This window comes from Diadema setosum, chromosome 11 (genome assembly GCF_964275005.1).
Source record: "Diadema setosum chromosome 11, eeDiaSeto1, whole genome shotgun sequence".
NCBI lineage: Eukaryota > Metazoa > Echinodermata > Echinoidea > Diadematoida > Diadematidae > Diadema > Diadema setosum.
In genome coordinates this window covers 19,601,250-19,745,428 of record NC_092695.1, presented here as the reverse complement: position 1 = coordinate 19,745,428, position 144,179 = coordinate 19,601,250, and the positions used below count along the sequence as shown (strand labels likewise).

Here is a 144,179-nt window from a genome sequence, read left to right as displayed (position 1 = left end):
GCCAAGAGAAGCCATACAGATGAGAAGAAAGAGAATAAGATAAAGAGAACAAGAGAGACCCAGACAGAAAGAAAGAGAAACAGATGAAGAGAAGAAAGGGGTAAGAAAGAAAGAGAAAGATAGATAAAGAGAGAGAGAGAATGGTAAATGGGAGAGGACAAAATAAGGGGTCAAAACTTACAAGTATTAAAGCCAACTCATTAACATGATACACACTACTGACATGCACGATTGTTGTTGGTCTTGATCTTGATAATGAAATTTAATGTGTCATATGTGCAGGATATACTACACATGCAATACACACACAAACACTCCTGTAGAACTGAGACAAAGAGTTAGGCAATTTTCAGTGTGACTGCAAATCAGAGAAGACATGTACAAAGTTGTATGAGGGAAAGGCTATAATAGCAAAACTCGTTTGCATTGCCACCACTGTAGGGATCTCTTTCCCCAGGGAACCTTGTGCGCAACGCCAGGATCGCTTTTGCTCACAGCGAGTGTCAGCCACGAGTCGCGCCGCAAACGTGGACCAACAGAGCAGACGGCAAGCCAAAGAGGATTCAACGATCTTCTTGCGGCGAAAGTTTGCTCGAGATGTTTGCGCTCCCCACCATGTTTGCTCATGGATGAGATGCCCTCTTCCAGACGACCATCAGTTATGTGTCCATGTACCCCGGGTGTGACGGTTGCCTCGCAACCCTTCCAGAGGATCGTTTTGAGCCTAGTTCTCAATCTAATTTTCTGGTTTACCTTAATGCTGCCTGATTTCTTTCAAATCTAATCAAATGCAAAAAAAAAAAAAAAGAAAGATGCTGAATGATGCTGCTTTTTATGAGGGTGGGGGGAGGGCATTATATGGAATACTAGCTCTTTCATTTCTGTGTTTGCAAAAGGCTTTCGACTCATTCAATTTTATCACACTGACTGAGCTAACTGTATGTTTGCATTCCTCCTCCATTTTGTGGAGCACATGACTTCCCGTGCTTGCTATCATCAGAGCGCTGATGAATAAGTGCATTTTTTTTTTTTTTGGGGGGGGGGCCTTCTATAATGGAAAGTCATTTCTGCAATCACACTGGAAGAGGAGTGAAAATAAGGCGAGGTAATGAATTATGAATATTTCATGTGCACTATCCCAGTCTCAATGTTAGTTCATCAAGGAAGGCTCAATTTACAAACTCTCACATCTCAGAAATCACACCATTAGATTGTTGGCTACCTGGAATATCCAATATTCATGGGCATGTGCGCACATATTTTATTTCCTTGCACAAAAGAGCACAAAATGTGTTTGGAGTTGCACGTCTCGCGGGATGAGAAATTGACAATTCAATGTACATTGACCCAATCGTGGTTGCCCTGGAAGCTGATATGATGTCAAATACATGCTATACTCAGCCCAGGCCTCGCTGCACATGACTGGAATTCTCAAAAACAGACGGCCCCAACCAGTCTACAATGTACATCTTCAAAAACTAATAGAACCAGTTCCTAGAAAATGAAATCTTTCCCATGGCTCACATTTTGGTCATAATGTACCTCCCTCATTCATAAACTATAAAACACTACTCTCACTTATCACTAAAATTATGGGATTTCTTTTTCATGTATCAAAACTCACTGCATCTCATCATCCTGTGTAATAGTGACTGTTTGTTTACTAATGTCTTTTCTGGTGTCTTGTTTGAGAGATATTCAGGGACTCCTTACTTGGATTTTAATGGAAATTTTGTAAAATACCTTTACAATGGGTGCGTTCGAGCACTCTAAAGCGAACCAAAGCGAACTGAACCAAAGCGTACCGTACTGAACTATACCAGATTTGAAGTGTTCAAGAGCTCTGCTGAGAAAGCGTACCTCACAAGTTATTTTCAGAAAAGGTCACGCATTTCTGTAGCAAGAATGTCGTTCACATGGTGCTTGAACTGCTGACAGCTGTCCCGAACAAAGAGAATGATGTCTTTGCATTGTGACGTATGCGCATGATACGCGCATGCTATACAGCGAACTTTTGGTATGCTTTTGGTACGCTTTTGGAGCACATCGGGAAGTGGTCCATTTTTGGCTCGGTACAGTTTGGTATGGTACACTTTAAGAGCATTCGAGTGCTCCTCTGGCGCGGGTATGGTACAGTACGGTTCGCTTTAGGAGAGCGCTCGAACGCACCCTAATTTTCTTGATACTATTAGTCACCACTTTCAGCTATTGTTTTGTTTTTGTTTTTTTACAGGATAAACTGGTAAACTGTAGTCTGAATGCAAATGCAAATATGGTGATTTGTCGCGAATTCAAGAACAAATCATCCGACCCGTGACATATGGCTCTCAGGGTACAGACGGGTCACAAGTGTCACGCTGCATGATTTATCACATTCTGTCACGTTGTGACTTACGACACCCTTGGGCTGCAAGCGAAGCCAAATGAAAGAGCAACTTTTAATGATATTTGAAGGAAACTGAAGCAGTATCAATATCCACATCCAAATTTGATGGTAACTGGGGCATGGTGAAATGGAGCCCTCTTTAATTGGTCCATCCATAGAATGTAACAGATATGCATCATGAGAATACATTCCACGTTTGCTCAGCAGAAAAGCAATATAATTTCAAGGAAGTGGTGCTTTGCATCACCATACCATAAACTGAATTAAAAAATATTGAAAAAAAAAGTAAAACAAACACAACACATACAAATGCCATGATAGGATCCCATTTTATTAATAAGGTAGTAGCAGGATCAAAAGAGTATGAAATGTGAGTTGAATTCTATCTAAAGCTGCATCATACACTGGACAGCAAAAGAAAGTACCCACTTCTGTCAAAGGCTGCACACAAACATTCACCACCTAGAAATAAACAATTTTTGTACACAGGTAAGCTGCAATATCCATTTTTAGTAATCACATACCCAATAGCACGTGATTATCTTTCTTACAAAGAAAAAAAAAATGACATGCACAGCATCTTGGTCACTGAATCAAAAGTCACAAAATGTAACAGAATGAGCCTTACAAGCCTTACAAGATGGGGCATAATTTTCCTGATGGAAGCTTGCGAAGAGCAGAGTAAAGTAATGTCCAGTCTAAAGAGCTAACTGATTTTATTCTGAGAATTAGCATAATCAGGAAGGATAGCATCCCTAAATACAGAATAAACTCATTAACATCTTTTTTTTTTACAAAACAGGTGTTCACTTTGACATATTGGTTGTTTAAAAATGTTATCCATTCAGTGGTCATTTTTGCATGGTGGAAAGTCCTGTTGTGTGGGACTTTTGATTCAGTGACCAATATGCTTTACATGTCAAGTTCTTCTTTGTTATGTGATAAGTGTGATAAGTAAGGGGCATTGTAGCACACCTATGTACAAAAATTGTAGATTTCTAGGGGGTGAATTTTTTTTTTTGCGGCCTTCGACAGAAGTGGGTATTTTCTTTTGTTGTCCAGTGTATATAGGTTCAGCTACGGGGAAAAAAAAAGCATACCAACTACTTGCATTCCTTTTTACTTCCTTAGCATGTTTCTCGTTGTCTCTGAATTGGACAAAGAGAGAAAGATTACTAGGTATTCTCTTTATATTGTCCTAAATTCCATATCTTACCTTACGCCTAATTACACTTCTCCTTGAATGATCATGATCGCTCCCCCCCCCCCTTTTGTTTGCAGGGGGGGGGGGTGTATATTGGAATTGTTACAAGAGCTGGGCTGACTAAAATATTTGCCCACCACTTTCCACCAAATACACTTTTAATCCTCATACAATACTTGCCAACTTGCACAAGAAAGCCCCAAAATGTACTGTCTTTTGACATATCTTGTAATCTCTAACCTGGTTGTCATGGTTTCCACATGGCTGCAGATTTCATTTTCCTCCATATCAGTTTCAGCTAGACTATGACCACTCAGCAAGTAAGCATGTAACTTTATAGATATTTTTTTTTTTTAAACTGCGCTTCATCATCACATGATATTGGGACATTTCTCAATGAGCCCGTTGAGGACGGATTGATTTTGCTCCAACACGCATTTCCCACAGACCTCTGCCCCAGTATACTCGGGACTCGTCCTCAATGGGTTAAGCATGGTAGGCAGGAAATATTTTTCATCAAATATGTACCAAATACTCTGGACATAACTTCATTGAATTTTCCTACAAGGAGAGAACAGGATTCTGAAAATCATTATAAGCTACCACGAGGGGGGGGGGGGATCAGTTGATTGTCACTAGGGAGTACAAACAGATTGGTGAGGGTAGAGAGAGTTGTAACGATCAGCTAAAACAAGTTTGTAACAGTTTTGCATGGAAATCTGCACTCTATTGTATCGTTTGGTTTTAGTCTTTTGCTTTTATCTGTTAATTACTGCTGCAACAAGAAACCCTTTCCTGTCCTGTAGTTTTAATAGCCAAAATGAGTGCTTTCTTGAAGTAATACCTGTCCAAGCCAGCACTTTAACTTTTCAAATATCGGATGGCGATGCTTCCGTGCGAAGAGCAGCCCTGACCTCGACTTGGCCTACATGCTTTTCACCCATCACAGAAAAAAAAAAAAGAGCAGCCTCTGATACCAAAATTGTGACATCTCCAAGGTTGAGAAGCCATTAAGTTTTCTCTTGAAGAGGGATAATGTCTATTCCTCATTTCCTCACTGCGATTCTCAATTACAAATTCACCACTCGCAGATACATCTAGGTCCCAACTCATGAAACAGTATGCTCACAAAAAGTAAAGGCACTGCATACAGAACATTTCCTGCATGGGAGTACATGAATGAACTCCCGGCTCAACCTATCGCTGGTCGGCTGATGGAGAAGCGCAACGGAAGATGCCGATGGCCTTGATTGCGGTAACCAAGCCTCGACGCCGCCGATGAGTCAACGCCCCCCGTCTTCCGGAAAGCTCTGCGGTCTTACAGCCCAGTCGCATAGAAATTCACCATCCCAGGGTCCATGAAGCAACTCATGTAGTTCATCATCCTGGCATGGATAAGTACATCTCAATGATAGCCACACTATCCCATGTCTTGCCCTTTGACCTGTATCGTGGCTTGCCCTTTGACCTATACTCAGCCTGCTTGCAATGTCGCATATAGTTATATGTCCTTGAGAGACCAACAATGTCGCAGTACAACAACTGGTGATGAGGGGGCCATTCCAGAAGACTCAGTATTTTCGAACAAAGCCAGGTGCATGCAAATACCTTGTTGGCAAATAATTGCTGTAATGATATCTACATTCTATGTATTACAAAAGAAATTCTTTCCAAAGATTGGCACCGATTTTCTGATGATTTTCAAAAGAATATGAATGTCAGCTGTCGAGTCCTCACAAATTTTGTCATCTCCCACTGGTAAAAACTGTATATGCACTAAAAAAAAGGGGGGAATGTAAATAAAACTTTCCATTCTAGCAAAGGCGAACTTAGGAAAAAGAGTAGTTCATATCTCGATACAGCTAATGAAAATGCTTATGACTGTAAACTTAAAAATCCACAAACCCTACTACACCTGCAGTGAACGAATTGTGGGGGGGGGGGGGTGGGAGAAATGAACATCTAGGAACAGCATACTTATGACAGAGAGACAGAAATTGCTTAAAAGGGGTTATGTTCCTTTATCCAAAAATGAAATGAAGTTTGTTATTCAAAAGGTTCGTTATTCCAAAACACACAAAATCTGTATACTTACAAGTTCATTAATCCTACAATGAAAGAGGGTTCATTAATCAGAACATTTGTGGTATTATTCTGAAAGTATGTTATTCCAAAGGTTTGTAATACCAAAGATGGAATAAGGTTCATCATTCCGAAGGTTCGTTAACCCGAAAATGAAAAAGGTTCGTTATTCCAAAGGTTTGTTAATCCAAATATGAAATAAGGTTCGTTATTCCAACGGTTTGCTAATCCGAAAATAAAATAAGGTTTATTAGTCCAAAGATATACATACTGCATGTACTAAAAAACCTTTGAAATTACAAACCTTATTCATTTTTGGATGAACAATCTCTTTTCATTTTGGATTAACAAACCTTTGCAGTAAGAGACCTTGTATCATTTTTGGATTAACGAACCTTTGGAATAACCAACTTAATTTCATTTTCAGACTAATGAATCTTTGGAACCCTATCTCATTTTCAGATCAACAAATGTTTGGAATAATGAGCAGTAATCCTTACAGGCACATCGTTCTCACTGAGAAGGGCTCAAAATTCATCTTCCAAAATTTGAAATTTGCTTGCAATGTACTGAAAAGTCTATCAAGAAACTTGTTCTGCCAACAGGATAATGAGTTCTTTTGGAGTATTTTGAGATCAAATGTATAAGATAAGTTAAATTGGAATCCCTGACATTTATTCCTTTCGAGCCCTCCTAGTTCAGTATAGTAGTAGGGAGTGGGTAGGAAGAACGTTACATGAAGATCGAATGTGCCCAAGCAATCATGTTCCCAACATGCTGCATGCAATTTATTCTCGTGTCGAAGATTGATGGATACTGCTATGGTCTGATTTGTCTATCACTGATAATCGATTATAAAACATTACATACATGTAGCAACCACAAACTGACATGTTGTCAGACTGCAATACTGTTGACGTACCTCTTTGGCTAATACAACTGTATCTTGCATTTTCATCGTTAACCAACTGAAGTTGTTTTATCACGGAGTTGCTTCACACATTTCTCACGCCTACAATGTGTTCATTTAAAAACAAAAATTGACAGTTTCTGCATCACATGGAGACAACGTCTCACCTTTAACTGCCCGAGAGAGAAATCCACTTCCCAATATCCTTATTAGAGTTATTAGAGTCTCAAGAATCAACTCCCGTATAAGTGTGACCACATTTCATGTGAAAAGTCCCGCTGGTCAATAACCTCCCTTACCTTGCAACTCAATGCCTAATTCTCCCCTCCCACTTTTATCGTTGAACTCATTTGTCCTCACATTTCAAGAATTCATTATCTTTAATAATTCAATTTTGGTACAACAGGAGAGAGAGAAAGAAAAGAGCAACGGGCAAGTCGTACTTCTACAAAGCAGGCTGATCACTTTGTAATAAATTGGATTAATTTTCACGAGGTGCAGTACGTTAAGAGGTATTATTCGCACATATGTAGGGGATGGGGGAATGGGTTTAATAATTTTCCCGGCAGATCTGTATGCAGAGACAAGACAACTGTGGACACTTAGTGACATTACCTTTATTACCTCCGCCGAGGAGGTTATGTTTTTGTCGGTGGTGGTTTGTTTGTTTCATGACTTATACTAACTTTCAAAGCAGTAGCAGCATTGTTTAAAAAGTTATTAGAGTTCAAAGTGAAGAGTGTGTATAAAAGGGTTTTTAACCCGTTGAGGATGGGCTAATTTTGCTACAACACGCACTTCCCATAGAGCCCTGCTCGAGTATACTCAGGACTCGTCCTCAATGGGTTACGAAATGAAAAGGAACCTCTCAGACATATCGCATCACACTATGGGAGAAAAGAAATGTTCTAGATAAACTACAAAAATACACCTATCTACTCATTTTATGATTCCACACTTCAGAATTTGAATGTAGAAGAAAAAATGCTAATTCAGAAAAAAGAGAGAGAGAAAAAAAAAGAAATCTATTGCGAGTATTGACTCGTTTCTCCTATTTTGAGCCTCATGTTATATCAGGTCACGCAACCTCTTTGTTGAATTTGTGATGCACCATAATATAAACTATAATCTGTCTCTAGCATCGACTTGTTATATTTCTGCATTTGAAATGGACTTCCAGTTATAGTAGTTATAGTGCAATAAACTGTATATTGACTGGGGTCTGGTGTCTTTTTCTTCCAATTCTCTTGTTGTTCTTACTGTGTCATCCCTCTCTCAAATGTTCATCTTCTCTGCACATTTCTGCTCATGTACCTATCTAACAGACGCACCTTACAAATTACTTTTACCATCAACTTTTTCCACTTCATGATTGATACTTTCAAATTGAATTACTCAAATTGAATTGAAGGCTCAGAAGCTCCATATGTTTCTTGGACATACGTAATGTATCTTTAATGTCAGCAATGAAAAGCAGTGACAAGAAAAATTACATTAGCAGATCCAACATTTGTTTTTCTGTTTTCTCCAAGACATTCAACATAAATGCTACATGTCTGGACAAAAGAAAAAAGAAAAGAAAAAGGAGAAATGATTGCATTAGAAGCATGTCTGTACAAATTGGGCAATTCTCAAAATAGTCTCTGAATGAAAGGAGTGATGGCAATCCTGGATAGATAGCATCTCTACGTGGGAATACGATGACTCCATAGTGCAAGAGCCCATCTGGAATCGAAGTCTCGTTTCACTGGCATTTGTCGCATTGGCCAGCTGATTTCTGCATTCCTGTCAGTTTCAATACATCACTTTCAAAACACGTCGACTCCCCATTCAGAAGATTTTAAAAAAAAATTACTGAATGGATTTTGTTGTTGTTGTTGTTGTTAAAAAAAAAGAGTCACCCAACAGAGTGTCATCAATTGCCCTGCTGAAAGCTCTTACTCCCTTCTTTTTTTTTTCTTTTTTTTTTCACATCTCGGTTGTCTCTCACGAAAATGTCACTGCTCATTTTCACCCCGATATATATTGCTCGCCGAATCTGACGAGCTATGGTATGAAACGAAACACTGAGAGGAGGGACCATCATCACAGAACGGGCTGCATTAATGTTTGTTATCCTCTGGCGGTGTCATCGCATCCCTTCATTATCCCGCGTCCCTAATGGGAATGGTTACAGTAACCGGAGGCGCTAAGAAAAAATGCAGAGATTGCTGACTGCCGTGACGACGCCAACTCCAGCCTAAAATGATATGAGCATCGAGGTGGCTTGGATTTTGACGATGCAGTATTCTCTGAGGGAAAAAAAATGACCTCTCAATCATTCGTGCATGAAAATAAGAAATGGGGAATCTGAAATGATTTTGGACCACATAAAATTTGTACGTAGGCCCCTACATGCATGATCATGAATCAAATGAATGGCAGTCCACAGTTGCATGTTTGCATGGTGTTGATTAAAGGACAATTCACCACCAGTGAAAAGTTTCTAGTCTTTAAAAAGAAAGAGACAAGTACAGTTGTAAAAGCACAACACTAACAGTGCAAATTTGACCAAGATCAGATAGACTTTTGGGCAGTCATGAAATCATGAAGGTTTGCTATTCTTCACAAAACAGTTTGTGAACAGTCAATCTGAATGGCTGAGCAAATGAGTGAATTGATGATGTCTTCATAACTGCAACTTGCCACATAGTTTGTCCACAAAATCTCAAAATGTAAAAGTGTTTTTGTTATTGTTCAAATGTAATTATTATGCCCCAGTCTCAAATCCTAATGAATATGACTGATCATTATTTTGAAGCTATTCAGCTATGAATAGCATTAAGTTTGACACTTCACAGCAGAACATTTGAATTTTTGTAAAGTTGTTGGCAAACAATGAATAAAAAATAAATAAAATTATAAGGCGATGACACCATCAGCTCACTCATCCCTACATTCATATCGACTATGTGAGAACTGTTTTGCAAAGTTAGCAAACTTTGAAATTTCATAACTTCGTTATTTTTTTTTTTTATAGTACATTGACAGAATTTTCATTGTGCTTGCGAATTGTTCATCATTTTTCTTTTCAAATAAGGTAATTTCTGGTCCAGAATTGCCCTGAAATTGTGAATGTTAATCATCATTCAAGTTGAGTTGAATGACTGGCGAGGAATTCATCTGACAGTATGGTGGAGGCTTTAGCAAAACCAAGAATGAAATAGGAAAGTTAAGGAATCTGAATGCGTCGCACGCTTTCACGACGCAGCCATACTGGTGTCAGTGTCGTGCATGGCAATAACACAAAGCGATGGTGCCAGCATGTCCCAAGTTTCCTATTTAAGCACATCCTTCTAAGAAGGCCTGGCTTGAAATGAATTCAAGAAGAAAAAGTCACTTCCTTAGAATCAACTCTTTGTGTTTAAATAGTAGAGTTGTGAGTTATCATTGATGTCCTTCACACAGCTAATAGTGAATCATAGACCAAAAATCACTGGAGGAAAATTCTTTGAAAAGAATCCATGGCTTAAAATTACAGAGATCAGTGAGGGATATTGAGTGAAAGCAAATGGGTAATTCCATGAAGTTGGGGCAGTGTTCATGTAGCATCGTGATATAAAAAATACATTTCAGCATAACTCAATATTAATTATGCTATACATTTATTGTTTGTAGGCTTTACATTTGCATTGAGGCCACACATTTTCCTGGAAATTTTGTGCCATTCAGACTCAATTTTGATGAAGTTATTAAACAATATGTAACAGTGTCCTGTAGCATCATGATGTGTCCATGTAGCATCGTGATATTTTAAAATTTGGTCCTGAGAGACAAATTATGGCAATTAGCTTGACCAAAATTTGATGCAATATGCATTTACAAGATATGAATGAGATAGCTAAATATCTCAAATTTCCTGTTCACAGTTTTAATCTTAAAAGAAAATTACACAATGTATCACGATGCTATGCCGTGTCCTTTTTTGTTACATTTGGTGGACACCGCATAGCATACATTGTGTAATTTTCTTGTAAAAGTAAAACTGTGGAAAGGAGAGTTAAGATATTTAGCTATCTGACTAATCTAGTAATTATGCATATTATATCAAATTTTGGTCAAGCTAATTTCATTAATTTGTCTTTTAGGACCAGATTTTAACTATCACGATACTACATGGACACGTCACGATGCTACAGGACACCGTTACATATTGTTTTAATAACTTCATCAAAATTGAGTCTGAACAACACAAAATTTCCAGGAAAATGTATGGTCTCAATACAAATGTAAAGCCTATAAACAATATATGAATAGCATAATTAGTATTGAGTTATGCTAAAATGTAACACTTTGTGCCCCAACTTCACGGAATTACCCAAATAGAAAAATGTTACAAAAGTGAGGACCATTGTACTTCCGGAGCAGCCAAATACTCCAACTCCTTAAAAACTCATTTTCAATCCATGGACAACACGGCTATCATGGATGTGTGGTTTCTTTCCCACGCTCCATCCCCCAATGAATACTGGACCGCCATCAGAGCTGGGGGAAAACGTGATTAATTGCTCTCGCCAGCGCTGATGGAGCAGATGAGCAAATCTGATAATCACACGTAAAACTTTGCTCTGCTCCGCCCGCGGGATGAAGCATGGCAAAAAATGAATTACTGCCATGATGTCTTCCAGCAGATCATATGATAAACTGATCGTCATGACTAGCAAAAAAAAATGTAGGCTCCTACAGAAACAACTTAGGAGGACCAAAAGCAAAAACAAAAACAAAACAAAGATTTTTTCCCTTCCCACACACATGTACACACACAAGCATGAAATGAAACAAAATGTGTATAATGTGAAATATTTAGGAGCAAACTAAGTTTTTTTTTTTTTTTGATTTGTAATTGATTGTATCATCATTCACACTTTACATAAAGAGTATTACGGCTGCCAAATTGGGCGCTATCACGCTTCAAAATTGAAAATTTGGGCTGCAAAATATGTACGCCTATCTATAGCACCATTGTGGCTACAGCTGGGCTCGACTGATTCGTAGCCCCTTAATTGTAATTGCAGTTAACAGCTGAGAGGAAGGTGACGCCTTCGATGTGCCGCAATTTCTGTTTTCACAAAATTGGATCAATTTGGCTAATCAAAGAATAAGGGGACCCATTCTGAAGATGAGGGAGCTTTCTACGAAATGGTGCCAGACGCTTTCTATCTTTGAGACTCATTCTGGTCACACAAGAGCAGTTCACTCTTCATACACAATGGGGTACCACTCTTAGAGGCACTGTGCCCCATTAGGAGAACGAGAGCGCCAGAGAAGTGTCCCCTCAGATGGCCTGCTCCGTAAATTTGTGCAAAGGATTCAAAAAAAAAAATTCTTGTCATAAAAATCTTGTCTGATTAATGAATTCACTGCAACTTGTCTCCCGGCTGTCCTAGATTCATAAACAAATTAGTATCCCGCCTAATCCCATAATGCCGCCTGAATCCAAAAGTAATCTTGGTAGAAATGGGCGGGTTAACCCCTGAGAATTGGAGTACCTTGAATACCATTCTGGCTCTGGATTGACGACGCATGTTCCAGACATTTTCTGGTCTAAATTCCTCTTCATTCGTACAATCTTTCTTCTTTTTTTTTCAGAACAAGAAACAGGACTTTCTTTGTAACCTCTCGTTCGACAATCTTCAAGCTCCGTCTGTTAACCCCTTGAGGACGGACTTATTTTGCTACAATACGCATTTCCCATAGACACCTGCCCGAGCATACTCGGGACTCGTCCTCAACGGGTTAATAATTCTCCTTATATCTTGTTTTCCCTTAAAGTCAGTGTGCTGAGATAGGAAATGTCTTCACATTGGTAGTATTACACACACAAAAAAAAATGACACTGCCATCAAAACATTTAACATTCTAATCCTGACACAATGAATCTCCAAGACATTACAACCGCAGATATTTCAAATGGGACTACACTGGATGAAAGGTAAAGCAGTCTCATTGTGCCAAATTTCTATTCCATTTGCTGGATGAAAAGGGCGAGTAAATCACAAACAAAGTGATGATGAAGAGCAGGTTTGTACACTACAATAGCTGAAGAACAGACTGGTACTGTAAATGCCGATATTTTCACACGAATAATTTTCACACGAATAATTTTTCGCGCTGAACATGATTATCAATTAACCCGTTGAGGATGGGCTGATTTTGCTACAACACGCATTCCCCACTGCCCGAGTATACTCAGGACTCGTCTTCAATGGGTTAATATAAGTTTAGGCATACTGTCTGATTTTATGGTGTTTCTCTCACAAGTATACATGCAAATTCTTTCCTGAAAATTTTATGGGTTTCTTGTTTTTGTTTTGCTTTATTTTTTGTTTGCTTGTTTGTTCATTTGCTTTTTGCTTTTTGTTTTTGTTTTTGCAAGGGAACTCTGATTCCCTTGTCAGCTTCTGCTAGCCTACAGAAAAGATCAAGATAGGGTTCACAAGGGCACGCTAACTTTCGGTTGCATTGATATCATGTCCACAAGACACAAACTATGAGTGGGGATCCACTGCTACTCATGGAATGAGCGTAAACCCTAAAATGTCTTGTGGTTCTAATCATCGACTAATCATTAAGGTTGCTCCCCTTCAAGTGCATCTACTTGGTGCTGATGTACAAAGATTGCATTATTTTTAAGATTTTACTTCTGACTTTTCATTGCATTCAGGGCGCTGCTCCTCAGTATAACATTGACTTACTCCATAATTACATCCCTGCTAGATCTCTACGCTCATCCAACTCCGGTTCTCTGATAATTCCAAGATTCACTGCAATATGGGGCACACGTGCCTTTGGCCATGCTGCTCCCACCTTATGGAATAACTTACCTTCAGCCGTAAAAAATTGTTCTTCATCAGACTCTTTTAAAAGCAGTCTAAAAACTCACTTGTTTAAAGCCTCAATTTGATTATTCATTACATGTATTTCATATTTGTATGTCTTTATCTTCTTCACTTTCTCTTCCTTCCGCGCCTAGAGCACTCTGCAGAGTGGATTTGGCGCTATATAAATCATATCAATTAAGCTAATTATTGAAGTTCAAAACCATGAGTTAATCTTTTAGACAAGAAATGTCAGGTGAACCTAACTTTTATCAATACCTGAATGCAGCAATTAATGATTCTTCCACTTTTAATTTGCTTTAATTCCCGTCCAGAAGACCATACCTCATCACATCACACACAAGTGATAATGTTCAAAATATAGCTGTAAGACACATAATCTGTCTAGAAAAGATACCATGCCAAAGTTAAGAAACTCAGTTTCTAGTCTGCAGATATCTTTACTGGGTTTGGAACAGATTCATATTATCCTTCTCCTCATGTAAGAACATCATCCACTTCCTCTTCCTATCTGCCCCCCCCCCCCATGTCACTCCAAAACCATCCCCACCACTGGCCATTTTTTCGATGATACTTGAGATATGACATAAGGGCACTGGCAAAGAGATTAACTGGTCCCAGAGTGCCCTTGAGTGGCCATTCTGAATGAGAATGATTTAAATAGCAATCCTCTACCGGTCAAGAGATGAAGTTTCAAGTCCGACGGGCTGATGCGGGCAGAATACCAATTAGGATGAAAGTCCACAACTGTACGGTAGGGGGAGGGGGTCAACGTCCACATGATTGTGAGATGTTCAGGGTTTATCCAGAAATTAGCAGATATAAATGAGATGCCCTCCCCATCGATGACCTAGAAATGGATCTCTTCATCCATAATATTCGGCCATCAGGACCTCGTCCGTCATCACTCGCAGCCGTCTCGACAGACCCGTGCGCGAGCGCCGGCCACTCGCCGAACGAGCGAACAGAGGCCCGGATCTGACCGGGAAGATGGAGCGCGTGTTTACCCTCCTCCACTCCAGCGCTCGGCAAACGGAATTGACCGTGCTCTCGTAAACACGGCGGAAGAAAGCCCGATGCCACTCGAGTCGGGGATAAGTGCTTGGGTCAACAAGTGAAGCCCATTGTCATGACCTCATTATGACCATCTGATATGTACGAGCCCGCAGATCAAGTTATCGATGCTCCGCGCCGCAGAGAAATTGAGACGTAGTGCAAGAAGAGAAAGGCAAGTGACCGTTCAGTAGACAGATAAATCAGACAGTGAGAAACACAGACATGCATTAAACCTCAAAATTCATTCAATTTTCAAAATTTTTGGTGCTGCATTAAGGATTTTTTTCTTTTGTTCTTTTCAGTGCACTCTCATGGTAATATGTTCTTTCATTATTTCTCAACAGAAACTATGAAGTAATTGCAAAATTTGCAAAACTAAAATGCACACAATCATTTCTGGTTTTACAGTGTACAGCACTGGGTTTGTGTATACATACACAGAACTAAAGAAGAAAATGTGTGAAACATGGCAATATCTTCAGTATTTAATGAGTCCCAATTACACTTTGCATGGTCCTCATATTAATGTATCACACGTATGGTTTAAAAAAAAAGTATCTAGTTCTAAAGAATCTACTTTAAGACTTTTGATTTGTGGGCACGTGGACAGAAAATTGACTTAATAGCCTTTACAGGAATGCCATGTGTACATGGAAAATGGGTGAAATGCTGCAGATGGTACCAGGCTAGTGTTTGAGTACAGCACAGAGCTTGCAAAGGGTGGGGTAATTTGTGTACGAAAGAATGTGATTTTGGCTGCATCATATTAAGCTATTCATGCTTACCCCATTTCAGTGCCGCAATATTCTCTGATCAATGTAGTATGCAATGGGTTAGAAGAGCATTGAGCTCTTTTAGAATCAACCTTCATACTTCTGAGTTATGGGTGTGTGGGTGGAAAATGGACTAATAGCCTTTGAAGGAATGTCAGGCTTGTACTAAAAGTGCTTCACCGACCACTGACACAACATGACATTAAGGAAACGCATGTTATTCATACCCAAGTGAGCCATGCTTAAAAACCTCCTTGGCTTGAGAACAGAATGTATTAAAGTGAGAAAATGGGAAGTATTTTCATGGATAAAAAGGTCATCAGTAAGAGTAGGAAAACAGAATATGTTGAAATTTTACAGGTAGTCAAGCCGTGACAATCTATCTATGACTACAAACTTTGTGATGCTCAACCCCCCCCCCCCCACAACCCCTCAGGGGTTCCTGGCAAGATGTAAGTCCCACTCCAGCTAGTGCTTGAGACAATCCCCTAAAATGTCAAGAAGCTATCACGCTCTGAAACAGCCTCCGGAAACTCCCGTCTCTCGTCAGATCCTCCCGTGAATGAAACAGAGTCTTATTTTTGTGGCAGTCGGGCATGCTGAATAGAGCTGTACATGTTCCACTAGCCAACCACATATATTTTCCTCTGGCAAATTTTCCGAGCCCCCGCCGTCACGGCAACCCCCGGGAATAGCTCCCTCCTCGCACGCTCTGAACAACAGCTGAAGTTTTGTCCCCGCCACGGAGTGCCATTTTACTCTCTCTATTCCTGCTTGAATAACAACCAACTGGAGCTACAAATATTCTCTCTCTCTATCTGCTCATTGAATTCCCAGGGCGACAACTAAATGCTTCAAGTTGTGTGCCCGAAAGGACAGTGACACCGCCCCAGGGAACGATGGCCATATAACATCTCCTCTTGGTTTCACAGTAGTGGTCACGGAAACAATTACTGGTAGTTCACTCCCATCTCCCTTATTTTTTTTTTAATGTGACCCTGCATCACAAAACCACCAGAAAGTCACCAGACATAGATTTCTCGCTACGGGCAGATTCTGAAAGAGCGAGCTCTCTTGTAAGCTTTAAAATGACATAAAACTCAAAACACCCGGACTTTCGAACTCAGCTAAATAATGGAAAGAAAGTACACCCTCTGGAAAAGTGTTTACCGAGAAGAGAGGCTTGAAGTTTAGAGTCTATTCAAGCACTCAATCTCCCCTGTGATGCTCTGTACAATGAATGGGGCAAAGAACAGGACATAAAACTCCTAGCCATGCATTGTGACGGGATTATCAGATTAAACTGAAAATTTTAACACCTTTTGAGTAAATTCTATTCAGGATTAAGACTAAACTTAAATGCAACAGCATCATCCTATCAAAGGTTATGAGCTGAAAGTGTAGAATGAGTGAAGGGATTTAAAGAAATGAAAAAGGGACATTTACAAGCTACCTTATTACACAGACCAAAGAAAAAACAGCAAAAGCAACAATTTTCCATTTGTTTTATGATCCCAAACTTTAGAATCACAGAGAAAAACTGCTCATTGAGAAAATAGAAGACACAAAAAATTGACTGGGTTGACCCATTTCACCTATTATGAGTCCTGATCTAAAATCAGGTCATTCAGCTTTTTGCAATTTGTGAATCATTCATAGATTTTAGTAATCAAGCTGATTTTGAAAATAGTTCAATGAAAATATACTAGAAGTTTTGTGTTTAAAATGCAAAGGACTGACTTTAAAGATGATATTTTTAATTTACATAATGAAACACTATCCATAAAAATGGCAGATTTGAACAAGGGGACACAGTATTACACCACAGAACAATGTAGTTTATGGGACTTGTTGGGATAAATAACTGGTTCTCCTTTCGACCATAATTCTGGTCACAATTCGTTATTCCAAACTTTGTTAATCCAAAGGTTCCCTATCCAAAGGTTTCTTATTCCAAAAGTTGGTAATTCCAAGAATGAAATAAGGTTCATTATTCTGAAGGTTTGTAAATCCCAAAATGAAATATGCAAATGTTATTCAGAGGGTTTGTTAAAATTAAAACTATATACGGTCTGTTATTCTGAAGGTCCATTCATCCAAAAATGAAGTAAGCTTCATAATTGCGAGGGTTCATTAGTACACATCTTTTTTTTCTTTTTTTTTTGGACTAATATGCATTATTTAATTTTCTCCTGAACGTTCAAAACAATGAAACTTAATCAATTTTTGGACTAACAAACCTTCAAAATTGCAAACCTTTGGAATGATGCAACAAATGATTAGATGAACGAACCCTACTTCATTTTTGGATTGAGCATCTAGGTAAAGATACAGAATTTAACTGTTTAGTTATGAAAGCCACTTCATACACCAACAAATAATTCTCGACACAAATACCCCGTTTATACTAAGGAAAAAGGGGGTTCTGAAACCCCCTGTAGCCGCTTCGAGCAGGCTTTCAGCTCAGTATAAACAGACAGAATTCAGAAAAGGCGATCCGGTCGGGTCGGGTCCAGTCGGGGTCTGAAACCTCCTACGGGGGGAGGTTTCAGAACCCGCTATAGCCGGCTCGAGGAGGCTCGACTGCAGTATAAACGCGAGGGGGTTCGAAAAGCCGCTTTTTTGCCGACCCGGAAGTTATCGCTGGAGGTCATCGCGCGCTCCATAATGTAAACAAGCAACTGCACCGGATTGCGAACCCACGTTGTTATAAATTTGCGCTCAGCAGTCACGCTTCCGCGCGAAAGTGATGCCACGAAAGCGCGCGCCGGTTTTTGGAGGGGAATTCGGTTACCATAGGAACGGAAGCCGTGACCCTGCTAAGACCCGCTCAGGCCTGCTTTCGCTCGCGCAGTATAAACAGACGAGAACCCGCTTTTTCATAGCGGGTTTTCGAACCTCCTCGAGGCGGCTTGAAAACCCGCTCGCAGTATAAACGGGGTAAAAATAACTTTTATGCTTATAAATGCAGAGAAGCAATTGGCAAAAGCTTTCAGATCAGACTTTTGCATCAATCTGAAAAAGAACACAAAAATAACATCTTCTATTATGTCACACAAATGACAGAGCATAGAGTTACCTTTTCCATATTTGTATGCCTGAAATAAGAAACTTTCTCAAGACACACACACACAAAAAAAAAAGAAGAAAGGAAGGAGGGCAGGGAAAAAATAACACAAACACAAACTTGTTCTACCATTTGCTCTTAGAAATCTTAGAAATCTGGAAATGGAACATTAAAGTGCCTCAACCAAAATGCCCCATGGGTAGAGGCATATAATCAGACACTTCTCTGAAGACTTCTTTCACATCTAACAAAGATCAGACAATATATCATCATCCAACCAATCAGGAGGGCAAAGAACTTTGAAGGAATCTTTCATTGTTGAAGGCAGTAGCCACAGACTGAGATTTCGTAAAGATTATCATAGCTCTTTTTTTCACTTAAAAAACACAACAAACAAAGCAAAACAGGACCAATACTAATAATTGATTCATTACTGATAATGCAATGGTAAACACTGGAAAATCATAAAGGTGGATGTAGTGAGGGCCATTTCTTCTGCAAAGTGATTTGTCCCTCATTTTTATTTGAAGCAGTAGTGAAGCCATAGTACATGTACTGGCACCACCTCAAATGAACGTATGGCCTACTATTCTTTACTGTGGGTTTAATCCCACATGTATGTAACATCAACTTCACATTGGCAAGTCATTTAATCTTCTAATACAGTGCTTGGATGGAAAGTTTATAACCTAACATGTAGCTATAAGGAGAAATTCTTTCAATTTGCTTCGGAATATATAACAAAATAACCGCCCCCACCGAATAGAAAAAAATAGAACAAACAGATAACAAAAAATAATGTCACTACCTTAATTTGAAAACAGCTCTATTGCAATCTATTGCAATCATTTACAGATTACTGGAGAATATATAATATGTGACACTTCATATTGAGTATTTATTAGTATTTTTTGTCAGCTATATTCGTTAGTCACATAAAAAACAACAACAGCAGCCATCCTACAATAAGAATCCCTGCTTAGGGTTCTACTCATCACATATGGAATATGCTCATCCAATTCCCATCCTTCCCCTATCCTCCCCTACCCCCATTTCATGACATGTAAAGGCAAATGGGTCTTTTCCTAAGGTATCCAATTACACACACCTTCAGCAGATCAACAAGATATTATATGCATTCCGGTTCATTACACCTGAAAAGTGAGATTCCACGACACCCGTTAAGCCTTTGGTGAAATTTCATTTCTCCACAAGATCCCCCGTCCGTACAAGCTGAGAGAGCAGCAACTCGGAAAGAACATCTTGACGGCATGATGAGTACCCCCAAGTGCATCGTGGGAGATAACTGATTCAGAATCTTCCATTCATGAAGCAAACCATGAAGGGAATGGTTTCGTTTTCTTTAGTTTATGTGTTGTTGTTGGTTGTTGTTGTTTTTTTTACACTGCACTTGTCCTTTACAACATGCCCATCCATTTTTTTGCTCATAAATCACATACGGAATCAGAATTGCTGGGTTTCCCCTTTCTGCGATTTGGTAATCACTGCGACTGAGCATGAATCATTAATGCACATGAATTGATATCACTACCTACACAGCGGGAGCAGTCACGCACGCTGCAGGAAATGGCTGAATGCGAAATTTTCAGACAGATGCCAGAGATGGGTTTAATACCATCACATGACTGGCAGTAATGAATTTTTCATTTTTCTGAGAAATCACGCATGTCATAATCCACATCAGTGCATGCATATATGTATGCTAGTTCTCAATGTTTGATTAACGTTATATTCATCATTACCATCATCATCATTATCATTTTTATGTGATAAGAAGCAATGCACAGTGCCAGGACATTACAACGAAACATTCATGCATTCCACAAATCATTTTTGTCACAAGTGTAATAGCATAGCATTCTAAGAACAGAATACTTCTTTTTTTTGAGGGGGTACCATACATGAAATAAGAATACTCACTGCTCAAAAGTTTAATTTCATGCAACGTTTCACCTCTATTAATCTTGTTTGAAAGATCTGTAAATTTTCTCTTCATGAAGAAAATTTCTGTGGGTAGCACAACCTCAAAGAGCAATTCACTGTTTAGAAAGCAGCACACACCATTTGCACCCTTTTCTTTAGTACAAAGCATAAAACACTCTGTCCCTCGGAGAGGACATTAACTCTTTATGTGCCAGAGTGTAAAAACCCTGTGTACCACATTATCTGGAGAGTGCAATGCAGGCATGCTTTGGGAAAACATTCTGTGTTTCAAAGCCATGTAACTTCTTATTATACAAATGATGCACAGGATAGAGTGTGTTAGTGAAGGTGCGGCGCGCTCGAGAGTATTGACAATGGTGCGACATGCACGAGGCGCAGCCGAGTGCATGTTTGCAACCATTGTCAATACTCGAGTCAATACAACCATTGTCAATACTAACGCCACGAAATAATCCTGTGCATCATTTGTTTTATAAAATGGGTCGAAAACTAACAGCATTATTCACGTACCTTTATGGGTCAATACCAGTCAGCTACATGTAGCACTCGCTCAAAAGTCAAGATGTCCGAAGATGTTCGTCCCAAACATTTACGCACGTCGCACTCGGAAATCCCGCACATACAACTTGTAAGTACTGTACGTACGTATAAGAGTATACGTACGCCACGTGTTATGCACAAGAAAGGCCGCCGGCTGTTGTGGCAGCCCGCGGCCCAAACTAGAAGTTGTTTACAGGATTGACAGCGCGTATATGACTCATTTCAGCGCTTCCAATTGGCTACATTCTTGAACCCATTTTATAAAAATTCTTGTTATGTTTGACATTGAGTAATGAGCAAGGTTGAAGAGAAAATCCCAAGATTCCCAAATTCCAACAGGGAACATCGCTCAATATTCAATCTCCTCATAATGAAAGCTAGATACATGTGAGTGGATTAGAATCGCGAGCGACGCTTTCATTGTAATGTGGCATTTGGCGATTTGTCGATCGGTTTGGGCGGGATTGTGCGTTCGAGGAAAACATGCGAACTTGGCATGCCGTCGACCGAGTCGGGCGTGCGAACGTGGCACATAAAGAGTTAAAAGAAGTTCCCAGTGTGAGAGCTGGCCTTGACTCACACATGTGTAAGATTCCACTTCATTCATTCATTGCAAAGAGCAGGGGGCTAACCCGGTGAAGTGGCCTACCTAGCTACCCACACAGAAAACAGGCAAATGATGCCAACCCCTCATGGTAAGCCCCAGGCGACTAGCAATAGTCAGCAAACGGTATCAACCAAGCACGCCGTGCCATACGAGAAGAAGAAGAAGAACCTCCGAAAGTGACCTTTTAATACACTTATGCTGCTTAAACTGTATATGGAATGTTGATCATACTGCAAATCTGTAATCACACTGTGCTTACTTGTAATTCATAACACTGAAATCCATCCTGCTCTCATATCGGCTCAGTTGCAACTTGCAAACATAAATCCTTTAGCATAATTTCATATCATCGTTATCCCATAATCTTCCCACACTTTATGCTCTTAGATATCAGTGCAGACCTTTCTACCTTTTTGGGAAGTTAAAGGAATATTTCCTTCAATCTTGGGAGTTTGAAAACAAGTTTGTAATCTGAGTATGAATTCTACTGGGTGCCATAAATGTCAAATGCAACTTGTGCTTTACGTGTGCTGAATTATCCTGAACTTTACGATCAGGCAAGCAATGCTCTGAGGTGATCCAAACTTATCTCAATGGCATGGCATAAAAATGCCTATCATGACCGTTACAGGGAGATGTCTTGGTACTTTGATAACAACAATAATTAAGTTAATAAAAATGATGAGGATGATGATGATGATGATGACGATGATGATAATAATGATGATAACAATAATAATAATAATAATAATAATAATAATAATAATAATAATAATAATAATAATAATAATAATAATAATAATAAATATATTAATAATAATAACAATGATAATGATTATAATGATAATAATAATAGTAATGATAATGATTATAATAATAATAATAATAAAAATAAGAAGAAGAATAATCATTCATAAACACTACTAAAACTACTTAGAAATTTTTGAATTTTTGAAGCATCACTTCTTACACTGCCATTACAGAAGCTTCTTTTCTTTTCTTCACTTTCTCTTGTAAGATCAAAATCATATCTCTGTCTCTTGTTTACATCAATTTAGAAGTGAACTGTTGTTTAGTTTACTTTGGAGTATGACCATGATTAAGGAACAACAGTCATATGTTGGTTCTACAGCAGACATAATGTGAACGAGTTTCAGACTCTCAGAGCGGAATTGCTTTCTGGCATGGCCTGAAAGAAAACATTTTTTTTAAGCAATCAAAACAAGGGGATTCCACTCAGTAGAAATGAACATGCCAGACTCCCCCATAACTTTGCACCAACTTGTAGCAGTTAGTCTACAGATTCAGACAGGAATTGCAAAAGCCAGTTACATGGATTGCTATATTTGAATGATTAATGATGAATAAATTGATCTGCCACAAGCATCCACCCATTCCAATAAGGCAAAAAAGGAATAGAGAGATTATGATGTCATGTCATTAAAAACAAAATAACATTAAAGGTAGGGGATACCTTTTACAGACCTCCCAAAATGCAGCAAAACATTAAATATGAACCTCAGGGGACTTGTTTAGACCACTGCTGAGAAATTTGAAGTCAACAGTTATCTACAATTTGAATAATGCACAAAACTCAACTACTCAGTAGTTCTGTGTGTCAGCCACACTTAAGCCTTTTTGTTGCAGTCTTCTGTATTTTTTTTTTTCATCTATAAACACAAATCTTAAAGTATAAGAGCTGATGTAATAACATATAGAGTGTGCGGCAAGAATGTATATAGAAATATTTGTAAGTTTTGATGAACTTTCTTCACAAAATATACATGATGGACACACATGCAGTGCATGGGTCTGCAAAGGTAGCCTAGTAATGTACTGGAATTTACGGTGAGCCCCGAAAAAATTCAATAAAGAGCAGAGGTAATACATGTATGTTCACTGAAATGGGAAGAGAAAAACCGATTTCATGAACACACATTTGATATTTTGTTTTTTATGAGTGATAGTCAAACAATACTTTAATCTTCTGCAGCATAAAACTTCACCACCACCAAATAGTACATTTGGCAAAATCAAAGTAGAACTTGTTTAGGCATTCAATAAAAATATAAGAAGATGAAACTGTAACTGTCATGAAACAGTTTATTAGACATTTAAACAATGCACCTTTTTTGAATATACAAAAAGGGTAGATTTCAATTAAAAGATATGAAAAGAATATATGAAAATATATGCATTCACCTATATATGTAATATTATATATGTATATATACATTGTATATATATATATATATATGCATATGTATATATACATTGTATATATATATATATATATATATATATATATATACATTGTATACATATATATATATATATATATATATATATATATATATATATATATATATATATGTATACATACATTGTATATATATATATATATATATATATATATATATATATCAGACGGTTTTGTCATAAACTGTCACTAAACCATGTGGGCCGACTTCTGGACGATTGAAGAAAACAATGGCAGCTGGGCAGCATGACGACAGGACAAGATTGTTTTTCATGTTGAACATGACACGTAATCAGAGCGACAGTGCGACGACACCCACACCCACGCTCCGGCAAATGATCCGCTCTGAAAGACGGCGCGTTCTGTTCCTGCCCCACCGTCGCCGAAGCGCATCCATTATGGATCAGTTTCTGCTATGATGCAGAATGGCTCACATGAATTAACTTAAATCCTTTGCGCACTCACTAAATGTAGCCCAGGGCGGCAGTCGGGCTTACTGAAAAACAGCGAAAAAAAAGAGCAAATAATAGGTAAACAATGTTTGCAAGTGTGGAACCAGTTGATGTAAGAGATCTTTGAAAAACATTCGGTTTCAGTTGGCAAAAACCTTTCATAAGCTCTCATTAGTCCCAAAAGTGGCAAAGAAGGTGATTGTCAAACCACAGAATATCTTTTTTTTTTCTTTTTCCAAATTACACAACTTATATTCAACTTTGATAAGAAGATATTCTATCACTTCTAACATACACATACCACTCTCCTCAGACCCTTTGCATTGTTATATGATTGAACCTGCCAAATTAGGTTTATTATTAAACTGACAACATTGGACTAATTTTTTGTTTGGGTTTGGGTCTAAGACTAAGATCTTATCTAACTGCTACTGTCACAGAACTCATATTATGCATAGTTTCTTTTATCATGTATGCATAGCATAAAGCTAGTTTCTCTCAGGGACAAATAAAACTCTCAGGAGCTGGAAAATTCTAAACTTGTTGCTTGGGAAATAGATGAGTTCTGGCAAACTTTTACTACTCTAAATGTAACTCTCTCACCAATAGTCCGTCCTTCATTCCCCGACTGCCCCTTCCCAATATTGTTCTGTCTACATTTTATTTTCCCGATCGTTTGTATGCCTGTGTGCATGTGTGTGCATCTGTGCCCTTCCATTATTTTACCTTTTTTTCTTTGGTAAGTCCCATCAAACTGCGTGTACCACATCTATACAAGCTTGTCTTTTACATGGGCATCTCTTTTCCAATAAAGCAATTATTCTGAACAAATAGTTTCCCATAGATTACACACTTGCTCATTAAATCTTCCACTTATGTTTATATATTTTGCATTGCATGCATTTGTTGTAATTGTTGCATTTGAAGGAATTTGTGATATTGGAAATAGAATCTGATTTGAACTGAAGTGACCTGAACAAACTGTATCAATGTATTATAATTGTGTAGTTGAAAGAATTTGTAAAACTGGAAATAGAATTTGATTTGAATTGAATTGGTCTGAACAAACTGCATCAATTTGTTGTTATTATTAGTTGTTGCAGTCGAAAGATTTTGTGATATTGGAGATGAGATTTGATTTGAATTGAATTGAATTAAATTGAACAAACTGCATTCTAATTTGTTGTAATTGTTGTATTTGAAAGAATTTGTGATATTGGAAACAGAATTTGATTTGAATTGAATTGGTCTGAACAAACTACATCAATTTGTTGTAGTCGTTGCAGTCGAAAGATTCTGTGATATTAGAAATGAGATTTGATTTGAATCGAATTGAATTGAACAAACTGCATTTTCATTTGTTGTAACTGTTGCATTTGAAAGAATTTGTGATACTGGAAATAGAATATGAATTTAATTTAATTGAACAGAACAAACTGTCGAGCAGACAAACAAGAAGTGTGTGATTTTTTTCAGTCATCTCTTGTGCCTTCAAAGCATTGCCATCTAATTTTTGACAGCTTTGCTCTTTATTTCACTCTCACTAGAAAGTGAAACAGAGACTGTATAGTGTTTTAAAAAAAAATCTCTTTCTGTGCTGTAGCCTCTCTTCTGGGGCATCTTGTTGATCTTACTCAAAATAATGTAAATGGGATATCTGGAGACTATCTCTACATTACATCAGCTGGACACTCAAAACTGGACTATGTCACCTGATTCTGATCATTTTTTTTTTTTTTTTTTTTAGATTTTAGGGACATCTTTCTGTTTTTTTCCAACCAGGACAGTCTCAAAAGACACAGGGCAGATTCTAGTGCATACAATCTGATCTTGGCTGTGGTATCTCATGTCTCCCCAATGAGAATGGAAGCTCTCCTCTCAGGCTGATTAAAACACATATAGATGTGACTCTCATGTAGCTCTGGCAAACATTTATCTATCAACAAAATGTTTGATAAAATGTGCATCCGCACATAAAAAGTCAACATTTGTCGCAAATGTGGAATTTACTGGTAGCCCATTGGGGATTCTTTTACATTTGCAGCAAATATATGGGTAAAAAAATACAATGCAAGAGTATTTTCTCACAAATCACAATTCTGAACTGAAACAGGCACACTTTCTTCATGCAGTTGACATCAACAGCTAACCTGCTCAAAGGGATGGTATAATTTTGGTTGAGATGGCCGGCTTCAGGTTTCCCACTTTTTTTGTGAGATAACGAGAACTTTCTTAAATGAAATATGAAAGAACATACAATTCAAAGAGGAATCAAAGTTTATTTGATGAAAACTGATTTTGAAACAGCAGAGATATCCACAACAAAGCAATCCTAATAAATGGTGGGACTCACCTTTTATGAGGATCATTTTGTTTTACTTGCTTTACTTCTGCGAAACTTCTTACAAATCTTCCCACTCCAACTATTACAGATACTTCCCCCACCCCCACCAAACTTCTCCATCTTTTGCCAGTGTGACTTCTAGAAACTGAAACTTTGCGAAGTGTGTCAGGTGATCAGTCCACTACCTGTTTGCGGGCGGTGCCTCCAAAGTGCATGGCCATTGTGAGGCATAGGTGTTCATTGTTACGTTGTAATAACTAGCCATCAGACAGCGAATTCTTATTTTTTTTATTGCGCAAGTGCACTAATGACACAAACTTCTTGATCCAAAGATCGAGAAGTTTGGCTGTCAGTGTGATCGGATGACAAAAGATCGCGAAGACTGCGCGATCTTGAACTTCTCAACCCTTTGCCAGTCTGAGTTTGTTTGTCTTGTTGTTGTTGTTTTTTGTATCCATATGTAGTTTGTTCTCATGTATTTCAATAGTCACAACTTACAAACTATTTATTGGCAACTGGTCTCTCATGCATCACATTGTAATATATATACAATATTGTTGTACAGATAACATCACAATATCATAAAAAATATTGTGTTATAAAAGTAAATATGAAATGAATTCCCATTTGTGGCAGCTTGTCTTGGCACATCCATGCTTTAATGCCAATGAAGCATGGCTAGAGATGTGCAGATAAGTATTTTTTTAAGGATAAAAAAAGTGTAGTAAGAATTCAATGAAGACTACAACTGTAAATGCATGGATATTGATAAAGTACCTCTATCAAACCTGTCTTAGCAGCAATCTTAACCCATTGAGGACAAGTACCGACTATACTCGGGCAGGTGTCTATGGGAAATGCATGTTGTAGCAAAATCAGTCCGTCCTCAACGGGTTAATGGCAACAGAAAAATTCTTCCAAGAGGAAAGCTGTGTTAAAGACCCTCTACATTGCAGCTATCAATTCTGTATCCTGCGGTAGATTTCAACCTGTGTATAGCAGCCACCAGATCCATACAGAGCAGAACTGCAGTTGAGTCAGTAATCAGCTTGTTTGGGTTTTGGGGAGTTTTCTTTTGCTTTGCAGCCATGCCAGTAATAGTTTAATGCGATCCACCCCTGAATTCACCTGCCTTTCAGGCATAGTGATGCCTAAAAAGCTTGATTCCTGTATGCATGCTTGTGTGTAATAACATGATCAATAATGACATGAAGCATGTGCATACAAACCACCAAAATGTAATAGATGTACACAATGATAATACATGTACATGCATGTGATACCGGTACACACAAAATGTTGGAGAACCTGACTGTAGTGGCCACCTGTCTGTAACAGCCACTCTTTTTGTCTCCCTTGGGTGGCTGCTGTAGACAGGTTTGTCTGTAACACATTTGGGAAGGTCATACATACTCCTTGACTGCGTAGGCCAGCACAAGGTCTGTTAGGATGACGGAGAGCCTCTGGAACAGGATGGTGGCAGGCGAGGCGTAGTTCAGGTTGCTGACCTTCAACATCTCGGGGTCAAAGTGCACAGCGACTTTGGACAGGAGCCATTCGAACCAAGCAAAGAAAGGTGGGTAATCCAGTGTCCACTCGGACGTGTCCTGTGGGGGGGGGGGGGGGGGAGGGAACAGTGAGAGAGTGGGAACTTTTGATTACATCACTGCAAATCTGCAAAATATAGCGATTTTAGGGGGAAAAAAGTAATATCTCACATTTTCATGCCACCTGCAATTCAATTGATAATCACATGCAACACTTGGTGCTTTATATAGTTTACATGACAAATATATGAGGAGAAAAAAAAACCTGTTGATTGTATTACTAAGAATTTGCAAAACATCTGAATTCTAGAAAAAAAAAAGATGAATATCTCACACTTCCATGCCATCTGCCATTCGAATAACAATCACATGCAATACTTTTACATGATTTACATACAAAACTACAAAGTTTATGGGGAAAATTGACTTGAGATACTATGAAAATAATGAACAAGTGGAAGGATGTGATAAAGGACAAAGACAGAAAGGAAAACAGGAGGAAGAAGACACTGCTAGACGGGAAAAAATGTGCAAAGAAGGAAAATGCTCTGACTATTCAAATCAATCTTTTAACTCTACAGAATGAAAGTGTATTTATGACAATCACGTATTCTATTTTTTTTCCCCTCGGGCATGTACAATTCTTCTATTTTCTATAGCATCAATACACAATTTCCAAAGGGCCTTTATAGTAAAAGGGGTGGGAAAGTTTTGGTTGAGATGAGGATTCAGCTTTTAACTTTTTGTGAGAAAATTAGAAATCACCTACAGGTGTATGACATATTAAGGAGCATAGTACAATTCTAAGAGGAATTCAAAGCTGATTTGATGAAAGTCAGTTCTAAAATGGTTGAGATATCAAAAAACAAAGTAAAACAAAGTGATCCTAATAAAATGTGGGTCCAACCTTATATTACAGTCACTTTGTTTTGGATATCTCAGCCATTTCAAAACCGATTTTCATCAATAAACTTTGAATTCCTCTCAGAATTATATGCCCTTTCATATTTCATTAGAAGTTTCTCATTATCTCAAAAAAAGTTAGAAATCTGAAGCCCCTTCTCAAGCAAAACTATACCATTCCTTTAATCTACATGATGAAAATCAAAAAGAAGTAGCAGATACAGGATGCGTTATGCATGGTTGTGATTTTAAAGGGATCGTACAGTTTTGGTTGAGACCTAATTTCAGGTTTCTAACATTTTTTGGTGAGATAATGAGAAACCTTTTATGAAATATGAAAGAGCATATAATTCTATGAAGAATTCAATGTTTATTTGATGAAAATTGGTTTAGAAATGGTTGAGATATCCAAAAAAGAGTGATTCTACTAAAGTGTGGGACCCACACTTTATTACGATCGCTTTGTTTTACTTTGTTTTTGGATGTTTCAGTCATTCCAAACCTGATTTTCATCAAATAAACTTTGAATTCCTCTTAATATGGTATGTTCTGTACTATATCATAAGTGCTTTTTTGGTATCTCGCCAAAAGTTAAAAGCCCAATTCTCATCTCCATCAATACTGTACCATCCCTTTAAGCCATGTTTTGGTTTGAAAATGTGAACAATGATGCATTTATGTACAACAGCCATCTCCTGATGGTATAGACACAGAAAACTTGCACATTTTCCTACAGATACACACAAGGCATATATAAAGGGTGTAAAAAAATATATAGATATATATACTGCCAAACATACAGGCACACACACATACACACTACATGTTATGGGGAAAAAAAAAGGAACTCCTGTGGGTGATTCAATTGCTTTACATGAAGTGGCTGGTATAACAGTTATGAATGAATAAGCAATCAGATTATGTCTAGACACAAACTGCCAACATCGACAGCATCTTGATTGCCATCAATTTGAATTGCATGTGGGCAAACATGTGGACGATATGAATGAAATTCTCTGCTAATCCCGCTCTGGCCTGCTCTGGCCCAATTCCTGGTAATCGAAACTGTATGTTCCTCCTAAAGCAATCAAATAAATTGCACTGCCAGATGATTGGGGTCCATGACTTCAGCAATGGACATCCATCAGAAATTAATGGACAAGCAGCAAACATGTGTGTAAAAAGAATCTACATTACATCACAGTGGCGGATCTAGGAGGACAGCACCGGGCGCACGCCCCCTTTTAAAAAGAAAAAAGGGGGAGGAGTGTGTGCGCCGCCCCCTTTAATTTTGTAAACGCACCCCCTCTTTACAGAATTCCTGAATCTACCCCTGCATCATCTGAATTGAATGTAAAAAGAATGAGTATGTATCACAATTTTAAATTGCCTTTTTCTCTCATTTTTTTTTTTTGGGGGGGGGGAAGGGGGGAGGGAGAGAGAATGATTCTCTATTTTATTGGCAATAGAGGAAAAGGAAATTGGCAATTCTCAAACTGCAGCCACTGAAAAGAAGAGTGTAAATTTTATCATCTGTCACCACTGAATGTTGCTGGTTCATAGAAACATACTTTATGGCATCCAGAACTGGATACTACCACACTGTTTCTTACATGTAGAGATCATTGACATGAATATTCCATAACATACATTTTTTTGGCAGTTAAATAACAATGAATTAAATGACATTAGTCTGAAATAACAATAACATCATTCAAAACAGGCCACTCACATGAAAATAAGAGCTTATTCTTACCTCATAGTACCACTTTGAGACTGGAAGACTGTGTGTGATTGCCAGCCAGTTTCGATGTACTTCAAAGTCTGTTGATCGACTACAGGAATATTTGGAGAAAGAGAAACAGAGAGTTTGGATGTTGTTATTTTCATGGAATAAACAATTATAATATAAACTACTACTGCAGCAGTGGAATAATTTTACCTTTACACAAATGAAAACAATCTGTGTTATGAACATTCAGCATTTGGTTCGTTCCACAGAGTGTAGATGAGGCATAAAATGTAACTTGACCTCATTATCTCCACTCAGCAAAAAACAAACAAACTTAAACAAACAAACATTTTAGTTGAACAGTCAGGGAAAGAGAAACAAATGCCTTCAGTCGCATTGGCATGACATTCAGTCATTGTACAGCGGACATTGCAACAATTCAAGAACAGCAAGTTAAATACCTCATGTCTATTAGGAGTAAGACCTACAGCTAATACTACTTTAAAACAAGGAATGTTCGCGTGCATTTTAATTTTGCAAATTTCGCGATAGCCAAGATTCACAAAATTAGAATGCATGAGAAAGTTCTTGTCTACACGTATATGCACTGAATGTCAGTAGCAATTTGCAAAAATTACATGCCACGGAAAAAAAAGGCCGTCTGCTCCAATTCAGCAAAAAAAAAAACAAACCAAACAAACAAACAAACAAAAATTTCAGTTGAACCGTCAGGGAAAGAGAAACTAATGCTTTGAGTCACATTGGCATGATATTCAGTCGTTGTACAGCGGACAATACAACAATTCAAAAACAGCAAGTTAAATACCTCATGTCTAAGGAGTAAGACCTACAGCTAATATTACATTAAAACAAGGAATGCTCGCATGCATTTTAATTTTGTGAATTTTGTGATAGCCAATATTCACAAAATTACAATGCATGTGAAAGTTCTTGTCTACACTTAAATGCACTAAATGCCAGTAGCAATTTGCAAAAAAAAAGGCTGTCTGCTCCAAGTCACGAAAATTTCATTCCGTGACTACAAATGTACATCTTGCTTTATAGTATATTTTCTGCGGCACACTCTAAACCACCCAACAGTCTTCAGACCCCCTTGTTTTTCTGTTTATTTTGAGGATATCCCTAGTATGCTAAATGTCTTGCTGTCCCTCGTGAATCCGTTTCGTCGTTGTCTTGTCTTGCTTTGTTTTTATTTTCAGTTCTGTCTGTGGTTTTCCGTTTCTTCCTTTTCTTTTTCTCTTTTGATAAATGCTTTCTCCTTGATGCCTAACTCTGATGGAGTGGCGGGAACCTCTCTCCAGTGTTCGCGGTACATCTGTACAGGATGTTCCGATCAATCTAATTCTTCCTCCTCGACATGGGGGAGAATGATGGTATCTTGATCAAGCGTTAAGGGTGCACGGGGGAGCACGGGATGGCCAGAATTTAACTCGATCAATACAGAATCATCAAGAAACTACAGAAGGGGAAAAAGGAGAAGGGTTTCTACAGGACAACAGGAGGGAGGGGGTTAAGATGATTAAAAAAAGTGCACCATGCCCTTTCAATGTAGTACAAATTGTTGTGTAATTCAGAGTGAAGAACTTTTGGATCAGACCCAATATTCTCCCCGAGTCGCCTGAAGAGATTTTAGTCTGTTGGTGCTATGGAGTAGCATACTGCTGTCTCCTGCTGTATTCATGATAGGCTTAATTGTACAAGCCTCATCAAAATTGGTACTGGAATAGTGTAAAACTAGAAATTTTCGCATGCATGAGACTTTCGTGAATTTCGTGAGGACCGAAGATTCGTGAAAGAACAATGCACTCAAAAAAACGTTGTCTAGCCAATGCATTTTCAATTCAAGTGGCAATTCGCAATACTATCAGTCTGCGAAAAAGGCCATTCTTTTTTTGTTAGCTCCAATTCGCGAAAGTTTCATGCCATGAATATTTCTGGTTTTACAGCGAGACATTTATGGAATCTAATGGAAGTTGAACATGCTATCATGCAACAATGATATTAGAAGCAAGCACAAGTCACGCAAATTTGATGAGGCAATGAAATCATGGTCTCACAGTTCTCCAACCATGCCTTTACATGTGAGTGCTTAATTTCAATGCTGAATTACAGACACGATTGCAATTACGATTCAAATCATCGTTCGATCACGTGACCGAGGAAAAAGGCTTCACGGATTTTGTGGTTTTGAATTTCAGAGCGAGGAGGGGGGGTTTGACTTACTTCCAGGTTCCCTTTAATCACTCTTGAGCTGTCTTTCTGCGGGAGTGATTGGAAAGTCATCATAATCTCTGCCCCCCACCCCCCCCCAAAAAAAAAACACACACAAAACAACTGGAATTGATTACGTTAACACCGTTAATTCCGGTGAAATGTGACTGGAAAACACCTCTGAACAACTATGTGAAACATAATTGGAATTATGTTTCAAATCACCCTCTGCGATTCCAGTTTGTATTCACGCGGCAAGAATGCTTAAGTTGAAACACGATTCTAGCGATGCTTCATTACAATTGTGTTTCAAATAAGGCAAACTCAGTAGGTGTGAAAGTTAGGCAAGTGACCTACACACCAAACTTGCTTTTTTGACATTAATCACCACCAAACAGAAAGATGACATAAAGACAGAAAGACAGACACAAATACAGCAAGAGAAATAGACAAAGACAGACTGAGGCAGAAATAGGGATAGAGAGACAAACAGACAAATAGTCACATGCACACACATACACACACACACACACACACACACACACACACACAGAGCAGAGAGAGAACAGAAAGATAGGGCATCAGTACCGAGACAAGAGGACGCTCTCCAAACTGAAAATCCCTAGGGAGCTGTACCAGGTGTGTGCACTTGATGCAAAGTCATAGAAATAATTGGTCTCCTTGCATACAAAGGATGGTAAGATTCCACTGATCTCACCTAATGCCAGGGTAAATCCACACAGTGCCTGTTTCATTTACAAAATCCAGCGGGATAAAATCCCGTTTTAAAACAACTTGTGCAAAAGTGTTGCTCTTGATTTTTTATTTTGTTTTGTTGCACTCACCTGTTGGTTTGCATGTTTGTTTTTTTATGTGTGTATGTTTTTTTTTGTGTGTGTGTTCTTGTCTTTGTTTTGTTTCTGCTCCCCTTCTACATTTCATTTCCATAGTCTCCATCCAGGGTAATTGCAATTTAGGGTTTTTGTTTTGTTTTGTTCTGTTTTCAGCTGAACAATTTGTCTCTCTTCACAATGGCAGGAGGTAATATTTCATGCGAGGATGCAAACAAAAATGGCTTCAGATGAGAAAAGAGCAGGGGTTACAAACACTTCGTAACAAGCCTTTTTTGGCAAATTTGTGAATCAAAGCAGAAATACATTGTACATGTAGAAAAGAAAGTCATCTGAAATACATATCTGTTGTATTCGTCGAAGCCAAATTTAACATCTCTATGCAGTAAGTTGTAGGATAAATGAAATATATATATTCAAAGAAACACAAAGGAAATACCAACTAGAAATGTCGTTATGGCGACTGGTATACCTCCACCATAATGCATGATTCTCCCAATAGGTCTACAGTACATGTGGACAATGTGTTGAATGTTCACCTTCGAGAGCATGTATTTGGGGATTTGAGGACTTTTACTTGACTTTGACCCTTTTACAAGTTTCTACATTGAGTAATTTTCAAGGTATGGAGAAAAAGTGCAGTTTCTGTATTGAATAGTAAATTGTTGCCATTTTCATCTAGCCTTTGACCCTTGACCTTTGATCCTATGATCCTAAAATTCATAAGAGAATCACTGTCAGGCAGAACATATGTACAAAGTTTCAAGATAACTTGAGCCACTTCCAAGATATGGAGGAAGAAGTAAAGTTCAGCACTTTCACTTGGTCTTTGACCTTTGACCTTTTTGACAAAAACAAAGAACAAAAAACTTCCCAGAGAATCTCTATTGGGTAATACATGTATACACCAAGTTAAAAAAAAAAAATCCTGCAGGCATTGCATAAATATGAGGGATATAGTAAAATTTTGAAGATTTAACCTTGACCTTTGACCCCGTGAACCCACAATTTCCTATTTAATCACTGCCAGTCAGTACATGCATATATATACTATGTTTCATGATGATACCTTGAACCACTTCCAAGATATAAAGAAAAACGTAAAATTTTAACATTTTACTTGACCTTTTGACCTGTGACCTTTGACCTCATGACCCAAAACTCTCAACAAAGAATCTTACTTGGGTAGTACATGTATACACTAAGTTTCAAAAAAAATATTTTCAGGCATTGCTTAGATATGGGGGAAATAGTGACCTTTTGACCTTGACCTTCAGCTTGTGCACCCAAAAGTTGATGGGCACAACTTCACCCCCTCATACACATACATGCCAAGTTCAATCAGGATACCTCAAAAGGTCTTTTAGTTACGGCGTCCACAAAATTTATTACGGACGGACGGACGGACGGACAACCCGAAAACATAATGCCTCCGGCACCACTTCATGGTGGAGGCATAAAAAAGCGGTGCCAGGGGTATTAATACTGTATAAGCTGTTACTTTCACAAGGGTTTAATTTTCGCCAATTTCGTGAATCACTGCTGGACGGTGAATTTAACAACAGCAAAAATATTGCCATAACCTTGGGATAATGATGCACTTATGACAGCTTCTTATCAAATCGCAAAAAGAACATCTCGTGAAAAATGTCCGTGGCCTCCACATTTGCGAAAATATCTGTACACGAAAATAACAGCTTATACAGTACTTACAGTGTGAGCACAAGTGTGACAAAAAATGAGTGTGAGAGGAAGGGAGAGAGGGCAGAGAGAGAACATAAAGAGAGGGTGTCAATACCGAGACCAGAGGACGCCCTCTAGACTGAAAATCCTGAGGGAGCTGTACCAGGTGCGTGCACATGATACAAAGTCGCAGAAATAATTGGTCTCCTTGCATACCAAGGATGGTAAGATTCCACTGATCTCAACAAATGTCAGGGTAAATCCACACAGTCCCTGTTTAATTTACAAAATGCACCAGGATAAAGCCCTGTTTTAAAACAATGATTATGTGAATTTTGTTGTTTGTGTTTTGTTTTGTTTTTGGTTTGGCTTGGTCTCTTTTTTGCTGTTGTTTTGTTTTATCCTCTCCCTTTTTCATTTCATATCCAGTCTCCAGTCAGGTTAATTGCATCTTTGTTTTGTTTTGTTTTGTTTTTTTCCTCTCTCTCTCGCTCTCTTTGTTGTTATTTTTTTGTTTTGCAGCTGAACTCTTTGCAAATGGCAGGGCAAAAATATTTTCAGAGGAAAAAAAAAAGAGCAGAAAAAAAGAGCGACCACACAAAACATGTCATTGTGTCATTGCTTTGTTAAATATCTCATTTGATACATTGTACACTGCCTCTTTGTCACAATTTTTCACTAGTATCTAGGAACAAAAATTGTGAAGAAACAATTGTATTCATGAAAATAATTACAATGAAAAGCAAAAGAATACACTTGAGACATGCCATCTGCAAAATGTAAAAAAAAAAATTGTTACTCCCATTTTTATTTCTTGGGGTTTAAAGGTAAATTTGGAAGAGTATACAAAAACAAAAATGATGAGCAATAGACTAGTTGATCACCCGATTATTTCAATTGAATAATCATGCTATCAATTTTTTTTCCCAAAAAAATTTTATGAATAAAAGTGATTTGCAATGCGTAATAGCTAGAACATGCACACATCAGTACTGGCACTTACAGAGCAGAGCTTCAACACGCAGCTGCACAAGTGCCATATTGTTACAAAAATATGTTCTGATTGATCAAAATATGTATGCTTTCAAGGGCTATCACAGGTGAATTATGAGTTCTTCTTTTTTTGTAGCTGTACACAAATTTGATTTTCAGCCAGGTATGGTACACTTTGAAGGAAACCAAAACCCAAAGAAAAATGTGGATTTGGTGAAAGCAGCAATATTAGTAGAACACATTAGTGAAAGTTTGAGGAAAACCGGACAATCGATGCCAAAGTTATGAATTTTTAAAGTTTTGGTGTTGGAACCTCTGGACGAGGGGAGACTACTAGAGGTTATGGCGTCATGTGTGGACAACAATATAAAGAAAATATAAAGGGAATTCCACAAAAATTCATCTTTCATGAAAATTACACATCCCATCAACTTGATACTGACATATGTTAAGGGAAGCAATTATTCCCCTGCTTTCTGAAAGCGGTTACTCTTTCATTATGCTGGAAAAGTGAATTTTTGTGGAATTCCCATTATATTTTCTTTACATCATTGTTCACACATGACTTCAAATGACATGACCTTTAAATCCCTGTTATATCAATAACAACATCCTGATGAGGGGCTGCCAAAATGCACCATCCAGGTAAACTTCATTTTACTTAGATATCATTGCCATGTTGCGGGAGGAGTGAAGTATTAAAGTGATAATAAATTGGTCACAAGTTCAAAACTAGCAGAGATGGAAATGTCAGAGGTGAAAATGCCTAAAATATTGATGTACCGGTCTACAAGGTCAATTGAATGATGGCAGCTAGATTTTGCTATTGTTAGTGACATTTAAATACCACATTGCGACTCTTATCGATCTTCAATTTCTTGTGAAATGATACATTAAGTGGAGTTTAGATCAAACGAAAAGGCCACTTTAAAGTGTAGCTTTTGTTTGCAAGGGATTACTCACACATAATTCATCAAGTGCTACTCCTTCAGAGGCTATCTAGTCAAATAAATTTTCCATCATGACCAAATGATTTCTTGATTAATGATTCATGTCCCAGTTTGGATACGTGTCTGCCCTGATGTCCTTTTGAACTGCAGAAAATGATCAACATTTGAAGTACTGGTATGTTGAGACTCTCTCCCTTTCCCTGCATATTTTTTTTTTCTCTCTCTAAAACTATTTTTCAAATTATCTGTATGCAGAATGCTCGCAGTTGTACAAGCAGTGTCGGAAGAATTTATTTCAGTGAGAAGTCAATATGTGCTGAATAATCAATTGTAATTTCATTCCAATAAAGAATGACATCATATTTTGGTCTACTCATACACTGGATGTCTGCACAGATATGTAACAACATCAGATGACACACAAAAGTTGCAAAAAATCTGCTCGGAAGACCTAAAATATCACTCTCAGTCAAAGTTTCAGCCATATTTTCTTGGTAATGATGGATAGAAAGTTTTGTCGACTTACACAAACATTTGTAATGGCAAAGTACTCTGGTTGAGAACGGTTGTGGCATTGCTTAGTTCGCAAGGGTTTTTTTTTTTTTTTGGTTTTCTGTGTGTGTGTGTGTGTGTGTGTGTGTGTGTGTGTGTGTGTGCATGTGCATGTCCCAGTAATCTGAAGAAAATAGTAGAAAAGTTACTCTGAAATATATGGCTCATATTTAGATACATGTATTCCTTTGCCCATATAAGTGACAATCAGGATATTATGAATACAACAAATTTTACCATGCATTTGTATTTCAGTCCCTTCAAGCTACAATGCCATCACAATTTCCTCACTAACTGTGAAAGTGAGAAGTTTCAAATACACACACACACACACGAACAAACACACACACACACACACACACACACACACAAAGAGAAAATAACAAGTAGGTGATGACTGGAGTAGATCACATCCATCTCACACTCTTATACTGCACATCAAAGAGAGGAAGAAAAAAAAATGGTAAAAACGCATCAGTAATGAAATTCAACAAATTCAAACGGCCTAGGAGAGGGAATGCCACCACAATTTACTATTTCACTCGGGGGTTACAAAATATTAAGACATCTGTCCTAAAAATTCTCTGATCACAGCAGCTGATTGGCAGAAGATTACAAACTAAATGTTAACAAAAACTTCAAAACTTTGCAAGGAACCCCTTGATGGACACAGACTGCGTCGGCTCCAGGAATGCACAGGGGATAGACAATATCATGCAAATGTGTTTATCGCAAGATGACAAAAATGCCATGGGCAAAGGGGGAATATTACCCACTGAATTATTAACTTCGCTGTTATGACATATATTCTATGATCTGTTTGAGTGTGTGTGTGTCAGCCATGGCAACATGCCCAGAGGCGAACCAAATGTCAAAGCTGAATCGGCGATGGCATTTTCTTTCTGAGCAGCTTACCCCTATCAATTCCTTGATGTGATGAATTAATCGGTTTACCTCACAGCTATCCCGCACCCCAAAGATTTGCTAAAATCTCTTAAAGGCAGTAACCCTCTTTTCCCACAGCCTCCCACAAGATTGACAAATTCACATCTATGACCATTTGATTTTAACAGAAAAACACTTGTACTTCAGCATTTCTATTAAACAAGATTGTCGACTTTGCAGTTTTGACCATTTGATTTTTGAAGAAAAAAAAAAGACTAAGTTGAACTTTGACAATTCAAGTTAACATTCACTGAATCTCAGAGAAAATACATGGTAAATCATTACACTGCCACTCTTAAAAATGTCCTGTGATACAGCTTCCATGTGTTTCACAGACACATACACACACACACAAAATAAAGCAAAGACCGAATTTCACTGGAATAGAAACCTTTTTTTTTTACAGGTTGTTAGTTTTATGAGAAGTAAATTGTTAACCACATGTACTACTACTATATTCTTTATGACTAAAAGAGCATTTCCTTCTATTATAGATACAAGAGATTTTAGATGAATAGTACACACAAAAGTTTGAAAGAAGGAAAAGTCACATTGCAGTCTTTAAATGAATGATGTACAATTTTGTATGAAACATTCTATGAAATTTGTAGGCCTTGAGCAATTGTAAAATCCATTCTGACTAAAATCTGAGCTGCAGTTGATATAAACTTTGCATTAACTATGAAAGAATGTTTCTAAATTGTCCTGTGTTGAATCTGATAGCAGAAAGCCAAAGAGAAAACAACAAATATGAGAGTAACATTTCATATCAGTCACTGCTCCCATGGTATAAAAATGTGTGTGTGACATGAATTCTCTCATGTAGTCATCCACAGTGAAAAAAAAAATTCTCAGTCAGCAAGGAATCAATGACATATGAACTTGTTTGTTTGTCGAAACCAAATGCACCTGACATAAAGCTAGGGTAGCATGAAAATTTCTTATGGTCAATTTTCACTGTTACCTGCATTTTTGTACTATACATGTATCAAATCAAGAATTGACCATTCTTAAAATGATTCTACAGGTGTATTTCACACTAATTTAGTACCATAATTTTTTTTTTTTTTTTTTAAAGAATACCTTCTAATGTCTATCAAAATGCAAAAGACAAACATTCTGCCCATTGATATTTGGTATCATACAAAATGTGTTTTTTCCCCTTATTTGGCTGAAAAACTACAATTTATGACACTGAGAGCACCGGCTTAAAACTGGAAGGCATGATACACATATCCCATTACCTGCCTCTTCATCATTCCAGACTTTGACGCGAATTCCCTTTAACCCTTAAATTCTGCAGTACTGCAGTTTTCATAGTTAATAGACGGTACACCCAGTTCCTAGAGGCTATAGGTCAGACGACACTACCACTCAACAGGCTTTCTCTTCCCCCTCCATTCCCCCCCCCCCCTTCCTCGCAATACTCCCCCCTCTCTCTCTCTCTTATTCTGGCAAAGCATTCTCATTCTTATACTCAGATTCAAATGCACATGACCGACTTCACAAAGGTTATCCATTGCAACACCCCAAACTTGTACACGGGGTTTTTTGCCCCCCGGCTTGCCTGACCTAGTAACACCTCACCGCTTCCAATTCCAATGGTGGAAATATGACGGAGCGAGAACAAGAATGAGAGAGAGACAGGAGGGGGAAAAAAAAAACAAGGCTCCACAAGAGACGCACCGTCCTAGAGTGTCATGCATGCGCAACAATTAACATACCAAAATCCTGGGTGATACCGGAGTGCCTGGGATGACACGGATGTGTTACTGTAGTTAACCTCCCCTCCCCCTACCCCCCACGCCACCAACCTTTACATTTCCCCTTGACCAAAGTCAAACAGTGCTGGAAATTGGCTGATGTGTCTTTAGGAGATTATACTTTCAAAAATGGATATTTGATTACCATTTGAAAAAAATAAGGAAACCGTTGCAACTTGAAAATGCGGCCTTTGTCATGTGGCGTGTACTGACTATTTAAGAAGCTCATTTGCCACTGAGTTCTAGTTTTGCAGTTGTGTCACATATGTCTGCACATATGCCCAAAATCTAAAGAGATACCTGAACATAAATGAATTTACAGTGATCATTAATATTCTACATTTATTACCTGGTAAAACAACAACAAAAACAAACAAAGTGTACATATAAAATATGAAGTGGACATACATGTTCATCATATACAACACTCTGGTTGTCAATCACTGTGACATGACATTCTGCTTCTGTCCAGTGGTGCTGTCTTCCCCAGTTATTAACCTGTTGAAGACGAGTCCCGAGTACACTCGGGCAGGTGTCTATGGGAAATGCGTGTTGTACAAAGTGTACATGTAGCAAAATCAGTCTGTCCTCAACAGGTTGGGTGTTTGTTTTTTTGTTTTCTTTGTTTTTGTTTTTTTTTAATATCCATGTACACCAGTTTTGCAGAGAAATTGAAGCTACTGAATTCCGAAGCATCCACAGATACCACATAATTGCATCATCGGTCGTTCCATGTTGCAAAATCACAGGTACACAAACTGGAGACCAACAAGGGGGGGGGGGAGGGGGTGTGGAGGAAGAGGAAGGAAAAACAATGAAGTTTATGTCTGGTCATGTAATCGCATACTGTGGAGCAGGCAGTTGTAGATCCCTTTCAACTCGATGAAAAGTGCTAAAGATTACAGGTATTACATCCACTGCGGCGGGATGCATTCAGTTATCTTGTAAGGATCAGTGGTAACCATCAGGTGTGCATTTGCATCTCACACGACTATCCACTGTCTCTGCGAGGCAATGAGTGATGCGCTTGCATGCAGTTCAAATTGTTCTATTCTCAGAGATTTCTCCATGAAGGCAAAAGAAAAAAAAAAAAATTACGGTAAACTTGACTAATGCGGCATGCATATGCAGGCTCATTTTTCATGCTTCTACTATAGCCAGTTTTCATTTCTAAACATTGATGGTGACATATTCTGTAAATGTGTAAATGCAAAATTGTGTATTTTACGAACGCATCATGACCTTCACATCGAACAGGCTCACACTGCTTATAAAATGTGCACTTGTATGCACCCACTGAAGACAGATTCTTACATTACTTTTGATGGCAAATTTGTTCTAATATATCAAAAGCTTATAGCAGGGATCAATGCACAGAAATGTGGTAAATAGCAGCTCATAATTTGATCAAGGGGAAAGGCTATGCTCAACATACACCTGGTAGACTATGTGATGCACTTCTCTTAATAAAGCTATGGTTGATACTCCTGAAGATTCTATCATTGCTACAATATCAATTAAAGCTCGCTGGCCATATTTTTGCCGTAAATCTATTGAATCTCAACAAGACAAATTTGATACAAATGTTCCATTTTTTTCTCCAATATCTGACAAAAACACCCAACAAATATATACATGTACATATATATTAGTGAAAAAATGAGCAAAGAAAATGGGATTTTATCGAGATTCGAACCCAAGACCTCTAGAGCTAGCCCCGTGCTCTAACAACTGAGCTATACGTGTAGAAAGCCCTAGTACAGTGTTCATCCTAGAAACCTCTAATTCTCAATGCCCGGATGGTCAGAAGCTATAGCAATGTATAATGTGCATGATACACATGACATAAACCCGAAGGGTAATTCAACTTGGGGATAAATGAGAAAAATCACCACAGTGATGCAGCTTTTTGAGTATGTAACAAATGCAAATAGAGGGAAACTGACCAGAAATTAATATAATCTATAGTGGAAAAATGAGCAAAGAAAATGGGACTCCATCAGGATTCAAACCCAAGACCTCCAGATGTTAGCAAGGTGCTCTACCGACTGAGCTTTAAAAAGCCCTAGTACAGTGTTCGTAACATCCTGTGCCTACTCAACCAGCATCTCATCCCAAGTAAGCAGTCAAAATAATGTGCCTTGGATACATTTTTGGGGTATTGTCCCATGAAAGCAGTTACTCCTCTTACCAAGCCTTGATATTACAAGGATGACTATCCAATGCCATCATCTCTGCAAATACTGTACATAATGTGCACTTGTGGGAAGGGCTTGTGTGTGGGCCTCAAGTGATGGTTGCGGCCCCCGAGCCGCGCACATGTCTCTAGTTTGAGTGGAGATGCAGTCACCGAAAAGTTTTGACATCTTCACAAAAAAAAATAAAACCACACACACACACAAATATACCTCCTCTTAAGCTGCATAAAGCACTATTGATTTCCTGTCAATTACTCAGAGTTCTAAAAGCCACTTGGATGAGCTGTGAATTCATGCTTTGTGTATTCAAAAAGCAAGCCTTCATTTTTTTTTTTTTTAAATGTTGAAAATTCCCCTGCGAGTTCAGCCAATTAACGAGACAAACTATATGTAGATGTTGTGCAACCTGAAAAAAAAGGACAGCCAGAGATGTACACTTGTACATGAAGTAATGTATGGTGGATCAGAGTAAAGATTTACCTCGGTGGGAATGTACAAGAAGATGAACCACAAGGTTATCATGAAGATAACTAACTATCATTAATACTATGATGAAGCACTGATTTTCCATAATTTTTCCTACTTACTGTGAGTGCTGAGAATATAAAAGTAGTGACATGGTGGGAAAGCATCATGACAAATGTACATTTCATACGTACATTTGTAAATTTAGGGTCTTTTTTTTTTCGAATGGGAGATATACCTAATCTACTTAAATGCATTTTAAATTCAAATTTTCTGCAGACCTGTGATAATAGCTTACTTACAATGTATTGTTATTAGAGAGAGAATTAAAAAAAATTAAGACTTTGAGGTTTTGTCAACACATCTAGGAATGCAAAATCTCCATTAACATACAAATTTTGCTTGACATCTAATGGACTACTGCTGATACCAGTGAATGTTTTGAATATCAAAGTAGTGATTAATTGTAACACCAATATATCTACTTCATCAAAAATTTAAGCACACTATTTGCTTCTGTTTTTAACAAATAGTTCAATGTCTAAAGCCCTAATTTAGCATGCCCTATGTACCCTGACACTGTCAGGACAATGTCTGGAGAACAAAATTTCTTGCCTTGTGCAATAAAACTGCAGGAGAGAGCAAGGGGTACTGTACTGTTTTGACAGAAAGACATTGAAAACCTTCTCCGGATAGGTTTCCACGAAGGGTGTGTCCACTGATGCGGCTACCTCGCCCACCAGCCAGTTGCCACCTACTGTAAAAGTGGAAATTTTCGCGATGTCGAAAATAAAAGCATGCGAAATTTGCTTGCCGTATGTTCCTGCACCGGCCACGTGTGAAAAATAAGTTGCGCAAATTCACTTTCACAGTATTCTAGATTATACACAACTAGGTAGGCAATTGCGTTAGTATACAAAACATGGTTGCAATCACTGATCTCAACTACATAGAGATGAGTGGTTACGATCCATACAAGTGATTGGTGCATGGCATGCCAATCATTCTCTGTCTGCAAAGTTGCAATTGCACGTTGAGAGTATCAGAGGAGTGTTACTGCAGGAGCATTCTGATAGAAGGGTTGTCAGGGTAATGTCAGGGAAATTACTCTACATGTAGCTGGCTAGGGTAGAATTTGGCAAAAGTTTCCACGATAACGTCCGAGCAACATTTTGCAGGACATTTTTAACAGGCAGGGTTAAAAAAAAGATTACCTGGAAGCTATCCCAATGTTGTCACAGTAACTCTAGTTTGAAAGGCTAGTGATGCTAAAATGGGGCTTTTAACAAAGCACACATCCATAACACACTATCAAACTAAAGACAAAAATCACTGGCGAGATACAAAGATAGATATATCTGACCATACAGCCACTATTTTTCTACCAACAAATTTGTCAAAAACAAGGATAGCATTGATTTTTTATAACTGCAGCAATGATGGTACAGGTATGTACATTTGTCTACACAATTACAGTCAAAGAGATGTATACAGCAATTGCTTCCACAGGTACAATGTATCAACCCTAGTATTATGTGCCCATGCATTTACTGTTGAAGCTCAGCTTGCCATGCTTTTTCAACGGCATGAATAATCCATCCAAACTTAACCTAGCTGAAACTGATATCAAGTTTAGCAAACCCACTCGGATGTAGCAATGTGGCTCAGTCTGACGGGAAGGCTATGGTTACACAGTAGGGATTAGGTAATCTCTATAGTCATCAACAGTTAGTTACCCAGCCATCTGTGCCAATCGGCAAAGAACGCGCTCCGTCTGTGGGCACAAGGTGGTCCCAAAGTGCACCTATAGCATCAACATGAGCAATACATTTCTACTCGCGAATGCTCTCATCCACTCTGGCGACTGGGGCTTAATGTGGCAGCCGCCACATTCCCTCAAACTACACTCCCCCACCCATTCCCCCTCTACCCACACCACGGGCACAACAGATCCCGTTTGACAGACCTAATATGCAGCTTCACTCATTAAGATGTAATTGGGGCGGAGGGGTTGTCACCAATCCACGCTCCTCTGAAATGTGAGCCGGAGAAAAACTTTTCATTCCCATCGCTTTCATCCAGCTTTAAACTCAACCAATTCGTTCAGGAACTGCCCTAAAGAACGATTGCATAATTGCGTTCTTTCATCCCTTGTTCCTCAATGAGGGCACCCGGATGGAAAAATGCAAGAGCGGTGATCGAAGCGAAAGAAAAAGATGGCAATGAACACCAAAAAAGGTCAAAGGGATCACATGTAACAAATATGCCTCTAAAGCTATTCTTGTCCCCCCCATCACTCCCTCCCTCTCTCCCCCTACAGTATGTCTCCCTCGATTGTCCTCTCTTTCTTTCTACGGATCACTCCGTCTTCCTTTTTTTTTTTTTCATCGATGACAAATTCTGGAGCAGCAGCTTGTTATTCTGAGACAATCAAATTACCCCACGGATTACGCTCAACGATCACCCTGTTTAATGACACACCTGAATGTAGCCCACAGTGCAGCATGAATCAATTGGTGGTCTGGGGAGGAACAGTAGTTCACTTTTTTTTTTTTATCATCAAGAAGACTAAAGCTTTGTCTTATACCATATGTCTCCCCCCCCCCCCTCAAAAAAAAAAAAAAAAATTACAATGGGATCCTCCACGACAATAACTTTGAAAATAGTGAATCAATCCAAATACAATTTGAGGGTATGAAACTATATAACTCATTACTCACATCTTACAGAAGGCCCCATCCAATTTGCTTCAGTGGTCAAATCCCTTCCCTTCAAGTTCTGTTCATTGTGTTCACACATTAATATGCAGTACATGTATGTTCCAAGAGAATCCAAGCGCTAAACTTGGAAGAAACAGATCCATGACATGCTACATACAAGAATCCTCACATTTCTCTGTGACCACTTGACCACATCGAATGGGATTTTCTGCAAAATATTTATTACCCCGGTATCATTATTATTATTATTATTATTATTATTATCATTATTAGTATTACCATTATTATTATTACTATTACTACTACTACTACTATTATAATCATTATTATTATTATTATTATTATCATTATTATTATCACTAGCACTATTATTATAATTTCTATTATTCAGCCAAATGAATATAGGTAAGGTGCTATATTTTTTAGAGGCTGAAATAACATTCAGCCAGTTTAAAGGGGATGTCTAGTAACTGATCAGTGGGAATCAGTAGGAATGCAGGGGGATGATTGTTCCAATCCTTGTGGGATTCACGTAATAGCACAATATCTATTGTTGTGTGAAAATTATTTCCTTTAGAATGGTCTCATATTCAATTAATGTGCAGTTTTTAACGATCGCCCCGTCACTGTACAGGCATGCTAACCTGGAAACATTAAACTGCATGTTACTTGAATATGAGACCATTCTGAAGCAAATAATTTTCACGCAACAATATAATATATAATGTACCCTTAAATGAATCCCACAAGGATTGGAACAATCATCCCCCAGCATTCCCACTGATTCCCACTGATCAGTTACTAGCCATCCCCTTTAATCATATTGAAATTATCAATGTGGAAATCCGACTGTAATCTCTTTTTTTCTTTGACATACCATATAATGTACTCTTTGCAATATGTATTATTGAGTTTAAAGTCTATGATTGTAGTATGACTCGGTTTGGTGGTTACCTCAACTACAATTCAGCAAGCATGATGTTACAACATTATTACATCACCATTACAAATTGAAGGCTATATACAGCTTATAAGTTACTCACTCATCTCCTACCCCCTCCCCTCCCCCCCCCCCCAAAAAAAAAAGGCTCTGCAGAAATGGGTGATCTAGAAGCTAACCAATGTACATGAAATGACAGGTTATGAATTCATCAGTTCGTGTGTGCCAGATTTTTCTGTAGACCTACACTCTCACTGGCGAGCTTTAGATCTGCGAACACTTAGACGGCTGTTGCGTCAACCATTCTCCTCTCTCCCTGCGTCATGTTGCAAAGTAGCTTTAGATTTCGTGAAGTCGTAGCCTACAAAAAGTAAAACAGTGCCCCCATTTGTCATTCATGGAGTGTGAAATTTCTCCCAATCAAAACAGCTTCCTGACGTCATAATGGTATCAAGTAGCTCTTTGCGTCGTGAAAATAAGCCAACACTAAAATGGCCCAGAATCCCCATGAAAACTCAGAAGATGCAAGATTGATTTTAATAAGCAGTCTTGCACATGCGCAGAACAGGTTTTTGGGGGTTTTTTTAATGTTAAAACATAATGTTTGCATCACTGATCTAAAGCTCCCTATTTTTAATTTTTTTCAAGAGAAGAGCATTACACTGCATACCATATCTCCTGTGAATAATATTCTGGACAAGACTACCAACAAACAAAACAAGCAGATCGAGACATCAACTTTGCCTACAAATTTGATGGAATGAAAAAAAGAAACCCACAACAAACAAACCAGCAAATCTGTGGAAAATGTGCTGATCTTTTTAAAGATTAACTTCTCTTGATCCACTCACTCTTAAACTATCATGAGGTCAAAAATTCTGTATTAGTTATTTGTGATCTACAAGTACATACATTCATGCAAAAAAAAAAAAAAAAAATTCAATAAAAGACTTCTGCATTCATGATCTAAATGTTAAAAAAAAAACTTCCTCCTATCTGCACTGGAGCTGCCTCTCCATCCATATGACCTAGATCTTGATGGCATGGCATCTACAGGTGTTGAAAGGGGGAAACCCCTACCACATTGTGATCATTTGGCTCAGGCTGGCAAATGGCTCACCTGAAGGCGTCGCTTCGGCAACATGATATTCTCTGTTTTTGAGTGTATTTGATTCTGCTTGGGGTTAAGAGTCCACTGTCCTTGAGAAAAAAAATCCTGAAGACTTGGACACCAATCCTCTCCAAATAAGGTCGTATATGGCACTTTGGGATATACTATTGTGACATTTTATGCTCCTGGTGTCATCTTGCCTGTTTTCACACGTGCAGAGAATGCGTCATTTGACTGATGAATCTAGTGATGCATGCATCACAAGAATCACCATTCAAATGTCACATTTTGGCCGTGTGTATACAAGCAAACTAGAATCGCAGAGGGTGATTTGAGTTGCGCAATTCAAAGGAAGGTCCGGAGGTATCATCTTGTGATGTTTTTTCAGATCAATGAAACAAAACAGTCATGTGTACAGATTGACCTCCAATGTTTTGGGGATATTTAGTTTACTCTGACCTTTCAACAATTTCTGCAGAAAAAAATGCACACATGCCTCAAATGCACATACCGCATGCGACGCTGTGCAGCTGTGTGATGCCATCCTATGAGTGCAGTTGAGCAATCCTGATCCTGACTAGCTACACACAAAAATATTACAAATTAATTAAAAGATATGTTGTTGTGTTTTAAAGAAAGAAGAGAGAAAAATTGGGACCCTACACAACAAACAATTTGCCCCAGACAATACTGACATAAATCAAACATAATAAATCTTTAAGGTATCAAACAAGAATATTAGATATACCATATGATGTCTCCACAAGGGAGCTCATAACGTCTCCACGAGGGAGCTCATATTGGAAGTCTCCGCAAGGGAGCTCATGAAGTCTCCATGAGGGAGCTCATATTGAAAGTCTCTGCAAGGGAGCTCATATGAGCTCATACAAAATAACTCCCCAAAGTTAAAAGATAATTAAAAGATGATATACATGGGACTATGTTGAAATCTAGCACTACTAGCAGTACTTTAATAGTAGATGCAATCCATTTATGATACAATGTAGTTAGGCAGGGGTGTCAACCTTGAAAACAGCACTGCAATATTCTAAGGCCTGAAATGTCATATTTTTGGTGGAAAAACAGTATTTTTACCTTCTTGCAATAGACATGTAGTAATACAATTTGAAATGGACACTATTTTCCATGAAACCTGCAGTATTTTTGGTGCAGAGAAAAAAAAATGGTACAAAGTACTGCCAAAATGGAACAGTTGGCATGTCTAATTAGGCATGAACTTGATATTTTGGTATCACCAGATTTTAAAGCAATGTGGACTAACATTAAATTTGTGCATGGAAGCCTTTTTGCCTACCTCCGCTCTTCACCAAAGAAAGGATGTATAACTGTGTATAAGATGAAATACTGTTATCAGTAAAATTATTACTCGTGTATACAAACTGTATGCGACACTATGTTATGCGTACTAGCGAGCGAACACGGTTATAGCGAAATTTTCATTATAACGAAGTCTTTTCCGAGCCCCACGGACAAAGAAAAATAAAAGAAATGTGCTCCGTTATAACGAAATGCGGATCGCTTTCGAAAATATGTACCAGAACAAGCATGGGCGAACGCTTCACATCACGCTGTGTTTGCTCCGTGTGTCACGCACAGTTTCCGTCAATTTTATGCTCTCTTTAATGTGATTATCCAAACGAAATTTAAAAGGTACAGTGTACCATCCCGTTTCACATAGCTGCGCAGTGTAAAATGAGTATTCAACAAACAGAACATGATATATGCGTGGTTTCCTTGGTTTTGTTATATATTGTATTTGTTCGGTTATAACGAAATTTCGTGATAACGAAAGAAAACTGCCGGTCCCGAGCATTTCGTTATAACGGGAGTGCACTGTAGCATAATTGCCTTTCAGCACTGCAATTAAGTTTCTCTGCTCATATGAAAACGGTCCTAGTCACTCGTTCGGTAAAATGGTCACCTGATCAGGCTATGTACATACAACACTGTGCCACTAAAGTGACCATCACTGCCATATAATGTGATGTTTTATGAACTGTCACTTCTAGAGCTACAACGAGCTCATTTCTGTTGAGACATCCACCAATCTGGATGACTCAAGACTGTAAAAGTGGCATTTTCGGACATTCGGTACAAGAGACCAGTGCAAAAATAAAAGCATGCAAAATCCTTTGCTAGTTATATGAGACACTTTTTTATGTTTTGATTCCACAGAATTCGAAACCCAAGTAAATTCATCTCAACCAACTGTATGAAAAATTGCAGGCAAAAATTGTCACTTTTACAGCATCTCGCAATATGGACGACTAACTTGCAATATGAATATGGGCCTCCACAACCCTTGAAGTCTCTCCTACGCCATGGGACACTTTTCATGCGCTGATAAGTCATCTAGTGTGTGCACTGTACAGGTTCAGGGTGATTTACAAATATACTTGCTCAATTATACCCAGGGCCACAAAAACTCTACTGTTGGGCAAGTAAAATGAATGAGCAAAAATCTGTTTATTGCTTGTGACCCCAGTAGCAGATCCAGAGGAGGACGCACCGCGCGTGCGACCCTCTTTATTTTATGTTAAACTAGAAATGTCGCTATGGCGACTGATGCCTCCGCCATAATGCATGATTCTCCCAATAGGCGTATAGTACAATGTCTTCACAATGTGTGATCCATGACAGTTTCACATAACTGCCAAATATTGAAATGACATGTTTGTCAGAAATGTCTTGAACTGGGTTTGCTATAATTTTCTAAGAGTGCAGGTACACATATTTGGGGAAGTTTGGGGAAGTTTATGCATTGAGTAATTTCCAAGGTATGAAACCTGGCCTTTGACCCTTAACCTTTGACCTTCTGGCTGGAAATTTCCCGGAGAATCTCCATTAAGTAATGCATGTATTAAGTTTTGAAACTAATAATACAAGCATTGCATCTACTAGTATATGAGGGAAATAGCAAAATTTTGAGGAGTTGACCTTGACCTTTGACCCCTGACTATTGACCCATGACCCCTAAATTCCCTAGATAATCCCTGCCAGACAGCACATGCATATGTACCAAATTCCACGAAGATACATTGAACCATTTGCAAGAAAAGTGATATTGCAACATTTTCACCTAACCTTTGACCTTTCGACCTTTGACCTTATGACATGAAACTCTCTCTGGAGAATCTTTACGCAGTAGTACATGTCCACATCAAGTTTCAAGAAAACACCTTTGGGCATTGCATAGATATGGGGGAAATTGCAACATTTGTAGCATTTGACCTAGACCTTTTGACCTTTGACCTCTTGCCAATGTCACTAAAATCTACTCAACTAATTTTCCCATCATACATCATCCTTGGACCAAGTTTGGTGAAAGCTGCTTCATCCGGTTTTGAGTTATCACGTAAACAAATAAATTTTAGGATTTGACCTTGATCTTTGACCTTTGACCTCTGTCCAAATTCACTGAAAAACTAATCAAGTAATTGTCCCATCATACATCATCCTCCAACAAAGTTTGGTGAAATTTGCTCCATCCAGTCTTGAGTTATCGAGTAAACGGATACAATTTCATGATTTGACCTTGACCTTTGACCTTTGACCTTTAGCCGATTTCACCCCAAATCTAATCAAATAATTGCCCCATCATACTTCATACTTGGACCAAGTTTGGTAAAATTCCAGTAAATATTACTCAAGTTATCGCGTAAACGAAAGCGGACGGACGTACGGACGGACGTACGGACGGACGGACAACCCGAAAACATAATGCCTCCGGCACCACTTCGTGGCGGAGGCATAAAAATAAATAAAAAGAAAAAAATGGGGAGGGGATGCGCACCCCCCCCCCCCCCCTTAATTTTGTAAAGGCACCTCCTCTTTATGGAATTCTTTGATCCACCCCTCGGGCCCTGACCCAAATGCCCACTTTGGGCAGGTAGGAATGCATCTTTGGCTTTTGAACTGGCCTAAGGTGCCTTGAAATACTGAGATTAGATTGTACATGAAGTGATGAAAATTAATCAATGCTTGACAAGTCTCAATTTGATCGACAGTACACAGCAAATCTTGAATAATTTTTCTTTCTGACATGAAATCAATAATAAGTAAATATTGGCATCAAAAAGTTTATGTGTTACAATAACCTAGTAATGATTTTTAAGGCAGTTACAAGGGATTTGGTGATTTTCAATCAATCATTTTATGATACTTTGGCATACTAAGTAAAGGGAGATTAGCAAAATCATGTCCTAAGTTAATTTGTAAATATTGTGACCAATATCACTATTTGGAAAATACACACATTTTTGTATGAATCTTTAAAATTCCATTTCCTTGATAGCTTCCACCTAATTCTGATGAAACTTCTACCGCTTTGCGATCTGATTTTGCTTCTTTTTTTTTTTTAATCTAACAAGCATGGCCTGTCTTTCAAAAAAAAAAATTTCAAAACTGAAAAGGGAGAAAGTTATCTATTAATGCATTTACAGCTTGAAATTATCATTAATAATTTTTTTCTTTGCAAAAAGTCTCCATGGGAGCCGAGGAAAGGTTTATTTTTTTCACAGAACATGCTGAGAAGTCATTTACATTGTACCTTGTGTGCAATCCATTAACTTTCCCATCATACAGTATCTAAAGTCTCTAATAAGCAAAGTTTACTTTTAATAGAAAGTATCATCAGACATGAAATTTCACAAGTGAAAGTCATGTATAAAGTTGTGATTACAATCTTAAATAGAAATTAGACAGAAATCAATGCCAACCATTTAGTGCTCTCACACTGGATTATTTTTTTCTTTCCTCATTAAATGGCTGTATAGTTATACACAGGACTGTAAATGAAAAAGAAAATAGTAGTTTGTTGATTTTGGAATGATCATGACTTCATTGTACAGCATCATGTAATAGATGCTCAAGCAAACATGGTGGCCTTTCATTTTAAACATGTGACCTCTCACCTAGAAACAGGTTGGTATCCAGTCTCAGTTTGTCAGGAGGTTTCCATGAATACGTCATTCACATCTGTCATTCATAGTGATTGGTATTGAGAATACACAGTGGTGTTTACGCTACGTATGTCACTAACTTGTAATTGTCATCTCTCAAAAAGTGAGTACAATAAATAAAAGGCTGCCAAAGTGCATGTAATGTGTGCTGTACAACATGTGCAAATAACACTAAGGTATTTCAAATGGATAATTACACATTATTGTAAAAGTGGAAATTTTTGCATATATTTCGCGCAACCGGAAGCTAGCGCGAAAATGAAAACATGTGAAATTCATCTCACCCAGCTGAGTGTGAATACTTGCTAGCGCAAAATCACCCACTTTTACAGTACTGTGGGAATTCATACACACAACTTTCTTGTAACATTCAAACCCGTTGAGGACGAGTCCCGAGCATACTCGGGCAGGTGTCTATGGGAAATGCGTGTTGTACCGAAATCAGTCAGTCCTCAACGAGTTAACTGCAACCAGCCCAAACACTTTGCGTTTGGGTTACGGATAGTAGGATTTGGAGTCTTGTACAGGGTAGTATCACCCCTAAATTCCAACGTAAGTACTAAAGATACACTTGTAGCTTCAATTTGAATACATTCAGATGTAGTCCCAAGTGTTGACAACAAGTGTCTTACTGTAGAGCATTTGGTTCCTCCAAAAGTCCATTTCTGTCCAAATTGATGACTTTAAATGATTCGGTCAATAGGAGTCTGTGAGAACGACAACTGCTCCCTATGACTGATTTGAAACCTGTGTGCATACGGTAGCCGGCAGGAGTATTACCTTTTGACAAGGCACTCTCGCTGTGGACATCGTGTAGTGCCAGGTCTCTCTCTGCTGGGCTTGTTTCACTCGAACCCTTACACTCGCCACCACACACCAAAAGGGCCTTGTCCACAGGCGAAGAACATCGCGACTTTCATGCATATTCATATTGCCGATGTGGAAAGTGCCACGCAAAGATTGTGTCAAAAAATGAAGGAACTAGAAAATTAAAGCACTCTGAGAGCACAGACCTCCGCTAAGCAGCTACTTTCCACTGATGTTCTTCGTCTTCCATAGAGATTAGTGATTTCCACCCATACATACTCATATGCATGCTGAAAAATCACCTGATTTCCCGATATATAGAAGCCTTTGTTACGTGATTAACCCTCAGATGTGCGGCGCGCCTCACCCTAGCAGAAACAAGAGCACGCATTTTAAATAGTTCGCATATGAAAACCTCAAAGTGCGCAGCTTGAACTCCCCAAGTTCATTGACCCTCCCTGCCAAAATATCAAAAATCCCTCGACATAAAATCCATAAAAATTTCCGGATCACTACCAGAATTTAATCATCTGTTCCTTGTGTCATTCTCAACCTTCCCTGCAAGTTTCATTCAAATCCGTTAACAACTTTTTGAGTTGTTTTGCATACAGACAAACAAACTAACAAACCTTTGGTAACGAAAACATAACCTCCTCCCTTAGCGGCAGTAACGAACGGGAGGTATGGAGATGAATTCGTAGGAAAACTTTTTTTTCAAGACCAAGGGATCAATCTGGAAATAAGCAAGTGCACAGCTGGTATGAATTAGGCCTAGATACAAACTGTAAATTATGTATAGTTTTAAAATAAGCCATTTACTGTAAAATAGGACATTTTCAGATGTGCTTAAACTTGTCTTTCTTTTCTTTTTTCATAATATGGAGACACCACTCTGAACCCCCTTGACTCAGGGCTCTCCCCCAGTAAATTTATAAGTTATAACTGCGTGAAGGAGCGCCCCTTGAACCTTGAACCTTGAAGGAGTAATCCCTGTTGCAGCTTTTCGTGGGAAGCTATACTGGGATGGTACAAGGTGACATCAACGGCCGACGGACAGAGTGTATTTACAGATGGCAATTATAATCAATTGTACAAAATAAAAATTTGCCATGTGCAAGTAAAAACCAAGCCGGTGAATTTATAGTATTCTGGATCCTACTGGGGGCTGCATGTTCCGAATAGATGGGAGGGCAGCCTCTTGGAAGGCAGTAGGTGTTCTTGAAGTAACTGTAGAGTATGGTAGGCGGTTCCACAGTTTTGTTGTTCTTGGGAAGAATGAATATTTGTATGGATCAATTGTGGCTTCCGGGACTGAGTATTTGAGGAGGTGGTCATTTCTGCTGATGTAAGTTGCTGGGATTATGATGGCTGGGAAGGAGATGTTCACCAGGTTATGTTGTATTTTGTAGAACATTGTTGCTTGTGCAAGAAGACGGCGGGTGTGTAACTGGTCCCAGTTCAACTTAGATAGTAATGGTGTGACAGGAGATGTACGTCTATAGTCTTGGTAGACAAAACGGGCAGCAGCTCGTTGTACCTGTTCTAATCGGTTGATGGTAGTAACGTCATAGGGATTCCAGGCTTCAACTCCATACTCAAGTTGTGGTCGGACGAGTGACTTGTAAGCTTGGGCTTTCACCTCTTTGGAACATGGAGACAGAGTTCTCCACAACAGACCTAGGGTTTGGTTGGCTTTAGAAAGCACAGACTGACAGCGGGCGCTCCAGCGGAGGTCATGTGTGATTGTGACTCCAAGGTATTTATATTGATCTACTCGTGGGATGTTGGTGTCAAGTAGAGTGTACCTTTGCATGCTGGGCTTGCGCTTTCTTGTAATAGTCATTACTGCGCATTTCTGGATGTTGAAACCCATCAGCCACTTCTTTGACCAGTCTGACAGCTTGAGTAAGTTGAGGTTTTACTTAAGTTATTCACAATTCAAAGGAACACTCACATATGGGTGACTCTCTGCTGGTACAGCTAGAGCACAGTACCTACCGTGTTAGTATACGTGTATGCCGAAAATTGCATAATACTAAAAACTTAGACCTACAACACTGCAGTCAGGCAGTCTGAGGACTAGAGAAGAGCTCATGAGTTGTGATGAATTATAGTGAACACTAATCACACACGATTATAAGCATATGGGACTGATGGAGCGCACATCGAACATCTTGACCATCGTTCTCTGCATATCAGTGCAATTAACACTCTTGGTAGTTACAAGTATAGTAGTAAACAGGTTAAGAATGACTACATTTGACATGTAACAAGCAAATGACTTACTAAGCAGGAATGAGGAGGCATTTCACAGCTGAGATACAAGCCACGACGACCCACACGTAGGCTGCCATCTTGATAGATATGTCTCCCTCTACGTTAAGATTAGCATCGAATTTCCAGGGGTCTTGCATCTTTTCGTGGTCACTGGAGTGCGAGACAAGATTATGTCAATAAAACGTGTTCAATGGCACAACGCAGTGCAAGCAATAAAACTTTCAGCTGCCTGTCAGTGAAGGTAATGATTGCTTTTGTTTAAAAGATATTTAAGATGAAAGTAATCGTAGATCTCACTGCAACAGCAGCAAAATATGAAGATGATATCAATTCTGGTAACTTAAAGAAGAATCCGAATGTTAAACTGCCTATGTAACGATGTATACATTAAAAAAAAAATAATAATGATAATGAGGAAAATGATCAACACAAATAATAATGCAGGCAATGCCATATGCAATAACACTGACAGTGGATACAATTTTGATGATGATATCATTCTAGTGGTCGAAATTATAATTATGTGATACTGAATAAGATTATCTAGAGGAACAATGATAAGTAGAAGTCATACACATACACACAAAACAACCAAATTATAACAGCAGATTTCATGCAACAAGGAAAAAGATTTGCAACTGATTGACAAATTGCCCTACCTCGACGCAAGTAAGCACTAAATTGATCAGTGTTTTGTAGTAGCCGTGATAAAATATCATGGGCGTAGGACCTACATACTCTCGCAGGATTCGAACCTACAGTATACCTCCTGATCTCCGGACAGGCGTCCTCTCCACTAGACCAAGGGCGGAACCAGAGGTGGAAGCTCGGTGGTCTAGTGGAGATGACGCCTGTCTGGAGATTAGGAGATCGCAGGTTCGAATTCTGCTCGAGTATGTACGCCCATGATTTTTTATCGTAGCTACTACTAAAATACTGATCAATTTAGTGGTTATTTACGTCGAGGTAGGGCAATTTGTCAATCAGTTGCAATGAAAACATCTCGACGGAAGAACTTCATGAATTTGAAGGAAAAAGAATATTGAACTAAGATTTAAAAAAAAATGATATGGAGTGATCACCTTGATCATCATTATTTTCTACTCATGAGTATTAAAAAGTACCTTTTCTGACGAGTTAATCATAATTAGTCTACACAATATCAAACAAAAGTACGTCTACTTGTCATTCAATGGTAACTACAATGTGTATAATATTTATAGTAATTATGGAAGTCTATGCTTTACATTTTTACTATAAAGATCAGCTGATAGTCTATTGTTATTAATGTTACCAGTTACTTTGTGTAAGTGTGTGTGTGTGCGTGTGTGTGCATGAGAGAAAGGATGTGTTTTATGTGTGTTTCGACAGCTACTTTAACACAGAACGTATGCACTGATCACGAATGCAATACTATAATATGTGTTATTGGATGGCAACAACCTTTTGGCGAATGCAACAAGACATTATAAGAATTAAACCTTCATTATACTCCGTACGGTATCAACATTGCACGCAGACTCTGATGTTCGTCGAAAAAAAAACACCCAGTTTTTCAAATAATGTAAGTGGTTAGCCTTTTGGCCCTCTTTTCTCTTTTAAAGACATTTCCATTCATGATTGCCAGTTGGGAACGTTGTGAATAGGTCCTCCCCAAAGTGAGGCTGTTAGGCGCTTGCTGTTAGTGCTTATGCTTCATGACTTGCTTCACGAATGTTTGCAAAATGTCATGGATACCTATACCATAGGGCCTATATTGTATATGGGCGTGTGGAATGTAGGCCTACATATAATCGTACTGCAGGTATCCACTGTTCATTGTATACACGAGTTAGGAATATTTGAGGGGCCCACATCCTACAAGCTTTGCCTTTTTAGTGGGTCCCTCCATTTTTCGAATTTTGCATACTGTTTATACTTACTTCTAATCACTTGAGTTTTATGATCATGTATAATTATCGTAAGGTGCTACAATCATTGTACATTCTTTTCATCCTACATAGTTTTACGCACCTTATTTTCAGTTACCCAAAAAGTTATGTCTATATGTTCTTGTCGAAAAATGAAATGAAACATTGAATTGAATTGAATTGAATTGAATTTGTATTATGGCCTTCGTCGTCTGTGCCATTCGAGAGCATGTCACGGTGCCCCAGCCCGAGTACGAGTCGTTATTAATTATTAGCTACTAGGGTCTAGATTATATTCACCATACATACAAGACTTCAATACAACATTCCTACAGACAACAGGGGTGGATCCAGGAATTCTGTAAAGGGGCAGGGGCGCAAAAATATTTCTGGTGCCACTGGTTTTGGTTTAATCAGCTAACAAGAAAAAAAAAATCTTGTTTCTCGTGCCACTTCCGGGTTTCATCAGATTCAGCACAATTTTCTGGTGCCACTACAATCGGCTGACATGGATGGTTTCTGTCAAATATTAAAGGGGGGGGGGGCACGCGTCCCCTTTTATTTCTTTTGTTATTTCTTTTATTTAAAAAAGAGGTTTTTTTAAACGAAATTAAAAGGATGCACGCGCCAGGTGAGCCCTCCTGGAACCGCCACTGGCAATGTATCAATCATTGTGTACTCATAAATAGGATGTATATATGAGTGACACTTGGACCAGGGCTCACAAAAGTAGCATTCTTTCTTCTGTTACCCGGAGGCATGTGAGCCCTCATGCGTCACTCCCTACCACAAAATAAAGGTGTATTAGAATCCCTTTACGTGACTCTGTGCAATAACTTTATACATGCATAGAGTAGAATAGTAGTAGTAGTATAGTAGTAGTAGTAGTAGTAGTAGTAGTAGTAGTAGTAGTAGTAGTAGTAGTAGTAGTAGTAGTAGTAGTAGTAGTAGTAGAAGTAATAGCAGAAGTAATAGTAGTGGCATTATATATGCTGCACCTCAACTTTAGGAAACCGAAACCCAAATACAAATGTGTATTGACTGAAAGCAGCGATATTAGTAGAACACATAAGTCAAAGTTTGAGGAAAATCGGACAATCGTATAAAAAATAATGAATTTTCAAAGTTTCGGTGTCGTCATCGCTGGATAAGGAGACTACTACAGTTCATGGCGTCAACATGGACAACAATAATATAAAGAAAATATACAGAAAATGAAACACATTTTCTATTTTCTAGCATATATAATGAAAGAGCATTACACTTAATCTTTCAAAAAGTAGGGGAATGATACTACCCTTAACACAATATATCAGCTACAAGTCGATGGAAATTCAATGAGTACTTTTTGAAGATGAAATTTTGCGGAATTCTCCTAATATTTTCTTTATATTGTTGACCAGAATGACGTCATGAACTGTAGGAGTCTATTCATCCAGCAACGACTCCCTGGGGCAATGACGGAACCAAGAAGCTGTATACAATTTCATAACTTTTTAATCGATTGTCCGATTTTCTTCAAACTTTCACTGATGTCTTCTAATATCCACATATTATTTTGTGGGTTTCAGTTTTCTTTAACTTGGAAAAAAAAAAAAGTGGTCGAATTACTTATTCCTTCCTGTTGCTTCGTCGTGTAATCGCGCAATGGAGAGCTATTGCAAGATTAATCTTGATTTCCTGCAGTATACAGCGGGCTGCGGCGGGGAATTTGCACCCCTATGCTTCGGCGTGCGAGTGCTAACCGTAACTGAAACAGGAGCTAGCTGTCGTATACGATTGACATGAATTCTGAATGAGGTTTCCATATCGATGTGCTTCTATATGGATCGAACGCGATCGTCGCCTTCATCACCATTGCATCGCAAATGTCGGATTGAATATTCGAATCGAATGAAAGCTTGAACTGAAACATGAATGAAGACATTAGTGTGCATTATAACATGAGCTTATTTGGTGGAAATCAATGCACAATGCATGATCTCTGCTGTCGATGAAATTGATTTATATTTCAGCTCTGAAGGGACCTGGCTCAACACAAATGAATTAAAGGCATTTTCTCTACTCACCAGCACATACTGATTCATGCATAAAGGAATATAATTATAAACGTTTATTATTATTCATGCATAAAGGAATATAATTATAAACGTTTATATAAACTGTGGTATCGCTTATGAAGCAATGATGATAGCATGCAAGGCAGAATGACGTAGTGCCTATACTCAGACATTCATACATTAGCCCGTTTATAGTAAATTGAAGTTGATAATCAACATGAAGCAAAATTAGACTTATTCAGGTTAAAATTATGCGAACATGTCTGCATCAAAGATTAGAGTTCCCTTTATTCCATGAGACGATCGGAAAATGAAGATTAAAATTCTCAATCCACTGCCTTAATCCCTCGTGTATACGATATGCATGAAAAGGAAATAAAATGAGATTGAATTCACATACCTGCCTGCTTGGTCGAAATAAAGTGGAATATAACACACTCAACATTGAGACCAATTCCTTTAGCAATGTTAATAAGTTATCCCACTCTCCCGCTGACATCTGTGTAGTACATCATTTAGTAATGGGGATCTTTCTATGATCATGGGATCTTTCTTTTCTGGAGACGATTAATTCTACATGTGGAGCGTTGAATTCCTTGAACTTTAGAAAAGAGTGCTTCTGGCAATTCATTATATATAAAAAAAAAATATAACAACAACGGCGTCTCACCACAGAGACAAGAACTAGTTTACCTGTTGTGGCTTGATACTGATATACTGCAAGCATGATTATTTTTCCCCCAAAGTCATGTGCTTCGCACGTGAAGACAGCTAGCATCTTCTTTTTTTTTTTCAATACGTCACTTGCATTTTTCACCGGTTGTCAAAATAAATATTCTCTCTCTCTCTCTCTCTCTCTCTCTCTCTCTCTTGCTGTCTCGCTGCCTGTCTGTCTCTTCCTCCTTCAATCCCTCCCCCTTTTTCTATCTATCCATCCATCTATCTGTCTAATATATACACATTTTTTGTCTATCTATCTAATCATCTATTTATTTATCAATCTATCTATATATTTCTCTATCTATTATCTAATTACTTATCTATCTATCTATCTATCTATGTACCTATCTACAGCAGGACAACAGAGAAATTCTCCCGAAACATATCATGTACACTGAATATTTTCAATTCACAAATTTTCGGGCACCTTGCCCTTTGTCAAGTGATCAACAAATATAGCTATCTACATTATTATGTACATATTTATACTTATTTATATTTCTATTTATCTATTTATCTATTCTTCTATCTATCTGTATCCATGTATGTACACATATATACATGTATATATATATATATATATATATATATATATATATATATATATATATATATATATATATATTATATATATAAGTAACAAAACTGGAACAAAGTTCATGCTGTATCACCAACGGTTTATTTCTGCACACAAATTTTTGTGTGTGTTTGTGTTTTTTTTCTGCACACGAAAATTTGTGTGCAGAAATAAACCGTTGGTGATACAGCATGAACTTTGTTTCAGTTTTGTTACTTATCTTTTTATCTTACCAACACGTGGATTACCTAATCAACATGGATATTATATATATATATATATATATATATATATATATATATATATATATATATATACATCTTTATTTTTCTGTCTGTATAAAACAGTTTAACACGGATACACACATTTCTGTCCGTGCGTGTGTTTGTGTGCGTCTTTATGTATGTGTGAGTAGTGTTTCAAAGCTATATTGCTCACAACATGATCATCAAAAGAACAGATGAAATGACGTGCTAAAGCTGCTTGCTTAGGACCAACAACAATAACAACAACAGCAGCAACAACAACAGCCTTGCTTGCTCTTGAGTACTTACGTCACATAAATTATTACACAGGTACAAAGAGATAAAAAAGGAAGAATCTATACGTGTATTCATACACACACCAACAGACACAAATCAGAGGAGATGTAACACAAAATACCACACTTGACCTCATCCCCTCCACTTAAACGGCAATTAGGGAACTTTCGGAATCACTCAGTCACTCACTTTGCGCGTTATATTGCGATCCATACAATCATCACGCAAAGACCGTACCGATGGGCTTTAAAGAAACAGTACATTTTTGGTTTAGATGGGACTGCAGGTTTCAAACTTTGTGTATGTGTGTGTGTGTGTGTGTGTGTGTTTGAGAGATAATGAGAAACCTCTTATAAAGCATAAAAGAACATGATGTGCAATTTCTTAGAGGAATTAGAGTTTATTTGATAAAAATTGGTTTTGAAATGGCTAAGATATCCAAAACAAAGCAATCCTAATAAAAGTGGGACCCACATTTTTATTAGGATCGCTTTGTTTTATTATATCTTTGGATCTTATTATCAGCCATTTCAAAACCGATTTTCATCAAATATACTTTGAATTCCTTTTAGAATAATATGCTCTTTGTCACTTGATTGTTGCCAATTGAGTATCGACTAAACAATTCAGTGAAGTTTGTTCAATATCGCAAAAAAAAAAAAGAACCTGTCTACTACGAACTTTAGTACAAAAAGGGCACAACTTCAAAGAATCAAACCAGTCAAACTTTGGATAAGTTTCAAACAGTCAATTAACTTGGTTTTTAATATAATATACCTTTCCCTTCAAATATTCAAAAACGTATACTATCAATACAATAATCACAGTCAAATGTACTATTTTGGTTTACAACATAGGCCGTATTTTCATTATAAATTTGATGGTTTTGTGGTTTTGCAACAGTTTCAATGTCCACAAATCCTACAATATATTTTAATTAACTTGACCTAAAACCTAAGGTGCACCAATAAAATGATACCGACTTTACATGGGGGCGGAAGGTACAGCTCCGCGATGGGGGAGATCACGCGTGAGTAATCGTGGTGATAGAGTTCGTCGGCGAGTCGTAATCAATGACGAGGTCGTGGTCGAGGATAAGCGAGGTCGTTCGGGACCAATTTGCCGAAAGCGTGGAGTTCGAGGAGTTAACAGTCTTGGCCAATGGCCGGCGTCTACGAAGAAGACATGGAGCTTTATACTTAGCCCAGCTAAGTTTGTAGTAAGACGAGGAACGGGATGACTGTATAAAAGTATACCAAAATGCTTTCTAAAAAGTGTTCGTAACATTCTCATATACAATTACTGTTGCTTTACAGGGAAACCACTTAACCATCATTATATAATTATAAACAATTCACTTTACGGTCATTTACTGTGTCTGTATAACAATTGTTTTTATTTTTTTTTTTTGGAAAACCACTTGCCAAATACGAACGTAAAAAGTGGACTCAATCTGAAGTGTCAATTCACACAGAAGGCGGACACATTTTAAAGTGTCAAATAACATAAAAACTATTGTTTACACCGATTATATTCAATTGATACATGAAAAAAAAAACCTTATGAGTACAACCGTATAAGCAAATGCAACACTATACGATACTACTTATACTGAGCAATTAATATCATTTTGTCTCATCACCAGCTGAAGATATTAATTTCATCTGCCATATTTCCAGAGCTCTGTACACAAAAACTAACAGACGCTTTAACAAAAAATGTAGTAGCACTTATCAACCACACTATTGTACTTGCCTTCAATGCGCTATCCAATATTCATACCAGTTTGAAATTACAACTGTTACATCTACTGCAATGTGACAACAAATTTTGAGCATTAAAACTATTCCTTTTTATGCTATCAAATTACACACTCTATCATTACAGCTGCTTAACAAATACATAAAATGTCAACTTACGGAAATCTCTGTGGTCTTGGGTTTGGAGATGTGCTTTGGTGTGCTGTGGCAGCCAAAAGGAGGTCCCGAAATTGCAAGTCTGACAATTACTTGCTAGTGGGGGGATCCAAGTCGAGGCTTTTTCACACCCAGAATCCACACACATCCAGTCACACCACTGTGAGGATGAAGAGCTCAACCTCTCAACTCAAAGGTTCAATATGGAGTGCACCGATTTTCCCTCACACAACTCTCTCCTAAACACAGGACTGCACACACCCCAAAAAACTTAACCAATTATCTCCTACCCTGCCAAGTAACCTAGCAACTGAAAAACACTTTAATTACCGCATTCCTATGCCTATATCAACTGTGCACAGCCCCAGCACAGCTAGCTAAAACACCTGACTGAGACTTTGTTAAAATTGGCCAAGCGCGGAGACCTACTACAGCACTAGGCTGAACAAGAGAGAATGCAAATGAGTATGCCATGCCAGAGTGAGGTTAAGACAAGCAGTAAAAATGCAAATGAATCTACCTTGCCAGAGTGAGCTTAGGGAACAGGGTGACAATTCGCCCCCTCCTTAAGAAAATTTTCCGGGAAAATTTTTACCAGTTCAAAATGAAAAGGATCGGTAATTCATGGCCAACGTCTGTTTCTACATATATACAACGAGATGCAAATTCTGCACGGTAATTCTTTATATATACACACTGTCAATTACCGAGCATACTTACAGTTAATTTCATTTTCCTTCTCTGCAACAAATTGGGAGAAAATAAGATTTATTCTTTCTTCCTTTGTAACATTTTCTGCATCTGAAATGGAAGAAAATTCTTTGTTAGATCAAAATGAAAAGAAAATAATTAATATTTTAACCATCTACATGGGCTCAGTTCTGCTTCTGTTCCTGCAGAAAGGTAGAAATTTAATCGAGTTAATATAATTTCCTGCAAAAGAAAACAAAATGCTGAAATTAGTATACCAGCCTTCCTGCTGAAAATGCAATATATCATAATTTCAATAGTACATCTGTCAGTGCCAATCCCCCCTTTTTTTGTTTTACTCCAGACGACTCAAGAAATCTGCGCCTACATTGTCTTTACCCTTAATGGCCTCTATCCGAAATCTGTATGGTTGAAGAGCCAATGCCCAACGAAGAATCCTGGCGTTGGCGACCTTTGACCGTCGTATTGCCAAAAGAGGGTAATGGTCAACTTCAAGCACAAATTCCCTGCCGTATAGGTAGGTCTCAAATTTGAGCACTGCCCAGACAACTGCTAGACATTCTTTCTCGATAGTAGAGTAGGCTCTCTCTCTAGCTAAGAGTTTCTTACTAGCGTAGGCTGTGGGAAACTTTTGACCTTCATGTTCCTGTAGCAGCATGGCTCCAATGCCTGTATCTGAGGCATCAGTACGTAGAGTGAATGTCCTGTTGACATCTGGGAGATGAAGGATGGGTTGGCTTGACAACTTCAGCTTCAAGGTATTGAATGCTTTGTCCTGCGGCTCACCCCATCTGATGAGATTGGGTTCTCCCTTTTTTGTCAGATCTGTCAGGGGTACAGCTATAGCTGCATAGTTCGGCACAAATCTGCGGTAATATCCCGCCAATCCTAAGAAGGATCGAAGCTGCTTCTTGGTTTCTGGTCTCGTAGCCTGTTGAATCTGGGCAATCTTGTCCTGATTTGGTTGTACTGTGCCTCTGCCCACGTGATGACCCAAGAAGTCTAGTTCTGCAAAGCCCACAAAACACTTAGCAGGTTTTGCCTTCAAGTTTACTGCTCGCAGTCGTACCAACACAGCGTGGAGCGTCCTACAATGTTCCTCCCAAGTTGGGGTATGAATCAAAATGTCATCGATGAAATTGTCCACATTTGGCATTCCCCGAAGAGCAGTTCTCATAATTCTGCTAAAACTAGCGGGAGCATTTACTAGTCCGAAGGGCATTGTAGTGAACTGATACAGTCCGTCATGGGTTATAAAAGCCGTAAGGGGCTTAGCCTGTTGTGATAATGGCACTTGCCAATATCCTTTGGTGAGGTCAATTTTGGAAAAGTAACGATCACCAGCCAACTTGGCAAAAATTTCCTCCTGGTCCGGGATCGGCTCTGAATCAATGACCGTAGCTGAATTGAGTTTCCTGAAATCACAACAAAAGCGGTTTGACCCGTCCTTTTTCTTGACCAGTACGATGGGTGATGCATAAGGCGATGAAGACTGTTCAATGACGCCTAAATCCATCATTTCTTTAATCTCATCCTTAACGACCTGTCGAAGAGCATGCGGTAAGGGGTATGGTTTACTGCGAATTGGTTCACTATGAGTGAGTTTTATGTCGTGTTCACCAGCACTCGTTACCCCTGGAACATCAGTTAGTACATCTTCGAATTCACACAGTAACGACGATACCTGACGACGCTGTTCATCAGTTAAATTTGTGTCAACATTAACATCATCTACACCTTGAGTACGCTTGGTAGTTGGAATGTGAAGCAGCTGTTCGTTGGACATCCCCTGATAGGACACATCGCCATCTTCACTGACGTCTTCTTCCTCGACAACAGAGACTGAGGCTACTTCAAATGGAGCACCAACATCTGGAACATCATCCCTGTGAACATAGAGCTTCAACAAATTAGCATGAAATGTGGTGATCCTACTTCCTAGATCAATGCGATAATCAAGCTTCCCAACAGTACCAACAACTCGAAATGGGCCCTTCCAATGCATGAGGAGTTTGTTGCTGTCCGTGGGGAGGAGCACCAAAACCTCATCTCCGACCTTGAAGGAACGCTGCCTAGCCTTGCGATTATAGTTCCGTCTATACTTTTCATGCGACTTCAGCAGCTCCTGTCGGGCGATGTCACAAGTTTTCTCCATCCTTTCTTTCAGATCTAGCACATACTGATACGTAGATTTGGTATCCGCTTCCGTGTCATCCTGGGTCCACAACTCCTTAACAATCATGAGGGGTCCTCTCACAACTCTACCATAAAGTAGCTCAAATGGTGCAAAGCCTGTGCTGTCCTGTGGTGTTTCTCGGTATGCAAACAGCAATGCATCAATGTAACGGTCCCAATCAGTAGGGCGTTCCTCACACATCTTGTTTAGCATGCGTTTGAGTGTACCATTGAATTTTTCAACTAGGCCATTGCATTGTGGGTGATATGGTGTTGTAGTCACATGACGAATCGACAGCAACCTGCTAACTTCCCGCATTACGTCTGAAGTAAACTGCGATCCTCTGTCGGTGAGCATCTCTTTTGGGAAACCAACCCGCGAGTAAATGCTAAGTAACGCTTCTGCTACCGATGAGGTGTCAATGTTTCGAAGTGGCACCGCTTCCGGGTAGCGCGTTGCGTAATCTACCAATGTCAGGATATATCGATGACCACGTGATGATACTGGCTTTATCGGACCAACGATGTCGATGGCGACTCGGTGAAATGGTTCATCGATGATCGGGGTTGTTCCCAGCGGAATCTTCGTCACTCTACCCTTCGGAATAGCACGTTGACATGCGTCGCACGATCTGCAGAACCTTTGGACATCAGCCTGCACACCTGGCCAAAAAAAATGAGCAAGGATCTTGTCACTTGTCTTATTTGAACCTAGGTGACCACCCATAATGGACTCATGTGCTAACTGAAGAATGTTTTTCCTGAGTTTTTCCGGAACAACCAATTGATCTATCTTATCTTCCGAGTTTCTAGTCATGGAATAAAATTCCCTGTACAACAATCCATCTTTGAATACAAACTTCGACTTACTACCGTTTCTACTTTCTTTCACTGTACCCGACATAGCATGTTGCCGAAGTTTATCTAGTGTAGGATCAGCCTTCTGTTCACGTCGGAAATCATCTGGTGTGACGTTTGACACCTGGCCTGGTACCTTCAGTGCCCTCAGTGGTTTGCTCTTGTCTTCCTTCTGCTGTCTAGTCTCAACTGCCTCCAGCAATTCTACCGGTTTCCACTGGCAGTCAGGATCTCCTGGATTACGGACGCCTTGTACATTACCAAGTATCAAGGGATATACTGGGTTACTCATGCACAATACATCTAACTCCCCTACAAAATATGGAGTGTCAACTCTTACTCTGGCCACTTGAAATCTTCGTGTAGTTCCGTCGATCAGAATGCAAGTCCGCCATTCGTCTGTCATCTGCTGTGGTTGGACCAACTCTGTTCTGATGACTGCCGTTGAACATCCGCTGTCGCGAAGAACTTGAACTGGCTTTCCGTTGACGTGTCCTTCCGCAACCGGCATCTTGCGAACCGGTTTGGCTCCGCAGGCTGCGCTCATCACTGGAAATTCCATACTACGTTCCTCCATCTGGACCACCCTATCACAAGAGAAACATGAATCAATTAGTAAACAGCCTTGTTCATATTGATTACCAGGATTTCTAACTTGTGTATTGAATTGACCTGCATCATAATTATAATCATCAGAACGAAGTTCTCCTGTCGCCTGGACATCTGATTCATTCGGCGCCAGTGCACCACTGTCTGGTCCGCTTGGATGTGGAGAGTCACCGTTCGATGCACTCACACCTGCAGCCAGCCTCTCTGGGGGCTTGTTCCTGCGGTAGCAGTTACGGGCAATGTGACCGATCCTGCCGCATATGTGGCATCCTGGACGCTTGGAAGCCTCATTCCTCTGCCCTGTGCTTGCTCCTGCCTGTGAACCTGGTGTGGTGCGAAAGTTAGAAGAATTTGAAGTTAAAGGACTGGCTTTTGCTGGGGTCTTCCCACCTTGTGCTAACTGCCAACCCGATCTGGCATCTAAGAAGCGATCAGCTACTTTTGACAATTGTTCCAAATTTCTAGGTTTGTTTTCTCTAATGAAGATAGACATTTCACGTGAACAACTTTTGTGAAACTGTTCAGTCAACATCAATTCGAGTAATTCATTATAACTCTTTTTTGAGCCTGCAAGTGACAACCACTTTTCAGCATACACCCGCATCCTATGCACAAACTGGCTGGCGGTTTCACCTGCCTCCGGTTTTGCACTGCGCAATTTTCTCCTGAAACCCTCACTCGTCAAATCATATCGCTTAAGCAACGCCGCCTTAACAGCTTCATAGTCTCCAGCCTCTTCATCGGTTATCCTCGCGTATGTGTCGAGTGCTTTCCCAGTGAGGAGTGCGCTTAAATTGATGGCCCACGAGGACTGTGGCCAAGATTGCGCGCGAGCATAGCGCTCGAACCTATTTAGGTAGGTGTCTAGATTATCTTTTGCTTCGTCAAAAGTTGGTAATTTTGGTGGTCTTACGTGCGGTTCAGAACTACCATTACCACTATTCCCCTTCTCCCGTTCCAAGTCTAACTTCAACTGAGTTAATTCCTGTTCTCTTTTAACTCTCTCTCGTTCCTCAGCACGCTCTTCCCTAGCTCGTTTTTGTTCCTCTGCAATAAATTCTCTCAACTCACTACCACTCAAGCCTATGGATTCCCCAATGCGATGCAATTTTTCAATCTCCATTGTGAGATTAGACACCAAAAGTTTAACAAAACAGGGACAACTTACAATCTGTATCGCTGCGGCACCCGATCAGCACATGTCCAACTCTCCATGACCAATCATAAACCTGTATACAATGACAATTCCAAGAATGTATGTTACATATCAAAATCAAACATCATTTATAAATGAGGATTTCACCATGATACACAGTAATAATAACCCTGAATCCTAAATACAACAGTTACTTATACTTTAACAGAGGGGTCCCTTCGTGGTCGCCAAAATGTCACTTGATTGTTGCCAATTGAGTATCGACTAAACAATTCAGTGAAGTTTGTTCAATATCGCAAAAAAAAAAAGAACCTGTCTATTACGAACTTTAGTACAAAAAGGGCACAACTTCAAAGAATCAAACCAGTCAAACTTTGGATAAGTTTCAAACAGTCAATTAACTTGGTTTTTAATATAATATACCTTTCCCTTCAAATATTCAAAAACGTATACTATCAATACAATAATCACAGTCAAATGTACTATTTTGGTTTACAACATAGGCCGTATTTTCATTATAAATTTGATGGTTTTGTGGTTTTGCAACAGTTTCAATGTCCACAAATCCTACAATATATTTTAATTAACTTGACCTAAAACCTAAGGTGCACCAATAAAATGATACCGACTTTACATGGGGGCGGAAGGTACAGCTCCGCGATGGGGGAGATCACGCGTGAGTAATCGTGGTGATAGAGTTCGTCGGCGAGTCGTAATCAATGACGAGGTCGTGGTCGAGGATAAGCGAGGTCGTTCGGGACCAATTTGCCGAAAGCGTGGAGTTCGAGGAGTTAACAGTCTTGGCCAATGGCCGGCGTCTACGAAGAAGACATGGAGCTTTATACTTAGCCCAGCTAAGTTTGTAGTAAGACGAGGAACGGGATGACTGTATAAAAGTATACCAAAATGCTTTCTAAAAAGTGTTCGTAACATTCTCATATACAATTACTGTTGCTTTACAGGGAAACCACTTAACCATCATTATATAATTATAAACAATTCACTTTACGGTCATTTACTGTGTCTGTATAACAATTGTTTTTATTTTTTTTTTTGGAAAACCACTTGCCAAATACGAACGTAAAAAGTGGACTCAATCTGAAGTGTCAATTCACACAGAAGGCGGACACATTTTAAAGTGTCAAATAACATAAAAACTATTGTTTACACCGATTATATTCAATTGATACATGAAAAAAAAAACCTTATGAGTACAACCGTATAAGCAAATGCAACACTATACGATACTACTTATACTGAGCAATTAATATCATTTTGTCTCATCACCAGCTGAAGATATTAATTTCATCTGCCATATTTCCAGAGCTCTGTACACAAAAACTAACAGACGCTTTAACAAAAAATGTAGTAGCACTTATCAACCACACTATTGTACTTGCCTTCAATGCGCTATCCAATATTCATACCAGTTTGAAATTACAACTGTTACATCTACTGCAATGTGACAACAAATTTTGAGCATTAAAACTATTCCTTTTTATGCTATCAAATTACACACTCTATCATTACAGCTGCTTAACAAATACATAAAATGTCAACTTACGGAAATCTCTGTGGTCTTGGGTTTGGAGATGTGCTTTGGTGTGCTGTGGCAGCCAAAAGGAGGTCCCGAAATTGCAAGTCTGACAATTACTTGCTAGTGGGGGGATCCAAGTCGAGGCTTTTTCACACCCAGAATCCACACACATCCAGTCACACCACTGTGAGGATGAAGAGCTCAACCTCTCAACTCAAAGGTTCAATATGGAGTGCACCGATTTTCCCTCACACAACTCTCTCCTAAACACAGGACTGCACACACCCCAAAAAACTTAACCAATTATCTCCTACCCTGCCAAGTAACCTAGCAACTGAAAAACACTTTAATTACCGCATTCCTATGCCTATATCAACTGTGCACAGCCCCAGCACAGCTAGCTAAAACACCTGACTGAGACTTTGTTAAAATTGGCCAAGCGCGGAGACCTACTACAGCACTAGGCTGAACAAGAGAGAATGCAAATGAGTATGCCATGCCAGAGTGAGGTTAAGACAAGCAGTAAAAATGCAAATGAATCTACCTTGCCAGAGTGAGCTTAGGGAACAGGGTGACACTCTTTAACATTAAGTTGAGATTTTCATAGAGTGGTTTCTAGTTATCTCGCAAGAAGTTAAAAGCTAAATCCTCACCTCAACCGATGCTATTATTAATTATACCATCCCTTTAAGACTCTTGGGAGCTGGTCAGCTTCTTGAAAAACTCCGATTAAAGACATTCCGTTTCTCACAGAGAGGTGTAAATCTTTAACGATGCGCAAAGTAGCCCTCCATCTCAAGCTCCGCCAAGTCACTTTGCATGATTAGATAATCGATACTTAACCCAAAAGCCCAGGCGACGACGCTTACATTCGGGCTACTGCGTGGCGTCACACGAAATTATTCAGACAACAAAGAGATACGTAGTGGGCACAGAAAACAATCCTTGACCAGATTACTTTTGAGACGTTTCCATTAGGGAAGCCAATTTTATTAGAAATATTTTCGTAGTCAGCTTTGTTTATTTTTCTCAATTTACTACGCAGCCATTAAACAGGTTTATAGCCTTGCATGCATGGTTCCCACTAATATTCAGTCACCGTCTAGGCGTAATGGCAGGCGCAACCATTACTGAAACTATACCCCACAATATGTTACACTTTCTTTTCTTCACGTCAATAGGCTAATAAGTCAGAATAAATTATATATAAATATATATGGAGATAGAAAAAAGAAGGAGAAAGAAAGCAAGAGAGAGACAGAAGAAGAGAATCTGCTAATCCTTTTTCTTTAGTCGCCATGCCAGTTATGAACTCATAACATCTTAAACGACTGATCAAGGACGCAGTGTGAAATTGTCGCCCCGCCCTTTTGGCGCACAAAAAGTGTGAATCTGAGAAGGAGGGCTTCATATTTCCGTTTTTGCATATTTCTTCATTGAAATAGGATACGCAGGATGGACTGCACAACACAACTGATGAAGCTGTACAGTGTTTTGCGCACTAATCGGAGTGGCGTCCGCGTTGATATTAAAGTTGTCGATCTGTGACCCGGAAAATATGACTGCTGTGAGATGCGGAGTGGAATCGAACTCATCTAGTTTGGCAATTAGCGCCATTTCCTGGGGCGAAAGTGATGGAGGCATATAACTCAAGAACGCGTCGACGCGTGAAGGGAATTTCGAATTCGGAACTCAGGATCTTTTAAACTTGTTTTCTGTTAAGTGGTGGAGTAAAAACGCCGTCATCAATTTTGAACCGCTGCTCCGTTTTGTGAAAGTTCATGACGACAAAGAAGTACATTTAATGATCAGAAAGTGACTGAAACAATATCATTATTTGCACCTCAAAGGGACCTCAAACAACCTATTAAGTGGTTGCTGTTTAATGTAAATTCAAGATAATTTGTTTAATGATACGTCTACAGAAATTATGTTAAACCAAATTGTTGTGTCACCTTTATTTGCAGTGCATTATCTCCGCAAATTGTTGTGTCATCTTTATTTGCAGTGTATTACTTCCGCAAGAGTTACTTACTTTTGTCACGATGAATCAATGTTCTTAATTCGTAATTCTACTAATTAACCAACTGATACACACTCTATGACATCATGTTTCAAACAATCTTTTGTTACGTCGGAGGTATATTGTTGATATGCATTCACAGTAGCTGTACCCTTTTCTGCTCGTGGACATTCCTGCCTGTAATTTTGAATAGTTTGCATCACTATCAACAACAACAAAAATGACAACAGAAAAATTGTGCCTTGTAAGAGGGCCTTGAAAGTCCAATGACAGTCCAACCTCCACGTTGATGAGTAGAGTAATATCAATATGTATATATATATATCATATATATATATATATATATATATATATATATATATATATATATATATATATATATTTATATATGTATATGGCAAATTGTCATCAAAATTGATATGAATATGAGATATTATCATTGAATTTCAAAGTTTCCAACCTTCACTGTCCAGCGATATATTCAAATTAGATAAACTGATAAGATCATCATCTTACGATTTACCCAGTTGTTTGTGCATAATGTAGGCCTGCTATAAAGTATAGCGTTTTTAGTCGATGATTTAGGAAACTGTAACCGCTTTCCTCATAAGCAAGTTATAGTCATCGTTGCGAGGTTATTACAGTATTGTCTGACATTAAGTGGGGGAGGGGGAGTGCCCTACAGCACTTCGCCCATCTCCCGCAATCCTAGCAGAAGACTTTCCCACTTCTCCCACTTTTCTCTTGTCCTTGTTGCTTTAAATCTGCATTCCTTTGGATTTAAATTTACTCATCATGACGATTATTTCCTTTTCCTCTCAGAGCCTAGAACATTCCAATGATGATAAATTCAACATTATCTGAAAGTATGCTGTTGTTGCTCACTCCGTAATGAATCACCAAAGCAAGAGAAATTGTTTGTTCGTGGAAATAAATAATGTGCAACATTATCAATTAAGGCGTAATCAAAAAGAGTAAGCCTCATCGTGGCTGTAATGAACATGACGCATTTCATGGCTGTCATGCGCTTCTACGTCTGCATGTATTCATCTATCAGTATTGACAAGCTCGATTGTATTTGTTTGTTTGTTTGTTTGTTTGTTTTTTTACAGAGAGTTTTGGTGATATTCACCAATATTCTACCTTGCACATTTTGAATTTTAATGCATACTCCATTGAGCACAAGAAATATTCAATAATATCATTCCCATGTCGTGATGGCCATCGTCCAGTAGACGGAACGAGCACAACGTGTAAATGACCGTTAGATCACAGGCGGAATGTCACCTCACGTCTAAATGTATTACTTTCTGAGAATTTATACGTTCGTAGGAGTCATTTACCTCCCGCCGAAATTGGAATGGGCTTTGTTTGATTTGATATTGCAAAAGGGGGAAAAAGCCTCAGTCAAAACGAAAGATGAAAAAAAAAACAACAAAAAAACAAGGAAATACTAAATTGCGAGAGAATAAAGAGAGGGTCAGAGATATAGGGCCTAGGTATGTTATAAAAATAGAAATAATTTTCAAAAGTACTAAGTATCGGAAGAAGGGGGGGGGGGGAAGCCTTGAAATAAAAGTGTTGCAATAATTGAAAAGGGGAGGGAGGAAAAGAGAGATGGGGTCATGATTGGCTTTAGTCAATCTTTGTCTATGTTTACATAAATATAAGACTGTACTATTAATGTATAATGATAACATATAGCCCCTAAAGCTGGATCCAGATATCCAGAGTATATGTATATATGATTATATATATATATATTTACATATATATATATATATATATATATATATATATATATATATATACATACATACGTGTGTGTGTGTGTGTGTGCGGTGTGTGTGTGTGTGTGTGTGTGTGTGTGTGTGTGTGTGTGTGTGTGCATGTCTCTTTAGCTGTGTGTCGGTATGTTAAAAGTGTAGGTATTGTAATAATGAGAATGACCCCAACCTCCTCTGTTGGATAACATTCGCAGTTTGTTTTAAACAAATAGGGACGAAATAGAGTAGTGCCGATCCGAATAAGAATTGGACGATGGAGGAAAGATAAATAGAATAAGGACATACATTTTAACAGAGGAGGAAGAGAAAGAAAGAAAGAGAAATAGAGGTAGAGAAATCGGCGTCTTTTTATGGAAATGTCAGGAATCTTGAGAAGTCGTTCACTGTGAAAGGGTGCGCGTTGATAACGGGCCAAGAGCGCCGTTTAGAATTGCATCGGTCCTTTTCGCCGCTGCCTGAATGAACGCTCCGGCTGCAGTGCGCCCGTGTGGCCGTTCGCTGGAACGTACTTGATTTGCTTCTGGGAGTAGGCCATACGCACAGTGGAGTGTTTACCGAACTGATCTTAATCTTTCAACCTGTTTCTTCTCCAGTGTGTTGAAATTATCAACAGGGACGGTGGGGAGGGGGGGGGGGAGTGGGGTAGTTGCGCTCCCCCATACATTGGCTTTAAAAAAAAAAATCGAAAAAACCAAACACACACACACGTAGAAACCAATGACTTCCGAGGGTTCTGCCTCGAGATTTTCCCGTCGAAGGGAGGGGGATACTAATCCTTAACCCCCCCCCCCCGTCTACAGACCCCCTCTCCTACACACACATATAAAAAAAAATAATGATAATGATAAAAATGTTCTGCGGCTCCTGATCATCCACGTATTGCATGTTCGCCGTTTCAAGCTCACCGCAAGAAGGCACGCCTATCGAGTTAAAAAGACGATGTATAGGGCCCACTCAACACGCCTGAGACAAGGGCTTTTTTTGTCACAGATCTCCACCCCCCCCCCCTTCCTGACATACCCACATAAACCATCGGAACGGGAACCTTCCAGCATTCACACTGCACCATGGTCCTCTAATTATGATATCTAAATGATGTATACAGCGGTACCGCTGGCGTGTTAAAGGTATTGTTTGATGTGAGGATTTAGCTTTTAACTTTTGCAAGATACTTGGAAACCACTTTATGAAATAAAAAAAAACATAGTTTATTTGATGAAAATCGTTTTGAAATGACTGAGATATCAAAAAACAAAGTATAAAACAAAACAATCCTAATAAAAGGTGGGTCCCATCTTTTATTAGGACTACTTTGATTTGGATATTTCAGTCGTTTCAAACCCAAGTTTCATCAGATAAACTTTGAATTCGTCTTAGAATTATATGCTCTTTCATATTTCAGAAGAGGTTTTGCATTATCTAAAAAATCATCATAAAAAAGGTTCGAAACCTGATGCTCCATCTTCGTCGAAACTATACTATCCCTTTAAACTTTTTCAGCGTTTATCGTTGGAGGAGAATGGAGACGGGGTCACCCCCAAAACCCGACATCCACGAGTCATACAGCGGATGTGTCTGGTCTGAGTCCGACAGAGTAGGCAAACAAGGCCCACGAGTCTGACACTAGGCGAAAAAGGCTCATAAGACCGACACTGCTTTCATTAAAAAAAAAAAAAAAATGTCCCGTGATGTAATGTCGGTCTCGTGGGTCTTGTTTGCCTAGTGTCGAACTCATGGGCCTTTTTTGCCTAGTGACAGGCTCGTGGGCCATTCTTGCCTAGTGTAGAGCTCGTAGCTTTATAACTCTTGGGCTGTATGGCTCGTGGGTGTCGGACTCGTGACGTTCACCCAATGAGACATGTCTTCCTCTAGGTGACCAGAAGTTGCTATAAGTAATTCTGAAAATATTTATCAATCTAGATACATTAATAAACTTAATCTTGATGGGTAATCATAAAGGTGATGATGTTCTATCCATAAGTGTGAAATAGCATTTTATCTCAAAACAATCAATCTGTTCACATGAGTTAAGATGTACTTTAGCACTAGAAGTTATGTTATGTTATGCGGCTGAGTGTCGGTAATCTGCAAAATTGTTTCTCTTAAAATGATTTTCTTCTTTTGTTTCTTTTTCTTCTCCTTCTTCATTTCGTCTTCTTTTTCCTCTTCTCATTCTTTCCTTTCTCCTCATTTTTCTTTTTCTTCTTTCAGTGGTAAATGTACTGGGCAAATGACGGGGCCTGTAGTTATGTAGTTGACACAATTATGCCTCATTCTCCACTTTTTGAAACCACGACTTTTTAATAGATAAAAATGTGGTTGACATCTAACGCCTATCAGTAAATGTTTTTAATAACACCTAGCAATTAACATCTGCACATTTCTCTCCATCTCTCTCTCTCTCTCTCACGCACTCACACTCACACACCTTCTGTGGAACTGATCTGAGCAATGATTGCATGATTCATCATTTTATCGAATTCTACTGGTGACTCTAATTGCTATTTTAAATAGATTAGATTTCATACCATCAGGTTCAGGTTTTTTACAAAGTAAAATCAATCTACGGATCAGGTGCCCGAAAAGATAATGATTTGTTAACACCGTTATCGCAATTGCAGGTCAGTCAGGTCAACCCTTTACACCCCTGGCATGTATAGGGCAGCGACGAATGCTCTCCACCCGTCTCTGTTGCTGGCCATCCTCTGGAGAGAGGCCCAGGACAGTCTGCGGTCTGATATTTCACCCTCTACTGTTCTTCTCCATGTCTGCTTGGGTCTGCCACGTCTTCTCCATGTCTGCTTGGGTCTGCCACGTCTTCCTTTTCCCTTCAGGTTCCAACGAAGACCCACTCTAATAGGAATGGAGTTTGCATCCATTCGTAAGACATGTCCATCCATCTCCATCTCTTTCTGGTGATTAAGGCCTCCAGGTCCTCAGTGCGGCACTGCAAGAAGAGGTTGCAGTTGGATATCTTGTTGGGCCAATAAATGCGCAGGATTCTGCACAAGCATGTGTTGTGGAATGCCGACAGTTTGCCAGCATCGCATCTGGTCATTCGCAAGCATTCAGATCCGTGCATAAGGGTTGACAGCACACATCTATTGTATAATTTCATTTTGGTTTTCAGGATGTACTGCTGTGATTTCCAGATGTTGTTATAATACTTCCGATAACGTGTCTTACCTTAGTCAGTCTGTTTCTGATGTCAGTTTCTGCTCCACCATCCTTCCGTACTATGCTGCTCAGGTACGTGAACTGGTTCTGAGCTGGGCAGGTCGACACCATAGACCTTGACTGGAGTTGGGTTATTAGTATTAAGAATCGTTGTTTCAGTTTCCTTTTGGTTCACATCCTATCCAACCTGACCTCCAAATGTAGACAGACAATTAGTCTTCTCTTGGATGTTACCTATGATGCGAATGTGACAGCGGAGTCAGATCATCTGCAAAGTCCAGGTCATCCAACATGGAGAAGAGAGTCCAGCGGATTCCTTTCTGTGATCCCTCCATTGTACGTCTCATCGTCCAGTCAATGACCATGTTAAACAAAATGGCAGACATCACACATCCCTGCCTCACGCCTGTTTCCACCTTGAAGTAAAGCTTGCTGTTTCCAACAGTGCAGGAAAGTTTTTCTTTTGTAAAAACTTTCTTTTGATGAGCTGCTTATTTTGGTTGGAATTCCAAAATGTCGCAGTATTTGCCAAAGACTGTATCTGTAGATGCTGCCGAAGACTTTTTCAATGAAGTTGACATACAGTGTTCATTGCCATTCTGTGCACTGTTCAATGATGTTGCGTGATGTGAAGATCTGGTCGATGCAACCCCTGTTTTTTCTGAACCCTGCTTGATCTGGACTAAGAGCTCCGTCCACAGGATCTGACACACGTTGCACAATGATCTTTGCCAGGATTTCAGCACTCAAACCATCACCTCCAGGGGCTTTATTATTCTTCAATGTCTTATTGGCTGCAGTAATTTCTTTTCTACTTGGGGTTTCAGTGCTGATGTCCAAATCATTCTCTGCTGCTTCTATAACTGGTGTTTCTTCAGGTGTAGCTCTTTTCAGTAGTTCTTTGAAATATTCCGTCCATCTTTTCTCTATTTGTCTTTCTGTATTGAGGATCTTACCCTGATTATCTTTAATTCGTTTATTTCCATGGGTTTGGCACTTACCGCAAATATGCTTGGTAATTTTATATAGAGCTCTCCTTGTTCCCTTACTTCTCTGCGCTGCAGCTTCTGCTTCTGAAGCCAGGCTATCCAAAAATTCCCTTTTATCCTTCTCGACTGTTTTCACTTTCCTGCGTATTTCATTTTAGTCCTGCTAATATATTTCCTTCATCCGAATTGATTGATTTTGGCATCCATCATTTTCTTCTTACTTTTCTCTTTCATTGCTGTCCATGTATTCCCACGCCTGTATCCAATTCATGTCTGACTGCTCTCGGAAAACATAGTCTCTACTTCTTTCCATATACTGTGTCAATATTTCCTGTGTCGGCTTCTTCAATTTCTAAGTCTTGTGATGCTTGGAACCTGTTTCTCAGTTCTAATGTGAAAGGTGACTTTTACTTTTGGACCTCTCCAATCTGTCAGTGTCAAATCGTTTTCTTGGAGTTTGATGTCTATCTACCCTCTTAAAGGTCCTGTTTACCTTTGGGAACAGTGATTTAAAAATATTCAAGATATCACATTTGATGCATATGTATGTGTAGGTCTGTTGTACCACAAAACATCCTACTATATAAAATTTTTGCAATACAGCCTAAAATATAAGGAGATATCAGTATTTTTCTCATTAAACCATAACTGTAGACGGTTTAGTCTGAAGACATTTTTACTATAACTATTGTTCACATGTTGTGTATTTAACAATACTTAACATCTATTACATGGATTCAAATTTTTTCGGTGGTTGTTTCTATCCTAAACTCACATCTTACAAATATAACAAAGCACTAATGCTGGATTGTTGTTTCATCTGCAAAATGGTAAATTATGCCTTTAAGCTTCAGCTTGATATTTGCCAGAACAAGACAGTGATGGTCACTGCCAACATCAACTGCTCCTCTCCTACCTATCACATCCTGTAGGGATCTCTTCCATGTGCCACTGATGAGCAGGTAGTCGATTTTAGTTCTTATCTCTTTTGTTAGGAGAGTACCAAGATAGCTTGTGAATTTCCCTGTGAGCAGAGTGCTCCTCCGATGACCAGATTGCTCAGGGCGCAAAAGTTTGCCAACCTCTCCCCCATTTTCGTTCATTTTAGTTCATCGCAATTGCACTTTCCTCGATAAAGGTTTTCTTTAGGGGATTAGGAACACATTCCAGCTTGCTGGATGGTACTTGTACATGTATTGCGAAGATTTTGTAGACGCCCCCCCCCCCCCCAAAAAAAGACAAAAATATGCAAGAATGTCAGTGTCTCCTTGCGTATTTTTATTTCTTGCATTTCTTTCATCATCCAGTCTGTTCTTATTGTGTCAGTAGTCAAGTTAGTATACGAGCTTCAAGCGTGGTATACGCTGCTGTTAACTATTGGTAATAATGTTGTTTGACACTAATAAACTAGTCAGCAACAGTAATGGGGCAATGTGGTATACAGTATCCACTACTTACGACTCTTGACTTTCAAACGGAAGTCGCACGCACGAATCCCGCCAATCGTTTATAAAGGCCCTGTCACACCCTTCCGGGTAAAAAGCTACGCGGGCTTGTTGCGAGTAGGGATTTTCCAACACGCAGGAGAATTTTCTGCGGGCGGACAAGGATGTTGGCGAGTTCGTACTTGCGTCTTACCTGCTAGACGCCTACTATTTACCTGCTACTTACGTGTATTCCGTGTGACCTGCGTGAGAGCTTCGAAACCGATCCATTTTCAGTTACGAGCGACATACGGGGACTGCGAAGTACCTGCGTTACAGCTGCGAAGTACCTGCGTGGGAGTTGCCTGCGAGGTGCTGCCGCTAAGGGCCTCCTACTGGTGTTCTTCGTGTACCTCTGAGGGCAAACCTCCGCGACTCACCCGGAACGAGTTTTGAGGCTTGCCCGGAGAAGTGTGACAGGGCCTTAATGGCCTTCTTGACCCAAGTTTGCATCGCTCGAATAATGATAATGACGATAAGGTTCCTCTAGAACAACAGTGACAACAAGGAAAGAGCTACCATGAGAGGTAGATATTACTACATTAATGCAATCGTTGGCAGATGTAGTAAATTAGCAAAACGCGAATCTGCAGAATATAACTTGTACACAAACTTTCTTGATAATATATATTCAGGTGGGAATTTCGTCCACTGGCTGTTGACAAAATGACGAGAAATCGTTCTATTGAATTTAACCTCGTTGTGGAAATGGAGGATTGACCTTTGTCCCCATTCATACTGTCGTCAGTGGCCCTACACGTGACCTTCACAGTTTCGCGAGGAGGCAGTAATCGGTGTCACACATACAGTAGAGGGGAGTTACAACTTACTGAATCGCGGCTTCTCATTTTACAGCTACAATGGCAACTGCAAGCAACCGAGGTGACAACGGAATATTTCTTTTGTGCCTTCTGTGTTTTCTAATGATATACCTTTTACTATACCTTCACTATAAAATTCTCTTTTTTCTTCCCGCTTTATATGATAATTTTATTCTTGTCTTTTTCCATACATGCATGTGTCACAGTATTTTACTCCTACTTCCATTTTCACGCAGAGGGAATTCCCGAAAGTGATGAATCCATCTTTTCCTTCGAAGTGCCTTTGTGTGTAAAAGAGACATGCCACGAATATCGTGGTGTAGTTATGCCAAACATCTCGTCCCCTCGCGCCTTAAAGGCTTTGGAAAACTTTAAAGTGCGGCCAGATGATGTCTTTCTCGTCACCTATCCAAAGTCGGGTAAGTAAGTTTGATAAATGTTTCTAAATCGTCCTGTCCTAATCGCGCCTTTGCGATTGCTTTAAGACGCCTTATGATACACGAAAATACTTAGTATATCGGCTTAGGAAAGAGAAGTAATTAATAATTGTCATAGCGGCATTAGAGTTATACGACAATCATGCTCTCCCCGTGTGGCGCAATATGGCGACTTGGTATATACTTCATGAATGCATACGTAATTATATTCACATAAACACTTAAGATAAACAATATATATATATATATATATATATATATATATATATATATGTATGTATAGTGTGCGAAGAAAAGCATTCGTGGACGTAGCTAGTGAATGCTCTTCTTCTCGCACTGAATATAAATAATGAAGGAGCTACACTGGTGCTGTAAATGGTCGAGACCCCTTCTCGCATTCTCTCTCTCTCTCCCTCTCTCTCTCTCTCTCTCTCTCTCTCTCTCTATATATATATATATATGAAAACAAACAAAGGGAAAACTGACCAGAAACGAATGATTTATTACTGACAACTTTGAGCATATTTGCCAGCTCAAAGTCCGGGCTCAAAGTTCATTCATTTTGTGTTTCATCCAAATATTTCCCTTATATTCGACGCAAAACGTACTATAGGAGATGATAAAATCATTATATTTCCTCTGTATTCTATCATCATGAGATCAAAGAGAAAATCTAACCAAAGCTTTCATCTTTCTTTGCCCAATCAGGTACCACGTGGATGCAGCACATACTGCTGCTAACTCATCATGAGGGGGATGTATCCAAATTGGACGAGGACCATATAATTCAGATGGTACCCTTTTTAGATATGGTTGATATCTTTAATCATACCGATGTGAGTACTCAATACCGTGAATTTAATTTTTTTTCACATTTTTGTATACAGAAAAGTTTATGGCGGTGCTCTCCAGAATAAATAGTTTGATTTAAGACAGAATATTAGAAAATATATTGGAAAAACTGGAGACGAGGCATCCCAAAAGAGTGTTCACAGTGTTCACAAAATAAGTCGGTTATGTGAAAACGCTCGAATTTAACAATGTGAATGGATGATTTCACACTGTGGTGTGGTTTTCACAGTGTGTTCACATTTAATGTTTTATTTCACACTGTGAATCGGTGATTCACAATGTGTTCATAGTGTTAAAACCCTCGAATGTAACATGATGGTGTGTTCACACTACGTTTCACATTGTGTTTCACACTGTGAAACATTGTGATCTTTCCAGCAGAGATTCCATTGTCAAGGAGACAGGGAAACAAAAAAAAAATCTTTTTTTTTTTGGGGGGGGGGGGGGCGTGAATGTTGACAGCAAAAGAAAGTATTTGAATGGCAACAACAATACGTCGACTGAATTAAATGGTCATGATGATGGTAAGGATGGTAAATGCAGCTGTTGATAATCATGCAGTCAACACGCACATTGCTCGCGCTGCTTAGGTCCATCCATTTTTCATTGAAAATGTCTTAACCAGGAAATTTGCTTTCCTCGTTATGGCAAGCATAATAATATTGTTTTTAATGATACGTGTCAATCAATTTCACTGTATCGTCATTTCATTTGCATTCCACGTTACATTTGTGTTCTGTTGATAAGGTAAAATAGATTTAGATTTGAATTCGAATTAAGTTTAAATTGAACCTCTATCATCTGCTGGCATGATGGTTCGAAGGAAAATTGCTTGAGTTTCTTTATTTCTATAACTATAAGATAATTTGGGGGAAATTCTCCATGATTTCTAGCAGATATTAATTTCCTTACCGAAAATGGCCTTCACAGATCTGTGTAAAGTGGAGTCAATTCTTGTCAATAATTATCATCATGATGATATAGATGTGTCAATTGAAACCGAACGAGGTAGCGCGCAATGTATGCGGACATGCGCTCTTTTAATACCAGCGCAGCAAAGCTCCAGCGATGGCAGACGTAGTGAGCGAGATGCCGTCTCCACGTATCTTGAAGTCGCATTGCCGGTTGTCATGGCTACCCGAGGACATCCGAAAGGACGAACCCAAAGCCAAGGTCATCTACGTGGCGCGAAACCCCAAGGATACCGCCGTGTCTGTCTTTCACTATTGTCGTTTCGTACGCAGTCTTCCATCCTACGACTCTTGGGAGGTCTTTTTCGAAGAATTCATCGCTGAAAGAGGTTAGGATAAACGTGGGAAGAAAATAGATTAGTCACAGTATCATCAGGGAGGTGTTACAGATGGATAATGAACTTCTGCTCTCCGTCAGTCGGTAAAAAAGCCTCGGCACACTAAGCACGGTAACGGCAACCGTCCGGTTTTTTGCTATGGTGCGCCTATAAAGGAGCAATGTCTGGTTCTGTTGTCAAAAATCAATTACATGGTGCAAAATCACCCAAAACTTTATTCTTATGTCAAAATCAAGAGCAAGAACATCAACACTTGAAGATTTATTTTGTATTATAAAATGGGTTCAAGAATGTAGCCAATTGGAAGCGCTGAAATGAGTCACGTGTGCGTGCATTAATTTCTTCAGGTATGCACTAAGAAGAGTCTCTCTTCCACCTCCCTGGCCTGACTTACGTCACAATGTTTACACTAGCAGTGCGCACTCAATCAGTTGTTACAAGTGCGTCACGCGCTACTATACGCGCTGTCAATCCTGTAAACAACTGAGTTATATAGTTCGGGCCGCGGGCTGCCACAACAGCCGGCGGCCTTTCTTGTGCATAACAGTACGTGGCGTATGTATACTCTTATACGTACGTACCTGTACAGTACTTATGTGCGGGATTTCCGAGTGCGACGTGCGTAAATGTTTGGGACGAACTTCGGACATCTTGACTTTTTAGCGAGTGCTACATGTAGCTGACTGGTATTGACCCACAAAGGTATGTGAATATACTGTTAGTTTTCGACCCATTTTATAAAACAAATGATGCACAGGATTATTTCGTGGCGTTAGTGAAGGTGCGGCGCACTCTCGAGTATTGACAACGGTTGCAAACATGCACTCGGCTGCGCCTCGTGCATGTCGCACCATTGTCAATACTCTCGAGCGCGCCGCACCTTCACTAACACACTCTATCCTGTGCATCATTTGTATATAAACAAACTTATTAGCGGGGAAGTGATGTTGCAACAGAACGAGACATGGTTCCTTTTGGCGCACCGCTGCAAAAAAACAAACAAACAAACAAACAAACAAACAAACAAACAAAAACCCGGACCGTTGCCGTTCCCGTGCTCCGTGTGCCATGTCCTTTAGTTATGCCCGGCACTGCTGCTGAGAAGTTATGCCCCAAAAGAGCGGATCAGTTATCAGGACTAGCGCACTCACAGCAGAAAATACTTCCCCTGCTGCAGTTCGCTCTCTCTTTCGATGTCCTAGCAGCAGTGAATGTGTGTGCTTCAAATAGGAGCAGCGAATCCGAATGCACTGAAAACACACACACACACACACACACACACACACACACACACAAAAAAAAAAAAACCGGTAGAAAAACACGGTGGAACACTCAGATCAAATATGGCGGAATAAAAGTTAGAAACTAACATGCGCGAATGTGAGTATCAAGGAGTGATATTATCTTATTTTAGAGGACATAATTTTCGTTTTATGTCTATTCGCACGATACGGAAATGCTTATCGATATCTTTGAATTCTTTCCTTGATTTTTGTAGATAAATTCTACTATCTCATTCATATTTTGTGTTGAAATATAGCTTGCAATTTTTGATGAAATGTGAAACATTTTCTTCTTGACCGAATTTCGTCTTGGAGCTAGAGCAGCGCCGAGCATGACTTCAAAGCGAAGAGGAGTGTTAGACATCCATTGTCATGATTGTAATGTTTTAGAATCCAAACATTTGCATGGACTACGAAGAGTTGTCACTCCATCTATAACATCTCCCTGCTATCATAATGCTCTTTAAATATCAGTGACTTAGAAAACTTCAATGAATATTTGACTTTTCAGGCAAATTGTCTCATTATCAGTGAAGAGTTCTTTTGATCAGAAACATGCGCTGTGCCATAAAGCCACAAACTTGTACGTCATGTTCGTATTTCTCCATTCATAACGTTGATTTTTTTTTTTTTTAGAGTGGCCAGGGCTGCCTCCACATAGCTACTTGCTTAGCTTGCAAGTAAGTCCAGATGAAGAATAAACCTTTTGTCCTACGATATTAGTACAATATTAGGCAGTTATAAATGTTAATTTAACGTTCATGCATGCATCAATGCTGTGATATGACACAATTATTTTGAACAAATAGCTTCACATGTATATGTTCATATATTATTGTATTACATTGTATATTTTATTTTCCTTGAACTTGTATTAAAAAAAAGTGATATTGAAATAAAGTTGGATTTGAATTTGATTTGAAAAAAAAAAGAGTAATGACAGACAAACTTTCGAAAAGAAATTTAGATAGGGAATGACAGAAACTCCTCGTGAGGTGTACAATTTAAAACCCATCGATTTTGCTGTTGGTTTTATTTTCCTAAGCTCCCCAAGGGTCGTGGTTTGAGAATGTGCTCCCATGGTGGGAGAGACGCAACTACCCCAACGTGCTCTTCCTCAAGTACGAAGACATGAAGAAGGTATTTGTTTTTAAAGACTTCAAATTTGTAGTTTTCCTTTCCAAGGGAAGCAGGCAGCCTACAACTACAGGCTTAATAATAGATATGCACGTCAACCACCCCACTACGCAACTCCCTCCCCGCCCCAAGACACAAACGTTAAAACTATCATACCGGTCATATACGTGTGTGGAGCAGAATGACATTAAAACCCAGAGCAAGTTGAAGAAAAGATATTTCAATAACTCAATATGGCATAATACAAACATGCATTTCATACCCTGAAAAGAGTATCAAAATGAATAAAGCTTGCACTTCACTGTATAACTGCTCTTCGCTACTGGAATTGGATCTCCCAAGCACTGTTATACTCGTTGAAACAATGCTATACAAAATACACAAAAGTGTCTGTACAAATAAACTACGCATAAAAGTCTACGTGGGTTTTTTTTTTTTTTCTCTCTCTCTCTCTCTTTCTATGACGTAGTTAGGTGTCGACGATACCAAACATGGAATAAGCACGCTAATAATCCTATTGTCTGTTCTAGGATCTCCGTGGAACAGTTGAACGAGTGGCGCGCTTCATTGGCAAATCCCTCTCTGATGACGTCATCAATCGCATTGTGGAGGCCTCCACTTTTGGCGCGATGAAGAAAAGCAAAAGTGCGAACCCAGACTTTTTCGTGCCCAAAGTGGGTCGTGCTCAGAAGGAGCAGGAAAAGAAGAGTTCGTCGTCCTTCATGCGGAAAGGTATTAATGGAACATTCTGTGTCATTACTGCCAGCCATGTGAATTCAATGTTCTGGAGGCAGAATATGACGTCACAAATGGCAATTCACGAAAGTGTTACTTGTTTTAAATCCTTGTATGTGTATGTAGTTGTGTGTGTGTGTGTGGGGGGGGGGGGCACGCGTAAAAGTATATCAAAATGGTAACGAAAAAAGAGTAACAGGAAAATGGACACAGCCTTCAACAATACGACTTTCTTATCTTGTTTGGCGACGTACGTTCACTGCAAAACATCGGTGTTAGATTTAACACCACGGGTGTTATATCTAACACCGATCAAGTGTCAGTAGAGGACCACACCCACAGGTGTAGAAAGTATGTTGTGATGGTGTTGAAAAGTGTTCACCTGGCACTTTATGGTGTTAATTTGACACTGCAGCGGGTGATATTTTTTGACACTGCGCTGGTGTTAATTCAACAATGACACCGCATGGTGTTGATTTGATATTGTTGTTGTTAATGTCAATGGTATAACACCCGTCCAGCTTCAATAGGAGATCACACCAACTGGTGCTACTGTGATGTTAATGTGTTCACACATTTTTTTTTTTTCAGAAATCAAGTACATTATGGGAAAATTCTTCATCGTCTTGTTGAAATTGAAAATCAACAAGAAAAACAGTAACTAAAAAACTATTCAAAAAACAATTCTATATATTTTGAAGTGACACCCGGAGGTGTTGATCTAACATCACAAATGAGCACCGAAAATTTAACACCAGCTCGGTGTTTCATAATTACCACCGGACTTTTTGCAGTGTATGTTGCCAAAATGAATCGGGCTAGCAAAGCAAAGCGACCATTATCATAGTATAACGTTTTCTGGCTTCGCCACTACAATCTTAATAAAGCAGGTCTTCGGAGAGAAGAGCGCCGTTGACATAAGAAGGTGATATTTTAACGTTGATATTGATGTGAAGTGTTGCGTCATAATATTCAAGAGTTTACTTAATGCAACTTCTTAAAACTGTTCTCGCATTAACACAGGGAGTTGATAAGGCTTCTGTCTCTCAGTCAAGACATCTCTTCATCAATGATATCTGCTGCCATTGTCTGATTACTGATAAAACCTTATGATATTTTTTGTTTTGTTTTGACAGGTGTTGTAGGCGACTGGAAAAATTACTTCACGGAAGACCAGAGCCGACGGTTTGACGAACTCTACACAGAGAAAATGAGGGGCTATGGGCTTGAATTTCAATTCGAATGAAATTCCAGGCAACAGATTTGAATAGATATAGATTTGAACATAGATTTGAATAACTTTGATATCATGAAGTATCATTTAATATGATATCATAACATAGATTTGAATAACTTCAATATCATGATGTATCATTTGATACATACATATACATTTTCTTTCATCGTATACGTTTAAATAAAAAAAAAAATTATAGGTTTGACCGAAACATGGTTGACTCCCAATACAAGTCATTTATTTTCTATAACCGGTTTTGATTTCGTGTACAGAAATAGAAAAGAAAGAATGGGTGGTGGCGAGGGTTTATATATCTCGAACAAATTTGAATATTCTATCCACGAAGAACTGAATGTCATGACTGATGTAGTTAAATCTCTTTTTGTTGAAATGGTAAACCCCAATGAGAAAAACATATTTATTGGAGTTGTTTACACACCCCCTGGATCGAATCCGAATGATTTTTTTATTGTATGTACAAAATTTAATGCAGAATTCTATTTTTACAAATAAACATGTATATTTAATTGGTGATTTTAATACTGATCTCATGACATGTAACTCCCAACATATTTCCCAAGAATTTGTAGAAACCTTAATGTGTGTTTCTTTATTACCGTTAATTTCTAAGCCCACCCGTGTTACTGACCGATCAGCCACTTTAATAGATTATATATATATATATATATATATATATATATATATACATATATATATACATATATACATATATATATATATATATATACATATATACATATATATATACATATATACATATATATATATATATATATATATATACATATATACATATATATATATATATATATATATATATATATATATATACATATATACATATATATATATATATATATATTTTTTTTTTTTTTTTTTTTTTTTGGTAACATTCTCCCAATTCCCGAGTCTGGTATTGTTTTATCCGACATTTCTGATCATAATTCTATATTTACACAAGTGCCAGTTAAGTTAACTCCTAGGCAAAATAATTATCAGAGACGTCGTAAGATTACGTCCAATAATCTTATTGATTTGTAAAATAGTTTAAAAGATATTGATTGGTCTTTTGTATACAATAGTACCGATCTTGATTTGTGTTATCATTATTTCATGAAAATTATCACTTCTAAAATTGATGAACATATTCCGTTTTGTACAAGGAAAAGTAGTTACAAAAGAACTCCAAGACTCCCGTGGGTAACCAAATCACTTTTAAGATCGCCTAATAAAAAAAAGAAATATATATATATATATATATATATATATATATATTTGTTTTATAAGTATAGGAGCAACCCCACAGACAAAAATAGACAAAAATATGTGAATTATAAAAACACGCTTATTAATTTATTGCGTTTACAAAAGAGCAAATTTTGTGTTAACCAGATAATGAAATATAAAAACGATATGACGAATATTTGGAAAATAATAAAAGATGTTATGAATACATCTAATGATGTATCTAGTATTTCAGAAGTACGATGGGGTAATACCTCGAGCAATGTACCTGCTGGCATGGCCGAAATTTTTAATGATTTTTTTTTTTGTGTGTGTGTGTGTGTTTTTTTTTTTTGTTTGGTTTTTTTTTTTTTTTTTTTGCATTGATTGGGAAAAATCTATCACAAAATATCCCTTCATCTAATAAAGTAGTTTATGATTTTTTAGATATACCTAATCCTAAAACTATATTTTTGGACCCCACGTATAATGAAGAAATTGATATTATTTATAATTTGAAGGAAGGGAAAAGCCCAGGTTGCGATGGAATCGATAATTATTTGTTGAAAAATATAATTCCTCAAATAATAGATCCTTTAGTACATATTATTAATTTATCGCTTATGACTGGGCTTGTACCAAATCAGATGAAGGCTGCCAAAGTTATGCCTATACATAAGAAAGGGGAGAAGAATGATGTCAATAATTACAGACCAATATCGTTATTAACTTCCAAAATTTTGGAAAAATAGTATATATCCAAACTGTCAATATTTTTGTTATATGAGTAATATATTTACGAATTTTCAATTTGGATTCAGAGAAAATCACACCACCACCCACGCTTTACTTACCTTTGTGGAAAAGATTACACATGCACTTGATACATTTTCGAATACAATAGGCATCTTCCTGGACTTTTCAAAGGCTTTTGATACGATTAATCACGGTATACTTCTTTCTAAGTTATCCCATTATGGTATTCGTGGAAAAGCTTTGCAATGGCTCACGAGTTGTTTATCTGACAGATTTCAATATGTACATGTTTTTGATTTTTTTGGTTTTTCTTCTGATTCTTCTATGAAAAAAAAATCGAATGTGGCGTTCCACAAGGAAGTTTGTTAGGCCCTCTGTTGTTCATAGTTTACATTAATGATTTTTTGTTATTTGTTTGATAATTGCTATACCTGTATAATTATCACATACTAACAAAGCTTCGCACTCGTAAAAATAAATGATCAGAGATTTGTGGGATGATAACTGCATGTTTACATGAGTGGTCTGGATTTTGGGGCTGTGTCCAAAATAAGCAACATGTTGTTGTATCCAAACATTCAATGACTATGTCTGAGTGTCTGTCCGTCATGACATAATCGCCTCTTTGTGTGTGTGTGTGTGTGTGTGTGTGTGTATGTATCAATCCGAAAATGGGAAAAAAATGGTATTCATACTGTTCATTAACCCAAAAATGAAATAAAGTTCCGAAATCCGAACACACACACACACACACACACAAATGATGCCTACTAATCAACATTCGGAATCATCAACCTTATTTTGTTTTCGGATTAACGAGCACTCTGAATATCGAACGCTCGGAAAAAACGAACTGTAACCCATTGTTTGAGTATTTTCAACTGTAGGTTATGTCTAGTCGAACTGCTCAAATATGCAGTATCCACGGTGTGAGACAAACTTAAATTTGATTATATTATACCACTTGATATTTCTTTATGTGTTTTTTACGCGATCAATCTTACCGATTTCAGACTAAGTTCATCATAAACATGTTGTTTATGATTGAATGAAAGCATAATGGAAATTACATCACGACTTTAGACTCTTGTAACCAGTCACTTGTATGAGTTATACGTGATTTGTGTATTCAGTAACAAACTTCGTTTAATGTTCATTCCATTGCGTTCTATGGTGATCGCTGCTGATATTCTGTTTCTTAAAGCAAAGCCTTGATACTTAGCAAAACTTCACAATTCCATAACTTTCCTTAATCTCATCCGATTTTGATCAAATTTTCACTGTTGTAGGATTCAGACTAATGCATAACTGGTCTGGAATTTAAAACATTCATGAAACAATCAAGATGAAGAAATTATGAAATTTCAAAGTTTTATATCGCTTTCATTTCACAGTATGACAAACTCAAACTACATGAAGTGATGCTGTCATCGCTTAGACTGTTAGAAAGTTTCCCCATTAGTTTCAATTTTCACCGAATCTCCCTGTTTACATTAGTGACCAGATGGGAAGGAATGTTATCACTCTCGTTATGATTATTGCTATCATCAATACTAATACTAAGGATTTCTCTTCCGAATTCACGAGCGCCGCAATGTGTATATTATGTATGTATATATACATGTATATATTATTATACACCCTCTCCACGTGACGAAGGCAGTTTCTTTTTTTTTTCCTCAGGGTCAGATGACCAGTATACTTGAATACACGTTTAATAATGAGTTGTTTTGATTGCTTTTTTTTCACCGAACAAAATATATATATCATACAGAGAGAGAGATATATAGATTAAATGACTTGTTACCCAATATGCGTGATTCAATGGTCAAGTCACTGAGGTAACAGAGGTGGTTATTCAGCGCACTGCATTTGGTGTAATAGACATACGCAGACGCATGAGGTGAGGTAGCTCACAAGGACATTTTGCCCACTGGCTGTTGACAAAGTAAAATCGTTAAAGATTTAGAACTTGTTTAGATAGGGATTTGACTTTGTCACGTTCACTGTCGCCAGTGGCCCTACATAATTATGACCTGTACAGTTTTGCGAAGAGGCAGAGATAGTCTGTTGCAGAGATAGTCGGCGGAATCTCAGCTTAATCCATCGCTGCTGCTCAATATATACAGCTACAATGATAACTTCAATTACCAGAGGTGACTATAAAATATTTCTTTTGAGTCTTCTGTGCTTTCTTAGATATAGTTTTTGAAATTTGTAGACATATGCTTATAAGTGTATCATTTCTTTCCTTTTTTTTTCTCCCAGCTTTTGATGATTTTTCCTTGTCTTTCTCTATACCCACATGTCATAACATTTTATTCCTTCCAATTTTACTCAGAGGGAACTCCCAAAAGTGAACAACCCATCTTTCCCTTTGAAGTGCCTCTGTCGGTAAAAGAAAAATGCCATGAATATCGTGGTGTGGTTATGGCAAACACCATGCCCCCTCGCCCCTTAAAAGCTTTGGAGAACTTTTTTTCTTTTTTTTTCTCTACTTCACTATTTATTTGTAAAAAAATGAATGCCATTTACAGCAACAAATAAAAAAAAATCAAGTGAATTACAAAATCACACAATCATAACAAAATGGATATATAAAAATTACATATCAAATTTGACAAGAATACCTTGTAGGAAAACTATACAGATTCACATTTGGAAAACTTCAAAGTGAGGCCAGATGATGTCTTTATCGTCACCTATCTAAAGTTGGGTAAGTTTGATAAAATAAATGTCCTGGTCGCCCTGTCCTTATCGTGCCTTTGCGATCGCTTTGAGTCTTCTTATAATGATTATACAAATACAAAGGGCATATCGGTTTCGGAAAAAAAAAAACACGTAATTGTTCTTTGCATGAGGACTACAATTTTACAAAGATCATTTTTCTTTCCCCATGTGCCGCAGTAAAACGGCTCGATGCCTTTTGAAGACTATTACTCGTCACACCGTTGGGTCGAAAGGTCGAGGGGTCGGCCTCTATATAGCAAACAACATTGCTCAGCATAACTTAGGGGAACACGAACTCACTTCGCATTTTGATATTTAGCGTTACAGCTGTGTGTCTATCTGTCAAGCAATCAATTCCTCTATGATAAATATACACATATGATATGATATATATATATATGTGTGTGTGTGTGTGTGTGTGTGTGTGTGTGTGTATGTGTGTGTGTGTGTGGTGTAAAAACATTTTGAGAATTCACGTATTGGCTCCACGAAGACATGAAGATACCGTCATTGTCAAGACTCCTAAAGAAGGCGGAGGCCGCTTAAAATTTGAATCGAACAAACTCATTCTTTATTGGCCAAAAATGCATTACCATTTTTTTATCATTATGTATACATTTATAATATATATATATATGTATATATATATATATATATATATATATATATATATATATATATAATTATTATTATTATGCTTGCTCAAAACTCTTTCATTTTGTGTTTCATTTAATGATTTTCTGTAAATTGTTCGAAGCAAAAACGTATCAGGAGATGATATTATCATTTTTCCTCAGCCCATGCTCCCTGTATTCTATTATCTAAAAGAAAATTATTATCATATCTCTTTGTTCAACCAGGTACCACGTGGATGCAGCAGATAGTGCTGCTTACTTATCACGAAGGCTACGCGTCCATATTGGACGCGGCCATATATTCAAGAAGCTTTCCTTTTTAGATTTCATCGATATGTATAGACATAATGATGTGAGTACTTAATGCTAATGCAGTGAACTTAAATTCTTTCTTCTATATGTTTCTAATTTGCCGTATTTATGAAAATATTTATCACAGAGCTGTACACAATGGGCTAACTTTCTTTGTTTAAAAAAATATGATGCATATTGACGAGTCATAGACGAGTCATATAACGGGAATTCCATTGTCAAACATATCAAAGAAACAGGGATAAGTTACCTGCAGCTGAAAGTATGCATGGCAACAGCTGCTAGGAGCTCCAGGAGTGGTGGTGATGTTAATGTATGCAGCCATTCATTTGTAGTCAAACGATAGGAAACGGCTAATAATAAAGCATTGCTTCATGTTACGTCCTCTATTTTTCACTGAACGTTTTAAACACACATCTTATTTGCATACGTTGTTATGACTTTATGTTCTGTAAAAAATTAAATATATGTATATATACATATATATATATATATATATATATATTTGAATATACATACAAAGTTTGAATTCAATTTCATTTGAAACCTTATCATCTCATTTCATCATCTCAGAGGTTGAAAGATAACTGTTTGAAAAGAATACCAGGTGTTCAGACAATTGGGGGAAAGTCTTCATGCTTTTTTGCTTTCCCCAGCTCCTAGTTAAGTGGACTTACGTATATAGGCCTACTGCCAATGCGTTCCAGACCCTCAAGAATACATGTACACCTTGACACTAACAATACACACATTTAAAGTATGTTGGAAGAGATGGCTGATGGATGAAGAGATGTTGGAAGAGCCAACGCACACTGCCCTGTCATGCCCAAAATTGTGCGTGCCAATATCTATATAGCCATGTGAATTGTGTACTGAGCTTACCAAGTAAGCACAGACTCGAAAATAGCTTAAGTACTTTGTACTTCACTTCCATTAAAACACGAACACACACACACACACACACACACACACACACACACTGAGACTGAATATTCAGTGACCGCAAATGGTGAAAAAAGGATCTATGTAAAGTGTATATGTTTGATGTCATTTTTTTTTTTATCTGACTGCAACAGCTAAAGGATCCTCCATTAAAAAGAAAATGAATCTATACAGTTACTGTACGTACTTATTGTAGCACTTAGCTCTATTGCTTTAGGTGACAGAAAAAAAAACAAACAAAGAGAAAACAAACGAGAACATTCAATTTTGAAAAGAAAAAAAAAAAAACGAGCAACCAAATATCTTAGGGCATTTACTCTGAATATTTGCAGACTTCGTTTCTTGCAACGTGTTCTTGGCTCGACCTTTAAACTCTATTGAGTCTTGACCGCTATTATATCATTTGTAGTTGTCATACAAAAAAAAAAAAATGTGTCAATAGCATCTTTGATCCTTCGTTTTTTTGAATATCTTTTCTATTCTTCACCACTTCGCATATCGTATCGGTAGTATTCATACATTTGGAGAGTACAATATTGAAATATAAATTCTGTTACCTCTCTATATTTAGATTGTTTTTTCCCTGTGTATTAGCAGGACTATCATGTCTTGAAGTCTACGATCTAGTACATAAAATAATATATTATTCTAAGACAGTTTTAGCTTTATACCTGAACCAAAGGCCAGTCATATTCCGGCGCCAGGCATGCGTCGTACATTGTGCATAAACTTTTAATATTATCAGATTCCTCTTGTAATCTTCATGACAGATTTTCATCAAAATTGGCAGGTAGCATTACTAAAGGTGATGGGATATAAATTTCTGCGAATAACACTGTTGATAGCTCAATAGCCCTAAATTAAGGAATCTTGAAAAAAAAAGTTCTCTTACGAACCAGGAGTGGATAAAAATTTTCTTCTTTGGAACCGGAAGTGATAGAGAATAGTTGGTGATATCATTGGTGACATGTAGTTTTAAGTTTGCATGTGGTGGATCCGTGGAGCTCCCTTCCCTCTTTCAGGGCCCGGGGTGGGAAGGGACCAAGTTTGGGCCCAATTTTCACATTTTCCCCATTTTCTTGAACTTGCACGGTCAAATTTACCAAACTTAGAAAAAAAATTGCAAGGTGATATAATAGACACTTGTAAAAATGGGCTCCACACCCCTGTTTTGCGGAAAACCCCATTCAGTTTGGTTAAGCGGTCACAGAGAAATGTGAAAAGTTGTAAAGCATGTCATGAGTCTGATTCTTCCAAGTTTAGCACTTCGATGCTTTTGTGTGTGAATACGTAGACAGAACTTGGAGGGAAGAGATTCTTGACATCCTCTACAAAATTCCTCATTTCTCTTTGACCACTGAAGCAAATCGAATGGGGTTTTCTGTAAGATGTGGGCAATGAGTTATAGTTTCATACTCTGAATTTGTATTTTGATTGATTCACTATTTTTAAAGATATCATGGCGGAGGTTCCCGTTGTAATTCTTTTTGGGGGGACATAATGGTGTATATATTTAGAGTGATAAATATAAGTAAATAGATAAATGAAAATAAATAAAATAGGATTCATGTTCATGCTATCAATACTAATAGTTTATTTTGACACACAATTTTTCGGGCAAGTCACCCTTTATCAAGTGTTCTTGACTCTTATGTGAAGCCCTTTGATAATTCACCAATTTTTACATGATTACCAAGATTTTTAATCATTTTGTCAAATGCTTCATTCAATCTTTCAACATTCTTATATTGTATACATATAATCATTGTTTTTATATAATGCTTATCGATTAGATACGGTGAAAAGTGAGTATATCCGTGCGTCACACGTTTGCTTTGCAAGTGTTATGGTGTAAACAACATGATACTATGAAGCCACCTTGGGAAAAGAAGGTTAGAAAAATTGCCAAGACTCTAGAAAAAGGGTGTCAGTGGGGCCACTGAGGTGAAGTGTCGCTTTCGTGATTGGGCTGGCAAATGTCAAAGCCGCCATTGCCACCTTTGAAAAGGGGTCCATCTACAGTTACAGTAGTTTCAAGACTAAAAAACTAAGACCTGGCTGTCGTGAGGAAGCCTGGCCTTGACTGTTCGACGTCTAGGATATCATCGCATGACGTTATCGTGTCGTTTATCTCCCTGTTATTTCAGATTTCGTCGTCTTTTGTTTCGTTCCATTGCGATGGATGAAATCTGACAGCGGACGATTAAGACGCATAGCAAAGCCTTTATGTATCTCCGCGAGACGACGCGTGAGATTTTGGATTCGACGCACGCACTCTCCGCTGTCCCCTTGTTAAACCCGAGCCGCATTTTAACTGAAATTCAAGCCATTACATGCTCATTGCATGCAAGATCCGAGGCGCCGTGTGGTTATTTGAAGTGATCAAACACTGTCGACTGCCTGAAATTTGGCGCAAGTAACTATTACTAGGTTTTCCTTGAATTCTTTCTATTTTCTTGCAATGATGTAGATTTTCCCAGCGGTGGCGACTTTGAATGAGATTAATGTTTATAACGGAGAGACGAGAACGATAGCCACTCTAAATATTCTGACAAGTTTGCGTGCAAGTGCAGAAGAACAGTGTCAACTATGATGTTACAGCAATGTTCTATATGTATCAATTCCTTTGCTGATACCCCTTTTGGACCCACTATTTAACCTTTGCTCAACTGATGATGTGCCGGGATGAAATGCTAGATAATTTTGCCTGGGACCAGGCAAACTTGTACCTTCTACTTCTCAGACCGAAATCCCGAATAGTAGCCGTACGAATGTTAACAACTGCAAAAACAGGTGTGATGGCACTGTGCCGTTTTATGACTTTATCAAAGCCACATATGCTGCAATGCAAAGTGAATACCACTGACTTTGAATACTAAGCTCACACTCTGTGAACTATGACACCAACACCGAACTTGAAACGTCATTTCAAGTTCGATGTTGGTGTCGATGTGCAAGACCCACGTACATGTCCATGGTTGCATGGCTTTGGTCTCCATTAATTTTGATACTTCTTGAGGTAAGTGTTAGCAAATAGGGAAAAACACTCGAATCGCCTACCAGAATAGTGGAGGTTGGTTCAGGAGGGCGCTGTTCGTTATTCCGAAGGTTTGATATTCCGAAGGTTCGTTAATCCCAAACACGCAAATTCCCTATACCTAGAGGTTCGTTAATCCGAAAATGAAAAAGGGTTCGTTAATCCGAACATTTGTGGCATTATTCCGAAGATTTGTTCATCCGAAAATGAAATTCGGAAAAACGAACCTTCGGAATAAGGAATCTTCGGACTGAAGAGCCTTCGGAATAACGAACCTTCGGAATAACGAGCTGTAACCGGTTCAGCAGACGTCACTCGACAAGAGTAACCCCCACTACTCACTACGTCATACTTTGAAGTCAACCTGCTAACACCGACTAATTTCAAGTTCGGAATCATCGTCGGGGCTAGTGCTGAGATAGCACTCACACCAGCACCTTGCACTGCACTTGAAATCACAGCGCACGATGTGCATACACAGTGCAAACCCATCTTAATCTTCATTTCACTCCAACCACATTTTTTTTTCAGTAATCAAACAGTGATTTCGACGAGTTTGTCACTGATAAAAAGAAAGATTTGAGAAGCGCAAAAAATGCGAGATGTAAATCGTGTGAACGTGTCTCAAGGTAGAAGGAATTGATCAAGAAAAACGACTTGATGCAGACTTGCATATAAGGCGAGTTATTTCATCGACTTCCGAGCTTATGGATATAATGAGCATTTACATGAGTGAAATGATTCTTTGTCTCTGCCGACCTGTGTTCTTGGATTTGTATTACGCAGGTAGAAAAGAGAGACTTTGTCATTCATTCAAATAAAATCAGTTTGCGACTAAGACGTGACGTACGGTCACCTTGCAACGGTAAAGATCGTGGCCACAAACTGAAACAAAAAGCTGATCTTGGGAAAACACAATATGCCTCCAGTTAGAGTGGTGACAGAGAAAAGTTCTCGACAACAAAACAAGAGTAAATCAATGAACAAATCAGCAACTTCCGAATCCTTCGTGGGATGATCGTTATTTTTTCCCCTTTAAACTATACTTTTAGTCCCGTTCGATCGTCAAGATTTTGCCAGGAGGATAAGAAGCTGTGGTCGAAAAGTTTCTACAAAGAGCAAAAAACAAGAATTGTCAGATGACGGTGGTAAGTAAACCGTCGATATCGAGCGAAGATTTCCCTCGCCTTGTCGAGCGAGTTTTATTATCTTTCATATATAGAGAGCTTGTATTTCTCTCTCGTTTAACTGATCTACCTAGCGTTTTCTTTTCATCCCGCCCGGAAAACCCAAGTTTATAGCGCACAGCTAGCAAATGTGGGAAACACCTATAAATTAAGCAGCAAAGTAGCATAGATGAAAAAAAAAAGTTTGAAAAATATGATTTCTAAAACGTTTACTCAGCCCCGTAAAGTATTTCAGGCAGAGTCAACGACCTCCCTTCAGAGGTATAACGGATTTCTAGGCGAGAATTCAATATCTCCTCGTGATGCTCTCTTAGCAGGATTTATTGGCTGTAAAATTCAAATCGAGCGTAAGCCGGCTGATGGATTGTGGCAAGTTCACGGATGATCTTGTCACGCATGTCGCATCGTTCGTCCTGAAAGACATCTGCGAGATGTATCGAAAGGGAATGTTACGGCCCAACACATTCTTTTTTCCACTTTTAGAGACGACTTTCTCTGCTAATCTGATCTAGCTCCTCCTTCTCCTCCCCCTCCCCTTCTAAATCAATTATACGTCTTTTCCTGACTGATTTGAGATTGATATTACCTCGTCAGTACGTTGCACTAATTCGTAAATATAGTATACTGTAATAAAGCATACAGCGGTTATAAAGGAATTGCGACGTTTATTCACCTACTTCTTCTATTTGCCTATATTGGCGAAAGAAAAATAAAACAACTGTGACATGCACATCCTTCCCGCTTTCCTTCCTTTTTTCTTGTCTCAAATGTCACTGTCTGATCTATTGTCGTCACTTTGGGCAGCACTCGTTGATCTGTTTAGGGGCAATTTTGATGCGTTCGGGTTGATAGTCCTCAAAGTCTATCCCAAATGAAATGCCGAATCTTTGCTAGAAAAGGGGAAAGCCCGCCCCGCTTTTCATTACCAATTTGAAGCGAGCTACCCGCGAAAGTTGAACGCGAGTGATGAAGACGTTATAGAGAACCGGCAATTCTCTTAAACCGAGCCGACCTCGGCTCAGCACCGATAAGCCTCTCCGTGAAACGCATTCCAGTGTCCTCCTTTCTTCCCGTCTTTCATTTTGTTCCTTTCTGTTTCTTTGTGTTCTTTCTTTTCATTATTCGTGAGGAACATTAACATCTGATGCAGCCTCATTGGCATGATGCTTACGATTTCATCATCCTGAATTTCCGCGCTTGATTAATTGGTTCGAGCCTAAATCAGACGGTAAGTATCTTGAAGCGCCCGGCTATCTGGGTTAATGACGTTCTTTCTGTTGAGAAACCAACTGGAGAAGAAACAGAAAATCAAGAAGAAGAAGAAGGAGATCACGAAGGAGAAGAAAAAGAAAAGGAACAGGGGATGGCGGCAGGGTTTGGATGAGCAGCTATGAGAATGCGAAAATAAAAACAAATTCGTCTCCAGATCATAACATGATTTAACACGAGAAGACTCCCCTGCATGGGACGTCGTGATGTAGGAATAAAAGGTTGATGGAGATGCAATGAGCAAAAGCAATATTATGAAGAAAAATTCATAATATTTTGTCGGTCTGTGTGCATGTCTGTGGGGAGAGGAAGGGAAGGTTTCTTGCTTGAATTTCTGTGATTTGACATCGTTTACTCAATCCAGTCTTTGAAGAAAAGAAAAATAATAGGATGAAGTACTTTGACGCCCCTTCGTATTTTTTTTCTTTGACGCGGATGATGCAATATCATAGATTCATATATTCCAGGCTTTGTCCTGTAGCGTTAAGATGAGTTTTGATTTCTACGAAAAGATATAATTAACATTGCAGGCAGGCAGTAATGACAGGCATATCAATATAACATGTATAAATGATGTAATCATTCCATCGTCGATTTTTAGTTTAATTGTGCTCGCGGATGGCACGACTGTCGGAGATTTGAATTCTCAACGAACCATTATAACCTTATTTAGATATTGAATTCAGAATTGCACAAAATTTCATCTTGGTTTAAATGCAACAGATTTTATAACTGAATAATGGTAAAACAAATTTCATGCGTTTTTAAACACCACACTCCGATGTTAATCCGCAAACTGATTATGATATAAAGATTGATGGCATATTATTAGATACAGAGAATTGTATTAGATTTTTAGGAGTAACAATTCATGATTTTTTAAGCTGGAATTGTCATAATTATGAGTAATATAATAATTTTACAATTTAGACATTTGAATAGGGATACTGTCTAGGGTAAATACTTGAGACAAAAATTCCTCTTAATGCTTTATAACACTACTGTTACCCTGTTGACCTTACATACTGCATCTCATTATATGGGCATTTTGTAGTAAATCCAAATTGAAAAGTATTTTCATTTTACAAAAAAAGGCTTTTTCTTAAACTAAGAATCCGTCTGCTCAAGCTTTCCGGAATCAAGAATAGTTAGAAGACTTGAGACAGAAGTGGTCCCAACCAAACACTCCCATATCGGCCTGCGTGAGCTTTTCTGGGTTTTGTGTAAATAGGCAACACGCATAGTATCAATACAGAATATCTAGGATATATTTTGTGTAGCAAAAACATAAAATGAGATACAAACATACTGTAGTACGTTATGTTGTAAGCATCAAGAGAGGTGGTGATATAAACCCGTTTATTTTCAAACTCTTCAGTTTGGATACATTTATGATAAATGTGCCATCAGGTGTACCTCGAAATTTTCCAATGCTTTGAGGCACAAGTGGGATTGTAATAAGGCATAATCACCACGCCTGGATGTCACTGACATACTTCCTCTATACAGGAAGGAAATCCGGGGGAAAAAAATGAATTCCTCACTTCTAAAATCTCTGTTTGAATGTTTATCGGGGAAAAAACACAAACACACAAAACAATGCGATTAGGCGAACAAAAAAAAAACAACAACTTTCCTCCACACGCAAAAGGTAATTTTCTCTGCAAGTATAGGCATTATCGAATGAACAGCAATAACCTTGCAAAGAACCCCACCCCCCCCCCCAAAAAAAAAAAAGTAGCAAAGATGGTTATTAAAAATTTATCTTTACTTACATTGCAATTCCCCACCTAGTGCGAGTTGGCTTTGACAGACAGAGTAAAATTACACAAACGCAACGACAAAAGCTTCATTAGAATCGGACACAATGTTTAAGGAATGTTAGTGTTTCACATGGTCTTACCGACTAGAAAGAGGCGATAATACCTCATTAATACTTTTTCAAGTCTGAACCTACTCTATTCATTAAAGCAAGCTTTACTTCAAGCTTTACTGTGGGATTTTACTTCAAAAGTGAACGAGATACGTACTTATTCATTCATCTCTGTCCACTTCCCACCCCTTTTTTTTTTCTGGAAGCCGCCATTTTTGGTGGTTTCAGATGTGGTGGTAAACAAAGCTGTACAAATGGACTAAGTCGCCATATTTCTATATTGAACAGAAGTGCAAGACTATCTGGTTAAAACATCTTTTGGGGAAATAAACCAAAAGCAAAACCAACAGTTTCGGCTTTGAAACCACATGACGCAGATTATTATGACAGCCATAATTTTTACTTTCGTTTTGTCTGCAACGGTTCATATCTACGTATTTATTCATGTGTTTAATAATCTTCTTTAAGCAGGGCAGCCCTTTCCGTTTGCTAGCTGTCCTATCAAGGCGCCCTGCTATACATACTATAACAAGCACACGAGTTATGTAGCATAACAACACGGAACTATATAAAAATGGAGACCATTGTTGACATATACACATGTAGTGCAATAATGATTAAAGGAGAGATTTATCTCGTGAAAAAATTTATTACATTGTGTAAATCAAGCATCATGCAAACACCGGTAAATGTATGACCGGAAACATAAAACGCACACGTTCTACACATAAGATTTACAGATAAAGAATTTAAAAACAGATGAGATTGGTTGAGTTAAAAAGAACATCAAATTGCACTTAAAGTCATAAAATCTTAGACTTTTCATTGATACTATTTTTGAAACACATCAACATTTTCCACAACATGGACATTGCTTGTCAAATGATAGTTTAGAAATGCATATGATATTTTACCCCCCCCCCCCCAAAAAAAAAAAAAAAATCCTATGCCTAATACTGAACTATACTAAAAGCCATGTTTGGTAGTCTAACTAGTGTATACCTACGGTAATACAATATGCATGGACTAAAGAAGGTTTTCTGAGTTGTTCGATTTTGGTATATATCAATGAATGGAGAAGGGATTCCGTATGCAGTTTAATGGAAAAGTTTAATGAAAATGACATCAGATAGGCATATGCTTGACGGCAAGTAAATAAAAAAGTAAATACAATTATCTATTCACACATTGTCATACATCAAAACAAAATTTTACCAAAATGCGGACATCATGGTATTTGTTATTTTGGATGTGTTTCGTTTCGATTTTTTTTTTCTAAATTAGTAGAAAATACACGATTGATACAATGATACCAACGTACGTAACGCATATAACAGGTATGTTTAGTTCTGTTAAACGTCCCATAAATCAATTGTTCTGTGATGTGTTTGTCGTGTGTATTGTAAAAATTCGAATAGATTTCGAGGAAAGGATAATGCCCTTTGAAGTAAGGTTCATAAATTTCTTTAAATGCCCTGCCACATATTAATAATCAAATAGGCAGATAATGTAATGCGTTCACATAAAAAAAAATACTCAAAAGTTTATAAATGCTGCACAATTATCGCAATTTGAACTCGGCCCTATTGAGTTTTGTTTGAATCAGACTGTAAATCAATATACATCAATTAAGTTTGTTATGAAAGATGGAATATTGATGACCATCCAAGCGCAAAACCCACAAAAAGTAGGCCAATTTCGCACTTTTTTCAGTCCAATTCCTAATTGCTGCATTCAATTTAGCACAATTTAGCCTAGACGGCATGTTCGGTATTTCAATTTTATAATTTTTCATTTAAATTCATTTTGGAGCATTCAAATTACCTTTTACATCATTCGAATCAGCACTTTTCAGTTCAAATTCGTAAGACAAGCACCATTTCGCAAATCGTTCATTCAATTTAGCACGATATAGTCACGTGATCACATAAACGCTGCGCTCGTTCATTCGAATTCATTCTTGGGCATCCAATTTCGCATTAACTGCAGTCAATTTAGCAGACACGTTTATGCTTTTATTCTGATATCACCTTTGCAACAGTACTTTCAATATAAGTGTATGTGTTTATAATGATCGATAGCATTATTTCATTCACAGATACATTGATCTTAAGTTTGTTTTGTCAATAATTGGCAGAAGGAGGTTTCAATTTACATGATTATTTCTTTCATCTGCATGTTTCATTATTTTCATTTGGTGGGTGCTAGATTGCGTTAATTATCATTAGGAATAAATAAAAGTTCTTGGATCAGCTCTAGCCATCAATTTGTCAAGGTTATTACCTTCAAATGCTTCTATGATTCTTTCCCTGTTTTCTTGAGAGATAAGCCTGTATCTAACTCGTGCTGCCAGGACTGGACATAAGTAAGTGAAGTGAATCTATGGTACTGGTGCAAGCATGGCATGTATAGTTCTGATAACATGTATGGAAGAAGAGGGGCGTTACAGAACAACAAACTTGAGTTATTTAGGGTCAAAGATACCTTTACTATATACTTAACAGTGTGTGGATGAAACAAAAATTCACTTTTAAATACGTTTAAATCACGGTTCTCACCTTTTCAAAATAGAAATGGAACATTACGCCAATTTAAATTAACATGTTTGGAATTTGACTGGCCATACGCAAAATTGAATGACTGAAATACCATTTTCCGCCAGTGCTGGCGAATTTGAATGACTGAAGAGCACGTGCCAATTTGAATGCCCGTTTTACGAATTCGAAAGGCACATGTGCGGATTTCATTGACCGAAATGCTAAATTGAACTAACAAGTTGCAATTTTGAATGACAGAATGTGCAGTGACGAGGATTTTCGCTAAATTGAATGAACGTTTTATCAAATGGACTGACAAAAGTGCGAAATTGGCCGGGAAAACCTATAAAACAGAGTTTTGAAATGATATATGACTTGTTGAATTTGAACCATCCCAACCCATTCAAATGGTGATTGAAATAAGAAAAAGATTTAGGAGGTGCAGTTTCATAGCAAAGAAATAAAAGAGAATTTAAAGATTTGGGTCACTTGGGCGTGCTGTGCAGAAGTATCAATGCAAAAAATTCTGGCCCTGGAAAAAAAAGAACCGCCAGTATGTCTATTTTGCTTTCAGCTGCCAAATTTTGATAGTATAAGGTAGATAAAATTTCGTTTTCCCAGGTAATATAGGACAAACCTAAAAAAGTAGGTCAATCCAAATAACATATTTTTGTCCATCACAGATAATTCTAATCTGAAACTACTCTTTGCGTGTTTTGGGCAGTGGTCACATTGTATCACCTGAAATGAATTCTAATCACTTTCTTACAAGTTTCCGAAATCCCCGTAGTGTTAGTACATGACTAAAAAAAATATCCAATGGGGTATCATTATTAAACAAACGTCTGCACAATTTAGAATGGATGAACGTCAGGATTTCCACACCCACGAATAATACAGCCCACGAGTCACGCAGCCCATGAGTTCGACACCAAGCAACAGAGGCCCATTAGTCCGACACTACATGTAGACAAACAAGGTCCACGGGTTCGCCACTGAACAAACAAGACCTACAAGTTCGCCACTACGCAAACAAAGGCCCACGAAACCGATACGATACCCTCCCCCCCCCCCCCCACCCCCCGTGTTGTAATGTTGTCTCGCGGGCCATATTTGCCTCGTGTCGAACTCGTGGGCCTTTTTTTTTTTTTTTTTTTGCTTAGTGTTGAACTCACGGGCTGTATGACTCGTGGACTATTTGACTCATGGACCCTTTTTTCAATGTCGAACTGGTGGGTGTCGGTCTCCTAGGATGACCAATTAAGAATGAACATACGTATACATCTGTCGTATCTATAGTCATTATGTTACCTGCCTTCTGGGCATTTATTCAAACTGAAATTCGAGCCCAGAACCAGTCATTTTCTTGGCATAGAGTTCGTCAAACCGTCGATTCTGGGCTACGGTGAAATAATTTTTCCAGTCACCTACAGAACCTGACAAAAGAAAAGAAAGAGATATTACCACAGTAATCAGCAATCAGAAATGGGAATAAAAGCATTATTGATGACAAGATGTATTGATTGCGAAACATTACCTAAATAACTTCCTATGTTAATGCAGAAGCACCCTTTTGAAAGGTGAACGTCATCTCTTGTAAACATTATGACGCAACACTTCACATTAGCTTTGAAGTATAATCGTTTCCAATGGCAAGAACACTCTTCTCTCCAGAGACCTGCTTTATCAAATTTTGTAACAAATTAATTAAATTTGCCAGAAAAGCATATTACTTGCCTACCTTATTCCTTCTGACAACATACTTACGTCATTGCAATTGTAAATTAATTTGAATACTAACATCACAAGACAAGAAGAGTCACGGTTGCAGGCTGTATCCAATAAAAACATCAACAAAACAAACCGACAAATGATTTCACTTCACTTGGTATAAGTGTAATCCGGATAAATATGTTAATATTGACTTATATTATGCAATGTGTTTTGAACAGCATGTGTCATTAAAGCTGGTACTGTATTTTGAATGTATGCCCAATATCCAATGCTTTATAATCGGGCAAAGTAGTGGGTTAATTTTTTCTCCCGATTTTCCCCATTTTCTGTAAAATGCTTCTCAATTATATTGGTTTTCTTTTTGCGTCCAAAGATTTGGAATCAGTAAACAGTGCTTCAGTGAATTTCGATATATGACATGAAATCTATGCTGCCTGTATAATATTGAATCTAATATGGATGGTAGTAATGACCACAAAAATATATATATATATATATATATATATAAATATTCCATAATACCTTTTCGCATGAAGGAGGACGAACTGTTCCTTTTCTGCTCCTTCTGAGTAACGCCAATTTTAGCCAGGATGAAGTCTGGGTTCGCACTTTTACTTTTCTTCATCGCGCCAAAAGTGGAGGCCTCCGCAATGCGATCGATGACGTCATCAGAGAGGGATTTGCCAACGAAGCGCGCCACTCGTTCAACTGTTCCGCGGAGATCCTGTAAGAACAGACAAAAGAACTATTAGCTTACATTATAATCTGTGTGTGTTAATTCCATGTTTGGCGTTGTCTATTGCTGACAGCTAACCACTATCAGAGAGAGAACACGGGGATATAATTGAATACGTCAATTAATAACAAAATTTCATTTCAATTCGGTGGTGCAGACACCTACAAGCATTGTGTAACGTCGAATATAACAGTACATTCGTAATTCAATCAAGTAGCGAAGAGAAAACGTTGGCCTTATTATTGTTATGCAAGTGTGCTTTTCAAGGCAGTAATTCTAGTCAGGTATGGGGCGCCAAGTGTCACATTGTCACTTTCGTCACGAAATTGTCATTTCGTGACGAAAGTGACAATGTGACACTCAGCGCCCCATACTTAACCACGAGCTTAGCCTCGAGGTTAAGGATCACCGTCTAAACGTTACTATTAAGATTTTGAAACATTCTTGTTTGTTTTTTTTTTTTCAAATTGCTCCAAACTGAACATTGACATTTAGTTCGCTCTAAATACCGTTCATCTCAGTTCATGCTTTTGGATTAACACTACTCATCAGACTTAGACGGTGCGTTATGTCACGAATATTGTGAAAATGAATGATAGTGAGTGATTATAGAATGCCAAATTGTATATGCTTATAAAAGATGATAGCATATACATATTAGTATTCTATATGGTCATACGGCTGTCATTTATTTTTATTGAACAGGTGGAGTATTTAGAACCTTTACATTTTCACGTTTAATTTCAAAGTGTTACGATTCTGAAATTCCACATGATAATCGGGCAACGGAATTTATATCATTTTTTTTGTTTGTTTGTTTCTGACAAGAGATTTTGAATATTTTGTGTGTGTGTGTGTGTGTGTGTGTGTGTGTGTGCGTTTGTGGATAAAGAAGATCAAATCTCTAATCAAGTAGTTGTGCTAGATCACTTCATCTGTAAAATTTTTAAAATTCAAAATTAAAGTTTTTGACGTATGCATTTACATGTTCAGCCTGGGCCCTGTTTCATAAAGCTGTTCGTAAAGTTACGAACGACTTACGAGCGACTGGTGATCAGTTCTTGTGCTGAATTATGGAAATTCTGATAAATATAGCACATCAGAACTGCTCATCAGTCGCTCGTAACTTGTTCGTAACTTTACGAACAGCTTTATGAAACACCCCCTGGAGTCTTCTGCTCACTTCACTTGGAAACAAATACCACAAATTTTAAGTCTTTTTAATCAAAGACGACATACCTTCTTCATGTCTTCGTACTTGAGGAAGAGCACGTTGGGATGGTTGCGTCTCTCCCACCAGGGGAGCACATTCTCAAACCATGACCCTTGGGGTGCTTTTAATAAGAAAATACAACCAATAAAGTATAATAGTTAAAGGATTTTAGAATGTACAACTCAAAATAATAATTTTTACCACTCCCTATATGGATTTCAGATAGATTGTCTATTATTATCCACTACAGGGAATTGTATGATTGGTTGGTTGGTATTCATTGTCTTCAAAAAAAAAAAAAAAAAAAAACAATTATGTAAATACAACAATAATGGATTATGTATTTACATATGAAAATACTGGATAACCTCATTAAGCGAAGAACCAAAATGGCACCGCTGTATTATAGGAGAGTCCAGTTTATATTGTACGTGAATCCATCACACTTTTGAACCTTAGGAGAACAATATGTTTTTTTGATAAATATTGTTTAAAGAAAATGCCGGCATATCAGAGCATTGAAATATGCATGTATGTGACATAAAGCATTTATGATTGTATGAGCGTATCAATTACATAGGACTTTTGTTTAGTATTGGCAAGGAGTATAAAGGTTTACCTTGTTCAGTATTGAGTCAAAAGGTTGATTTATCATCTGGAAAGAAATCTTTGATATAGAAAAATTTGCCTGATAAGCCAAATTTTCCTTGTTGATTACTTATACTAAAACAAAGCACTATGATTCTATGATAAGAGTATTCTCTTCCAGCGTCGCTTCTAACCTCGTGCAGCGATGAATTCTTCGAAAAAGACCTCCCAGGAGTTGTAAGATGGAAGAACATCTACCAGTCGACAGAAGTGAAAGAACGATGCGGCGACATCCTTGGGGTTTCGCGCCACGTAGATGACCTTGGCCTTGGGTTCGTCTGTTCGGATGTCTTCGGGTAACCAGGACAGACGGCAATGCGACTTCAAGATACGTGGGGACGGCATCTCGCTTGCTACGTCCGCCATCGGTGGAGCTTTCCTGGGCTGGTATTGAACGATTTATGATTGAAAGAGCGCATGTCTGCGTATAATTGCACGTCAACACCATAGGTTTCAAATAACACATGATCGACAACTATACACTCACCTGCGGACAGCCATCTTCGATAAGAAAAAAATGACTCAAATCAAAATCACGACAATTCCCCCCCCCCCCTATTGTCCACTCAAATAGCTACCTTTCAACTAAGCAGAAGCGAACGAATGGTTTCTTTCATATTACTACAAATAAACAGCTGCATACACAAACACATTACATTCGTTCCGGTCAATTCGCTTGTCAGTCAATATGTACGTTCTCATTAATACTCTCAACATTTATGATTCACTTGTTTTCTATGTCCCTGCCTCAGAATGACAAAACGTTACTTCCAAATCCCACGAACAAACACCAAGGCAGTCGAAAGCACGTTCTCCTAATTTGGATCGGTAATCTGAAACATTCTACCACTACGTCTCCGTCAACGCGTTTCAGAAGAAACTTTCAAAACTAAATTAAGATATAAACTGTTTGAATCATAATCAACTTGTACGTGTTTCTGTTTCATAAAATAACGTTGAATGTTGTTTCAGCACTGTGATCAGGTCTCTGTAAGAGCATTTCATAGGAAATAAATATCATAATTATTATTATTTGACTTTTGCATCTCCGTTACACATGACTCGTTTTCATTATTTTTCAGTATGCTTAACATTCTTTCTAAGAATCGGAGTGCCCATTGTTTATAGTACAACATTATAAAGATTTATATGGAAATGTTAAGAACAACAAACATTGCAAAAAACAACAACCAAGTTCACAGTTTTAAGTACTTACATCAGTGTGATTCCACACATCGGTGATTTCTATAAAGGGACTCTTCCTAGTTACATGATCTCCTTCCAGTTTGGACACGTCTCCTTCGTGGTGAATAAGCACCAATATATTCTGCATCCACGTGGTACCTGATGAGGAAAGAAAGATGAAAGTTTTGTCACTTCTTTTTTTTGTGTATGTTCTTTTCAACAACAAAAGGCAGAGAGCATAGATTGAGGTAGAATAATATCACCATCGTGTGATTTTTTGCTTCCGACAATATACAGAAAATTATCAAAATCGACATAAAACACAAATTGAAAGAGGTTGGATCGTAAATATATAATTATGTATATAATATATACATATATATATATATAGTTGAGACAATGTAGATAACAGAAGATGTCGCATGAAACCGGCAGTGTTGTGAAGCTTTCGACCGTGGTCTTCCTCAGCTTTAATATCTGCTAAGCAGACGTTTGAGTTGCCTGGATGTCTTGTGGCTGTCTTGTGGCGGGATACATACATACATATATATATATATATATATATATATATATATATATATATATATATATATATATGTATATATCATGTTTTATGTTAAGATGAAATAAAAGCACCCTCAACAAGGCTTTTCTATCATGGTGACGCAATCCAAACACACAATTCATTCGTATTTATTTATCTTTGTTTAGGTAAGCATGTTCTTACCCATCCATTCGCTATATTTTTTCTTTCTTAGATTTTTGTTTATATATATCACCCTGGTGAGACTGCCTGCATGAATGCTTTAGTGATTTGGTTAATTTGTCATAATTTGCCATTCATGCACTTCAAATGAATGCAATATTGAATTGAATTGAATGGAATGGAATGGAATGGAACTGAAGTGAAGTGAAGAGAAGTGAAGTGAAGCGAAGGGAAGTGAACTATCCCTGATGAAGTAGGAAGGCCATGAAAATTCGGATACAAACGATACATCGACTTTTTTTTTCGTCTCTTGGGTTGCCCTACAGACAAAATCGTAATGTGGCTATGACTTGATTGGCAGATTGATATATCAATCTAGAGAAGTATATTACTAGGCGACGTGATCCAATCGGTAATCTGTCTATATTGCAATCAAGTGGAGGGGGTTTCTGTCCCTGTTAGCCTTGCTGATTAATATCTTTAAGAGGCAGTCTACTTGATAGCAAGGTCTGACGAATTCAATTCAATAGTTTATTTATTTCCATCATCAAAAAAAGAAAAGGGGAACATGATCCAAAGCGGTACAAGTTTTCGATTTGTTTTTCATTTGTCTGATAAGGGAATTTTTTTCAAATACAATATAAAGTATATACACGAATGATGTCATAAAAAAAGGAACAATGCACTTTGTCATGGCAACAAAAATAGTAAATAATCATAACGACGGAAAACAGTGTTCCACTAAAAGGCAAGCTTGTAAGACGTAGAACACTGGAACAAAACAACGACAGCACCAATTAGCTATTATACCAATAAAACATAATTATTCGTAGTATATTCTTCTATATACTATTGTACATTTAATATGATGCTGATACTATAAACAATACTTAGTATGATTTTAGAATGCAAACATAGATTATAAACTATATAACATATCACATTTATGGCACAGACACTATAGCCCTCAAACGGAATAATAGCCCTCAAACGGCATCTATCCCGCATACTGCTCCATACGGGAAGAAAAAATTTTTCACATAATTCTAATGCCGAACTATAACAGATTAGGTCGCTTTTCCGAAATCGATATGGTGCATAAAGGCACGATAAGTCCAAGATGATTGAATATATTTATCAAACCTACCCGACTTTGGAAAGGTGACGATAAAGACATCATCTGACCGCACTTTGAAGTTTTCCAGGGCCTTTAAGGCGCGAGGAGGCATGAGGTTTGGCATAACCACACCCCGATATTCGTGGCATTTCTCCTTTACACACGAAGGAACTTCGATCGAAAAGATGGGCTCGTCACTTCCGGGAATTCTCTCTGAGTGAAATTGGAAAAGAAGCAAAACGGGATGACACACACATGTATGGGAAAGACAAATAAAATGCTATCATAAGCGGGGGGGGGGGGGGGGGGGGGTGACAGATACAGTGTAGAAGATGTCAAACTTTCTCAAAAGCAATAGCCTTAGAAAACACAGGAGGCACCAAAAAAGTACTCCACAATCACCTCCGTTTCTTGAAGTCGTCATTGTAGCTGTGTAATGAGAACCCGCGGTCAAGTAAGCTTTGATTGCCTGTATTATCTCCTCAACAATTAATTGCCTCCTCACAAAACTCTTGAGATCATGTTATTAAGCTCATGCTGGTCAGTATGAATGGTGCAAAGGTGAATCCCTTATTTAAACAAGCGTTTTCAATGTAACGATTTATCGTCATTTTGTCAACAGCCAATGGACAAAATTCGTAGGTCCACTAGTTGATACTGGTTGTGAGCAACCCAAGATAGTGTAAGAAGGTTATATAGTGCCCCAGTCACACAGTTGCACAAACAATGCTCTGCGTCTGGCGTACAATTTTTAAATGGACTTTAAGGACGCAATGCTGGATGCAGAGGATTGTTTGAGCGACTGTGTGACTGGGGCTTTACACATTGTAGCTGAACTGACGTCGAAGTTGAGAGAGTGTTGTACGATAGAATCAAGTTTATTATAGCAGTAAAGTACGTAAACAAGGAAGTATTGCTTCGTACAATATAAATCCTATTCTCACGTTTTGCAGTTCCATTATCACATACAACACCGATGAAGGGAGAATATGTTGCAACACAGGTTACACAGAGTCCCTTGTTTTATTGCCATTATTATCATACAACTTCAAACAATTAATTTTTTATCATCAATAGTTAAAACCAGGGTATACCGCTATTGAAGCATGTGTAGCAATCTGATTATTGACACACTAATATCTTACAGGATGGTAAAAGACACAAGAATACAAATATCGGATTTACTAGAGTATCTGTAGGTTGAAATAGATTGGTGTATCAGAAGAGAGAAACACTGACCTTCGTGTAGAGTTTATCTACATTTTTTCTCTTGTTTTAAATCTGCACAATTGTATGTGTCTTACTGGACTGTGTTCCAAGCCCCCTAAAGTAACATTTTATGAGCAAGGTGCAATTACCACTATTACCAAAGAGACCCATCATTGCTACGGATCGTTGGATTTGAGCGGCTGACTGGTTTATCGGTTTCAAACAACCCCTGCAAACAATGCTATCACCAATAGTTAAAGGCATTATTTACCATTGTGTTTGCAGATGAAACCAAAAAACCAAACAGCTTTAGAGCTTCAAAATAGTTTTAAAATGTCAGTTAGAGATAGAAACAATCAATGTAAAAATGTTAATCAGTATAATTGATGTTAAGTATTGTTAGATGTACAACATGTGAACAAAATTGTTTCTAGAATAAATCGTCTACACTTATAGTTTATTGAGAAAAATTGTGATTATCTCCTTATATTTTAGGCTTGATTGCGAAATTTTCATATGGTAGGAAGTTTTGTGACACCACTGACCTACATATATGCATCAAAATGTGATAACTTCAATATTTTCTAAATCACTCCTCCCAACGGTAAACAGTATACCTTTAACTCCAGGGTATATACCACGCTTGAAGCACGTGTATAGAAACCCAATAATTGACACAATAAAATTTTGCTGGAAAGTAAAAGAAATAAGAATACGCATATCTGATTTACAAGAGTACGTCAGGGTTAAGACAGATGAGTGTTTTGTATGTTTGTTCATTTCCATCTTAGAAGATGGCTGGATATCCCATATTCAGCTACGCTAAGCTGGTCTTCCGTGGGGTCCAGCACCGATGTGAGGCTTGACCACTTCACCGGGTTCAACACCTGCTCTTTGCGATGAATGAATGAAGCGGGATCTTTTCTGTGCATGAGTTGTGACTCTCTCACACACGGGACCTCCACTTTATGTCCTATCCGAGGGACAGAGTGTTTTGCCTCTTGCTAGAGGGGACGGTATGCTTACACACAACATTGCTCATTACAGACTCGGGTTCGAACCCGGGCCCTTAGGATCGTGAAGCAGACGCGCTAGAGACTGAGCCATCTCACCACCCAAAGGGCAGAGACGGTGATGTTCTTGCACATTTTGTCTACCCCTTTTTTTTTCAAGTTTAAAATCTTCGTAATTGCATCTCTCTTGCTGGAATGTGCTCCCAAGACCCCCTGAAGTGACCTTTTATGAGCAATGTACAATTACGATAACGCTGTTATTAACGAATCATCATCTTTTCCCCCTGCACCTGATCCACGGATTGACTCTTCGTTGTTAAAACTTGATTGTGACATGGAATACTTCTTATCTATCTAAAATTGCAATTAAAGTCTTCGATGTAATTTGAAGAAATGTCGTATCATAATATGTAATCATTGCGCTAAGAAGCTGTTTTGGAGAGAGAGAGGGGGGGGGGGAGGGGAAGAGGGGGAGGAAATGATCACCTAAAGAGCAGTGAAAGTTGCTGTTTTGCTTAACAACCTCACTTAATTTTTTTTATTGTCTAAAAAAAAACAATCCTATTTCATACTCAAGGGGTAAAGTATGTTGTAGACTTGTTAAAAAAGAAGAAGAAGTAATAGTTCATTTCTTGACGGTCAAAGTAAAGTACGGTGTAAAGGATTTCCATTGCACATAAGATTGGGGGGGGGGAATTCTTCTGTGCTGCTTTGTTAGACAGGTTCGATAGGCCTATATGGGACATGAACGTTATGTTTCCGGACCATTTAGATTTCACAACGGGCGACCGGTTGCATCGCCAAATTGTTTTGACCGGAAAATAATATCATTCGGGAAATCCTAAAAGAAGGCAACAACAACAACAAAACAAAACTCGTCTATCTCCGTTTCTCTATCTTTTCTTCCTATCTCCCTCTCTTTCTCCCCCCCCCCCCTCTCTCTCTCTCCCTTTCTTCCTCATCTTCCCGATATCTTTCCACTATCTTACCGTTTCCGTGGTTACCCTTATACTCTTCCTCTAGAACTCTCTCCCCACCCCTTTCTTCCTGCATGGATATAGCTTACACGGCAGATAACTCTGTCACGATTCCCGCCTATAACGTCAGCATTAGTCAGGCTCATCACGTTCTTGAGATCTGTTTGCGCTGCTTACTTCACATCCGGAAACGGGCAAAAACCATATCAGAATTACGCCAAAAAAAAAAAGGGGGGGGGGGAGGACAGGGCCAAGTCCACGCGTAATGAATGTCGGTACAGCATGGGAAATGCTGTCATGAGAGCTGAAGGCTATGGGGGGGGGGGGGAGGAGGGGGATAACATTTGCGCTCCGTTACCAGCCTATATAAACCGTGCCATTCATTAAGACGAAGAGGAGAAGAAGACGTATATTTGTCACTCCCCTCCGGGTCCTCGTAGTCATAAGATGATTCTTATCAAATTCGAAAGGCCTCCATCCGTAATTCTTGTTTTGCGGCATCATTAAAAAAAAAAAAGAGGACGTGATCTTTGGCCAAATATTGAGTTGTCCGAAAACGAAGTTCAACCATGCCGATGACATAAAGAAAATATAATTCTACATCTTGGCCCGAGGCTAACTTGCCCAGCGCCAAACGCTCAAAAGACACCCAGCCCTGCATGCTGTCGTATACACCGTTCTAAAGTCGAGTGGCAATTACGTGCACTTTAGATGAAAGGGTCGTCAAAATATTGTTGTACGGGCATGCACAAATATATGAATGCTCATAAACGGCGGTCACAATCATGCACATCCCACTTTGTGGCTTCCTAACAGGAAAGCGTTTAACCCAGATCTCTTCTTCCTTTCTCTTATATTTTTTACCCTCACGTCCTCCAAAGTAGATCACGACACGTCCTTCCACACACCAAGGCGGTACACGGCGACAGGAAGAAAGCAAAATTGGCATGAATGTGAGGGGAAAGAGCAAAGGTAAAGAGGGTCTGCGATGGTAAGGACAATTTACCGAATTTTGGGGAGATGGGTGGGGAGGTGGGAATGGGAAAAAGGGGTGGGAGAGCATACTTTGACTCTAGAATGTCGAAGGAGTAAGCCATACAGTTTGAAGGGTCTTAAACTCAATACTCGTTCAATTAACTCGTAGCAAGAGCACAATATCCATTCTTGCTCGTCACCATTTTTTAAAGAACAGACGGTTGTAAATGCAGGCCACTTGCAAAAGGTCACTGAAATCCAATGACTGAATAAATTGACAAAATGATGAAGCATCTGAGAACAGTAAAATTATTTCCCCCATGTTATTCAAATAACCAATACAACTGAATCATGAGACGGCAAGTAAAATAGTAATCTATAAAGGATGGCAAAATAGAGCTTCTAGAGAGGCGAAAAGGCGGGAAAATAACGAGATAAAGAAGAGAAAGAGATAAGAGCGAGGACAGAAGCTTTGGCTATAACCGTCCGGGGAATTTCGGTGATGAGCAAACTTGAAGCTTCCAGCGATTGGGTTGACCATCCTCAGAGACAGGTGACCGGATAATGTGAGAGAAATGGTGTGAATTCTGACACGTGTCCTTGGCATTTTTTTTTTGTCACCGCTTTAGGTGTCGAAAGAGGATTTAATCAAAAACCAGCTATAAAGACAAAACAATAAATGAGTCCAGTGGCTTTATTTTTCTTTAACGAAAGAGGGGCATATGAGGTCTATCCATTTTGTGTTTCTTGTGTGTATATTTGTGTGTTCGTTGTTGTTGCTGTTGTTTTATGAACACACCACGGCGGATGTTTTGGGAGTGACATAATTCTTATCGGGTCCAAATCAACACACTGATAGCAAGACATGTCGTTGGAGCAAGTGACTTACCAATATTATATGAGTGGCGTTGGTTATCACAGTTTATAGTGAAGTCGAGCAGTAGTAACCGTGGAAGACACATGAATAGTGAAAGCAGTCGAGTTGTTGTTGTTGTTGTTTTGTTGCTTGTAAAGTGATAAGATTGATATCTACATGTGGTATATCATTATTTTATTCGTATAATTTTTGTATCATTATTATGGAGAAAAGGAAAAGATGGTGTCACAAGTGATATCCTCAGTGACACCAAACAGATCAACATCATACCAGACTTTCTTGGAGTATAAACAGCAACTGAACTTTATTCCTCTCCTCGAGCGCCATTACAGTACAGAGTCTCGAAACTTCCTCTGTCCCACGTGGGGTGAACACGTTACACTAATTTACATAAATGCATATTCATAACGATCATACTTATATAAAGAGGACTTTTTACGGAATCTCATGATAGCAGACCCATGTTTAAGTATATATTCAAAGATTCTGTTGTTACCAAATGAAAATGCATTACAATTCATCCACTCATCCCCCTAAAAAAAAAAAAGGCTAATACACGCTAATCAAAGAATCGTCAAGTATCAAGTTTTGGTGATTCATCTTCTTTTTTTTTTTGTAGCTCTGTTGCCCAGAGTGGGCTACAAAGCTTATAATATAAACTTATAGACTTTATAGCTTATAATGATGTATACATTATAGCTTATAATGATGTATATGATATATACATTTGTTATAAAGTCTATAAAGAAATATCAAGTAAGTTTATATTATAAACTACCATTTATAACCATTTTGATACATCTTTTAAAGCAAATTATGTTTGAAATGCCACCTATGATATAGCAATCCTCAACACTGATAGTCTTCAGAAGAGAGTAAGAGAGTCAGGTGGGAATTATGTACAGCGTACATATCCCCCTTGTGTGCACAATCGTTGTACCGATAAAATGTACTTGTAAATGTAAAATGTAATGTGATAAGTATCAACGGATGTCTGTTTCATGTAGAATTTGGAATACTGTGAGTTAGAATTCTTTGTAGCTAGGCACTATAGCATTGGCTCAGGTACATTGAGTTGGTTTTCTCTTGCCTCCAACTGTAACTATTGCAAATAACAAACCAAACTGTTTTAATTGTGGAATTGGTTCTAGGTTGATATTTTGGAGTATCGAAAAGATATCGGTAAGTTGTATTTACAGAATTAAGAAAAATGGCCGGAAAAGACATGCATAATGTGCCCAAGCAACACTGATATAACACGTGGTACGTTCAATGTGTAACTTGCTTTTAATATTCGAACATATGCCACTGTGTTCTGTTTCATACTTCTCTTTTTCTAAACATCCTTCACTAAATTGCCAGTGTCTTGTTGATGCCTGAATTAAAATCGGGAAGAAAAAAAAAATGAGAAAAAAAAAATGCACTCAGAGAGTACAGGCCTCATTCAAGCAGCTCATTTCCTTCCATACTGTGATTTTCGACTGTGTAATGAAAGTTGATAAACGGTCATCATCATCTTAATGTAGAAGAGTGATGGTGATGCCAAGTCATCTGATTATTCATTGTAGAGTTGCACATATATGGTGAAAATAACCTCACATTCCAATGATAAAGAGAGTCTTTAAAAAAAATCAACAAAATTCCTGGATCAAGACGGTGATCCAGATCCCTACCAAAATTTAACCATTGTTTTTCGCGTCCTTATGATTTATTTTTTCCTGAAAATTCAATCCAAATACGGTCATAACTGTCTGAGTTATTTTTCAAACAAAGTAATTACAAACAACAGCACCGGCTATGATAAAGTTTGGCGGAAGTGCCGATAACATAACATGTATATAATGACTGTCAGAGAGCTTATCTTTTTGACAAACGCCAACAATAATATCAAATAATTATACTAACAATAATAACAGTAATGATAACAAAAATGATAATAATAATAAGGATAATAGTGATGACACCATCAACAAAAAAGGGATTTTACTCGTTTCATTCCTCGCTCTGTCTCTTTTAAGGGCTTGTAAGACAAAAATACTTCTATTACATATCTTTGTTTTTATTTATATTTAACAACTATTGGTCTTTAATGATCCTAGTATTTTTCACCCCACTAAGGGCTACATTTGACCAGAACTTAAGCTGTCTGCAAGATCGTTTCTTCCTCTCTACAGCTCATTGGATGTCGAAAACACCCATTGCTATCAAATTCATCCCCCCCCCCGGAATACACATACAGTGTACTTAGTGCAGTGTGCGTGATGAAGTATCCGTGTAGATTTTCACACTGTCGTCTATAAAAGTGAAGGAGTTGTCGGGTAATTCTATGCCAGCGTCAGCTACAGTATGTCTTCATACACACATGTAAAAACAGAATTTTTCAATTTTTGTCGGGAAATGAGCACTCCAGGAAAAAATCTGCCAAAAACGGATAATAATGATGATGGGAAATTATGATAGTCATAATGATAATTGTAATAATGACAGAAATGATAATGATAATAATAATAATAATTTATAACACCAATAATGAAATATATGTGATTTGGTTTAGTCGTTAGCGCTTCTGCCTCCAGATCCAGAAGACCCGGGTTCGATTCCATGAGAGTCTAACTGAACAATGTTGTGTGTAATCACACCGTCTCCTCAATCAAGAGGCAAAAACACTCTGTCCCTCGGATAGGAAATATAAGGTCCCGTGTGTGAGAGAGTCACGTCTCATGCGCGTAAAAGATCCCGCTTCATTCATTCATCGAAAAGAGCAATTAAGGTGCATAACCCAATGAAGTGTTCCCGCCTCACATCCAACTGGACCTCATGGAAGACCAGCTAGTGCAGGTCTTATGGTTTATCCAGCCATCCGCTCAGATGGAAAAATCAAACAAACAAACAAACAATCAATCAATAATCATATTAATAGCAGGAAAACGACAATAACACGTCGTGTCCTTCCTGTTTGCTTCCCATGGGGAGGTCCAGTACCGCTGTTAACGTAAACCCCCAAAAAGCATAAAAAAGAAAAACAACAAAACTGTTTACGAACATGTTGATCAGCACAGTACAAGGCGGTCGTAATGGGCGCGGAGCATCCTTCAAGAGCGATATATTTATATACCATCCGGGATATTTTCAAACTCTCCTGTTGTTGTTTTTGTTGCTTTTGTGAGTTTTTTCACCTTTGCAGAATCGTTTCACTTCTGTTACCGCTGTTAATGTACACTGAGCAACCACCAATCAGCATTTTAAAAAAGGAAAAGCAACAACAAAGCTGTTTTTTGAACATGTTGATCAGCACACTCCCGGGTAAACTCTTACGCTATACGAGGCGTTCGTGATGGGCGCAAAGCATCCTTAAAGAGTGATATATTTACCATCCGGGATATTTTGAGATTCTCCTGTTGCTGTTTCTGTTGCTTCTGTGAGGTGTTTTTTTTCCCCAATTTTTGGAGAATCGTTTCAATGAAAAAAAAAAATAAAAACAGAGGTGAGGTCAATGACCTCCCTTGAATTCGGTGGAGTTGGGACTTGGTTGCGTGTTTTTGCATGGTCACTATATTGCGTGTGTGCGTGAGTGCGAGATGTGAGTGTGTTTGTCTTGTAAGTGGGTTTGATAACATCGCGTTGTTAAATCATGAGCTATGCAGGGGGGACCTAATAAGCAGGGATTTTTTTTTTTGTGTGTGTATCATATTATCATACACAAACACAAGTATGCACGTATAGCTATGAAGAACACACACACACACAAACACACTCACACACATAATGTATGCAAATAATATACAGGGGCAGTGTACTCTTCTATAATATGTAGTAGATTTCTGAGCCAGTCTCCCGTCCCCCTTTTTTTTTCTTTATTTACCGAAGTCAACTCTTTACCTGATAAGAAATAACTTATCCTGTTATCATTGTTACCGAGTGGCAATGCTTCGATATTTGAAGGCACTATTGTTTCTCTTTTTTTTTTTTCATATCTACTCAAATGTTGCCTTACAAAAATATGCACTTCTTCTCCAGTGGTTATTTCTTGTTATTACCTTCTTTTGCCAAAGTGCTGCAAGTAAAATTGATCAAACAAATTTGCCAGAATGAATAAAAGAAATTCGCATACTAACATGATGCAGTGCATATACAAAAGAATAGCGTCATCAGATATTGACAATCGTAATGTGAGGATATCAAGACGTGGAGGAAAGGCAAAAATACATAATATTTTCGGTCAACTCCCTAACTCGGTGGTGCGTCACAGAAATGAAATGTTCATGTTTGCATACGCGCCGACATCCCCCGAGCGTCTTTTTCTCAAATGAGATCATTACCTTTCATTGGCATGTTTCTTTTGACGTCAAAGGATTTATTGCCACTAAACTTTTGACTACACACTTCCCGATGATCGCACATTGCGTCAGCCCCGATCCCGTCTCTCTCTTCACCTATATACAGAAGATTACTGGATGGAAGAAAAATGGCTCGCATCGAAACTGAGATGCACGAAATGGCGCCAAATTACGGCGGGAAGCAGACGATATCGACAAAGCAGTGAATGTGACCGCCGAGACGGAAATATATCCATCCCCGGTAATTGTCTGCTTTAATAAGTAATTGTCTTAGATTCATTTGCGCATGCTTAGAGCGCATCAAAACTTTCCTCGTGTTGGTCGCGTATTAGTAATGATATTACGGCCCTGATTTACATTTGCCATGAACGTGGAAAGTCTCAAGAATGTGTGTTTTGTGTCTCAGTTCGCCCACACTCTTCTCACCCCCCTAAAAAAAAAAAAATAAAAAAAATCTTAAAATCCTGCGTAAACTGTGATAACACGCTTTGAGAATCCGTCATAATTATGCTCTGCATATTCTCAAGAAATAGATTACTAAGAAATAAATCTTGATATTGATAACGATGACGGTATACTCCACATTAGTTATTCTGTCTCAATAAGATCTTCCCTTTCTTTGCGTTTATAAGAAAATGATATCTTCTTACCTGCTAGTCCCGAAAAATCGGCGCTGCTTGACCCAATTCTATCGATTTACTCCCCATCCTGTTCATTTAACACGTCTGATGACCACTATCATGCGCTTTTATAACAATACACCAGCTGTCCCCTTTCTATTGAACGTAGTGTTTTCTTTTTGTCGTTTGCTTGTTATTATTATTATTATTATTATTATTATTATTATTATTATTATTATTATTATTATCATAATTATTATTATTATTATTATTATTATCATTATTATTATTATTATTATTATTATTATTATTATTATTATCATCATCATCATCATCATCATCATCATCATCATTATTATTATCAATATTGTGATTACTATTTTTATGGTTGTTGTTGTTTTTGTTTGCTTCAACAAGACGTTGCTCCTGTAACGAACATGAATAAGACAAGCACCCCGTGGGGTTTCAAGCCGAAGCAGACTAAACCGTCTTTGAACCAACAAACACATGGTCATAAATAGAGACGAAATACATCGTGAAAAGGGCACAAAATGAAGAGCGAAAGCGCCGATAATAGTTGCGTTGCAACTGAGACATGCTTTCCACACGACATAGTATACCCACAAACCTTTTAAAGCCGTACTCTGTGTATTCATATTTGCTTCAATCTTCTTTGCTCGTTGGAGTATACCTATAAATACATCGAGGCCAGTTTTGTTAGCTTCTACTGTCAGGGACTACGTTCTTTCTATTTCTATCGATCTCTTTCTCAATTTTCTATATTTCTTTTCTCTCTCACTCTTCGTGTCCATCTGCACATCCATTCTTTCTATATGTTTATCAATCAAGATATCAATCGGTATCTCTCTGTGTTTCTTCATTCTAACTTTTGGGAATGCGTACTTTTTTTGGGGGGGGGGATTATTCGCTGTATTTTACCCCCCCCCCCTTCCCCTTGTTATAATTCGAGCCAGACGTAATAATGTTCAAAATAAAAAGTCGGTACGAAAAAAAAAAAATTATTATGAATAGCTGTTGTACAAAAATGCGTTCTCCATCAGGAGCAGAGGAGAGGAGGAGGAGGAGGAGGGGGGGGGGGGAGGGATTGGGAGGGGGTGGGGTGGGCAAGGTGTTATTGCCTGTTGGAAGCCGCTAGGTGAATGTCTCGAGTTTTGTTTTCATCCGAGGTAGATGAGCAAAAATTGGAGATAAGTGGGCGCCGAAACACGCGACGCAAGCCACTGACCTCACTATATTGGGCCCGGCTCCGGTATGATACGCGCACCTGTTAACATGATGATGAAAACTCGTTGCCCCATCTACATCACCATCTGTTTGTTTAAAGGCATTATGGCATTATTTACCATTTTCAGATGAAACAAAAACTCAGTCTTGGTGCTTCAAAATAGTTCTAAAATGTGAGTTAAGGACAGAAACAACCAATATAAGAATTTGATTCAGCATAGTCAATATCAAGTATTGTTAAATGTACAAAATGTGAACAATAGTTACAATTTGAATGTTTCTAGACTAAACCGTCTACCGTTATGGTTTATTGAGAAAAACAGTGACATCTCCTTATGTTTTAGGCTTTATTGCGAAATCTTTACATGGTAGGATGTTTTGTGATACAACTGACCTACACACGTGCATCTAATGTGATTATCTAGAACATTTTTTTTAAATCATTGTTACCAATGGTACCAAACAGTACCTTTAATATTCTGTGGCAACCGTAATCATTATGGCTGCGGCTGCAGAATGTATTAAAAATGAGTGTTAATATGACCATATTGTGCTACATGACATACCACCTTTTGAATACTCTTGTTATATTTTTTATCCCGTTTTCAAATTAAAAAAAAACAGCAACAACAACCATAGGTAAGTACAACGTCATTACTGTAGATATTGCCAGATACAGACATAGAATCAGAACAAAAAGACGCAAAATAGTTAAGTTTCGAGAAGCATCATGCAAAGCAAAGCATGTGTCGTTGTTTATTCTTAAAGAAAAAGTGATTAATGTTTTTGTATTCTTGTAGAAAAAAAAAAGGAGCCCGCTGTTGGGCAGCGGGGGTGGATTGTTGGCAGCGAATGGGATAATCGTTATAGAGAGTATACTTCTTAGCAAAATGAGATGATATTTATTCTGTCTCAGTTGGGTCATTGTGCTGTCCTGCGAGAAGAGTATTTTGCTTACCTTTGATTCATGTAAGGGAAAACATCATTCTGAGAAAAAAAAAATACTGTCCCAAAGTTGTTGCTTTTTAGAGGTAGAAAGGGCATTAAATGCAATGCAGAGGCAACATTGAGATCAACATGACCGAAGCGCTGTTATTATACTTGAGATATGGGACAAACACGATTCTTGCCCCAAAATTCTCATCTATACTCACTTGTAATCACAAATATATCACTAATTCATTGTCAGATGTTGTCGTTTTAAGGCATTTTTTACCATTCAAAACAACTCGCTTTTATGTGTTTTTTTTTTCAAGGGTAAATCTTGGGCCTTGAGCTTTGAATGACAAACACGCACCTGACGCGTTCTATATGAAATACGCCCGAGGAGTTGTTTAGCCTCATTAGCGAAACCGGGGGTGATTCCCCCTCTCTCTCGGGGGGCAAAGCGGTGTAATCACCGTGGCACAGAAAAAGGAGCTCATACCTCTAGGCTTTGTGTCATCCGTGTCATTAGCTGATATGTTCTATAGACAAAGTGTTACAGCGCGTGTGTTTTTTCCCTTCTTCTTCTTTTTTTTTTTTTTTTTGTAAAGGACGTGGTGACACTGATGCGAAAAATAAACCGGCAAACATGAACTGAGTAAGGTCGTGACTACCATTTACATGATATCTGATCGCTTTACACACGTTACCTATCACGCTTCTTAATTTAATGGCAAGAATCACGAAAATTAATGGGAGAACGGCATGTTTGATGTAGAAATCGATACATTTTCCACCGTCATAATTCTGCACAAAAAACACACAGAGACAAACAAACAATAATATAACCTGATAAAAAACGATCGGCGTCAGAATCGCTGGTCGTTCTCTTCCAAAAATAAGGAATTTTCGCTACACGACGGGAAGACCCAGAATACGCGGAAGCAATCAGTTGTGACAGTCCCCGTACTCGGACTCCCGTCCCAATATAAATGCCCCAGTCACACAGTGCTTTGCGATGGGTTACGTCCGCCGCGGATAGATACGAATGAGTAGACGCAGGGGGACCCAGCGTGGACGCAGGCATCCGCAGGGACGTATGTAGACGTAACTGTCCGTAACTCATCCGTAAAGAAACGCAAAATGACGGCGCCAAGCCTGCGAAATTTTGAAATGTTCAAAATTTCGCAGAGGGATTCTACGGATGTAGACTTTCGCAAGCAACCGTAACCAAACGAAATTATCCGTAACTGAACGTAACTATCCGTAGTCTGGACGCAGACCATCCGCAAAAAATTTTACCTCCCGTCCGTTTGCGTTCGTTTACTTCCACCGTAAGTATCCGAAAGTAATCGCAAGTTAACGTATATCAACACTTTCGTCCGCTTACGTATATTTGCGGACAGTTACGGATGCTGCGGAAGATTACGTCCTTCGACGTTTTCCGTTTTCCACTCGCATTGGAACACAGAGACTCGTGAGAAGCCACACAACTCGTGTTGCCAAGCTGCAGCGCATTTACCTGAAGGAATGCTACAATCCAGTCGGAGCAGTGGAGAGGCAGAACGGCATGGTCAAATTATGACATTTTCTACCACAAATGGTCATTTTAGGTGGCACCCATATACTCATGACATCGGTTGACCCTTGGTGCTGAACTTTTTTTTTCTTGCACTCTTTGAATGTATATTTTTTGAAAAGGCAATATTTTGATTACGGGAAGGGGTGACAGCATTTCATTCACTTTTCTGGCCGGGAAAGGTGTGTGACAGCGATAACTATATAAAATTCTCTATGTCAATGGTATGTCAAAATTCTCTATGTAGGGGATGGGGTGAGAGCATTTCATTCACTTTTCTGGCCGGGAAAGGTGAGTGACAGCGATAACTATATAAAATTTTCTATGTCCATGTCAAAATTCTCTATGTCAATGACATGTCAAATTCTTCAAACATCCTCTCTTTCTTATTATTTGCGGATGATAATAATGTGTTTTATCTGATTCTGATTCTGATCGATTAACACATGATACTTTAAACTGTGAATTAACGAAGTTACTCCATAGGATAAGAGCGAACAAACTGTCAATAAATTTGCAAAAAACTGCAAAAAAAAAATGCATGCTGTTCAGTAATTCGCTAGAAAATCTACCGAGAAACGTTTTCCTGGAAGACACGGTCATAGACGAAGTCTCCTCCATCAAATTTCTAGGTTTGATTCTGGACAATAAACTTACCTGGGGTTTGCATATTGATTCTGTTTGTCGTGTTATTTCAAGGAATATAGGTATTATAAACAAAGTTAAATTTTATCTTCCCAAAAATTTACATTTTATGTTATATTCTGCTTTGATACTACCTTACTTAAACTATGGTATACTCGCATGGGGAAACACTTTTTCTAAATATACAGAAAGAATACTATTATTACAGAAAAAAGCTCTTCATATCATTTGTCACGAATCGTGGAGAAGTCATACTTATAATTTATTTCACGAAAATAATATTTTGAAAATTTGACCTTTATCGTTTGCAATTAGGACAATTCATGTATAAACTCACCAACCATTCTCTCCCCCTTGTGTTTGATTCCATGTTCTTAAAGAATGAAACTGAATGCATATTCAACCCGTCAATCCCATGAATATCATTTGCCTTTGACTAGGACGGTTTTTGCAAAATCTTTATTCTCCTTTTCTGGACCAAAATTCTGGAATTCTTATGATAATAATGTAAAAGAGGGTTTAATTCTTAATACATTTTCTTTAAAGTTAAAGAATTATTCAAAAACTTCGTATGCAGCAAAATGAATAATTCTTTTTTTTTTCTTTTGATTTTCAAAATCGTCTGTGCGTCGGTAACCTCACTACTCTTTGTTTATCAGCGAGCCTGTGCCTCCAGTGCCCACCATTTCCCTCTCCTCCCCCCCCCCCCCCGTCCACCTCGGACTTCCTACCTCCCGTACTATCTTTCTATCCTCTCATCGATCTTTCCTAACAAGAGAGCCTCTTTCTGTTTGTTAATGTGAGTTGGTATGTGTGCATGTATGTGTGTATTACTCTGTCTGTCTTTTTTTTACTACCGTTAAGGGAAATTGTTGTTGTTGTTGTTGTTTTTTGCTATTATATATTTTTTTTCTGTATGAGGGGACTGTATTCTACAAGCCCTGTTTTTTTTTTTAGCAGTCCCCTCCATTTCCAGCAATATTGTTTATGCATTCACCACAGTGACGTAACAGTTATTTGTATCTCTGTTGATAATTTACCTGTATCTCTTTTACAATGTTATTCTGTTCATCGCATTGTGGTACTGACTTCATGACATCTGTGTATTCGAGTGTTTCATTGTATTTCTAATTATTTTGTTTGATGGAAATGAAATAAATCAACTTGAAAAAATGAGAACGAATTTGGTATTTCTCTATAGTCTTACCCACTTTACGCTCCATGGAATGTGTATTACATTTTTTGTATATAATACAGTGCTTGGGTGTGGGAGGGGTGTTTGAATGTCTTGATGTCTTTTTTTTTTCTGGAAATTTAATAAGCATTACTTTATCATAAAAATCTTCTTAACAAAACCCAATAAGTCATGAATATCACTGCACAACGACAGCGTAACCACAGTTTGTCTATTCCATGACTGTAAGTAATAATTTTCTTACTCTAATGTTTAACTTATCGAGCTATATTGTATTATATTTGTGGTAGAATTATGTTATGTATTCTTTAAGTTTATTAAGTTTATTCTTATTTGAGTTGCACAAATAAAATTTAAACTTCAAGTTCAAAAATTTCACATATCTTTTATCATTGCAAAGCAAATTAAAGGATTACGATTTTTTTTCACAAATTGTACGTAATTGAATTTCAGTTTTCCCCAGTCATGCCAGTGCACAATGTAAGACAGTCTACTATGTGATAACCTTGCTGTCATAACACACTGACTTAGCAGGGATCGTCACAGAAAACAATACTGTCCATAATTATCTATAACAATCTGTAACTATCCCTAACTATCCGAAAATATCCGCAACTCTCCGCAAGTGTTCAGAACTATTATGTGCCAATTCGTAAGAATATCCGCAAGTGGACGCAAGTATTCGCATCTGATCGTATTTGTCCGTATCACCCGCACTTTTTCTCGGTATGTTTTGAATAAATTTTCTAGTGACGGCAAAGGATCCGCGGGAGTCCGCAATAGAAATAACTTTTTTGGACGTAACGCCGGACGCAGAGCATTATGTGACTGGGGCTTAGCAGTTTCGCTTTCCTGTTTAAAAATAGGACGGAGGCGTGGGGACAAGATTGCTGATTGGTTGGCTGGCTGGCTGACTCACTCCTGGCCAGCTGCATCGGGACCGAACGCTATTGTGGCCGAATACCGTACTCGTTTTCCCCAGGACGGGACGTTTCTCGGATTTGATCATGCACAGAAGCAAATTTTGCACACGGCACGCTCAACTATTGGCTGCGTCGTGTAGCGAAAACTCCCTAATAACGTATAGCAGGCAGACAACATAGAGAACCAAGGAGGTTGGTATAGAACTCATCACATTTAGTTAACCGAAAGGGCTTGCTACGTGACCACGTGAAAGATGGGTAAATGAGTGGTAGGCCTACATAAGCGAAAACACCTGATTTATTTTGCTTGACATTTGTAACAATTACTCCCCAAATTGAATGGGATTTTGAAAAGTGTGAAATGTGAGGACTTTCAAAAACAGAAATATTGTTGACTTGATCAAGTTCAATGTAGGCTGCACACGGGTGATATTAGTTATGACTGCTACCGGCATGTCATAAAAAAAATCTACCGATCAATCAATTTATTTTCATGACGTTGTTGGTTAAAGTTCATTTATGACACGTCACATCCCCCTGAAGTGTGTTATTATTATGATTATTATAATTATAATGATGATGATGATGATGATGATGATGATGATTGTTATTATTATTGTTATTATCATTTTTATTATTATCATCATCAGCAGCATTATCCTTATTATTTCGAATAAATAAAGGGCACAGGATGCATATTATAAACTTTATAAACATGATACAAAAACCAGAATGAATATTACAAAGGGATACACTGTACTGTACATGTGTCAGCGAATACAGCAATTACATTTCTTCTACTACTTCTTCTTCTTCTTCTCCTTCTTCTTCTTCTTCTTCTTCTTCTTGGTGCAGGTCAGGGGACGTTCATCTTGCCCATCATGCATATTCCGTAGGTATCATCCATTTTTTCCCTTATTAGCTATGGAGGATAACTGAGAATATCCGTTAAACTTTCATACGTAGTATACTTCCTTCATACCCTGAGGGCGTTTTCAATCCGCATTTCGAGAAAGGTCTCTTTTACATGTCGAGTTCAGCTCGTTCAGGGCCGCAACCTTACCGCGGTTGTCACAACTGCATTACCATATTTCTGTTGTCGTGTTAGGCACCCGTTATACATTTTTTTTTTTCAGAACTCAATAATGATGTGCGAATGGTTTTGCTCTTCCTCTAGCAGCCTTATACGACACTTTGATCTTACTCTCATAATGATATTCATTTTGCTCTATCTCATTCAGTCCTGAGATGGAAGTCTGAAACTTCAGTGCGTAGACAAGAGCGACTTTCTAGCCGGACATACTTCAGTGCTAAAAATACATGAAATATGACATGCATCTCATGAGGGTTTCTACGAGTATTCGCTTCGATGCACTCAGTCCTGTGCATGATTGTGCAATACTTCTCGTCGTTTAACCACTTTACATATCACATGTTTGATGCGAAATGTTATTGTCATACTGAAATAAAAAACACCAACCATATCAACAAACAAACAGACGCGAAGTCCTATACTTGACATAACAGTCTAAGCTGTCGATATAGTGTAGAATATGTATTGCTTTTTTTGCACTATATGTTTTGCACACTTATATTCTTTGTTAAAAATGAAATCAGATAGATAAGTAAGTGTAATACAATGAGTGTCCATTATATAGGCGTGACTTTGTTATGTTCATCAGTCCGAGCCAATTGAATGCAACTTGATCAAAGACTAGACAAAATGTTACATAAACAGGCGTTACAGTAATTTTTAGAAAGCATTCTGTAACTCATTTTTGTGTTGAATACAGTATGTTGATTTTAGTCATTTGTTTGTTTGTTTTATTCTAAACGGTTATCGCAAGACACGATGTATATAAACTAGAGCTTTAAACGTGTTGAAATGAGGTCAATTGAGGGCGCTGTCGAAATCGAGCTCCGACTATCGTGGAAATGACTTTATGTCGTATCCATTTACATGTATCAGTAAAATATAGTGCATGTCACAAAGGGAAACGAGGAAATTATACGGTTTAGAATGGTTGTTCAATCAGTCGCCACGTTTGGTGGGTTCATTCATTCGTATGTTACTTTGATACGGTCATTCGTTTACAGGGTCCTCGTATTAACGCATGGAGGAGAAATGCCGCTTAGAGAATAAACAAAAAAATGTACTTTTTTTTCTGAGGCTCAGGTTGCATCGGAAGAGATGACGTGTTCAGAAAGCACTCCTCTTCATTCGTGACACATCAACGAAAATATACACCCAATAGTGGCCTAGTTACCCAAGCTCACACTGCATCTAGCTGGTTTGATCAGGTGTGTATGTTGACAGATTGGAAAGGCCTAATGTGTCTTCACTCGAGATCTCCGATCACACCTGTAACATCACCGGCTCATTTTTTTTTCCTCTCATGAGAGTGGAGGGATCAAAGTAGAAACACCAATCTTGTGTGTTCAGATTTTTCATGGAATTTGAGAGACTGTAGGATACTCTCAGAGAGACACTGCCGTAAGTGAAAGAGAAAGTCTTCGTGAATAAAGTCGGTGAAAATCATTGCAACAGAACAGCGAAATCTAGCACGATCTAAAAAAAGAAAAAGAAAAAAAAAACAGGAATGGTCATGACAATTTTGAGACGGCGGGACATAATATGAATGAATAAGTTATGTTTGTTATTCCGGAGGCTCGTTACTCCGAAAATGAAAAAGAAGAAAGGAAAAAAAAAATGTGCGTTGGTTTAAACGAATCTTCGGAACTACGAGCCTTATTTCATTTCCGGATTAACGAATATTCGGAATAACAAATCTTCGGAATAACGAACATTCGGAATAACGAATCTTCGAAATAACGAACCTTCGGAATAAAGAACTTTCGGAAAACCGAACCGTGACCGAATAAATAAGTCCTGATCACTCATTCTACCAGCCAGTTGTTTTATTACTCCTTGGGTTCTCTAGGGAAAGAGCGAACGAAGCAGTCTACCTGGAAAATTTCCAACTATGTTCACCCTCACAGTGTGGTGTTAACTGTAGCACACATCACTCAACTTGTTATCGAAGGAGTGCGAAACGCCTGCCTCGTTCATCTAACAAGATCGTTGTTAAATCCAATCTTGTGATGATATATAATCCTGATGCATGATAGGTAGCATTAGGTGTCCAATACGCTGTACGAATAGTCGCCTAAAAAAAAAGACAGAGTAGAGAATATTTGACTCAAATACAAATTGCTGCGTTCCCTCCAAAAAGACGCGCTCAATGCAAATGCATGCTGGCATGTGTTGATTTATAAAACCCAGGTCATTACTTATGAGGCCAAATGAATTTCTACACACGTGCATTTATTTTCAAGTCATTTTATCCGCTATTTTTTTTTTTCAGATTGCTTAGATGCGCCTACAAAGAAAAAAAGCAAAACCAAGATTCTGTCGATCGCATCATCTGCCAATCACTGAAAAAAAAATACTAATCTGATTTTAAACAAAGATTTTGGAATGCGGCTTTCCCTAAACTGTGTAACTCGCATGTTTACGTATTACCAATATGATTAATAAAATACATTCGTGGAAACATGGAAGTTATGCTCTGTCTACAAGGACAGATGCATTCCAATGTGTTTTTGTTAATCGTATCAGTAATTTAATGGTGATTTACAGATGATGTCATCGGCAGAATCTCAGTCTGGATATTTTGTGACCATATCCAAGTTATGTAAAGACAAAATGGCAGAAAATTTATGACAAACGTATGGCACATATATTTAGACATTCTGTTGTCCACATTCAATGATGATCAGGGTATCACAGGAATCAACACAATTCAGCACTTGTAATTGTATATTGCATAGATCCTTTGGAACTATTTTAATCTTATTAACTTATTAACTGGACGGACTAAACATAAGGAACCACAATCAATTTACTTGCCACGTGACAGACTGCTGTTTGGACACTCACTTATTTACAGAAGTTTTCTGACCAGTTTAGTGATAGAGTATTTACATATAGGGTGCCTCTACAGCCTATTTTTTTATATCTTATATCAACGTAAGGTGATATAATGTTTCCCATATCTTATTACGTAATCATTTCCATATCGATCGATGAGTGTGCATAAATTATTGAAAGCTTTGTAGATTTTTTAATTTGACACAAACATGTTTATGATTTTCACCACCAACAACAACAACAAAAAAGAAAGAAAGAAGAAAATGACAAACAAAGTACACCTTTAGTTGTGTGTTAGAGAATGATTTGATCCTCAGCTATATAGTCCGTTCCCACAAATAACCATGACATCTCTATAGTTGGCTTTTCTTGCGATGTCTTATTGTTTTTGTGGGTTTTATTTTTCTCTATCTCTTCTTTTTGGAGAGATTTTAGCACCGAGTGTCACTCAGGTGTGATCTTCTTTCTGCCTCCTGGCGTCGGCAATTCCAGTAAGAATATCGCTCGATCAGATTATCTCCAATGGGCGCATATCCGATCAGAGATCGCGCAATATTGCCCCCTTTTGCCTGAAAGAAAAAAAAAAATGTTTAAAACAGAGTTACTGACAAGACGGTATACCCTGCGGAAGCATGCAGAGAAACGATAACCGACTATCGAATTAAGAGTGACCATGTGGAAGGCATGATTACATTTCATCAAGTCCTCAGGTACAATTGATCTCTTTCTTTTTTTTTTCCTCTCCATGACTCCAAAGGCTCGATTAATTCTCTCTCTGTCTCTTATGGCCAAAGACCTGTTTTAGAACTATTATACCCTCCAATGTAGATTTCACGGTAATGTGAGAGATTAACAGTGGACAATCTCCTTCCCCCGCCCCTTTCTCTTTTTCTCTTTACTATAGACGTGTACCAATGTGTACAGAAATGTATTTTAGCTAATTAAGTACACATTTGTGTTTTGTACAGCCATAAATCATTGGTATCATGTTCCATTATTATTCATTTTCGTGTGTGTGTGTGTGTTGCAAGATGGATATATTCGTATTTCCTTTCTGCCTTTCTCTCTCTCAGCCTCTCCCATTCTTAGTATTTTGATTTTTTTCTGGTCTGTTGAATCGCTAAATGCATTCATGTTATGTTTTTTTTTCCAGCATTTTTTTTTTTCCGGAACTGCTGACACCCTTTTGCGTCTTATACATCTCGATCATGACGTCAGAAGGATTTTCACGCTTTTCGCACTGGTCGTCCCATCGAAATTGACTGCTGGGTCATTTCATTTTACATTATTTGTTTGTTGTTGTTTTTTTCTCCTCTCGCAAACCACTTTTCCCATTGCATAATTCATAGCGGAAAGAAGTCGACAGCTTGGATGTATGTCCAATCCTTTATGACAGAGTGAGTGAGAGAGAAAGAGAAAGAGATAAAGATATACAGAGATATACAGAGTAAGAGAAAGAGAGGGAGAGATACGAGATAAAGAGACAGTGGCCAGAGGCATACTGACGTAATGCGTTCACCCGCTGCCATTCAAACAGTCTAGCAGAAATGATGTTGTGGTGCAAGGGTAGAAAGAGACAGACATATGGACATAAATGGATAGACAGAGACAAAAAAAAAAAGAAGAAGATTGAGGGAGAGACAAAATAGATAGATGGAGAAAGAAAACGAGATAGAGAGAGACAGACGGGGGGGGGGGATTATGAAAGAGAGGAGAAAGAGTATAAGAAGCTGTTAACTTGCTTGACTCTACGCTCCGTTTAGCCCTCCCCTTTCTCGATTGACGCGAAATCCGGGGCAAGACGGGGGGAACCGCGGGTAAATTCGGAGTTAAAAAGCGTTAATGTCCGGGACAGGTTGAGCTGCGGGATGAAGGATGTTGATGGTCCTCTCTCTCTCTCTCTCTCTCTCTCTCTCTCTCTTTCTATCTCTCTCTGTTCTTTCCTCTTTTTTTTCAACATCCTATAATCCGTGGCTTAAAGGGATGGTTCAGTATTGGTTGAGAGGAGGATTGAGCTTTTTACTTTTTTGCGAGATACTAAGAAACCACTCATGGACTGCTACAGAGCATATAATATTCTAAGAGGAATTAAAAGTTTATTCCATGAAAATTGATTTTGACATGGCTGAGATATCCAAAAACAAAGTAAAACAAAGCGATGCTAATAAAAGGTGGACCGCAGCTTTTATTAGGATCCCTTTGTTTTGGATATTGCAGCCATTTCAACACCAATTTTCATGAAATAAACTTGAAATCCCTCTGACAGTTACATGCTCTTTCTCATTTCATAAGAGGTTTCTCATTATCTCACTAAAAACATTTGGAAACCTGAAGCTCCATTTTCCAACCAAAACTATACCATCCATTTTAGTGAAACCGTGAGTAAAAACATATAGATAGATGCTCGCCATTAACGGGGTAATATTCCTGTTTCGTATATACCCAGTGGTATGTTGTATGTTGTATGTATGAGAGTGTTTAGTTGTCCAGCTATCTGGTCTCGGGTTCGAATCCCAATGGAATTCCATTTTCTTTGCTGAATTTTTTTTTTCCACTGATAAATTGTATTAATTTCTGGTCAGTTTTCTTCTGTTTGCGTTTGTTACATACTCAAAAAGCTACATCACTTCGGTGATCCCTCGCATTTATTCCCAAGTTGAATTATCCTATCGGGTTTATGCCAGGTTTACGTGTGTGCGTGTGTGTCACACACAACACACTGATATAGCTTCTGACCATCCGAGCATTGAGAATTTCAGGGTTTCGGGGACGAAAACTGAACTAGGGCTTTCTATAGCTCAGTCGGTAGAGCACCGGGCTAGCATCCGGAGGTCTCGGGTTCGAATCCCGATGGAATCCCATTTTCTTTGCTCAAATTTTAGACTCTCATAATAATAATCACACCTGTTAATCTATCAGGTGAAGTTACGCTTGATTATGGCTGATATTGTTTTACGCTGCTGATCTATCTGCAGTTTTCCATACGCTATCAATTATGCTGCAATACTAATGAAAGTGTAAGTGGGGAATAAACAAAATACAACAACAACAACAACAACAACAACCCCACCTTGTTTGTCGTGATTTATAGAAAAATCGGACAAATATTATCATTCACAATATATCTTAAAGGCATACTTTACCATTTGCAAATGAAACAAGCGGACCCAGCATTACTGCTTCAAAAATAGTTATGAGATGTGACTTAGAGATAGAAACAGCCAATGTAAAAATTTGAACCAGTATAATTGATTTTAAGTATTGTTAAATATACAAAATGTGAGCAATAGTTATAATGATAATGTTTCCAGACTAGGTTGTCTACAGTTATGGTTTAATGAGAAAAATAGTAATATCTCTTTATGTTGTAGTCTTTCTTGCAAGAAAAATCATATGATAGGATGTTTTGTGATACAACTGACCTACACATATGCGCCAAAAGTGATATCTTTAACATTTTTTTAAATCACTGCTCCAAAAGGTAAACAAGACTTTTAACGTGTTTCACGATCTATACCCGGTCGCTGGGAGCAATGGTCCACGTAATAGGAGAATGTATATAAACCCATTGCCAACGGTGAATTCCGGCCGGGCTGTACTCTGTACGGTGCACATGTGCAACATTCAATTAAAATTCATGTTCACTTCCTCATCGGGCATCCGTTTATACGATTAGATAGAAATGAGCGTGGTTGATAAAGTGTCTCACTTAATGACAAAAACGTCAAGAAAGGACTCGAACCTTCGGCCTTCTTTTAAGGGCACTGCCCAGTCCACTAGACCGCGACGCGCCCATTTGTCAAATTGAACTATGCCTCCCTTGTCTACGACGATGGGCAAAGGTGCATGATGTCTTGTATATTGTTTAGGTAGAACATGAACAAAACTAACGTGATAACGTTAGAAAAAGGAAAAGAAACAGTTGGGAATTCTGTGCAAGCAAAGTCTCAGTCGCCTGGTGCCTTCAGAAAGTCATTGAAGATGACTTGCGTCGAAATGAAACTGCGGTTTGAGTGAGTTTGGCTTTAAAACTACCTTTAATGTCGCTGAATCTGTCACAGAACATGTTGCTTTTTTGAGGGGGGGGGGGTAATCACTTGTTGAAGCCTGCGTCATCATCGTATATTCCCTGTAATCAGCGTCAGGAGGTATTTGATTCTGACCCATCTCACACAGGCATTCCACAAAATTCTCATGTCCATCAATCTCTGGAAGATATGAAAATTTCCGAGGTTTACTCTAACCAGGGGGTGCAGAGCTTCCAATTAATTTCAATACCGGAAATAACAACCTTCGTCATCGCTCTTCCATGTAGCGCCAACCCCCCCCCCCTCCCCAACACACACACACAACTACCATTATATACTCCTCCCGCCCCAAAATCACTTTGTCCAACTCGTGGCTGGTAGCGGCTACCTCGCCGATGATGAATTAGAACGCCGGGCTATATGACAGGTTCGACAATTACCAACCGAGGTTTCTGTCGATTTCAATTGCACGAAGTACGTCTTAACATCCCGGGGTATGAAAAACGTGATGCATCGGGGAGATCAGTGTGATAATATGCGAATAAAAAGGCCCCCCCCCCCCCTCAAAAAAAAAATCTCAATTCTATTTTCTCCTCTCCGACACATACAGTTTCACACAATTACTCGGCACCACCCATCCACCCCTCCCTCACACCCCTTTTTTTCTCATTCTTCTCTTTCTTATCACCTTAATCCTCCGTTCTTGCCTCATCTAAGGTTAGTGATGCGAAAAATAAATCTCGCGCTTTGCTAACTCACCATCAATCAAAGCGAGCAATGGTGCGACAAACCATCACGCCGTGACCAGAACGACTCGATTATTTCACTTGGGAAGCGTCGCGCCATTTGTTTGAATTTCTCGAATTAATCCAGGACATAACAAATCCATAAGTGTGTCGGAAGCAACTACGCAAAGCAGAAATATTTCGCATGATAGATGGTAAAGAGGGTCATTTTTGGCTTTGAGAAAAAAGGAGAAAAAGCTGTACAACAACAAACGATCGGCGTTCCGCGAAGGAGAGGTATATAAGCATTGTTATGCATTTCTATTCATCAATGCCACGTTTTATTTTGTTTTGTTTTGTTCTTCATTTAGCACTTTGAAATTCAAAGGTTCAATTTAAGAGGTATTACTTTTGATGACAGAAATGCAAGACACGGACAGAAACAGATTGACATGAAAATACTCTCAACCGCTAACTAAAGATTGGTAACTGACTCTATTTTGGAGTTATGATATTCAAAATGCTAAACCAGCTATGTTCCTTATTCACTATAATTGTAAGGCAGCACCCAGGACACACACTACAAAAACCAGATGGTGCATTTTTCCCCCAAAAGTATATATAGGAAGAGTTTGTTGTAAGTGAGTGTAAGATAAAAGGACAAACAACAAGAACCCAACCGTATTCAAACTACACTGTCTCACTTGTTATGCGTTAGACATTGTTTTGAAAACAAACAACAAAAACAAAATGATTATAAACATGACGTGCATACCGTGTGGCGTACCTAAAGGTAGCAAACATACTTTTAACACCCCATCACCTCTGAACGTGGTTTGGAGAATCTAATTTAGCTCAGCATTAGGCCAGTTTGACGAGATAACAGTTATTACCCACAACACATCTGCTTTTGTGGCCAAGATCGGATTGCGCAATTTTCTTCTTTTTTTCCCCCTGCCTACCATTATAAAAGGGGGATGGGTATGTCATACCGGCGACTCTGGGGGGTTTCAACGGCTCGGAAGGCATGTTTAACGCCAGTAATCAGCAACCTGAGGAAGTGAGAGAGAAGGAGAAAGGGAGCGGGGGTTGTAATTTCCGTGATCACTTAGCCAGATCATCGCAGCATCTACTAGCTCCTAAAGCCCTTTCGTGCACTTCGTCTTAACTTTCGTCTGTCTCTTTCTTGTCTTTCTGTATTTCTGTCTGTATGCCTGTCTGCATTTTTTTTTTTGTTTCGTCACAGCGGAAACTCTCATGGTAATTGATCATGTACTAAAAATGCAATATTTGTTTATTGCAGTTTGGACGTTCGAGTAAAAAAAAGATTATACTACGCCGAAAGCAGCAAGGGAACAAGACTGAAGGAATTTTAGGAAAGATATTATGGTGTGAAGAGATGATAGTCAGACGGGAGCGCTTGTTGTCTTGCTTGTTCCCGGAAACAGCGTGGCGGTCTTGTCACCACGTATGGTTGCTAGGGAGATATTCAAGTGTTTTGCATTCAGGAATATATAACAATTTTTTTTTCTCGTAACTTTATGGGAAATAACTTCACCATTTCCGAAGCTGCATGAATCTTCAGTGCTATACAGAAGTTGTTTAGGGAGATATTTATCACAAGCAGATACTGCAAGAGCATCTGTAACGAATTCCCAACGGAATATATCAAGAGCTGACGCTCAAAGAAAAAGTTGCATATAAATTAAGATAGATATTAACTTTGTAAGCACCTTATATCAGAATAGATGGTCTTCTCCGTTGGATGACCATACTTTCCTTTATTTGTCTGATTGAACTACAATCGTATAGTGTGTTTAAAAACATGGCTAGTTTGAATTTCCCCTGTCCCAGAGGCAAAACAGTTGTACAGGTATTGCACCATAATTATCTTGGTTATCTGGAAGCAGTAATTTGGAATATAATACCAGAATTGATATCGGCATTTTGCATTTTCAACATAAGATATACAGCGTATGTCGGGAGCAAATTTATATTACAAGTGGTGCCTTGGTCTGCCGTTCGCAATACTGCATGAAAACAACGCTCAGTGTGAACCGACTTTTATTCGTCTTAAAGTACGCTAGACTGTTCCTTCGTCAATAAAAGCGAGATAATAAGATGCATTCTTTTGGTCCCTTAAGAGAGGAGCGACTGTAAATTCGAGCTAATAATAGAAGAACTTCTAATGCCAAAAGTGAAAGCGACGTTTCGCAAGGATACAATACCTACCAATTCAAACGGAATTGTTCATCATATTTCATTTGTTGGCGGGGGCGACTCGGTCGGGATGTGTATGTGTGTGTGTGTGTGTGTGTGTGTGTGTGTGTGTGTGCGGGTGCGTGTGTTTGTGTGTGTGTTTGTGTGTCGACTATTCGCCAGTCCCCCGATTCGTGTTCATTTAGGTCATTACCCATGTCGATCTGCTGAGTGCATTTTGACCAGATTCGGAGCAGCGTTTAATTCGTTTCGCCGGCTTAATTTGCGGGACTTAAGGAAAGGTCATCGTATTTCCAGCGTTTCATTGAAGCCACCTTCATTTACAATGATACCGAAGATCAAACTGCCCGTAATTTTACCCCCTTTCCATCCTATATTATGTGTGTCTGTGTGTGTTCTCTCTCCCACAAACTCTTTTTTTTCTCTCTCTCTCTCAAAAGCTGAATCTTTGAGTCTGAAAAGGCACCTGCAATATCGTCAGAGTGAGATCGTAGACAAAGTCAAAAAACTCTTGAACAAACTCATCAAATAAGAAACGTTCGCAAATCATGTAAATTCATACATACTATGTAAAATATATGTTACGAAAAGTGTTGCCTAATGGTTCTTTCCAACCAACAAGCCTGAAGAAAATCCCAGGAAAGACACCAAAGGAACTATAATATTCGGGAAAACAATTATGTTTCAGAGTTCAAAACGCAAGAAACCAAATGACTGGTTCTCACTATACCAAGTCCCTCTATTCAAAACTATAATAATTTCAATGCACGCCAGCATTAATCTCTTCATGTTCATATATTCGTGGCACAAAACCCGCTCTTCGCCCTCCCCGCCATCACAGATGGAAATACATGTAATACAAATGGACTCCAACCGTAACGTATCTGTATAGAAAATGTGTGTAAAATAATAATATTTTGGTGTTTATCTGTGAACAGACACGGCACTTGCAGAAGAAGATAAGAGAAGAAGAATACTATATAGAAGAAGAACAAGAAGAACAAGAATGAGAAAGAAACAAAACAGCAAAGACAAGGACAAGAAAAAGAAGAACATGGAGGAGAAATTAAAGATCTCTCTACGTTCTTTTTCGTTCCTCATACCCCGAGTAAATGAGTAAACTTATAAATGACCATTATTTTGAAAGGGAAGATAGCATAACAGCTTTTATTGTTCTAGTAATATGATCGTAAACGAACGAATTAAGGGCTCACTTCTGAGTGTACTGATGATATAGTATTATTCTGATCAGTAAGATATTAGACTGCATGCCTGAAATTTTCCATATTTTCTTTGCAATGGTATGAAATATACTGACATAAATAAAGTAACATCGGGAGAATAAAAGCATTACATTTACCCTAATGTTCACAATGATATGCATTACTTCACCTGGGTCGGGAGAAGCATTGTGGGTAAAAACGTCTTGTCCAAGGTATAAAGGCCTTCCGTTTGCAAATCCGCAATACCATGATGAAGACCCGTGAAGACCTACCCACCCATCCACCCACATCCGCACACACACACACACACACACACACTACGCACAAACACAAACAGGCTCACGTAGTATATCTACAGGTGGCATATATGCATGCAACCACTCTCTTTTCTTGACGTTTGTTGTTGGTTTCCGAAGATGAGATTTACGTTTGGTTGTACGTATGTTTGTTTGTGCCTGTGTACTGGCATGCGTGTAAATATTCCTCAGTATCGTCGAGCAGACCCTTCTTCACCGAGTTGAAGAGAAACTTAATCGAAATACCGAAATATCCCGCTTTGAACTGAATTGTCTTATAAAGTAGTTGTGCTGTAATAGGCGTTTTGTTTAAGGTATGTTTATGTGCGACTTTGTTGAAGGCAAACTTTAACTCGTTAGTCACCAGCATCTAAATATAACACAGCGGTGTGAAACATGAACAAGATACAAATGGGGCGCGAGAATGTCCTAGTACACATTTTCCAACCTGACAGACGAATTCATCCTGCTGTAATGCGCCAATTTCAATCGATTGCTAGTAAGATTGTGGCTGCAGAATAAGAAACGAGGCAAAAATCATCTTCCTATTAGTGTGGAACAAGGCAATGCCGTATTGGAGCACCCCTTTATACGCAACCCTCCCCAAGCAGTTAATCAGGCTAAACAGAAAAATCTAGTATGAGGCTTGATGCTATTTCAATACAAATTTCCCTCAAAACGTTATTCCATTTACTTTCCCCACCCCCTCCCCCTCCCTCTGTTCGCGCTTGACGTATATGAGAAATCCAACGTGTCACTACTTCGACCTTCATCTGCAAGACCTGCCGCCCTCGAAGCAGGCTCAAATTGCAGACGATTCGTCAGCCGGCGCCAAACCAATCATTCGCGCGTACAACACGCAGCACTGGAAAAACGAGTGAAAATAATTGCCCGCGTCGGGTGCGGCAATGTTCAATTGTGCTTCTGATCTCCCATAAGCCCCTGCGTAGACCTCTCCGTCAAAAACGATCATTTCACCGTATTAATATGTCTCTTATCTTCATCTTATATCGTCTTTATGATGTAGCATGTTATGTGTATTGACAAGGACAAAGACAAAATAATGAAGAAAAACAGTTGTCGTGTAATAGATATGTTGAACGATACCGGATAACCTTGAGAGCTAGCCAAGTCATGATATTGTTTTCTTTCTAGAGTGTTTTTGTTCACAGACCTCAGAGTCTCTCTCAAATATCATTAGTATGTCAGATTCAACGTTATTAAACAAATGCTTTCGTTGATTAGATATTCGATCTTCTGGAAATCGTTAAAACTCTTCTAAGATCTGAAGAAGCTGTTAGTTAATGAAATCATTTATGAGTATACTACCGAGAGATTAAAATGCAACTAAGTAATGGAAGACTATTTTTTTTAAGTAATGAAGGAGTAGAAAGGAAAAAAGAATATTATCATATGATTACATTATTCTTATCCTCTTTTTGCTTGAGATTGGCCAGAAATTCCTTAATATATAAAAGTTTTGATTGCTAGAATGAACAGTTCGTTTTCCCGATTGCAACTTATTGCACGTAGTATAGTTCTGACGTGTGTGTGTGTGTGTGTGTGTGTGTGTATGAATATGTGATATGCCAGTACATCACTATTCTAATTTCCTTCTCTAAAATGAATTGCTTAAGGATAGAATTCACCTTTTTTCACTTCAGGGCGTTCAATGTTTATATCATTTTCAGTTTTGTCAGTAAAATACTCAAAGTATAGTAGTTTCACATCTCATGAAGATAGTCGCAAATTTGCATGCAAAATGAACGCAGCAACCACGCATCGACAAACACACTTACATAATCTTATCACTATGAAAACAACGTTGTTCCGACTCATCTGAAGACATAGGGAATAGATTGACTCTTAAGACACAAATGACTCCTGGGATTAATAATCATGAGTATTTACTTTTACTGTACCTTCTGTTGTAAAGTTTTCCACAGTATCACAACGAAATTGTTTCTGCCTCTAAATTGCGGTGTTTTTTTTTTTTAATATATCCACGTGAACGTGATAAGGTTATGCAAACATACATCCTGTTAAATTATCATTTACTCCTTCGTGCAGACCGGCTTACATCAGTATTTTTTGTGCGGGCGGTTCATTATTGTTTAACTTTCAGAATAACACAAAATAAACATAACACCTCCTATTTCAGAGGTGAATTATAACCTCCTGCTGAAAGTTAGTCTGGTAATATATGTATATATATATATATATATATATATATATATATATATATATATATTAATCAGAAAACAAAAACAAAAACCCTCACCGTAAGTGCATTCGAATGCCTCCCATGAAATCACGCACGATGACTTTGACACGCATGAGTGGACATGGTTCCCGCGCCCAATGCTGTATGCGGGTGGCGCCTTTACATCTCTGTGGCCAGTGCACAGTCTGCATGTGGCGCCATGTAGGACGCCCCCAATCCGAGGAGGTGAGAGCTAGCTTAACGTGTCAAAACCGTGCACATTTTACACCGCATACAGTGCCTAAAATCATTCCAGCCAGACAGTATCAAATTTCCTGGGGGATAGGCTGACTGCGCGATAACTGATCTCGTTAGAAACAAACATCGAACGGAGTTTTAATATGACTTTTAGCTGCCTGTGTGACATTATACGGATTTTCTTTTTTTCTTTTATCCCACCGCTTATGTGGCAAACGAATGATCAAATGCTTCTAGCCTGTATGATAATGCAATTCTTCGGAGAAATCATAGCTGAGAAAGAAAAAATATCAGAATAGTCCGACAAAATTGTGATATCCCACATTTTATATTTTCTTGAACCCAAAGGAGTTTTCTACATAGAATATCGTATAATTGCCATCGGCATGGCGTCTTCTTGATCACGGTAACTTAGTACTTTGTCTAACTTTCTTGATAGTTATCTAGTGCACGAACTTATCAAACACAATATCGTGCAGTAGAGAAATTAACTTTGATTATAGCAGTAGAAAAATGAAATCACCTTAAACATATCATATCTTCATTAAAATGAAGACATGATGAGGCGTGACGAATAGGATTTAACCTTCCCGTTTTTGAAAAAAAAAATCTTTTTTTTTTCTGTCACGACATATCACTCTTCATTTTCTGTGAAGAGTTTTAGTATAGTAAAACTCTTAATTGGCAACATAAAAGT

The 144,179-nt window shown here is 38.3% G+C and overlaps 4 protein-coding genes across 4 annotated transcripts; 1 reads left to right on the top strand and 3 right to left on the bottom strand.

Moving 5' to 3' along the window:
- Nucleotides 1-27,927: 27,927 nt before the first annotated feature.
- On the bottom strand, nt 27,928-56,257 carry LOC140235336 (dolichyl pyrophosphate Glc1Man9GlcNAc2 alpha-1,3-glucosyltransferase-like). The gene is made up of 3 exons (XM_072315363.1): nt 56,185-56,257; nt 30,731-30,809; nt 27,928-28,131 (listed from the first exon to the last, which is right to left on the bottom strand). The coding sequence occupies exons 1-3, from the start codon at nt 56,250-56,252 to the stop codon at nt 27,928-27,930; spliced, it is 351 nt and encodes a 116-aa protein (XP_072171464.1). The 5' UTR covers nt 56,253-56,257.
- An 8,688-nt stretch (nt 56,258-64,945) lies between these two features.
- LOC140235335 (uncharacterized) lies at nt 64,946-69,376 on the bottom strand. Its single transcript, XM_072315362.1, has 2 exons — nt 68,887-69,376; nt 64,946-68,577 (listed from the first exon to the last, which is right to left on the bottom strand). The coding sequence occupies exons 1-2, from the start codon at nt 69,374-69,376 to the stop codon at nt 64,946-64,948; spliced, it is 4,122 nt and encodes a 1,373-aa protein (XP_072171463.1).
- Nucleotides 69,377-80,926: 11,550 nt separating this feature from the next.
- LOC140235334 (sulfotransferase 1A1-like) lies at nt 80,927-88,249 on the top strand. The gene is made up of 7 exons (XM_072315361.1): nt 80,927-80,933; nt 81,464-81,646; nt 82,373-82,500; nt 83,567-83,816; nt 86,154-86,248; nt 86,776-86,977; nt 88,117-88,249. The coding sequence occupies exons 1-7, from the start codon at nt 80,927-80,929 to the stop codon at nt 88,224-88,226; spliced, it is 975 nt and encodes a 324-aa protein (XP_072171462.1). The 3' UTR covers nt 88,227-88,249.
- A 17,817-nt stretch (nt 88,250-106,066) lies between these two features.
- On the bottom strand, nt 106,067-115,354 carry LOC140235333 (sulfotransferase 1C2-like). Its single transcript, XM_072315360.1, has 7 exons — nt 115,291-115,354; nt 112,110-112,292; nt 110,288-110,415; nt 109,206-109,455; nt 108,450-108,544; nt 106,997-107,198; nt 106,067-106,176 (listed from the first exon to the last, which is right to left on the bottom strand). Exons 1-7 carry the CDS (start codon nt 115,352-115,354, stop codon nt 106,067-106,069), a joined length of 1,032 nt encoding a protein of 343 aa, XP_072171461.1.
- Between the last annotated feature and the right edge of the window lie 28,825 nt (nt 115,355-144,179).

Coding starts and splice junctions, on each gene's coding strand:
- LOC140235336 (XM_072315363.1), bottom strand. CDS start 56,252: ATGGCAGCCTACGTGTGGGTCGTCGTGGCTTGTATCTCAGCTGTGAAA. Junction 30,810..56,184: donor TGCCTCCTCATTCCTGCTTA/GTAAGTCATTTG, acceptor ATATTCCTGTAG/TCGATCAACAGACTTTGAAG. Junction 28,132..30,730: donor TCTCAAAGTGGTACTATGAG/GTAAGAATAAGC, acceptor CCCCCCCCACAG/GACACGTCCGAGTGGACACT.
- LOC140235335 (XM_072315362.1), bottom strand. CDS start 69,376: ATGGAGATTGAAAAATTGCATCGCATTGGGGAATCCATAGGCTTGAGT. Junction 68,578..68,886: donor CAGTGCAAAACCGGAGGCAG/GTGAAACCGCCA, acceptor GCACCACACCAG/GTTCACAGGCAGGAGCAAGC.
- LOC140235334 (XM_072315361.1), top strand. Junction 81,647..82,372: donor CGTCACCTATCCAAAGTCGG/GTAAGTAAGTTT, acceptor TTGCCCAATCAG/GTACCACGTGGATGCAGCAC. Junction 83,817..86,153: donor AGAATTCATCGCTGAAAGAG/GTTAGGATAAAC, acceptor TATTTTCCTAAG/CTCCCCAAGGGTCGTGGTTT.
- LOC140235333 (XM_072315360.1), bottom strand. CDS start 115,354: ATGCAGGAAGAAAGGGGTGGGGAGAGAGTTCTAGAGGAAGAGTATAAG. Junction 108,545..109,205: donor AGAATTCATCGCTGCACGAG/GTTAGAAGCGAC, acceptor TCTTATTAAAAG/CACCCCAAGGGTCATGGTTT. Junction 106,177..106,996: donor GTCCTCCTTCATGCGAAAAG/GTATTATGGAAT, acceptor TTCTTTTGTCAG/GTTCTGTAGGTGACTGGAAA.